The sequence below is a fragment of the Homo sapiens genome, chromosome 9, assembly GCF_000001405.40.
Source record: "Homo sapiens chromosome 9, GRCh38.p14 Primary Assembly".
Lineage (NCBI taxonomy): Eukaryota > Metazoa > Chordata > Mammalia > Primates > Hominidae > Homo > Homo sapiens.
The window spans coordinates 33,100,609-33,202,043 of record NC_000009.12 but is presented as its reverse complement, the minus strand read 5'-3'; the positions used below and the strand labels follow the sequence as shown (position 1 = coordinate 33,202,043).

Below are 101,435 nucleotides of genomic sequence, written 5' to 3'. Positions count from 1 at the left end.
AGGCTGGTATGCAGTGGTGTGATCACGGCTCACTGCAGCCTTGTCCTCTTGGGCTCAAGCGATCCCGCCTCAGCCTCCTGAGTAGCTGGGACTATAGGCATGTGCCAGCATGCCTTTCTAATTTTTTTTTTTTTTCTAGTAGAGATGGGGTTTTGCCGTGTTGCCTAGTCTGGTCTTGAACTCTTGGACTCAAGCAATCCACCCGCCTCCATCTCCCAAAATGTTGGGATTACAGGCGTGAGCCATTGCACCTGGCCTCAGGTTCTTCCTAACTCAAAGCTCTGCCAACTCCTAGGGTGTAGCCCTCAACCTCCTAGTCTAAGACGGTACCATCTCATGCTCCAAACAGCACAATGGAGGGAGGAAAAAAGATGAATGTAAAGGACATGATCCTACTTTCTCTCAAAGATTCCTAGAAGCTGCTATGTGACATTTCCACTTTTTGTTTTTTTTTCTGAGTCGTAGTCTCACTCTGTTGCCAAGGCTGGAGTGCAGTGGTATGATCTCAGCTCACTGCAACCTCTGCCTTTCAGGTTCACGCCATTCTCCTGCCTCAGCCTCCGGAGTAGCTGGGATTACAAACATGTGCCACCATGCCTGGCTAATTTTTTGTATTTTTAGTAGAGACGGGGTTTCACTGTGTTAGCCAGGATGGTCTTGATCTCCTGACCTCATGATCTGCCCGCCTTGGCCTCCCAAAGTGCTGGGACATTTCCACTTTTATATTATTGACCCAAACTCAGTCACATGGTCATATCTATCTGCAGAGAGGCTGGGAAATGTAGTCCTTATTTAGCTAAAAATTGGATTACCATGAATGAGGGGGAGAAAAGATACGGAGGGATATAAAGAAGCTCATGTCAGAGCTTCCATGACACCACCAATGGTGGATTCTACGGACTGGTTCACATAACATCCCTTCCCATCTCCTTCCAGTACATTACAGCTGGGATGTCACACTTCCTACACTCCATTGCAGCTGGCAATCCAAATGAGCTTAGGAATTATCATTCTATAAACTTGCATGTAACTTGAACCTGAAACTAAGTTAACTGGAGAGAGAGGATGCAGGTAGGGCATTCATTTTGCTGATGTGGATTGTGGCAGATTGATTTTGTAGTCCCCAATCAGTACTGGTTTCTGGCCCAGTAGCTTCCTGTGGCAGGAGTGGTGGCAGGTTCTTTCATGATCAGTGATGGCAGAACCGTGATGATTCTTAGGGTTTACAATTATTTCTGGAAGCTCCATTTTAAGTCTACCCCTCCAGCCCTGCTAGTAATGTTGTAAGACAGAACTTTTCAAACTTTAATGTTCATATGAATGGCCTGAAAAATCTAGATAAAACGCAGATTTTGATTCAGTAGATCTGCCATGACATATAAGATTTTACATCTCTAACAAGCTCTAGGGTAATGCCTGATCGGGAAGATGGATTTCTTAGTAACTCAAGCCTGGGGTGTCCTCTGCTCACCTATACCTGGTCATAAATTCCTTTCTACTTTAACTATTGTATTAGTCAGTGTTCTCCAGAGAGACAGAATCAATATATATCAATATCTACTGTATCTGTGTCTGTATCTATAGAGAGAAACTGTCAATGGAAAAAAAAAAACTCTGTAATATATACTATGTTTTAAAGAGGTTTATTTTGAACCAGTATGAGTGACTGCAGCCTGGGGAAAATACAAACCCAGAGCCTCGAGTACGTGCTCCCAAGGCAGTCACAATGCAACTCTGTTTTATACATTTTGGGGAAGCAGAAGTTACAGGCAAAGTCATAAATCAATACATGGAGATTATACTTTGGTTTGGCCCAAAAGGGTGGGACATCTTGAAGTGGGGGCTTGCAGGTCATAAGTAGATTGAGAGATTCTTTAATTTGCAATTGGGTAAAGGAGTAAGGCTTTGTCTAAAATCTTGGAGTCAGCATGAAGGAATGTTTAGGTTTAATTTTAACATACATTAGTTAAGAAATCTGCTAACCATCATGGGATGCTATGCCAGAGTCGGGCTGCAAGAGCAAGACATGATACACTGGGTCAGGGTGACCTGTACGGTCTCTTATTCCTACAAACAGTCCATTCTGTCAGCCTTATGGTCTCAATTTTAATATTAATGCTGATCAGTTGTTCTGTCTACATTGCAAAAGAGAGGGGGTATAACGAGGCTTGTCTGACCTGTCCTGTCATGACTGGGAACTCCATTTTTAAGGTTTTTCTGGGGTCCCGTTGGACAAGAGGGGATCTGTTCAGTGGGCTGGGGGGTTTAGGGTTGTATTTTTAGTTTACATTGACATATGAGAGGAGCATCATTCGGGGGATTGTCTCATGTGATTACGGAGGCTGAGAAGTCCTGCCACAAGCTGTCTGCGAGCTGGAGAACCAGGGAAGCTGTTGGTGTGGCTGAGTCCAAATCCAAAGGCCTCAGAACCAGGCAAGCTGAAGGCATAATTCCCAGTCTAAGGCCAAAGGCCTGAGAACCCAGGGGCCTCTGGTGTTAAGTCCTGGAATCAAAAGGCTGGGGAGCCCAGAGTTGTTGTCCAAGGAGAGGAGAGGAAGAGTGTACCCCAGTTCCAGCAGATAGATGAACACATTCACCTTTTCTCTGTTTTTGTTCTCTCTGGATTCTCAGCAGATTGGATGCTGTCCCCCCACCTTAAGGGTGGATCTTCTCCACAGAATTCACTCAGAATCACACACTTACACATCCCAAAATAATGCTTTACCAGATTTCTAGGAATTTTTTTTTTTTTTTTTTTTTTTGAGACAGAGTCTCAGTCTGTCGCCCAGGCTGGAGTGCGGTGGCGCGATCTCGGCTCACTGCAAGCTCCGCCTCCCGGGTTCACACCATTCTCCTGCCTCAGCCTCCTGAGCAGCTGGGACTACAGGCTCCCGCCACCGTGCCTGGCTAATTTTTTTTGTATTTTTAGTAGAGACGGGGTTTCACCACATTAGCCAGGATGATCTCAGTCTCCTGACCTCGTGATCCACTCGCCTCAGCCTCCCAAAGTGCTGGGATTACAGGCGTGAGCCACGGCGCCCAGCCTCTAGGAATTTTTTAATCCAGTCAAGTTGACACCTAAAATTAACTGTCATTACTACCTAGTGATGGTTCCTGATTCTCCTAATTCTACAATGGTTTCTTCCCTTTCTCTCTTCAGGGATCTTCTTCCTATGTTTGTCCCTTAAATATTGATGTATGCCAGGACTCAAGCTTAGGATCATTGTAGAAACTCTTCCAGGATGATCTCCTTTATTCTCCTGGCTTTAATCACTATTAATCTCAAATTCATATCTATAATCTATCCTCTTTCCTAAGCCCCAAATTCCAGTATTCATAGCTGACCAGAACTGAGTTCTACAGATGAGCAGTGCGTGAAAGAAAGGTTCTGTGGTCAAATAAGCTTGGGAAATGCTGGATCAAATAAAATGAAACTGGTTTCCTTGCTGAGGTACTTCTAGAACTGTTAAATGTGCTAATATGCATTGCGGATTTCTAAGAGGCGGCATGTAGTACCTAGTGTTTCTTAATTTTGTTTGACATTTATGTTGGACACATTCTACGTGTTTTCATAGGTTCTCTTAGCCTGCCTAAGTCCTGGATCCTAGCCTTTTGCATTTCCTTAACTGTTGCCACTGCAGCCAACTCTGGAGTTCTGTGGCCAGCCAGCTGCTGCCAGGAGCCGCTGGCTCCTCCAAGCATCTTGCATCATTTCCCAGCCCTCCCTTTTATATCACTCTTGAGGCTCTGGATTTGTGCCTTCATTAAAAACATCAGCATATAACCATTGCCCCAGGCTTTGTTTTCTAGGGAAACTGAACGACCCTCAACGGTCCCCCACCTTTTTTCCTGGGATATTAATATTTCCTGGAACTAAGGTTCCTAGAACGTAGTTTAGAACTATATTTCCCTGTATGCACCTTAGATTCAGCATGCCCAACAATGAATTGCAGTAGTCCGTTCTCACACTGCTATAAACAAATACCTGAGACTGAGTAATTTATAAAGGAAAGAGGTATAATTGACTCACAGTTCCACATGGCTGAGGAGGCCTCAGGAAACTTACAATCGTGGCGGAAGGTGAAGGGGAAGCAAGGGCCTTCTTTACATGGTGGCAGGAGAGAGAAGTGCAAGCAGGGGAAATGCCAGATGCTTAGAAAACCATTAGATCTCATGAGAACTCACTATCATGAGAATAGCATGGGGGAAACTGCTCCCATTATCCAATCACCTCCCTCCCACCACATATAGGAACTATGGGGATTAAAATTCCAGACGAGATTTGGGTGGGGAAACAGCCAAACCATATCATAAATCAATCCTGGGTTCCCACCATTTTCTAATGTGGCCAATTCACAAAGTTGCATTACCTATCTGGCTCTGGAAGGCACTTGCCTAAGTGACCCTTGGTTTAGAACTTGAGGTCTCAGAGAGTGTCTTCATTGTTTTACCATCTTAGCCCCAGAACTATTCTGAGAGACAGAACAAGTATGTTCCTATTTCACTGACAAGGAAACAGTAAAAAGGGATTGGCCTGGATGACACAGTTGGAAGTAGTGGAGCCAGGGCTCTAACCCAAGTTTCCAGCCTCCCAGTCCTGGCCTTGTACACTGATCAGGCCTGTGTCTTCACGTCCCCAACACTAAAAGGACACAGTGGGCTTTCATGGCCCTCCCTTTGCCCCCATTTTCCTGGCTAGATCTTCAGAGTAGCAAATGCTAGCACTCTTGAGTTTTAGAGACTTTTAAAAACAGGCACATTTCCGAGGGAAAATCTTTGCACATGTTTTTCCCAGAAAGAAGAAAGTGTAATAATTTGTTGTCTGAACTAAGGACATTATGGTTTTGAGCTTGGCCAAACTTTCCTTCTTCAGGTGTGAAAAAAAAAAAGAGTAAATGGAACTAGATGTGTGGAGCAAACTTCGCAACCTTTGGGGGAAGGTCTACACTTAGGGGTTAAGCTTCTTTCCAGATTCCCTGCTTGGAGAAGCTGCCTTCATAGAGGGCAGTGGTTCTTAAACTTTCCTTTTGGTTACTTACTTGAGAATTGACTAATTGTTGTGAATCCTCTTCCTAGAAAAATTCACTTACAAATGTGAGGGAATAAAACAAAGTTGCTTGGTATTTCCTTTATGTTTGGTATTCTGAAATTTGATCATAGTTAATCTGGGTGTAAGTCTTTTTTGTTTTGTTTTGTTTATTCTTCTTGGTCTACAGTGGGTCATTTCAATGTGAAAGCTTTTGTGTTTTTTCACCTCCAGAAAATATTCCATTATTTATTTCTTTATTTTTCCTCCTCCATTTCCTCTGTTTCCTTATGCTGGAATTCCTGTTAAATAGTATGATAGAACTTCTGGATTCATCCTCCATACTTCCTAATTTTTCTTTTATACTTCTCACCTCTGTTCTTTCTAACTGCATTTTATGAGAATTTTTTTTTTTTTTTTTGAGACAGGCTAGAGTGTAGTGGTGCAATCTTGGCTCACTGCAACCTCCACCTCCTGGGTTCAAGTAATTCTCATGCCTCAGCCTCCCAAGTAGCTGGGGTTACAGGCATGCACCACCATGCCTGGCTAATTTTAATTTTTAGTAGAGACGGTTTTGCCATGTTGGCCAGGCCGGTCTCGAACTTCCGGCCTCAGGTGATCTGCCCGCCTCAAACTCCCAAAGTGCAGGGATTACAGGCGTGAGCCAACACCTGGCCGTTTTTTATTCTCCTGAATTTCTTAGCTGCTTGATCTTTCAACTCTATTATTCACTCTTCAGCTGTATCTATTTTGTTATTAAGCCCATTAAATTTTTATTTGGGAAACTGAATTCTAAATCGATCTTTAGTTCATTCCATTTTTTAATTTATTTTGAGATAGGATCTCGCTCTGTGGCCTAGGCTGAAGTGCAGTGGCAAGATCAGAGCTCACTGCAACCTCGAACTCCTGGGCTCAAGTGATCCTTCCACCTCAGCCTCCTGACTAGCTGGAACTACAGGCACACACCACCACACCCAGATAATTTTTAAATTTTTTGTAGAGATGGAATCTTGCTATGTTGCCCAGGCCGGTCTCAAACTCCCAGACTCAAGCAATCCTCCTACCTTGGCCTCCCAAAGTGCTAGGATTACAGGCATGAGCTACCATGCCTGGCCTAATTCCTTTTAGCAAATGAAATATCTTTTCACGTATCTTGTTGAGATATTAATTATGCTTAATCTAAAGACTTGCTCTGCTAGTACTCATTAATTCTCATTCTTAGGTGTTTGTTTTTCAGATGGCAGTGTAAGGAACTAAAATTAATTTTTTCCTCAACTCTCATAAATTCTTAGTTGGAATGAACCCCTATAAGAAAAGACAGATTAATGAGAGAAAAACAAACAAGTGTATTAGCATGTATATTTTGTATATACATCTGAAATACCCAGGGAATGAACAGGCCTCAAAGAGGTGGCTTGGAATTCCAGTTCATATAGCATCTTCAACAAAGAACAGTAAATTTTTAGAGAAGTGGCAAGACAAGGGAAAAGGGCATTGAACTTCTAAGGGCTGCAAATTGTGGGACGGCAAATAAGTGTCAGTTACAGGCTATTTAGTAGAGCTTGCTACGTAGATTCCTTTGGTGCCATCTCCAGGCTGTTAAGCTCTAAAGTTGTCTCTGGTGGTTAACTTTTGTCTTTCCTGACAGAGAGGGTAGGAAGACACCTTTGTCTTTGTAAATCTTCTTCTCTAGTGCCTTCAACTCAAAATAATCCTTACATCAGAGTGGCATGTTTTGGGGATGGCATATTCTGGTTTCCCACAGTGGATTTTTAATTTTTTATTTTTGAGACAGGGTCTCACTCTGTCGCCCAGACTGGAGTGCAGTGGTGAGACTGTGGCTCACTGCAGTCTCAAACTCCTGAGCTCAAGTGACCCTTCTACTTCAGCCTCCTGAATAGCTGAGACTACAGGTGTGTGCCACCACACCTAGCTAATAAAAACAAAATTTTGTAAAAATGGGGTCTCCCTATGTTGCCTAGGCTGGTTGCAAACTCCTGGGCTCAAGCGATCCTCCCACCTTGGCCTCCCAAAGTACTGGGATTATAAATGTGAGCTACTGCACCTGGCCTACAGATGGATTTTGATGGCTCTGTTTCATAGTGTTAATTTTACCCAACTGTTTAGTAACTCTAGATATTTGTGTTTTTTGTTTTTGTTTTTCTTTTTGAGACGGAGTAACGCTTCATTGCCAGGCTGGAGTGCAGTTGTGCGATCTTGGCTCACCGCAACCTCCGCCTCCCGGGTTCAAGCATTTCTCCTGCCTCAGTCTCCCGAGTAGCTGGGACTACTGGCGCATGCCACCAAGCCCGGCTATTTTTTTTTTTTTTTTTTTTTTTTTTTGATACGGAGTCTAGCTCTGTCGCCCAGGCTGGAGTGCAGTGGCATGATTTTGGCTCACTGCAAGCTCCGCCTCCCGGGTTCAAGTGATTCTCCTGCCTCAGCCTCCCGAGTAGCTGGGACTACAGGCACCCGCCACCACGCCCAGCTAATTTTTTGTAGTTTTAATAGAGACGGGGTTTCTCCGTGTTAGCCAGGACGGTCTCGATATCCTGTCCTCGTGATCCGCCTGCCTCGGCCTCCCAGAGTGCTGGGATTACAGGGAGGAGCCACCACGCCCGGCCCCAGCTAATTTTTTGTATTTTTTTTTTTTTTTTTTTTTAGTAGAGACGGGTTTCACTGTGTTAGCCAGGATGGTCTGAATCTCCTGACCTCGTGATCCGCCCACCTCGGCCTCCCAAAGTACTGGGATTACAGGCGTGAGCCACCGTGCCCAATCTGTTTGATCATTTTTAAATTGTGCATTTTTTTTTTTTTTTGAGACAGGGTCTCACTCTGTCACCCAGGCTGGAGTGCAGTGACATAATCATGGCTCACTGCAGCCTTGACGTCCCAGGCTCAAGTAAGTGACCCTCCCATCTTAGCCTCCCAAAGTGCTGGAATTACAGGTAGGAGGTATTACAATAATGCTGGGATTACAGGTATGAGTCACTGTATGAATCTAGTGCATTCTTGTTCTTGTCTGTTCTGTTTCCGGAGCCTGAATGTCATAATTTTGTGGGAGCTGCTGGGCCAGTGGCGTGCCCATAATCCCAGCTACTAAGGAAGCTGAGACAGGAGGATCACTTGAGCTCAGGAGTTTGAGATCAACCTGGACAACATAGTGAGATACTGTCTCTAAACAGAAAAAGGAAAAGGAAAAAAAAAAGAAAGTAATTTTGTGGGAAGAAGAATGTGTTGATTGGACGTATACATGGGGCACGTATGTCAGGAAGAAGAGAATCCATCATGTCTTTCAGCACACCCAGTTTCTTACTCCAGTGGGGATAGTTGCTACCTGGGGCATTCACTGGTTTGGTGCGGAGAAAATCTCCACTGCAGCTGGCTGATTAGTACAAGTGTCAGAAGTAAGGGGACAGTTGGCACAAATACTCTAGATACAGTTGCTCAATTAAGCACCCCAAGGAGTAGCCCAAGGCCCTCTTTTCTTTGTATCAAACAACTCTGACATTAGGGTAGAGTTCTTTCTTAACTCTATTTCTATTTTTGCACTTTTGAAATAGTCTTCTGGTGCAGGACTTTTTTTGCACTACTATCAATCTTTTCCTTCTTACCTGCCTTGGTGTTAAACTTAAAATGATCTGTATTCTCCCTCCTTTCCAAAATTATAAATTTCCTATTTTCTTATTTTACTATTTTTATGATTTCATGTTTTACATTCAAATCTTTAAGCCATCTGGAATTTATTCTAGTGTCAGCCATGACTTGGGGCCCTAACTTAATTTTTTCTAATGGTGAGTCACTTGTACCCACCATGTATTCCATGTGTGGGCTTTCAAAATGCAGCTCAACCCTAAGAGCTCCATAAAAGCCTAGGAGTTAAGAATAGAAACGCTAGGACTATAATTCATTCGGCTCCTAATTTCTGCTCCATTACTGCTCACTTTAGGACTCTGGCAAATCTCAGTGCTCCTTAGGGAAAAAGCTCTGACCAATGATTTAAGGCTGGGAAGGCTGAGGCAGAGAGAAGGATTTGCAGAGAACCCTCTAGAGGAGCTTCATAGTTGCTGTGTTCCAGCCACTGGGCATGGCCTTGTGGGAAACAGTGGTTCAGCCTTACAAGAAGCTGCAGGGGACTCAAGCTCTACTCTATAACTGCGTTTTCTTTCTTCAGCCCCAAGTCTTTTTCCTACTCACTCAAAGTCCTGCTCCAAGCCAGTGAGGCTTAGATACTCCTCTTCCTGGGTCCCCACTGCATTTTTGCATGTTTCTCTAAAGCTATTTTTGTAATTGTTGACATGTCTGTCATGGATTAATGAATTAGTTGATAAAGTTATCAGGCATGAAGGGTGCCATCTGCCAGGTGCAGGAGGAAAAACACACCAAAGGATATGGAGTTGCTGCTGCCTCTGTAGACCCCCTGGGGGGGTCATGGCACAGTGGTGCCACCATGCCCAGCTAATTTTTGTACACTTTTGTAGAGCAGGGTTTCACCATGTTTCCCAGGCTGGTATCAAACTCCTGGGCTCAACCATTCCACCCACCTCAGCCTCCCAAAGTGCTGGGGTTACAGGCCAGAGCCACCAAGCCCGACTTTGAAGTTTAATATATTTTAATTCAATCTACCTTATAAATTAACAAATCAAGTCATCTATATCCTTATTTACTGTATGGTTTACTGATGAGTCGTGGGCTAAGAGAAATGAATTAAAATTTCCTTCTATTATTATATTTCTGTTTCTCCATGTAGTTCCCATTTTTTGCTTTATAAATTCTGTTGCTATATTTTATGCATAAAAATGCATGACATCTTCATCGTAGCTTTCAGCCTTTATCATTACAAGGTGTTCTTCTGTGTCTTGTTTTCTGATTTTTCTTTTTTTTTGGTGAATTCAACCATGTCTGATATTAACATTGTAACCTCTGTTTTCTTTTTCTTTTCTTTTTTTTCTTTTTTTTTTTTTTGAGACAGTTTTGCTCTTGTTGCCCAGGCTGGAGTGTAATGGTGCGATCTTGGCTCACTGCAACCTCCACCCTCCACCTCCCGGGTTCAAGTAATTCTCCTGCCTCAGTCTCCCGAGTAGCTGGGATTATAGGCGTGCGCCACCACGCCCAGCTAATTTTGTATTTTTAGTAGAGACGGGGTTTCTCCATGTTGGTCAGGCTGGTCTTGAATTCCCAACCTCAGGTGATCTGCCCGCCTCGGCCTCCCAAAGTGCTGGGATTACAGGTGTGAGCCACCATGCCCGGCAGTAACGTCTGTTTTCTTGTTGCATGTATTTGCATGTACGGCGTTTATTTTTGCTTTCTATTTTTTCCTATCCTTTTACTTTTGATCTTTCTGAGAAACACTGTTTTAGATGTATCTCTTGCACATGACACTAATTGCATTTTATTTTGTGACTCCAGGAGTTGTTTCTAAAAAGTAAGATTACTGGGTCAAAAATAAAGAAAGCTTTTGTAGCTCTTAACCCTCATGACCAAATAAATTGTTTTTCACAGGTTGGACCACTTTAGCTTGTCACCAGCCATTTAGAAGCAAGCCATTTCCCCACCCCTGCCAGCACGACTATTATAGTCCTGCTTAAATTTTTAATAGGTTAAAATGGGACCTCACTGTTCTTTTATTTGCTTTCCTTGGCTTCATCAAATTTTACTTTAAGTAAGTTAAGATGGAAGAAGGATGGAGAAGTCAGCACGAAATGTCCCTTTTCAGATCTCTGCCATGAGATTGATGGGTGGTGGGGTTTCTTATTCCTGATTCCCCTGGTGACACTGAATCAATCACTTCCCACAGGCTCCTCAGCCCAGCCCTTGGCTGTTCCCAGGAGAATTATCTTTGTCCCTTCCTCGAATCTCTGCACCTTGCTTTTTTCCCTCCCGTGGTGAATAGGCACTATAACACAACAGGAAGATACAGGGGAAGATCAATTGAATGAATTTAGATCCGAACTCCATCTCTGCTAACCATTTATTAGCTAGCTATTTATCAACTCTAGCCATTTGGCCAGGCGCGATGGCTCACGCCTGTAATCCCAGCACTTTGGGAGGCCAAGGTGGGTGGATCACCTGAGGTCAGGAGTTCAAGACCAGCCTAGCCAACATGGGGAAACCCCATCACTACTAAAAATACAACAGTTAGCTGGGTGTGGTGGCGCATGCCTGTAATCCCAGCTACTTGGGAGGCTGAGGCAGGAGAATGGCTTGAACCCGGGAGGCAGAGGTTGCAGTGAGCTGAGATCGCACCATTGCACTCCAGCCTGGGTGACAGAGCAAGACTCCATCTCAAAAAAAAAAGTTCTAGCCATTTATTAATTGGGTGATCTATGGCAGTTGCTTAACCCTCTCTGTGCCTTGGTTTTCTAAGGTAATAATTCCCAAGGATAATAAAGATTACAACAGTAATACCTATTGGAGTTTTGCAAGGTAATTAACATACGTAAAAGACAGGAGCCTCTGGAAATTGCTCCTTTTCCCACTCCAATAATGAGGTTTTGTTGGAAGGTATTTCCTTCTTACATGACCCTGCTTCTTTATCTACTGTTCTTGGTCCTAGGCCAGGGACAGGTCCCTGACACAAGGAGACTCAATCAGAGTCTTTTCCTGGGACCTTTGTCATTGGGACTTGAGAAAGAAAGCCTTTGGTGCCTCTTGGGTGGAAGCTCTCAAATGTGAGACCCAGGCTACTGGCAGCCGTGTTTCCAGCCTTGAGGAAGCCAGGCTGCCAGAATGAGGCTAATGGGTGGAGAGAGAAGCAGATGCTAGAGTCTGGTATTGTTGGAATCCCTGGTTCCGGCTACCCCCAAATGCATCCTATGAGCCAGCCAATAAATATCTGATTTTCCCTAAGCTTGCTTGTGTTGAGTTTCTATTCACTTGCAACCAAAAAAGAGCTTTAGCTGGGTGCAATGGCATGTGCCTGAACTCCAGCTACTTGGGAGGCTGAAGTGGGAGGATTGCTTTAGCCCAGAAGTTCGAATCCAGCCTGGACAACATAGTGAGACCGCCTGTCTCATGTAAAAAAAAAAAAAGAAGAGTTTTAATATACCTCTCAAGACATCTTAGGATAGTAAATCATGAAGTCTCCTGTCTGTCTGTCCAGGTCTCTCTGAAAAGCCAAACACTCTGTGCAAGTCCGTCTCTGAGACACACATACACATGCATGCACACACAAATAGAATGACAGCAGCTCCCACTCCAACTGGAGGGAGCTGTGGCTCCTTCTCTGCCTGGGCTGCCTGCACATGCCTATACTTCTCCACACACACCAAAAGACAGCTGTGTCAATGCCCAGGCCACGGGAACTCCACTTGCTAAACAGAATGTTATCCCGGAAATCTGTGCCCTTCTCTGTATGCCTCTTGTCCTTTTTTCACTGCCCTATTCAGTAACTTCACAAATATATAATGAGCACCTGCCAAGAACCATGTCAGGCCTGGGGCAACAAACAGCCCCTGCTGTCAAGGAACCCGCAGGCTTGTGGGGCCGTCATGCTATCAAAAGGCAGCTCCAAGAGAGACAGTGGGATGAGTGTCAAACAGATGTTTCAGCCAAGTATGGCAGGAGCTCAGAGGAGGCCTCATCACTTGTTGCCTGGGACAGACGTCTGGCTGGTCTGCCCACCTCCCACCCCAGCCCTCCCTGTGCGCTGCTGCCAGAATGTCTTCCTGAACACAGCTATGTAAGTCCCTCTCCCTCTGCAAGCCTGAGCCCGCATTCCTTAGCTTGACAAAATCCTAATCCAGATATTGCTTCAACCTATTTTTTCAGCCACACCATCCGCTGTTCTCCATTCACAAACCTCACCCACAAGTCTAAAGAGTAAAAAGTAAAAGGATCAGTTTGCAAAAATCCACTATAGATGTACAGATTGGGTGTGTGTGTAGGGGAAACAGCACACTTGGGATGCATTTGCAGACCTTGTTCCAGATTCAGGTCTAACGTCACCCCCATCCCCAGGAAACCTTCCTTGCTTCTCCAAGTGAAATTAACCTCTTCCTTTTCTGAATCTATATAACCCTCTCTGTACACCTCTGTTAGAGCACAGATTGCTCCTATCTTTTTAGGAGTGCACATATTTTTTAACTGCTTGTGGAGACAGATGGTGTCCTATGGAGTATGGTACAAAGTAGGGATTCAAAAGCTGTTTGCTGACTATTTGGAACCATGTGAAACACCATTTGCCATTCATCAGATGGACTCTGGCTGCTGAAGTGCCCAAGTTCCTGTCATGAGCTGGCTTTACCTACTCCTTTGCACTCCAAGGATGATGTTTTCACTCCTGAGCTGATCTCCTGTATTGTTACCTCTGTCTGATCTGTCATTTGTCATCTTCTTGTGAACCTGTGGCCACTGAAGTTTGAATTCCCAGCCTCTCTCATTTATTCCTTTATTCAGGAAACCATTATTGATGCCTCATTGGTGGCCAGTTCAATGCTCACTATCAGGAACACAAGGATGGTGTCCTGCCCTGGGATCCCTGACTTGGGAAGGGTAGGGAAGAGGTAGAGGGAAGACAAAGACATGAGTGATGGGATACAAGGAGAAGTGATGTGGCCCGAAGAGAATAGCAGGGAGAGTGCTGAGGGGGTCACAGCAGAAGGCTTGGGTTGGGGAATATGGGCTAGGGAAAGTCGTTGACACACCCACATCCATACCAACTAAATTCTCTCTTCCCCTACACTCCTTAGCGTATTTTAACTGGGCCCTTGATTGCCACAGCTGCAAGCTCTGGCCTCCCAATTCCAGGACCTGTGCTGATGGAGTCAGGAAACATTTGAATAGCCTCGGTACAGCTTATTCTACCGCCCTCCCCAACCCTCCTGCCCATTCTCTCCCATTTCATCCCACACAAACACACAAATCTCAAGAGCTCAACACTAATCCCTCCCAGACCTGGGATCTGGGATGCTACCCACTGGACTCTCTTGAATCACCTCTGCTGCAGTTCATACCCAGGACACTGGGCTCAGGAAACCACTCAGGCTCCTGAGCTGTATGGGGGACCTGCTTTTCCTGTCCCTAGGGCTTGGGGCTCACCACACACATCTGTGATGTCCCTAAATTATTAGAGGGGCTCTAGATCTACTGGCCAATTTGCTAAGGTGCTTTGCCTCTGTCTCTCTGGGTTCCCGGTCCCACCCTAGGCACCTCCTCCACCTTCCTGCGTGCAACCACTCCCCTCAGCAAACGTGTGAGGCTGCCAGACCCTGCTGAAGAGCTGTAGGCCCTGCTGGCAGGAGACAGGCTAGCTCCAGAGAGTTGGCTGGAGGGGAATGCAGCAGATCACATTTCTTCAGCTCATGCCAAATAGTATTCAGATGTAGCTTTTCAGACAGACACAAATTGCTCATCCAATAAACACAGAAGGGCTAATCCCAGAACATTTATCAACGTGGGGAAAGATGAGAGAAAGGACAGTCACAAGAGGCCTTTGAGAGCCGACTCAGTGTGGCTGGCGCAGAGGAGGTGGTGAGACTTCCATGCACTTCTGGGGTTTTCTCCTTAAAGGGCCTGAAACCCAGCACCGGGGCTTTGGGATTTGCTGTCGTTGGGACATACAATGCCCGTATTAGTGTATACACTTCTCTGTGGTGAACAGCAATTAAGAAATCTATGTGGGCCAGGTTGCCTTTGTGAGCAGACAGCCCTCACCCCCATGTGACAATTGTCAGGTGGGAGAGCTGGCTGCAAGGACTTCATCAGCTGCCCCCACTGTGCATGCATAAAATGTGCTCATGCCTCTTCCGTATTTCCAGGGTTCACAGGGGACAGTCCCTCCTGAGCTGGAACTTCTTGCTGACAGGTGTAAGAACATGGGGACCAGAGACGCAGGGTCCTCTGCTCGTATCAGAGTGCTGGCCAAGCAACTGAAGTCCTTTGACAGCCCCTTTCCTGCTAGGCCCTTCTAACTAGCTCCATGAGCTTTCCCCCTCCAGGGATTCAGCCTGGAGATTACAGAAATCGGGCCCTGGTCTAACACCAGAGAGAGGAAGGACTAGGTGAAGCCTCTGCAGGCAGCCTGGGTCCTCCCACTGCCTGTGCAGAAACTGTGCCATACCACTGGCACTCTGATGTGTACCCAACAGAGTGGGAGGTGGGCCATGGGAAGGAGGAGGCAATGACTAGATTAGGGTAAGGTCATGAAAGTAACTGCTGACTTTTATATAGTCAGAATATTTTGAAAATTAAAGCTGAGAGAATAAAACTTTCTATGGGGCCAAACTACAGCCTCAGCTGGCAGGGACTCTGTGGCCCCAGAGCTTGATGGGAACAAGGTGCTTTCTGGCATATGGCTGGTCCTGACACAATCAGGAAGTCGAGGGGAATTCCCAGGCAATACTCCCATGATCCCATGAGGCACATGTGCTATTTTGGATATTACTTTCCAGATAAGACACAGTGAAGTTAGGTAACATGTCCGGGTCACCCAGTTCAAGACTGGGAGGCTTCAGAATCTAATCTGACTCATACTGCACACAGGTCTATGGAGAGATATGGGGGTTTCAGGAATATCCAGTTGTGTGGGACTCCTTAAGAGGGTAGAGTTTGGAGGTCTGGGGTCCTCAGGGTTGGGATGCTGTCTTCAGGGCACAATGCTCAGGCAGTTTCCACTGAGGACCTGGGGTCTCTATAATTAGGGTGACTAACCCTACCAGTTTCCCCAGAACTGAGAGGGTTCTTGAGATTTGGGACTTTTCATTTTATAACTGGGATGGTCCTGGGAAAGGCAGGACAAGTTGGTCGTCTACCTGGAACAAAAGGACTGGGCACAGATCATCGCCATGGACTTCGGGACCCACCTGCAGCTCAGCCAAGCCACACATCCCCAGGCTGGGGACCTGGGGAGTGGCATGCTGATTAGGAAAATGGGCAGAGTGGCAGCCAGCTGGGAACAGCTCCCCCAGACCGCAGGCAGCAGTAAAGCAGGGCTACCGTGGCCCCAGAGCTTGACTGGAACAAGGTGCATTCTGGCATGGCTGATCCTACACAAACAAGAAGGTTGAGGGGAGTTCCCAGGTGAGGAATTCCCGGCAGCCAGGGAGCATGAACCAGGTGGCTTCCACTCTGCCTGCAGGAAGGAAATTTCTTTTCTGGTTCCTGAAACTTCACTCCTATCAGGAATGGCCTCTCTCCTACCTACCCACCTGGGGGACTCACACTGACCTGCATTTCTAGGCTCTTAACCTTCTCTCCCTCTCTGACTTTGTCCTGCTTGTTGTAGAACTGTGTTTATTCATCAGTCTCTTTCTTTTGTTTTTTTGTTTGAGACAGAGTCTCACTCTGTCGCCAGGCTGGACAGTGCAGTGGCCCGATCTCGGCTCACTGCAACCTCCACCTCCCAGGTTCAAGTGATCTTCGTGCCTCAGCTTCCTGAATAGCTGGGACTACAGGCGCCCGCCACTGCTCCAGGCCAATTTCTGTATTTTTAATAGAGACCGGGTTTCACCATGTTAGCCAGTCTGGTCTCGAACTCCTGACCTCGAGTGACCTGCCCATCTCAGTTTCCCAAAGTGCTGGGATTACAGGTGTGAGTCAATGCGCCCAGCCAGTCTCTTTGCTTTTGCAGATCTGAAACTCACTGGTACAACACTTGGACGATTTTTAATATAAGGGGATTGAGTTCTAAGGCACAGAAACCATGGGCAGAAATGCTAATAGGCTTCAGGAAAGACCAGAATGGGGGCAAAGAAGCCTCAGGAATATGGGTATTTCTCTTTCATTTCTATGTCCACTTCTCTGTCTGTGGTCTGTTTCATTCTCTCAGCTTTCTTTGCTTCTCTGTGCATTGGCAGAAGGTGGAATGTTTACATCATCTCAATTCCAGCCACACCCAGGGGCCGACTAGCTTTCCGGAATAGCAAATCTAAATTCTCAGGAGAAATCATCTGATTAGCCCAACTTGGGTCACATGCTCACCCCTGGCCCAGACAGCTGTGGCTGGAGGCTGGGGTCAAGCAGTATCAACATGGCTACCCAGGACCCTTCCTAAAGAGGGGCAAGTTTGTGGAGAAAGGAGTCACCCTGAGCTGGCTAGACATGTTTGCTCTCTATCATATATGTTTCCTGAACTGGTAGGTAACTGTGCCTTCTCTTCCCAGAGTTTATAATATTTCTTTTGTGGCTCCCTGGTGGTTGGCTTGATGTTAGTCTCATTCTGGAATATTTAAAAAATTAATTTGGATAATTGTGGGAAGCTATTTAACAAGCCAGGTCTTAAACAGTGTGGCCCATTATCTCTACCTTATACAGCACCCTATCATTATCTCCTTTGCATGATGGTTTAGAGCGTTGCAGCTCAAAGTGTGATCTGTGGATCAGCAGCATTGGTATTGCCCGAGAGCTTGTTGGAACTCCAGAATGCAGTTCCTAACTACTTGAACAGAGTCTGCATTTTAACAGCTCCCCAGGTGATCCACATTAAAGTTTGGTGAGCACCTGGAGGAGGTTCTTGTCTTTTCTCTCCTATTAGACTGAAAATTCTGAGGGCAGGGACTGTATTTACAAACCTCAATTGTCCACTTCCTATGTGTAAAGTAACTTGCTTTGTCTTGCAGGCGACAGAGCTTATCAAATGCAGTTATGAGCGAATTTTAAGCTCAGGATAGTGGTTGAAGAGGGTAAATTAATTACAGTAGTCCACCCTTATCCTTGGGTATATGTTCTCAGACCCCCAGTGGATGCTGGAAACTGCTGATTGTATTGAACCCTACATACATCCTATGTTTTTGTGTGTGTGTGTGTGTGTGTGTGTGTGTGTGTGTACAAGAGTGACTTTATTTTATTTTGTTTTATTTTTCAAGATTGATGACAATTCTTTTTCTTTTTTATATTTCCTTTTTTATTATTATTATACTTTAAGTTCTGGGATACATGTGCAGGATGTGCAGGTTTGTTACATAGGTATACATGTGCCGTGGTGGTTTGCTGCACTCACCAACCCATCACCTACATTAGGTATTTCTCTAAATGCTATCCCTCCCTTAGCACCCCCAACCCCCAGCAGGCCCCAGCGTGTGATGTTCCCCTCCCTGTGTCCATGTGTTCTCATTGTTCAACTCCCACTTAACAAGTGAGAACATGCGGTGTTTGGTTTTCTGTTCCTGTGTTAGTTTGCTGAGAATGATGGTGTCCAGCTTCATCCATGTCCCTGCAAAGGACATGAACTCATCCTTTTTTATGGCTGCATAGTATTCCATGGTGTATATGTGCCACATTTTCTTTTTTCTTTTATTATTATACTTTAAGTTTTAGGGTACATGTGCACATTGTGCAGGTTAGTTACATATGTATACATGTGCCACGCTGGTGCGCTGCACCCACTAACTTGTCATCTAGCATTGGGTATATCTCCCAATGCTATCCCTCCCCCCTCCCCCCACCCCACAACAGTCCAGAGTGTGATGTTCCCCTTCCTGTATCCATGTGATCTCATTGTTCAATTCCCACCTATGAGTGAGAATATGCGGTGTTTCGTTTTTTGTTCTTGCGATAGTTTACTGAGAATGATGATTTCCAATTTCATCCATGTCCCTACAAAGGACATGAACTCATCATTTTTTATGGCTGCATAGTATTCCATGGTGTATATGTGCCACATTTTCTTAATCCAGTCTATCATTGTTGGACATTTGGGTTGGTTCCAAGTCTTTGCTATTGTGAATAGTGCCGCAATAAACATACGTGTGCATGTGTCTTTATAGCAGCATGATTTATAGTCCTTTGGGTATCATCCTATGTTTTTTTTATTTGATAACCAAAACAGCTACTAATGGGTAGCTATCTAATGAGCAGGCAATATACACAGTATGGATAAGCTGGAAAAAAGGATGATTCATGTCCTGGGTGGGATGGCAAGGGACAGGGCAAGATTTCGTCACACTACTCAGAGCAGTGTGCAATTTAAAACTTATGAATTTTTTATTTCTGAAATTTTCCATTTAATATTTTTAGGCCACGGTTAACCTCCAGTAACTGAGACATCGGAAAGCGATGGATAAGCGGGTACTACTGTACATGTTATCTGAATTTTCCTTTAATCCTGCAGGAGGTGGAGGGAAGTTGGGGGTATAGATGAAATAAACATGGCTAAATGTTGATTTTTTTTTTAAGTGGGGTGATGGGAACTTGGAGACTTACACTATTTTCTCTATTTTTGTATATTTTTAAAATTTTCCACAATAAAAATTATAAGGAATGGCTGAAGACATTGTAAGAGATCATCTCGCTTGTCAAAATAAGTTAGTTTCCTAGCCAAATGAAGTAAATCCAAGGCACTAAGAGAATTTCCAAATGAAATTGCTCAATCCTTGTCAGAGACTTTTGGAGGATGAATATAGCGGGGAGAAGTTTGGAACATTAGTCCTGTGTAAATGATTTTTTAATTTTGCAAAAGGAGGAGTGGTAATCAGTTTCCTTCTGTTACTTCAAATCAGCTTATGGGGGGAAAAAAGGGAGGAGTAATTCACCAGGTTACATAACTGGTCAGTCCAGGGGGAGTCTGATACAGCATACCAGGGCGTAACCCTCTAGCTTCCTTTTTGGCTTATTTCTCAGATAGGCTCTTTCCATATAATGGCTGTAATGAGATGGACAGCGTACCTCCAAAATTCATTTCTATCCGAAACCTCAGAATTGAGCTTATTTGGAAATAGTCTTTGCAGATGCAATTAGTTAAGCCAAGATGGGGTCATACTGGATTAGGGTGAGCCCAAGTCCAATGACTGGTTTCCTTATAAGAGGAGAGGACACATCAACAGGAGAAAATCATAGGCAGAGAGAAGGCCATGTGAAGATGAGGGCAGAGAATAGAATGATGCTGCTACAAGCCAAGGAATGCCAAGGATGGCTGCGAGCCACCAGAAGCTAGAAGAGGCAAGAAAGAATTCTTTCTTAGAGTTTTCAGAAGGAGCGTATCCAGCCTGGGCAACAGAGTGAGACCTTGTCTCCACAAAAAAAAATTTTTTTAAATTAGCTGGGCATGGTGGCATATGCCTGTGGTCCCAGCTACTAGGAAGGGTGACAGAGTGAAACCCTATCTAAAAAAAAAAAAAAAGAAAGAAAAGAAAAAGAAGAAGAAGCCTGTCCCTGCTGACACCTTGATATTTTGGACTTTTAGCCTCCAGAACTGTAAGAGAATCAATTTCTGTTGTTTGAAGCCACCAAGTCTGGATAATTTGTTAGAGGAGTCCTTGGAAACTAATACAGCACCCTTGCTACTCCAGACTGGCCATTCCAGAGGAAAGGAAAAGCCTTTTACTCAACATTTGCAGCAGAAGTCCTGGGAGAAGAAGGGACATTGCTCATTAGTCCTTCTTGGGCCACATGTTGATCCTTGAACAAATCAACTGTGGCCAGAGGGGTATAGTGCTCTGATTGGCCAGATATAAGTCACCCAGGCCATAGCGACCCCGTAGTTAGCCTGTCCCAACCACATAGGGAAGAGTGGGAGTCTCTAACAGAAGGAGTAATGTTGAAGAGGAGGCACAAAAAATCAATACCTGTCCATTACAGGAAGACGTTGATTCTGCAAACTACACTCTTATCTAAGAATAGTTTGTGTGTGTGTGTGTGTGTGTGTGTGTGTGTGTGTGTAAGACAGGGTCTTGCTCTGTTGCCCAGGCTGGAATGCAGTGGTGCAATCACATCTCACTGCCACCTCAACCTCCTGGGCTTAGGCAATCCTCTCACCTCAGCCTCATGAGTAGTTGTGACTACAGACACATACCACCACCACGCCTGGCTAATTTTTTTTATTTTTAATAGAGACAAGGTCTCACTATGTTGCCCAGGCTAATCTTGAACTCCTGGGCTCAAGCAATGCTCCTGCCTCAGCCTCTTGAAGTGCTGAGATTACAGGCGTGAGCCATTGTGCCTGGCCAAGGATAGACTTTTAAAGATGTAAAGGAAGTGGAGATTTCTCAGAACAAGCCAGAGCAAAGACTATCACATTTCTTTTTTTAACAGGTCCCTAAACTGCCAGATCACAGTGCTGCATTTGATAGTCTGTTGGCAAACTGGGTCGGCCTTTAACAATCTATGGCATGTTATTCCTGTGACTAAAAAGGAAAATATGGGTTGGATGATAGTACAATTAAAGGGAAATTGAACTTTTTTAAATGACTGGAATGAACCTTTGCCATTATACTTGTCACTCAACAGGCAATCCCCCATCTTATTTTGGAAAATTTTCCAGTGTATATAGTACTGGAGGGCTCAATGCCCTAGCTCCCACCATGGAGGCAGAAAGGGGAAGATTCGTTCCTCCCCTACCTAGCAGCTAGGGCTCAAGCATGTGAATTGGCTCGGTCATTCCCACTGCAGACTCTGAATTCTTAGGAGTGACGCTAAGAGGCAGGAATGGTGTCGAAATTATTCATGGAGGCAGCAGCAGCATGAACGGTCCTGTAGCAGTGGTGTTAAATAATCATGGGCAATGGTGGCCACGGCAGAGCAGTGTTATAATTGACTGTTTTAATAGTCAAAAACTCTGGTTGGTACATGGACTTTATTTAAAGGATTCAAGTCAACTTATAGGAATGTTTCCACTGTTCCAGGATGCTGCCTTCAGCCCTGTCTTTTAGTTTAACATGAACATAAAAAAGTGAATGTTGTTTCGGAAGACATTGATGAAAGTATGATATTGGAAATTGCGGAGATGATGGTCCTGCTCTATTCTGTTGCTTAGACCCCGGCTGGAATGCTGCATTCAGTTATGGACCCTACTAAATGCCCAGGTAGTCAAAGCCCAATCAAAGACGAATAATCGGGACAGGGAAGGAACTCAATAAGGAAGCATGAAGAACAATGGAAATGGAGCTGGGCATGGTGGTGTGTGCCTGTAATCCTGGCTACTCGGAAGGCTGAGGTGGGAGGATCACTTGAGCCCAGAGTTCAAGACCAGGCTGGGCAACATAGTGAGACCCCATCTCTTAAAAAAAGAGGTAGAATTGATAGGTAGCCTGGTGAGGAGTTGTCTTCAGGTTGGGAGAAGGTACATGGCTGATCTCTTTAAACAACAGAAAGACCATCACGTGGAAAAGGATTCAGTTTATTCTCTGGCTCCAAGGAACAAACTTGATATTACTGAGGAAGTTATAGACATGGATTTTAGCTTAATGCAGATGCTCCTTTACTTACAACGGGCTTCATCCCAATAAACTCATCGTAAGTTGAAAATATTGTAAGTTGAAAATGCACTTAACATATCTAAGCTCCCAAAGATCACAGTTTAGCCTAGCCTTCCTCAAATATTCTCAGAACATTTACATTAACCTATAGTTGGGCAAAAGCATCTAACACAAAGCCTATTTTAAAAATAGAAGGTTGGTCTTCATATGTTGCTAGCCTGGAAAAGATCAAAATTCAAAATTTGAAATACAGTTTCTATGGAATGCATATTGCTTTTGCACCACTGTAAAATCAAAAAGTTGTAAGTCTAACAGTAAGTCAGGGACTGTTTGTATAAGAAGGCTTAATAGTTGGTTCAGTGATAGCCACAAGGGAGCAGGCTGCCTCATGACATAGCGAGCTCCCTGTCACTGGAGGTGTGCACACAAAGCCAAGAGAACTCTCAGAGAGTGTATGGTGTGTGGAAATCCTCACTGGATGAAGTTAGGGTCGATGTCCTTCCATATTCTCTCTGATGCTGAAATCTGATGAAGTCCATAGCGCAGGTTGGGAAGAACAGGAAACTGGAGGAAAAGAGACCAGATTTATTACAAATTGTGAGCTGTTCTGGAGTACAATTCCCAGCCACCATTCTAGCTCCAGAAAAAGAAAAATTCATGGAGGGTTGCATTATTCCCAATTCTTCACCACTCCCTATATCCAGTCCCTTTGTCATGTGACTTTGAAGTTTCTCCCACTAGAGGCAGAATATGATAATGTTGGGTTGGCCAATCAACTTGTTTTGGCTCATAGAATGTGGGTGGAAGTGACCATTCCAACCACAGGCTTTATGAGATATTGGGGCTTTTTGTTCACCCATCTTGTGCCATGTGAAAAACATGCCCTTGGTGGGCATCACAGAAGAAATAGAGACACATGCCATAGACTAACCTAGCCAACCTGCAGAGCTACTACATCCTTAAGCAGAGCTGTCCCCGCCAATCCATGGACACCTGAGAGAGAAATACATGCTTTATTATTGTATGGCACTTCAATTTGGTCGTTATTTGCTAAGCAGCATTATTATGGCAATAACTAATTAGCAATTAGTTATGGGATATTCCAACAATTTTAAGATACAGCAATTGAAGGCAGTTGCCAGGCTTCTGTTGGCCTTTCTAGGATCTGAGAAAGCAGCACTTGAGGCAAATAACCTATCCCAACAGACTGTAGACATATCCTGTCTTGGGTATAGATGTTGCTGGAAATGGATGACCAAAGTCACTGAGCAGGGCCTGGACCCAGTGCCATGGCACCTGTGTACAGGTTGGGATAAAGGGGTGAGAGGAGGAAGCAGACCCACTTCGGGTCATGAGAACAAGTATAGTTGAGCACTCAGAACAAAATATAGATGGTAATAGCATCCTGACACGCAGTTTATTTGTGTTGTGACAGATTGAAGATGGCCACAAATTCTTTCCTACATCTCTTATCAATTTGTGAAGTCTATTTCCTCTCCCCTTGAATCTAGGTTAGTCCTGTGACTTATGTGGACCAATAGAATGTAGCTATGTATCACTGTATAACTTCTGAGCCTTGGCCTGAAGAGATCTTCTGGGCCAGGCACAATGGCTCACGCCTGTAATCCCAGCACTTTGGGAGGCTGAGGTGGGTAGAAAGCTTGACCCCAGGAGTTTGAGACCAGCCTGGGCAACATGGCAAAACCCCATATCTACTAAAAATACAAAAATTAGCTGGGAATGGTGGCGCACACCTGTAGTTCCAACTACTCGGGAGGCTGAGTTGGGAGGATCACCTGAGCCCAAGAGGTGGAGGTTGCAGTGAGCCAAGATCACACACCAGTACACTCCAGCCTGGGTAACAGAGCAAGACCCTGTCTCAAAAAAAAAAAAAAAAAAAAAGTCTTCTGTTTCCTCCTATGCATTCAGAATGCTCCTTCTGAGAACCCAGCTGCAATGCTATGAAGAGGCCCAAGCAACTCTGTGGGGGCCCACCTGGAGGAGGAGAAGTGAGACACCTGGCTAACAGTTCCAGCTGAGCTCCCAGTTGGCAACTAGCACCAACTTCCAGCCATGTGAGTAAGGTCATTTGTACCTCCAGACATTCTACCACCCCACTCAACACTCTGTGAAGCAGAAAACCACTGGGTTAATGGTTAATGCACATAACTGTAAGAAATAATAAATTGTTGTTTTAAGAGATTCATTTTGGGTAGTTTTTTTTGTTTGTTTGTTTTGCATAGCAATAAATCAGGCATTGGCAAACTTTCTGTAAAAGATCAGATAGTCAATATTTTAGGTCTTGCAGGCCAGATGATCTCTGTTGCTACTACTTAACTTTGCCATCATAGTATGAAAACAACCATAGAAAATACACAAACAAAAGAACATGGCCGAGTTCTAATACATTTTCACTTACCAAAACAGACGGTGGGCTAGGTTTGGCCATGGAAACTAGTTTCCCAACCCCTGCAATAGATAATTAAAACAAATTAACACCCAGAAGTGGGGAGCTTCCATAACAAAAATCTAAAACATATAACATTGACTTTGGAATAAGGAAGCTTGCGGAGTCCTGAAGGGTAGGAAGGAGGATGACAACACAGCGAGGAAGTTGTTGGGAAATTATTCAGGACCTAAGTGACATAGTAGTAACATGTAGTAACATGGATAAGAGAAAATAATTGAACTTGCCGCCTTGGTATGGAGATTTCTAGGCAAAATGTTCAAAATGCCAACTTACTCCCTTTGGCTGCCTGTGAAAAAGTACAGGAAGAAGAAACTATTTTGTTTCAAGCAAAATTTTGAGAAACTATAGAGGGCCCAGGGCATTATATACAGCCAGAAAAAAGAAATGCTCAAAGTAAATTAAAACCTAGAGGGAATATTAATTCTAAGACCTTCCCCGTAAAATGGGGCCTTAAGGTCACGGATGTGGCTGTAAGACTTTTTTGTTGCCGTTTCTCAAATGTTATATTAGTTATTTTTTGTACTCTATTAGTATATTATTGGCATATAGTAATATATGGGTAGCAATTTAAAAAAAAATGTTAGATTTGGGGGTACGTGTACAGGTTTGTTATATGAGTATATTGCATGATGCTGAGGTTTGGGCTTCTAATGATCCTATCACCCAGCAGGTAGTACCTGATGGGCAGTTTTTCAACTCTTGTCCCTCCACCTCTGCTGGAGTCCCCAGTGTCTACTGTTCCCACCTTTGTGCCGAGTGTACTCAATGTCTAGCTCCCACTTATCGGTGAGAACATGTGGTACTTGGTTTTCTGTTCCTGCATTAATTTGCTTAGGATAATGGCCTCCAGCTGCATCTATGTTGCTGCAAAGGACATAATTTTGTTCTTTTCTATGGTTGTAAGACTGTTGAGATCTCAGAAAGCCTTAAAACAGCGCCTCCTAAACCTCTCATGTAGACTAAAGTGCTTCTAAGAGTCTTAAAGTTTTGGTTCACAGCACTGTAATTCACAGCCTAAAGGAGGGAAGGGCTTATCTTGAGATTTGGGGGTATGGTTTGAGTAAAAATAAAATTAACGGAAAGTCCACAGTTTTTTCCCCTACAAGAATTGTACCAGTGTAAGCAGTAGTGGCTTGAGCTAAAACAGACAAAGATAGTTCAACATGAAAAGAGCACACCGGGTACCCAGTGAAGCATCTTGAACAAGTTACCGGACTGTGAACAAAGCCTATTTCTTTTGGAAAAGGAGGAATGACTCAAAGGATGGAGCCAAGAGCTCCATCCAAGGGTAGAGATAAGAGCCACAGAGAATCACATTCCCTGCCCCTGGAGCAGGGGGAGCTGGTGACAAGTGCATGGTTAGTTCTCACATTTGCTAATGGCTGTTATGTGCCTCTTATTAATCTCCTATTCTAAATGGGAGTGTCTATTGTGGTTTTCTTGTCCTTGTATTTCCATTATATGTTAGACGTGTGGGGGAAAAGTCACTTAAGTAAAAGTTGCGAGTTTAGTACAAATAATTTGTTTAGACTACAGTCATACGTTGCTTAATCATGGGGATTCTTTCTGAGAAATGTGTCGATAGTCAATTTTGTTATTGTGCAAACATCAAAGAGTGAGTCTAAATCCAGATGGTACAGCCCACTACACATCTAGGTTATATGGTATGGCCTATTGCTCCTAGGCTACAAACCTGCACAACATGTTACTGTACTGAATACTGTAGGCAATTATAACACAATGATAAGTGTATAACTAAATATATCTAAACATAGAAAAGGTACAGTAATAATACACTGTAAAATATAAAAAATAGTATACATGTACAGGGCAGCTTTATTATAATCTTATGGACCCATCATCCTATATGCTGTCCATTGTTGACTGAAATGTTGTTACGTGGCACATCATGGTATTTGAGAGTAAATTTCCGATATGATGCCCTATTACTCCAAAACCCTTTTGTGTATATTTCCAGTGTAACCACAATATAATCATCAAAACAGGAAGTTAACATGGCTACATTATTATCATTTTATGCTTAGTCCCCATCCAAGTTTCACTGGTCATCCCAATAATATTCTTTTTTTTAATTTTTAATTTTTTTAGTGACAGGGTCTTACTGTCATTCAGGCTGGAGTACAGTGGCTTGATCATAGCTTACTATAACTTCAAACTCCTGGGCTCAAATGATCCCCTGCCTCAGCCTTCCAAGTAGCTAGGACTACAGGTATGCACCACCATGTCCAGATAATTTTTAAAATTTTTCATAGAGACAGGGGTCTTGCTATGTTACCCAGGCTAGTATCAAACTTCTGGCCTCAAGCAGCCTTCCTGCCTTGGCCTCCCAAAGTGCTGGGATTATAGGCATGAGCCACCACACTAGGCCTCCAATTTTATATATATATATATATATATATATATATATTTTTTTTTTTTTTTTTTTTTTTTTTTTTTTTTAAGACAGAGTCTTGCTCTGTCGCCCAGGCTATAGAGTGCAGTGGCGTGATCTTGGCTCACTGCAACCTCTACCTCCCAGGTTCAAGCGATTCTCCTGCCTCAGCTTCCCAAGTAGCTGGGATTACAGGTGCACACCACCATGCCCAGCTAATTTTTGTATTTTTACTAGAGACGGGGTTTCACCATATTGTCCAGGCTGGTCTTGAACTCCTGGCCTCAAGTGATCTGCCTGTCTTGGCCTCCCAAAGTGTTGGGATTTACAGGCATGAGCCACTGCTTCTGGCCCCCAATAAGATATACATGTAATTTTGAGACGGAGTCTCACTCTGTCACCCAGGCTGGAGGGCAGTGGCACGATCTCCGCTCACCGCAACCTCCACCTCCCAGGTTTAAGCGATTCTCCTGCCTCAGCCTCCTGAGTAGCTGGGATTACAGGCATGTGCCACCATGCCCAGCTAATTTTTGTATTTTCAGTAGAGATGGGGTTTCGCCGTGTTGGCCAGGCTGGTCTTGAACCCCTAACCTCAGGTGATCTGCCTGCCTCAGCCTCCCAAAGTGCTAGGATTACAGATGTGAGCCACCATGCCCAGAGAATATTCTTTATAATAGGAGGATCCACTTTAGAATCACATGTTGCATTGTTTTTTTCCTTCAGTTTTTCATTTTTCCAAAAATTACACCAAGCTAAAGCAAAGCTCTAGTTGAGGTGGGTGTGTTGTGTAGACGTTAGCAGTACTGCCCTCACTACATGCTCTTTGGACAGTAGTGCAACCCCAAGAAAAGGATGGTTAGTTATTTCTCTTTATTTTCCTTCAATTGTGATGAGAACATTTTCTTGACATTCTGGAAGATTTCAGGATGGTTATTTTCTAGAATGTCTCACAATTTGGATTTCTCTAATGTTTCCCATTAAAATTGTTAGCATTTCTTAAGGCAGTATTTGAAATTAGGTAAATATATTGCTACTCATCAAATTCCATTTATTTATATCATTATGGACTCATAGTTTATTTTGTTCAACTGGTAATAGTTTCTATCAATATTTATTTTCATTCTCAAATTTTTCCATATTTGGCCAATGGGAGCCCCTTCAAACTGATTTCTGTGTCTTTTTGACATAATCTTATCATTCTTTGAGTTCTTCCTCACTTTCTGACACAAGAGTTTCCAGGTTCATCTTGTAATATTCCTAGCCAGTCCCTGGAATCAGCAATCAGCCTTTTCTCCAAGAATACCTAGGTCCTTTTATTGGAGAATGGTGTTTAGAAACCAAGACTTGGCTGCTAGATGTGCTCATGGCCTTGGGAAATTTCTGCTCCCAGACAATACACACACACACACACACACACACACACACACACACACACCATTCTTATTTCATCTATCACTATATTGAAAATAATGAATTCACACCAATTTCTCAAATTTAAATAATGTATCAAAGGATTCATTTTAGTTTTCTCCCTGTCTATATTTGTAACTCCTCTGACTGTCAGAAACTTGGGTAACTCTCATCTATATATAGTTGCTTTTTTTTTTTTTGCTTTTTTTTTTGAGACGGAGTCTCGTTCTGTAGACCAGGCTGGAGTGCAATGGCCCGATCACGGCTCACTGCAACCTCTGCCTCCCAGGTTCAAGTGATTCTCCTGCCTCAGCCTCCCGAGTAGCTGTGGATTACAGGCATGTGCCACTAAGCCCAGCTACTTTTTGTATTTTTGGTAGAGATGGGGTTTCAACACGTTGGCCAGGCTGGTCTCTAACTGCTGACCTCAGGTGATCTGCCCGCCTTGGACTCCCAAAGTGCTGGGTTTACAGGCGTGAGCCACCATGCCCGACCATATGGTTACTTTTTAATCAGTGTTGCTGTGTTCAACACTCTCTTCATCACATCTTGGCTTCAACACCCTGTACTCGGTTGCCCTACTTCACAGGAGACTTCCTACCATGCTCAGGTCCTGAGGCCCTTTTTGCTCTCCTGGGCTTTGACCCTCTTTGCTGGGCTGCTATCCTCCCCACCCCCACCCTTACCCCTCCCTATCCTGGTTGGGCTTTGACACCCTGTCTATGCTGTTTGGACTCTTATGTTGCTCAACCCTACCTAGTGACTTTTTAACTGAATTTCTCAGGAAAAGGGAGAAAAAAAAAAGGAATGAGGTAATTTGTCTTTATAATCCACAGGTCCCTCTTTTATCTTTATTTTTTAGAGATGTTACCCAGGCTGGTCTCAGACTCTTGGGCTCAAGTGGTCCTCCCACCTCAACCTTCCAAAGCACTGGGATTAAAGGCGTGAGCCACTGCACCCAGCTATCCGTATCTCCCATCCCTGAACCTGAGGAATATACCTGTGAAACTGTGTCCCAAAGAGTTAAAGAAAACAATGACTAACAGAAATTCCTGAGTTTGCAGGATGGCAGATAAGAAAAGAAACAATGTGCTGAAATGCCAAAACTCCCTCTGCTTGAGATAAAAGAACTGGCTGAAATCAGTTGGAACAAACAGGGCAACTGGGCTGTTCACAGAAAGAGCTTTCTGGTGTCACAACCCAAATTTCCACCACGTTTCATTCTAAATCCCCCTGAATTGCACATGTGACCAGTGAAGAGGCATGAAGAAATAATTGTGCATGACTGAGGACTTTCCAGACCTCCCCTTTCCTTCCACCAGTTACTTACTAATCTCAGAATCCACCCCCCAAAATTTTTCTGATAAAAACACTACCTTAAAGCCAGCCCAGGGAGACTTGAGCCAGCCCAGGGAGACCTAAAGTCACCACAGGGAGATTTCAGCTGGACTCTTCTATCTCCTTGTTGGCCTACCTGCAGTACAAAGCTTTTCTTTTCTCAAAAACCAGGTGTCACAGTATTGGTTTCTAGAACATTGGGCAGTGAGTGCTTTTGCGCTTTGGTCGGTAACACCTGGATCTGATTTAGACAATACTTTGGACCTGAAGTCTTAATTAGTTGAACTTTTGGGGGATTTTAAGAAGACACTAATGTATTTTACCTGTGAGAAGAATCTAAATAATCTGTGGCCATTGGGCAAACTACTGTGGAATAAAGGTGCCTGACAATTCTTTGTCCCTCCTCCCATCAAGAGGTGGAGTCAGCCAGGTGAAATGGCTCATGCTGGTAATCTCAGCACTTTGGGAGGCCAAAGCAGGAAGACTGCGTGAGCTCAGGAGTTCGAGACTAGCCTGAGCAATATCGCAACATCTCATCTCTACTAAAAATTTTAAAATTAGCTGGACGTGGAGGCGCATCCCGGTAGTCCCAGCTACTCGGGAGGCTGAGGCAGGAGAATCACTTGAGCCCAGGAGTTTGACGTTATAGTGACCTATGATCACACCACTGCACTACAGGCTGGTTGATAAAGGAAGATCCTGTCTAAAAAAAAAAGTAAAAACAAGAGGCCGAGCCAGTTTTATTCCCCTTGAATCTGGCCTGCCCTATAAACTTGTTTTAAGCAAAAGAATGCTTTAGAAGTGATGCTAAGGCTGGGCTTTCAGGGATCTCCATCTTCTGTATTTTTGAAATGCTCCTTTTTGGAATGCTTCCTCTAGTTTGTGAGGAAACCCAAGCAGCCACATGGAGAGTCCTTTGTGGAGAGATCCAAGTGGAGAATGAAGGCCCCATGACCCAACCCATTCTGAGTTTCCAGCCCCCAGACAGCCCCAACTGCCATTCACATGAGTGAAGCCATTTTGGAACTTCCAACTGTGCCAGTGCCTCAGCTGACACCATGTGAGGCAAAGCTGCCCAGCCAACTGCAAAACTGCGAGAAATTGTTGCTTCAAAACAGTAAGTTTTGGGGTAGGTGTTACGCTGCAATAGATGACTGAAATAACTGTCTACCATGTGCCGGGCACTATTTGATGCCCTTCTGATCCATGAGGGTAAAAACAGAAATGTAACCTGGCAGGTGCAGAAGAGGGCGCCATAGGAGGGCAGAGGAAGGCCAGCTGCAGGGAGAAGCAGGGAGCTGGTGATTCTGGGCAGATGAGCACATGGATGGGCCAACGGCCAAGCCCCCATGCCAGCTTTTGGCCAATCAGCACTGCAACTTCCTCCTGCATTTGTCTCGCCGGATGGGATTAATTTTTCACCTGACGAAGTAGAGAGTGGAAAAGAGCTGGAGACAGTGGGGAGAAAGGTTGCCTGGGTCTGTCTCACTAGCACCAGTTAATGTCTGGACTGCTGGACAATGTTGTCCCAAAGGTTTCTGGGCCATCTGTATTATTTGTAATTGACTGCTTCTAGGTGCCTGTGGATCAGGGGCAGCTGAGACTAGTGCTCAGGCCTCAGTGGACTCTGCAAGTTCCTGAGGGATAGGCAATCAGCAAGTGTTGTTCCTTTTCCTCGATTTCTGGCCACGTGTGTCCTGGGACAGGTCTGTGATTCTTAATAACCCCCGCAGTCCTGTCTCCTGGCTATCATCTATACCAATGGAAGACACATCCCCATTTCCCCCTCCACTTAATTTTCAGTTGCAGGACTAATCTGACCCACCCTCACTCATTGGCCAGGCCGACTTTACCCCTAGACACAGGATGCTGGGGTCAGCTTCACCTTTACCAACTCCTTGGAGAACTCCACTTTACGTTCTAAACTAAGTTAGCAATAATTTTTCCCTTCTCTCCTTCCCACATCATTAAGATGATCACAGTATTTAAAAAGTATTTTAACAAATATCGGCCGGGCACGGTGGCTCACAACTGTAATCCCAGCACTTTGGGAGGCCGAGGCAGGCAGATCACGAGGTCAAAAGATTGAGACCATTCTGGATAACACGGTGAAACCCCATCTCTACTAAAAATACAAACAAATTAGCCGGGCATGGTGGCAGGCACCTGTAGTCCCAGCTACTTGGGAGGCTGAGGCAGGAGAATGGCGTGAACCCAGGAGGCAGAGCTTGCAGTGAGCCAAGATCACGCCACTGCACTCCAGCCTGGGTGACAGAGTGAGACTCCGTCTCAAAAAAAAAAAAAAAAAAATCTAGGGGCTGAAGATACAGTAGTGAACAAGAGAGAAATTTCCTGTTCTCATGAAGCTGATTTTCTAATGAGGGAGGCAAGACAACAGAAAATAAATGCATAATGTTGGGTAGTTGATATCCACTCTGAAAAAAATCAAGCAGGTTAAGGCCGGGCGCGGTGGCTCACGCCTGTAATCCCAGCACTTTGGGAGGCCGAGGCGGGCGGATCACCTGAGGTCAGGAGTTTGAAACCAGCCTGGCCAACATGGTGAAATCCGTCTCTACTAAAAACACAAAAAATTAGCCCGGCGTGATGGCAGGCACCTGTAATCCCAGCTACTCAAGAGGCTGAGGCAGGAGAATCGCTTGAACCCGGGAGGCAGAGGTTGCAGTGAGGTGAGATTGCACCATTGCACTCCAACCTGGGGGACAAAAGCAAGACTTTGTCTCAAAAAAAAAAAAAAAAAAATTCAAGCAGTTTAAGCAGATTTGGGCAGGAGGCCATTCTGCATAAGGTAGTCTGAAAAGGTCTCTGTCATAAGGTGACATTTAAGAGACCTGAATTGAATGAAATATTGGGGACAAGTGTTTCAGGCTAAATGAACAGCAAGTACAAAGGCCCTGAGGCAGGAAGAAATATGGCAAGTTCAAGGAATAGCTATCAGGCTAGTGTGGCTAAGGCAGGTCCAGCATGGTAGAGTGACAGATGTGGGTGGGGAGGGAAATAGGAACCAGATTGAACAGGGTTTCTGTGGATTTGGTTCTGAACAAAATGGCATGATCTGATTTATGCTTACAAAGATTTCCTGGATGCTCTGTGGAAAACAGACTAGGGAGGAGGAATGGAGGAGGTGGAAGCAGGGTGACCAATTAGTAGCTGCCATATAACCCAGGGCAAGATGATGGTGGCTTGATCGAGGATGGTTACATCAGAGTTGGCTGGTGGTGAATTTTGATGTTTTGAAGGTAGCACTGACAAAGCTGGCTGAGGGCTTGCAAATGGCATTGAGAGCAAGAGAAGCACATCAAGGACACCTTTTAGATTCTGGGGAACTGAATAAACAATAGTATCACTCTCTGAGGGAGGTAAGAACGGGAGTGGTGTGTAAGGAGTAGGTTGCTGAGGGCAAGATGTATTGTGTTTGAGATGCCAGTAAAATAAGCAGTTGAATCTGGAGGTCAGGGAAGAGATCTGGGCTGGAGACAAATCAGTGATCAGCATTTGGATATTATAAATCATTCCGAGGCAGTAAGTGTAGACACAAAAGAACATCATGGACTATGGCTGGGGCCTTCAGCAACTGGGGAAGAAGTCCAGAGAGGAGACAGAAATGGCCAGTGAAGTGAGGAAGATCAGAAGGACCTGGTGTCCAGGAAGTCAAGTGAGGAAAGTTGATTCTGTATGATCACAACCAAAGTGTCAACTCATAAGCCTTATTTTCTCATCTGTGAAATGGACACCGTAACACCACCTACTTCATGGCAGATAGTACTGGCACACAGCAAACTCTCAAAATAAGGTAGCTACTGTTATTCCCTGATGGTTGGCTGCCAGAGCCCTCAACTTCCCTATCCACATTACTGACAGCACCTCCATGAGTCTTTCTCTGGGGTGAGGTGTCTCTGCTCACTCAGGGCCTGAGGCCTCTGGGTCAAATCGAGGTCAAGTGGCTTCAGTGCCTAAGTCTCTCACCCACACAGCCTTCAGCCCTTACTTGCAAATCAACAAAGGGTAAACCTGTAGAAAACATGGGTTTCGGAGCCAGAATTCTGCCTCTTGCCAGCTGTGGGCTCTTAGGAAAGTTTCTTAATCTGCCGGGGCCCCACTCTACGACATGGGGAGAACTGCTACTTCATGGGACAGTGGGTAGCCCAGTGTAGACTGTAACGCCGGCTGATCTCCTGCACGCTGGCCTGGGAGTTAGAGGCTTCTTGCTGCTCTCCTCTTCAAAGTATACAGGACTCCCGCCACACACACATCTGGAACCAAGCTGGTCTGAGAGCCCCTTATAGCCCAGGCTACCTGATGGGGAGGCACAGAAGTGGCAACCCGTCCACTTTCTTTGCCGCAGGACCCCCCGTTAAGCAGCGGGGTCCAGCCGGGCTGAGTTAGGGAGGGGGTTTCGAACGTGCCACTCCTCGCCCGGCGTCGAAGCCCGTTTCCTGGGTAACCTTTTTCTGCCTCTCTTCCTAGCCCACCAAGGCCCACTGGCCAGAACGCCGCCGCGGCCCCAAACCACTCCAGATAACCACCCGCCAGCTGTCCTCTCCGTTCTCTCCGCCGCCGCGCTGCAGGCCCAGGCTCGCACCCGAGTCCCTTCGCACCCCAGGAAGTGGCGCGGCCTGTCGAGGGCAGCGTGGAGGAGGAAGAGGAGGCGCGGCTCAACGCGACCGAAGCTCCGCCGCAAAGGCTCGGGAGGAAGAGGGCGGTGCGCGGCCAAGCGTCGGAGCTGCAGTCATACTCCGGGGACCCCACGACGGCGCCCCGCCCGCTGCCCACCCTCCCGAGGCCCCGCCCAGCGCGCCCATCCCGCCACGGGCTGCCCCGCCTTCCCGCCCTCGTCCAGAAAACCCCGCGCCCGGCCCCGCCCCCGCCTTCGCCGGGGCCCCGCCCCTCCCCTCTCCGCCGGCGCCTCGGGCGGCTTCTCGCCGCTCCCAGGTCTGGCTGGCTGGAGGAGTCTCAGCTCTCAGCCGCTCGCCCGCCCCCGCTCCGGGCCCTCCCCTAGTCGCCGCTGTGGGGCAGCGCCTGGCGGGCGGCCCGCGGGCGGGTCGCCTCCCCTCCTGTAGCCCACACCCTTCTTAAAGCGGCGGCGGGAAGATGAGGCTTCGGGAGCCGCTCCTGAGCGGCAGCGCCGCGATGCCAGGCGCGTCCCTACAGCGGGCCTGCCGCCTGCTCGTGGCCGTCTGCGCTCTGCACCTTGGCGTCACCCTCGTTTACTACCTGGCTGGCCGCGACCTGAGCCGCCTGCCCCAACTGGTCGGAGTCTCCACACCGCTGCAGGGCGGCTCGAACAGTGCCGCCGCCATCGGGCAGTCCTCCGGGGAGCTCCGGACCGGAGGGGCCCGGCCGCCGCCTCCTCTAGGCGCCTCCTCCCAGCCGCGCCCGGGTGGCGACTCCAGCCCAGTCGTGGATTCTGGCCCTGGCCCCGCTAGCAACTTGACCTCGGTCCCAGTGCCCCACACCACCGCACTGTCGCTGCCCGCCTGCCCTGAGGAGTCCCCGCTGCTTGGTAAGGACTCGGGTCGGCGCCAGTCGGAGGATTGGGACCCCCCCGGATTTCCCCGACAGGGTCCCCCAGACATTCCCTCAGGCTGGCTCTTCTACGACAGCCAGCCTCCCTCTTCTGGATCAGAGTTTTAAATCCCAGACAGAGGCTTGGGACTGGATGGGAGAGAAGGTTTGCGAGGTGGGTCCCTGGGGAGTCCTGTTGGAGGCGTGGGGCCGGGACCGCACAGGGAAGTCCCGAGGCCCCTCTAGCCCCAGAACCAGAGAAGGCCTTGGAGACTTCCCTGCTGTGGCCCGAGGCTCAGGAAGTTTTGGAGTTTGGGTCTGCTTAGGGCTTCGAGCAGCCTTGCACTGAGAACTCTGGTAGGGACCTCGAGTAATCCACTCCCTTTTGGGGACTGACGTGAGGCTCCCGGTGGGGAAGGAGACTGACCTCTCGGTTCACGTGTCTTGCCATAGAGCCACTCTCCTGAGTGGGTTTTTCTCCTGATCGTTTGGGCCAAGTGACTTCTCTCTGAACCTCATATTTCTCTTCTGGGATAATAAATGGTCACCCTTTCAAGGGGTTGTTTTGGAAGATATTGTGAACAATGGTAAATAAGGGCTTAATTAATGAGGGTAAGCCCTCAGTAAATTGTCACTGTGTGTTCATTTCTTCCTCTGTGTGGATCGTGACCGAGAGCCCTTCCCCCTAGCCTCCTCCTGGTATGGGTACCCAAAACCTAGGTGAGCAGGGATCTCTCCCAGGGGCAGAGAGCTTGTGTACTCTGGGTGTTAGAGGGCTAAAATATAACCAGTCAACACCACGTTGCCCATTTCTGGTACTTCCGGTAGCAGCCTGAGTCTCAATTATCTTGCCCAGATGATCTGAACTCTGACCTCTAGCCTGTTTCAGCATAGGCAGAGAGCTTGAGTAGGTGAGTTTGCATTCCTCATAGCAGCTGGCTGAGCCTAGTCTGGACTTCTCTTTGACCTGTAACCTACAGGCCCACAGGCCCAAGGCAACCACAGGTTGCTTCCAGGGTTACCACACAGGTGGTTTCTCATTTCTAATGCTAGGTTTTAGATAATTGTTGTAAGTGAGGGGCCCTGGCAGGCAGGATGACATCCTGCCAATAGGAGTTTTCTGTCACTTTCCCACAGAGCCCTGGCTACTACATACTCTTGCTCAATTTCGCCAGTAATTGCGTCAATGTGTTCATATCAAGTTTGGGAAGAACATCTTGGAATTGGTCAGACGTGAACTGTGGTAATAATGGGGGCTTGTTTTTTTAAGCAGATAATTAAATTCCTTTGCATTTGATGATTATTCTGGGAAGCAGACTAGTCCCATAAAATGAAATGGACTCTGCCTTGCTGCTAAGTGTCTGACTTGAGACATGCTATCGAGTTTCTCAAAATCTCTTCCTTGTGTAAAATGTGGTTGTCGATGATTACCTTACAGGGGTTTTTTTAAGACTAAATGAGATCGTGTACATTAAATACAGGCACTCAGGCTGGGCATGGTGGCTCACGCCTGTAATCCTAGCACTTTGGGAGGCTGAGGGGAGTGGATCACTTGAGGTTAGGAGTTTGAGACCAGCCTGGCCAATATGGTGAAACACCATCCCATCTCTACAAAAATACAAAAAAGTTAGCCAGGGGTGGTGGCATCGCAGCTACTCAGGAGGCCGAGGCAGGAGAATTGCTTGAACCTGGGAGGCAGAGGTTGCAGTGAGTCAAGATTGTGCCAGTACACTCCAGCCTGGGCGACGAAGCAAGACTGTCTAAAAAAAAAAAAAAAAAAAAAAATACGGGCACTCAATACACCGTATAATAATAATATAGTAATAATATTTGCTTAGGATCTTTAAAAAGTTTCATTTTTTCAGACTCCCACAGAAATGGCTCTGCACAGCAGAGTGAAGGGGGAGAGAGACTGAGTCTCCAGGCCAGAAAAAGGCCAGGTTTTTTGCTTTTGTTTTTAGTTGTTGCCTGGATATTGCACAGAAAGAAAAAATAATTAGCAAGTTAAACAAAAGTACCGCAAAGTTGATTACATTGGTATTTGAGTATCACATCTTCTCTCAGAAGCGTAAGAGACAAGGTCGTGACCATACCTCTGCTTAGTTTTGTTTTGTAATGGTGTTGCTAGTGATCGGCTTGTCACCAGTTACTGGTGTTTCTAAATGGACTATAATTGGCTACTTGAAAGGACTTCCTGAGAAAGAACATTTTGGAGGACGAGGAGAGAGTGCCTTCTCTATTTTGGCTGCTTTCATGTGACATGCAAGAGACCATGACGTTTAGGCTGCTGCTGAGGCAGCCCCAGAAATGGGGGCCGAGAGGTCTTTTCTTCATTTTAATAGGGTCTGTAGGTTTGGGTGGTTAGGTACAGTTCTCAGAATGGAGGTTCCTGGCTATGAGGCCTTGAGAAAGCTGAAAGTCTCCTTGGGAGTGTGTGGGTGGGGGGAGTCGAGCCCATCTGTTCATGGGCAGGTGTCAGCCAAAGCCCTTGCGGGTGGTTTTGAGGTTGGTGGGAGAAAGCATCCGTGGGGTTTAGAGTTGTGGCCTTTTCACTACTTGCAGTTCCTTTCCCCGACTTGGCTTTACTTTCTGGTGTCCAGGGGTCTGGGCCAGATGCTGAGATTCCTCTCAGCTGACAGGTGTGGGTTATGGGCAAACCCTTCCCTGGAGGACATAAGGCACCGGATTGGACTGCTGATGGGTTGCTGTTGGAGTTGTCAGGGCCTTGGAATAGTCTTCAGATAGACTTGGGTTAGTGTGACCTGGGGCAGGCTGCAGGTTTGGAGCCATAGTACCCCCCGCCCCCACACCGGGCACCCTGCTCTGGGCTAATGTGAGGCTTGCAGGAGTGAGTGATGCAGTGGGAAGGGGGGCCTTTCCTGAGGATTCTACAGCTTTCTCCAGGGAATCCTCCCAGGTAGTTTAGGCCTGCAGGTGCTATGCTATCCTTCTTTCCTAACCCTGTCTCAGGTCCTCAGCGGGGCCATGCGGCATCCACTTATAACCCTGCAGCGAGGCCCTCTTTTCTGGCCACCTGGGTGTTTGCCTGCTGAGATGGGAGGAACAGTGGCCTTGGGCTTCTTCCCCCGTCATGTTTATCTCTGCTCAGATTGGGCAGCAGCTCAATGGGACTTGACCAGCTGTGGCACTGCCAGTCTGAAGATGAGTAGGGTGATGGGGGGAGGTGGGCAGTACCTGAAGCTGAACTGGTGAGAGAGGCAGGCTGGCCTGGGGGCTCAGCTGGGGCCTGGGATGGTTGGTACAGTCCCCTCAGGGGGGTAGGGGAGTGAGTGTTAGACTGCTTAAGCCTCAGAGGCCGCTCTTGCCCACCTATGCTTTGAGGAGATCCTCTTCATTTGTTCAAAGGGAAGACTCTGATCTAGAGATGGGCACTTGGACCAGCAAACAGCAGCTACAGGTAGCCAGGGCACCCGAGGAGCACTTGCTCATGAGCCGGTTTCCCTGGTTTTTATGGGGGCTGTTGCTGAGCGTCTGCCAGGGTTTGTGTCCTAGCACTTGCTGGTCTTTGCTGGGCTCTCAGCTCTCAGGTGTTTCTCTACCAGCACGTTTCCCCCTCCCTCATATGCACACATGTGGACACAAGCAGGCTGCCCAGGACAGAGTGTACTTTGAGGCTTGGGAAAGGACTCTCTCTCGCCCTTTTGGGGATGAGCCTTGGAACCTCATCACCTTCCGGCTTGGGGTGGAGCTTCATCCTGGGGGTTGAAGCTTTAGGCTCAGATAACTAGTCTTGTAAGCCAGTTTTGTCCTGTTGTTTTTTTCGTGGAAAATAATGTATTGACGTATACACAGACATTCTTTGTCTAACAGTCTGAGATTGAGAAATACCCTCCATGACTATTTGGTTTGCTTTCATGGTGAAACTTGGTCGCTTTCTTAGACACAGCCTATGGCAATAAGAGTGATCCCTGGCTGCTGTAATTCATTCCAGACTTTGAGCAAACACAAGGCACCGCCTCCACCTGCAGTGGAGCCTCTGATGAACCAAATGGAAACTCCTTGGGGAATGGGGAGTAAGAGCCAAATGTGGGATTGGACTTAAACTGCAGCTTCTTAGAACTGTAGCATTCCACGATGGGATTGTCTAGTGCTCTTCCTGGAGGTTACTATTCAATAGTTGGCTAGTGCACAGGTTCAGGGGTGACCTGATATGCCCTAGCGTTTCAGAAGATCCCTGCAAGGTGTGTCTTTTGGTCCATCTGAAGGGTCTTGTATGGTGATCTTGTATGGATATCCGTGACGGCTAAGGCATCTGATAACTTCATTCCTTCAGTTCCAGCAGTGTTCCTGTATTATGCTGGGCACTAGAGCTACAAAGAAGAAAACAAAGTGCCTCCTCTTCAGGAACTCTTAATTTAGGCAGGGGAGGCATAATTGAACAGTGCTGAGGTCATCTAGGGGAACCAAAGTGTGTATTTATCCCCTTCCCTATCACTCCCCTCCCTCCTTCATTTCTTCCTTTCTTCTTTCAGAAACTCCAAGTTCATATCAAAATTCTCCAGCCCTGGTTTTATTTGGTTGTGTGAAAATTTTCCTCTAATTTCTGAAGCTATGCATTAGTTCTGCTGAGTAATCTTTAACTTGCTGCTTTATAATGATTATAATGAGATATCACTGGGTATTATGGTCTTTGGGTAGCAGCAGGGTAGGGATTTCCAGGCTGGGACTAAGCTAATTTATGGGTTGGGAATTATGGGGCAGTTAATAGCAAGGCAGTCCAAGCTTTCCACAGATTCCACCCTAGGGACCATCCAGACTTAAGGAACAGGGCCGGCAGGCTCATCCCCTTTGCACTCAGCTGGGCTATGGGTGTGTGTTTGTGAAAGAGGTTTATTCAGTAGTCATACCTGCTGATTTCCCTGCTATCTGTTTACCCAGTGCCTCCTGTACCTTGTTTCTTACTCTTTGTTCTCTGCTCTTACTATGAAGAAGCAGAGACTGGAATTCTGCTTGAACCCACATCTACCTGGAAATTCCAGTTTTTCTTGTCCAGTGGAGCAGCAATCCAGTTGTTTTAGGACAAATGGTCTGCCCTTGAAGCTTAAATCCTTTGAGGGCCTGGCATGGTGACAGTTTTACATTTGGCTTTGGTATAGACTGGTGTGGTCCCTGGGCAGTGAGGTCACTGTAAGGCCAGCCAGCCAGACCCTGGCTCCTAGGGGAATTAACAAGGCATGGGATTAGACTCACAGGGTCCCTCCTGTCCCTAAACTTGGTAGGGGTTCCTGGGAGCCAGACTGCGATTAAGATTGTAGAGACCTGAGACCTGAGTTGTAGGGGCCTCTGTGTTGATCTGGGCCATTGCCGGGTGAGCTGAGGCGGTCACTAGCTCAAGGAGTGATCTCAGGATATTGTTCTGTAAGTCAGAGACCTCCAGGTTGGAGAGTGGGGCTTGGGGGTGGGGGACAGGGTTTAGTGGGGAGCTGGTTCTGGGTGAATGTGGCCTAAAGGGATTTGTCCTTAGAAGACAGAGGGGTGAGTCACACACTCAGTGCTTCAGGTTCCACTTTGCGGCTTGGCCTCAGCCCGCCCCTTCCCTGCACAAATGAAGGCCAGGGGCTATATAATTGGCTGTTGCTGAATTCTTTGGCAGTGATTTTAAAGTCTGGTCTGGGTGTGTTATGTAGCTGCTTCTCTATCCACTCCCCACACCCGCTGCTTCTCCAGAGCCCCTCACAAAGCCCAGGCAGAGAGAGAGAGAGAGAGAGAGAGAATGACTTGCCTCACAGAGATGTTGGGGATAGGGATAGGGGTATGGGTCTTTGCTTTTGCCTTTTGAGGGGGGATAATCTCTTCCTTCATTTTAAAAGTAAAAAGTAATGCAGGCTCATTGAAAATAATTTGAAAAGTTGAAAGAGATATAAAAGCACACCCAAATTCCTATCACCCAAAAGAAACATACCGGCATATTTCCTACTAGTCTTTTTCATGTTTAAGAATATAGCTGATATATTTTTTTTTCTTTTTCTTTTTGAGACAGGGTTTTTGCTCTGTCACCCAGGCTGGAGTGCAGTGATCACGGCTCACTGCAGCCTCGACCTCTCGGGCTAAGCGATTCTCCCACTTCAGTCTCCCGAGTTGCTGGGACCACAGGTGCACACCGCCATGCCTGACTAATTTTTGTATTTTTTGTAGAGATGGGGTTTTGCCATGTTGCCTAGGCTGGTCTCGAACTCCAGAGCTCAAGTGATTCACCTGCCTTGGCCTCCCAAAGCGCTGGGATTATAGGTGTCAGTCACCACACCCAGTGTTATAGCTGTTGTCTTTATAGATGAACAGATAGATTGACATAGATTCATGTAGATAGCCTGGTGTTCAGCATTTTTCATTTAAGATTCTGTCACAGACTTGACCCTATACCTTTAAAAATCACAAAGGCAGTATCATAGTCTGTCAGCTGAATATGCCATAACTTAAAAAAATCATTCAACTGTTGCTGAACACACACATATACATATATAGTTTTTGTTTTTTCTTAGTGATGTAGTGATGCTTGTGCAGAAAGCTTTATGTACTTTTTGGATGGTTTCTGTAGGAGAGCTTTCTAAAAAAGGAAAAAAAGTGTTGAATGTTTTTTGAGAAGGGCTAGATTTTCAAGCCAGTCTTACAAAAGGATAGACTCATTGGAAATTCCAGATTTGCTTAGTGCTGGCAGATGAGTATCACTTATTGCTGAACAATGTGTCTAGAATTCTGATTAAAAAAGAAACTAGGTCCAGGAAGTGCCTGGGGGCAGGGGCAAAGGGCCAGGCTGCAGGATAGGCTCTTAGGATCTGGCTGAGCAGAAATCTGCTGTGAACAGAATCGGTGGGGGTGATGCTTTCTCAGTAACTTCTCCATTTGTTTCTTTAGCAGCTAAGTCCCTGTGCTGGACTTCTGTGGACTACTGTGGCTCTGGGGCTGTGGTTGTGGGTGAACAACAGCTAGCTAAACCAGTGCTGTTGACATCATTGAGATGTGACGCACAGGAAGGTGGGAGCAAGCTTGCAAATCAGATTCTGAAACATATAGCACAGCTCTCCCACCTCCAGGTGGTCCTGAGATCTAGGGAGGAGCCATAGTGAGAAACTTTAGGTTTCTAGGAATTCTCTTAGGGAGAAGCTCTCTTAGGGAGAGGCAGAACCTGGTTCTCAGTTGGGGCTGATTCAGGTGGGTTAGATCAATAAAGCCTCAGGCCAGTGTGCCAGGCTATTCCCAAGGAGTATACTTTGAAGTTACTCCCTTTAGAATGTCCTCAGTGGAGATAAATTCTCTCTGAGGAGCAGTTTTGTCTGCCGGGGTCATTTGGCACAAAGCCTGGAGTGCTAGGGCGAGGTTGCACTGAGGGAAGGGGCAGGATTATGTCAGCAGTGTGACGGATACAGTGTGAGGTCAGGCTCCTTCCTGCCCCACCACGGGGGCCTAGAGGTCATGGGGAGGGTCCCTGGCAGGGGATTCAATCATTGCTTGGCCCCATGACAGAGTATATTCTAAAAATGCCTTAAGTTTTTTTCTTTCAAAGTTTCTTCCTGTTTTGCATAATGGCCTTTTGCCTTTGACATCCTGAAACCGCAGAGCTGTCATTGGTGTTGCAGGACACTGCCAGCTTGAAAAAAATCAACAACAAAAAAAGAAACAGGAAAGGATGTGGAGTTCAGGGTGCGGCCTAGGGAAGCTGGTATTTGCGTTATGGGATTGTGGGGATGTGGTATTAAGGTGTTGGGTAGCGCCTGACATTTAGAGGAGTACTCTGGGCAGAGTCCCTGCCTGCCCAAGAATAGGTAGAATTGAGTCTTCACACCAAAGTCAGGAGAGACCCCCTCCCCCCAGGAAGAGAATGAACAGGGACTCATTTCCTCATTCAGCAAACTTTTATTGGTAACTACACTATATGAAGTGTGAGAGATAGACATGAACAAGAGAGGCCCCCACTCTTGGGCAGTCCCTTAGTAGTAGTAGATAGACTCTGGCAATATGGTGTGGTCAGAGAGAGGAAGCCTGGGTGCTTTGAGGGTACTGAGGAGGTGCAGGGAGCCAAATGGGTGGTCTGGGCCAGGGCCAGAGTCAGAATGAAGGACCTCTCTTCCAGACGTTGATTTTAGCATCTCTGTCTCTCAGTATGTTTGAACAGTCTCCCTTATTGGAAGGGCAGGAGTCTACTGCTAAAAGTAACCTGCGATTTCCTCTACTTGCTGTCATGTGGAAAGAATACTAAAGCTGAAATTCCAAAAGTTGCACACCTTTACCAGCAGGGCAGGAGAGGAAAGGAAATGGAGGCAGAGTGAGCTGAAGATGATAAAAGAAAGAGAAGGTGGTGCAGTTTGGACTGTTATGGACAGAGGAAGTCTGAGGGTAGCTGGACTGAGGGATCAAAGGGAGGCAGTTGAAAGGGAAGAGAGCTGCAGAGAGGGATTTCTTGGTCTGCAGAGGGTAGGAGCAAGCCTTGAAGGCTGCTGGAGTGAGGATTCCGAGCCCTGGTCTTTATTCTTTTTCTAATTCATTACATCATTTTAGGCAAGTCCTAACTCCTTTGGTCTCTGTTGTCTTTCTGAAATTTGAGTGGGCTGGGCCTGCTGGTCTTTAGCCTCTGTCTTTCTCTACCTCCTAGATTCCAGTTTGGCGAGTGGGGGGGAAAACCTGGTTGTATATGCAACGTGAAAGGCCTCTGGAATTCCTTTTGAAGCTCACTACCCATGAGGCTTCTGCTAAGGATTTCATCATGTCTGTCTAAGCAGACATAAAAATTTTAGCAGGTGGATGACCCGTAGAAATGGCACAAGGAATGTTTCTTTCTGTCACACTGTGGTATTTGATTTAAGAAAGTTGTTATCCTCTCTGTGCCTCAGTGTTCTCACTTGTAAAATGGCAATAACAGTATCCACCTCATAGATGTTATGAAATACAGGTAGTAGCCACGAAAGGGCTTAAAACAGTGCCTAACACAGAATAAGTTGTGAATATATGTTATTTATTATTGGTAGTATAATGCTTATTTGTGAAGATTTTGGCTTTTGCTTTATAGGACCTTTTTTTTTTTTAGTTGAAAATACAATGTTACCATGTTAAATGTTAAAAAAAATTCTACTTACCATTGTAACAGAACATGCTCCCACTTCTGTAACAGAGCTTGCTATTACTTTTCAAATGCATACATATTCCAATGCATATATTCCAATGCAGTTGTAGAGTGAAACTGTTTGCATGCAGCCATTTTTATCCAACATTATCTTATAAAATGTTATGTTGTTTATGATTATCCTAATTATCTTTTGTTGCTGTCTAGTATCCTTATAGATATTCCATTAGCATACACTATTCCAGGTTTCACTATCGTCGATAATCTAGATATGAACATTTTTGTAGTGTGTAGCTCTTTGCTTCAGTTGAATTACTTTCCTGGGATAAATTCCTGGGGAAGAATTTCTAGGCCAGAGGATATGGTCATCTTGACAATACTGATTCACATTGCTGCATTGCTTTCCAAGAGGTTTGGAATCATTCACAGGTTCTAAATTGGAAAATCCTGGCTTTTGAAGTATGTGGATTCTAAGGGCGATTTGGATCTAGCTGGAGCCTCACACTGACACTTCCAGCCAGTGTGTGTGTGTGTGTGTGTGTGTGTGTGTGTGTGTGTAGTTCCCTATGCTGGACACCGTGTGTGTGTGTGTGTGTGTGTGTGTGTGTGTGTGTGTAGTTCCCTATGCTGGACACCATGTGGCCTTTCTGGACATTAGGGTTTTCCTGTGATTGCCTCAGAGCAGTTCCTGTTGAATTCACTCTGTGTCCACAAAAGGAGCCTTACTGTGGCTCTTTCAACACCCACCTACCTTTGCCAAGTTGGTTTACAGAAAGTAAGAACATTCTTTCCTTCTTCCTTGATATGTGGCGCTAAACCTATAGCATGGGGCAGGCTCTGGCTTTAAAAACCTGACTTAAAAATAATGGTGTTGATCAAAAAGTTTGTGGATCAGTTTTTGGAAACACTGCATGTAGCCATCCATAGAAACTTATATTCTGTTGGGCTAGCCTGGGCGCCTGATCATTTAACTCATGTGGATGAACTTCTATGTAATAGCCCTGGTGTATGGGATCCAGAAACAGGGCCCTAATGAAGAAAGGCTTTTAAATTATGTTGGATAAAAATAAGTTGTTACAATAGCCCAAAGTCTGCAAATATGAATTGCCAGTTCTGTCCTTGTAGTCATCCACCATGTGCCTGCATCTTTTGTAGACTCTTGTAGATTCAGAAGCCCACTGAATTGCATAAATGATGGAATGATTTTAGACTTAGTGATTTCAGTGACTAAAAGTTTACAGATCCTGGCCGGGCACAGTGGCTCACACCCGTATTCCCAGCACTTTGGGAGGCCGAGGTGGGTGGATCACCTGAGGTCAGGAGTTTGAGACCAGCCTGGCCAACATGGTGAAACCTTGTCTCTACTAAAAATACAAAAATTAGCCGGGTGTGGTGGCATGCACCTGTTGTCCCAGCTACTTGGGAGGCTGAGGTGGGAGAATGGCTTGAACCTGGGAGGCGGAGGTTGCAGTGAGCCCACATCAGGCCACTGCACTCCAGCCTGGGTGACAGAGTGAGACTCTGTCTCCACCTCCCCCGCCCCCCGAAAAAAAAAAAAGTTTACAGATCCAGCAGATGGGGCATATTCAATTTGTGACAGCCACTCCCTTCACCTTATAGCTATGTCATATGTCTTCTTCTCCTTTGACTGCATTCTGCAGCAGTCAGTTGTGACTTAATATGGCACTCTGGGCCCACTGAATTAGGTCAGAGCTGCTAGTAGTATATTGTTCCTAGAGACCTAGGGCAAGATTTTCTTACTACATAAAATGAGGGAGATAATTTCTTACCTCAAGATGTTGGTAAGAGGAGTGAATGAGGTTAGTTATATGGTAATATCAGTACTCTGAATGTCTTTTGATCAATGCCTAACTCATCTTCTTGGGCACAAAAGGCATACAGTCAGCACCCTTAGGCCACATATAAAATTCCTCCAAATGCAGGTTTTCATCTGCCTTGGGGCAGAGTCAAGAGAAAGAAGAGGAAGAGGCGTGAGGCTCTGACCACAACTTAGGGACAGAATATAGCCCAAAGCGAGTACCCCAGGCCACAAGGAGAAGGCCGCTATCTTGTTGAATCCACAGCACTGGAAACTTGGAGTGTGTGTTCCCCTGTGTCAGTTACACTGGAATTTTATGGCTGCTCACATTCTTCCCTTCAGGTGGACGTTGTTCATCAGTATCCTGGGCAAGAGGCCATCATAAACCACAGACAGCTGAGTGATTAGGAAGAGGAGCTGAAGAGGGAGCATTAGATGTTTGATTGAGTCTTAGGTGAGAAAGTATATCATTAAAACAAAAAGATAGATGTAGGCGGGCTCAGTCTTGTGTGCCTGGTGTGTTGGTAGAAAAACTAAAGCACAAGCCTGTAGATAACCTGCTTTATTCTACCTCGGGGCTGGTGTTGGAATCCAGGATGCCAGACCCTAAAGTCCAGCTCTCTTTCCAACCTACTGAATAATCCGAGAGAAATCATGTTCTCTCTCTGGGCCTCAGTTTGCCCATGTATAAAATGAGATGAAGGATTGGCTGGGATGCTCTCCAGAGTCTCTTCCTGCCTGGAGTTCTGACGTAGCCATGTACTCCTGCTCAGCATCGCTAAATGGCTTTGTGGTAGGACCATTGAGTGCTGCCTCCATTAGGGCCAGCTATGTAATGCTGGGGTGGCTGTCACTGGGCCCTAAGAGCCAGGATTGGTCTTACTGGAGAAATCCACATCCACCTAAACTTAAGACCCAGGGGTGTCCAATCTTTTGGCTTCCCCAGGCCACACTGGAAGAAGAATTGTCTTGGACCGCATATAAAATACACTAATTATAGCCGATGAGGTTAAAAAAAAAAAACTCAATATTTTAAGAGAGTTCATGAATTTGTGTTGAGCTGCATTCAAAGCCATCCTGGCCGCATGTGGCCCATGGGCCATCGGTTGGACATGCTTGCTTTAGACCTCCCAGCAATTCTAGTCTCTAAACAGGAAATCAAAAGTCAAGATGAATAGATAAGTTGGTCAGTGTGAAAAAGTAATTGGTGGGAGCCACTGTAGATGCAGGGTTCTAGGCTCCATCAACAACCACCTACATCACTGAACGAAAGATAATGCTTGTTCAGCACTTATTACATGCCAACCATGGTAAAAATACTTCAGATGCATTGTTTTCATGAACTCTCACAGCAGCTCTTTTTCTTGCCTAAATGCCCCGTTAGAACCTCCAGTACAATGTTAAATAGATATGCTAAGAGACAACATATGTGTCTTGTTAGGGGGAAAATATCCAGTCTTTGACTATTAAGAATGGTGTTAGCAGTGGGTTTTTCCTAGGTGCCCTTTATCAGGTTGAGGAAGTTCCTTTCTATTCCTGGTTTGTTGAGTATTTTTATCATGAAAAGGTGATGGGTTTTGTCAAATGCTTTTCTGTGTCTGTTGAGATGATCATGTTTTTTTGTCATTTATTCTATTGATATGGTATATTATACATTGATTTTTCAGATATTAATCTTGCATACCTGGGATAAATCCCACTTGGTCATGGTGTATAATTCTTTTTATTTGTTGCTGGATTGAGTTTGCTAGTATTTTGTTGATTTGTATTCATAACAGATAGTGGTCTGTAGTCTTTCCCTCCCTCCCTCCCTCCCTCCCTCCCTCCCTTCCTTCCTTCCTCTCTCTCTCTCTCTCTCCCCTCCCCTCCCTTCTTTTCCCCTCCTCTCCCCTCCCCTTCCCTTTCTTCTCTTTCATAGTTGTTTACCACTGTCAGAAAAGGTCTGTTCGTTTTCTTTCGTCGTGAGATCTTTGTTTGGTTTTGGTATCAGGGTAATACTGCCTCAAAAAATGAGTAGGGAAGTGTTCCTTCCTCTTCTGTATTTTGAGAGAGTTTGTGGTCGGTTTTTATTAATTCTTCTTTAAATATCTGGTAGCGTTCACCAGTAAAGCCATCTGGGCCTGATGTTTTCTTTGTGGAAAACTTTTTGATTCCTAATTCAGTTTCTGGTTATAGGTCTATTCAGACCTTCTATTTTTTCTTAAGTCAGTTTTGATAGTTTGTGTCTTCCAAGGAGTTTGCTTCATCTAAGTCATCTAATTTGTTGGCATACATTTCATAGTGATTCCTTATGATCCTTTTTATTTCCGTTAAAGTTGGTGTAGGGATAGTCCCTCTTTCATTACTGATTATAATAATTTGAATTTTCTTTTTTTCTTAGTCTTGCCAAAAGCTTGTCATTTTTATTGATCTTTTCAGAGGACCAACTTTGAGTTCATTATTTGTTCTCTTTGTTCTTATTTTTCTGCTTCATTAACTTCTCTAATCTTTATTCTTTCATTCTGCTTGCTTTTGGTTAAGTTTGCTTTTTCTGGTGTCTTAAGGTAGAAGGTTAGGTTACTGATTTGAGATTTAAAGATCATGCTCTTTAAACGTTTTGATAGATACTGTCAGTTTGCCCTCTGGCTTTTTCTCATTAACAGTGTATAGGAGTGCTTATTCCTCACACTCATACCAGCCCTGGGTGTTACTAACCTTTATATATTTGCCAGTATCATATTCAGACATAGTATCTTGTTTTAATATGTTTCTCTGATTACTGATGAAGTTAAGCAAATTTTCACGTGTTTATTGGCCATCTGTCTTTCTTTTTTCATCCTTTCTTTCAAGATGGGAGTCTTTGCCATGTTGCCCAGGCTGGACTCGAACTCCTGGGCTCAAATGATCTTCCTGCCTCAGCCTCCTGAGTAGCTGGGACTATAGGCGTGAGCCACCATGGCTGGCTTGCCCATTTGTATTTCTTATGTGAGTATTTTTTCTTTTTTTTTGAAGTGGAGTCTCACTCCATCCCCCAGAGTGGAGTGCAGTTGTCCGATCTTGGCTCACTGCAACCACCGCCTCCCAGGTTCAAGTGATTCTCACACCTTAGCCTCCCAAGTATCTGGGACTATAGGTGTGTGCCACCACACCTGGCTAATATTTGTATTTTTAGCAGAGATGGGGTTTCACCATGTTGGCCAGGCTGGTTTCAAACTGGCCTCAAGTGATTCACCTGCCTCGGCCTCCCAAAGTGCTGGGATTACAGGTGTGAGCCACTGTGCCCAGCTGACTTTTTTTTTCTTTTTTTTAACCCTTTTTTTTTTTTACCCTTTTTTTGGCCCATTTTTTTTTACCCTTTTTCTTTTAACCCATTTTTCTATTAGTTTTAAAAATATGTTTGCAGGAGCTTTTTATATTGTGGATTTTTCTTGTTTATTACATATCATTTGTAAATATGGTCTCTCCATCTGTCACTCTTCTTTATCTCTGGTTTCTTTAGCTATGTAGAAGTTGTTATGTTATGTTATGTTATGTTATGTTATGTTATGTTATGTTATGTTATGTTATGTTATTTTTTGGAGAGGGAGTCTTGCTCTGTCGCCCAGGCTGGAGTGCAGTGGTGAAATCTCGGCTCACTGCAACCTCTGCCTCCTGGGTTCAAGCGATTCTCCTGCCTCAGCTTCCCGAGAAGCTGTGATTACAGGCACCCGCCACCACACCCAGCTAATTTTTGTGTTTTAGTAGAGACGGGGTTTCACTATGTAGGTCAAGCTGATCTCAAACTCCTGATCTCAAATGATCCTCCCAAAGTGCTGGGGTTACAGGCGTGAGCCACTGCACTCGGCCAGAAGTTTTGAATTTTTATGTGTTTAAATCTATGTTTTCCTTTATGACTTCAGGTTGCTTTCATACTTAAGCAGGTCTTCACCATCCCAAAATGATAAAATTTTTCTCCTGAGTTTTCTTCTAAGTTGGTTCTTTAGAAGCCACCAACTTGGCTTCGACAGCAAAAGATGAACAGAATTTCTGTTCAACTCTCATGCTGCAAGAAGCTTTATGTAATACTCCAGGGACCCTTTAAGGTCCCAGAGTTTTCCTCCAAATCTATCAGTGATTCTAGTGGCTAAGAGTAGAAATGTGAAAATTTAGCCATGTGTGCTGATAGAGCTGTAGTAATTTGTAAGCTCTGAAGTTCTAAGGAGTCAGGGGAGAAGGGAAAGTAACATTTATTGAACATCTATTAGCTCAATAAGAACATGCGATAAGTATGTATATGTATTATTTCACTTACATCTGAAAGGAAGGCATAATTATCCCCACTCCTTAGAGAAGGAAATTGGAGCTGGCTACATTTAAAGTAGTCCTGACACCAGAGAGATATTGCCAGGAGTACTTGGCTGGCTGAGTGCCCAGATGGCCCATAGGAGTAGTGGGCCCTCCACAGTCCAAGGTCTGGTTCTAGGTGGAGAGAGAAGGATGTGCTCGTAGTCAGCACCGCAGCTCCAGAAAATCTGCTGGGGCTCCAAAACTGATTAGAGGGGCAGCTGACTCAGTAATAAAACTCCCAGGAGACTTACTTACATACTGGAATGCAAAGTTGCAGCTTTACTGGGAAGATTAGAACTGTTATTGAGTAGCTTAGAAATCTCTGGCTGAATTCACTGCAAGGGAAGCCGCAGGATAAGCTAACTGCTGGTGAGTCAGCAGTCAGAGCAGGGAAGTGAATTTAACATTAGATGGGTCAGTCTCTCGTGGCTGATGAATTCATCCCCACAATACTGTACACCTGCCTTAGGGACCTTTGTCTGGACTAGGGGTTGGGGTCCCCCTCCTTTGTACAGCCCTGGAAGGACACATCCAGCTCCATCCGCCATCTCTCCCTTACTTATTTCCTTCCTTCCTTCCTTCTTTCCATCCAGCCATCAAGCTTCCTTTCATGGCCAATAATCATCATTGGGGTCTACTCATGGACTCTCTTGCCTCATGTATTTGTTTTATTTTGTCCTCATTCCCACTTCTATTTCCCAGGTATATCACAGGCAACTATTCTAACGTATTTATAGTTTGTGTATCTGTTTTTGCTCTTGCCAAAATGGAAGCCACTGCTTTATACATAGATGTATTCTTAACTTTAAAAAAAATTTTTTTAGATTAACCTACAATAAAATTGGCTTTTTGGCATATAGTCTATAAATTTTAACACATACATATTTTTGTGTATCTACCACCACAATCAGGATACAGAACAGTTCCATCACCCCAAAAAAATCCCTCTTGTAGTCACATTCTCCTCCCACCCTTAATCCCAGGCAACCACTGATCTATTCTTCATTACTATTGTTTTGTCTTTTTGAGGATGTCACATAAATGGAGTCACACAGTATATATACATTTTTTTAAACATATGTAAATGGCATTTTATAGCTCATTTTGATTATATGTTTTTCATCCAGTTCTGTTTTTTTTTTTTATTTTTAAAAAGTTTGACATAACTTCAGACTTACAGAAAAGTTGTTAGACTAATACAAAGAATTCCTGGATATCCTTTGGAGTCCCTAAATGTTAACATTTTACTATATTTACTTTTTCCTTCTCTCTCTCTCTCTCTCTCGCTCTGTGTGTGTGTGTGTGTGTGTGTGTGTGTGTGTATCTACCTGTAGATAGATAGATATTAATATAATTTTAGATAGATGTATCTAGATCTCTCTCTCTCATATATATGTGTGTGTGTATATATCTATATCTATATCTATATATATCTCCTTTTACCCTTAAATATTCAGTGTATATTTCCTAACAACAAGGTGATTTAAAAATATATATATAAACATAGTATAATTAACAATCAGGACATCAACATTGAAACATTTCTGCTATGTCATCTACAGGCCTTAGGAAGACTTTGTCAGGTGCCCCAATAATAGCCTTGATGGTAGAAGAAAACCATGTGTTGTATTCAGTTGTCATGTCTCTTAGTGTCTTGTAATCTGAAATAATTCCCAAGCCCTTTGGATTTCATGACAGTGACATTGTTGAAGAGTACAGGCCAGTTATTTTGTAGAAGGTCTCTCAGTTTAGGTCTGTCTGATGTTTCCTCCTGATCAGATTCAGGTTATTCACTTTTGACAGGAATACCACTGAAATGATGCTGAGTTCTTCTCAGTGTAACGAGATCTAGAGACACACACTGTCAGTTTGTTCCTTATTGGCAGTGTGAACCTTGAGGATTTCATTGTAGTGGCATTTGGCATTACTCCATTATAGTTACTATTTTACCATTTTAAATTAAAACTATCTGGCCGGGCGTAGTAGCTCATGTCTGTAATCCCAGCACTTTAGGAGGCTGAGGCGGGCAAATTGCTTGAGGTCAGAAGTTTGAAACCATCCTAGCCAACATAACATGGTGAAACGCCATCTCTATAAAAAATACAAAAAATTAGCCTGGCGTGGTGGCGCATTTGTAGTTCCAGCTACTCAGGAGGCTGAGGCACAAGGCTTGCTTGAGCCTGGGAGGCGGAGGTTGCAGTGAGCTGAAATCACGCCACTGCACTCTAGCCAGGGTGACAGAGTGAGACTCTGTCTCAAAAAAAAAAAGTAAATAAATAAAAAAATTTTTTAAGTATCTTATGGGCATATACTTGTCCTGTTACTCCTCAAACTTTCATCCACTTTTTTTTTTTTAAATTTTTTTTCTTACCTTTCATCGTTTTCTTGATATCCACTGGGTTTTAGCATCTACAAATGATTCTTGCCTGAATCAGTTATTATGGTAGTTGATGGTTTTCTAATTCCATTATTCCTTCTATGTTTGTTAATTTTGGCATTCTTCTATAAGGAAGAGCTTACCCTTTTTCCCTATTAATTAATTCATATATTAATGCAGACCTATGCATTCTTACTTCATTAAATCATAATCCTTTACTATCATTATGTATTCTGATGTTCAGACTATCCCAGATTTAGCCAATAAGATCCCCTTCAGGGGAATGGTCTTTGGGATTCCTCTTTAGAGGTTCCTGGTTCCTGTTTTCTTTTGACATATCCTATTACTCTTTGAGCATTTTTTTTTTTTTTTTTACTTTTAGGCACAGCAAGAAGTTCCATGGTCCTCTTGTTCTTTCCCCAACTCAGCCCTAGAGTCAGTCACTTCTCCAATGAGCTCTAGTTCCTTTTAGTAGAGAATCATAATTAGAAAACAAGAATCAGTGCCAAGTGTGCACCTTTGTTTTTAAGGTCCATCCACGTTGCCGTGTATATGTCCAGCATGTTGATTCTAACTGCTGAATAATACCTCATGATTGTCATCCATCCCAGTGTTTCTTTTTCCCTTCTGTAATGAGGGACTCCTGGACTGCCTCCAGCATTACCTTCACAAATATTGCTGTGAGGAAAATCCTTAAACGTTTCCTTTATGGGCAACGTGTGAGCATGTTTATGTTGATTCAGGGGTGCCAGACACAGCTCCAGAATGGCTGCCTCAGTTTACATTTCCACCAGCAGAGCATGACAGGCTCTGTGTCTCCGTGAATAATCAGCATTAACCAGCTTCCTATTTTTTGCCAAACTAATAGATGTGCTAGGATAACTCTTTGTTTTAACTTGTTTTTCTCTGATTACCAATGAGCTGGAGCATTTCTTCATATGCCTGATGGTCTTTGGGATTCCTCTTAGGTAAATTGCTTATTCATTATAATCCTTTGCCTGTTTTTCACTGGAGTTCTTATATTTTTCTTGAAGATATGCAGGAATTCCTTATACATCCTAGATATTAATCCCTTCCTGGTCTCAGACATTGCAGATATCTTCTGAATCTGTTATTTACTTATTTATTTACAATTTTTTTTTTAAGAGTTGGGGTTTTGCTCTGTCACCCAGACTGGAGTGCAGTGGTATGATCATGACTCATTGTGGCCTCGCAATCCTGGGCTTAAGCGATCCTCCCACCTCAGCCTCCTGAGTAGTTGGGACTACAGGTATGCACCACCAGACTTGGCTAATTTTATTTTATTTTTTAGAGATGGAAGTCTTAATATGTTGCTCAGGCCAATCTTGAACTCCTGGCCTCAAGCAATCTTTCCACCTCAGCCTCCTGCATCTATTATATATATGTTCACTTTGCTCATGCTGTATTTTGTTGCAACATAAAACTATTTTTCCCATTGTTTTGTGCAGTCTCTCACCAGCACTCTTCTTTTTCTGTAACTGTGTTAATGCCCTTTGTTCTTCCATATGTTAGGTATGCTGGTATAGTTGAACTCTGCTGACTCTCCTCAGTAAACAGTCTCTTTTTATGACACCTTATCCTCTACTGAATTCTCTCTATCAAGAATGACTTGGCCGGGCATGGGGGCTCATGCCTGTAATCCCAGCATTCTGGGAGGCCGAGGTGGGCAGATCACCCGAGGTCAGAAGTTCAAGACCAGCCCGGCCAACACGGTGAAACCCTGTCTCTATGAAAATACAAAAATCAGCTGGGCGTGGTGGCAGGTGCCTGTAATCCCAGCTACTTGGGAGGCTGAGGCGGGAGAATCACTTGAACCTGAGGGGGAGGTTGCAGTAAGCCGGGATGGCACATTGCACTCCAGACTGGGTGATGGAGAAACTCCATCTCAGGGGGAAAAAAAAAAAAAAAAAAAGAATGACTTGTCTTCCTCTTAGAGTGTGAGGTCTACATACAAATATTATTCTTGTATTCAGCAAATGTATGTCATAGGCCTAGTGTGTGTTAGGAACTGTGCTGTCACCAACAAAGTTTAGAGAGGTTATAAAACTTGACTGTAGCTTTTTAGAGGTGGAGGAGTGATTTGAAACCTAGGCTGTAATTCCTTCCTCCTGTGATTCCTTCCTACTGTGTTGCCTTCCCTTGAAAATTGCATTTGGGGGCCAGGTGTGGTGGCTCTCGCCTGTAATCCCAGCACTTTGGGAGGCTGAGGCGGGTGGATCACCTGAGGTCAGGAGTTCAAGACCAGCCTGGCCAACATGGCGAAACCCCGTCTTTACTAAAAATACAAAAATTAGCTGGATGTGGTGTGTGGTGACATGCACCTATATTCCCAGGTACTCAGTAGGCTGAGGCAAGAGAATCACTTGAACCCAGGAGGCAGAGGCTGCAGTGAGCTGAAATTGCACCACTGCACTCCAGCCTGAGTGACAGAGTGAGACTCTGTCTCAAAAAAAAAAAAAAGAAAAGAAAGAAAATTGCATTTAGTTCCTGTAGACTGTGTGTCAAATGTCTAAATCTCTTCTAACAAATGGCCTAAGGAGGTGCAAAGCGAAGCATCCTCACCAGCATCCTGACTTGGCAGTGAGGCATGGGACCCTGGAGGGAGTAGTGGTAAGTGTGACTCTGGAATTCTTCCTGGGCTACTTGTCAGTGACTGGCTCCAGATTGAGAGGAGAGCCCAGAGGACACAGGTGGCTGCCCCAGCCTGGAGGTGAAAGTCTTAAAATAAAATGCCAGATGCCTAGACCATTCTAAACCTTTCTGAGAAGCTGAAATCATCCCTTCTGGAAGCGCTCTAGTTCTAAAAGGACAGATATACAGCAAGATCTTCCTGGGGCTAATATGGAGTTTATAGGCAAGTAGGCCTCAGAACCTTTCCCTGGTAGTGATATCTGTGGGCAGGCACAGTTTCCACACTTTCCAGAAATTCCAGCGGAAGGAGTGAGAAGGAGGAATCTGCCCTTGAGTGAGGACCAAAGAAAGCAGAAATTCCTCTTGGGAATTTTTCCTCCAGAGACCAAACACTACTTGGGAGCTTGTTTACTGGGCTTTAAAAGCTTGTGACCCCCAGTCACTCTTTCTTGACCCCAAGGCTTTGCATTTCTGTGGCTTCCCCACTGGACAGAAGTGGAACTGTCATGCTGCCTGTTCTGGGGTCTCCCAGAGGTTTCCCCATGTCCTCTCCTTGCTTCTACTGCCCCACAGAATTGGGGATCTGTGACCACATATGGTATAGAATTAATGCTTGAGAATGGTTTAGTTCAGTGATGTCAAATAAGATTCACTTTTATGCCACCTCCATCAGTTGAAGGCCCCCCTGGCCCCTAAATTGGAAAAGATTCTGAGACAGAATCCCCGTGGGTACAGCGCAGGGACAGTAAAGGCACGTGTGCTGTGATTTGCTATCCACTGTGTGGATGCATCCAGGAATATCAGAACCCTGGAAGATTATTTAAGGGGAAGTTAGGACAGCTTTTTTGCCAATCCAAGGGTGTTCTTGAGGAAGTCTGTCTTCCTGTATGGCCTTCAGTTTCTTTCCTGTGTAACCATGGGGCCAACACATAATTCCCACAGCTCTATTGGCCCTTGTCTGCCAGGATTCTCTAGGGTCTGATTCGAGGTGGATCCTGGCCCTTTGAGGTGGCAGAATCTGATCATGGTGCTGTTTCCTTAGATTTAGGCCTTGATACCCTTGGCGAGAGCATCCTGGGCTGAGTGACCACCTGAGGTTTTTCTGGTGATTTTGTGACCCATGTAAAACTTTGAGCTTTGGGATTATTCTCTCAAGGAAATAGTGACATTTGGTGAAGAGCCTGTTTGGTGTGGCTATGTGAGGCTTAGCCAAGAAAATGCACCATTTTTATTAGGAGGTTAGGCCATCCGTTGCCACAAAGTGTCAGATGCTAGGCCTAGAGCCTGGAGAAAACTTATTTTAAAATTGATGGGGTGCTGGAGGGGTTGGGGGGTGGTGGCTGTAGCTCATGAATCAGGTGCTAAACCTAGAAACAAAAGGCCTCATGTGGCAGACTGTTTCTGAGCACAGATGAATGGATGAGCAACTGGCGCAACTTTGCCCAGTTGGTCCAGCTTCCCACTTGGCCACCTAGGCTTGCTGTGAAGACCTCGTCTGGCAGAAATGAGAGTGTTTTTGCCCCATCTTGATCTTAACTGTAATTTAAGACTAAAATCTTAGATTCTAAAACATCAAAGGCAAGATGGCTCCCAGCTCTGTGAGCTCAGCTTCTCACCTCTTAGTTGAACAAGTGCAGTGTGGGTCAATACATGATTGCTGCTCTTGCTGCCAGGAACTGTCCCAGCATAGAAAGGAATGGGACACAATCCCTGCCGTCAAGATTCTAAGGGAGGAAGCAGGCAGGTCGACTGGTGCCTCATCTCTGCAGGGCTCCAGCCAAGGTTTGTGAAGGATTTTGCAGGCATATGGAGTGGGGACTGATTGATCCCGAGAGGGGACTGGGGAAAGCTCTGAAGAGGGGATGACATTTGGTTTGAACTCCAAAAAATGGTTGCTTTACCTGTTTCCTGAAGTTTTTGAGGTGGCTTATAAGAACATATACCATAAAAAGGACCAATATAAATTTAAAATCAGAAAAAGAGAAAATGGGCTGGGCATGGTGGCTCATGCCTGTAATCCCAGCACTTTGGGAGGCCAAGGTGGGTGGATCGTGAGGTCAGGAGATCGAGACCATCCTGCCTGGCCAACATGGTGAAACCCCGGCTCTACTAAAAATACAAAAAATTAGCTGGGTGTGGTGGCACATGCCTGTAGTCCCACCTACTTGGGAGGCTGAGGCAGGAGAATCGCTTGAAACCTGGGAGGCGGAGGTTGCAGTGAGCTGAGATCGCACCACTGCACTCCAGCCTGGGCGACAGAGTGAGACTCCTCCTCAAAAATAAATAAATAAAGAGAAAATGGAACTTAGAAAATTAAGAGGAAGAGTGAAAAGGTAGATATTTAGTCAGGCACAGTGGCTCATGCCTGTAATCCCAACACTTTGGGAGGCCAAGACAGGAAAATCTCTTGAGACCAGGAGCTTGAGACTTGCCTGGCAACATCTCAGGTGAGACCTTATCTCTACAAAAAATTTAAAAATTAGCTGAGCTGTGTGGCTCGTGACTGTGATCCCAGCTACTCAGGAGGCCGAGACCACAGCCCAGGAGGATCGCTTGGGCCCAGCAGTTTGAGGCTGCAGTGAGCTGGCACCACTGCAATTCAGCCTGGGCTACAGAGCAAGACCCAGTTTAAAAAAAAAAAAAAAGATATTCAAACCATGGGTCCCAACGTAGTTATTATATTTGACCATTTGCAAAAGCTGAAAGCAAAACATGTTACACATTTTCAGAGAGGAAAATACACAGTAGTTCCTGAGTGTAAGTTGTTTTTCTTGACCTCATTCTTAAATTGCTTCATGAGGGTGGGAGGGAAGTGGTAGTTAATAAGTGAACCTGTAAACCAGCGTTTCTCAAAATGTAGTCCAGGGAATTGCATCAAAATTGCAGTTACCTACAGTGCTTGTTAAAATGCAGATTCCTGGGCCCCTGCCCCAGGCTTATCAAATCAATCTGGTGAGTAGGACTCAAGAACCTGTAAATTCACATACTTCTGCAGATGATTCTTCTTGCACTGCACAGCATGAAAGCCTCTGCAATAGACAGAAAGCTACCAGCATTGCGAAAGCAACTTGAGTGCTTGGCCTTTGAAGGTTGAGTGGGACTTTAATGAGGGAGAGAGTAAGGCATGAGAAATGGCAGTTCCACTGAGGTCAGTCAGTGGTTCATTGCTGACGAAGTCACTTTTAAGTCATGTTTTAGAAGAACTACCAAGTGTGGCAGGTCAGGCATGTGGCAGGACTGTTTCTGAGCACAGATGAATGGATGAGCACCTGGCCCCACTGTGCCCAGTTGGTCTAGCTTCCCACTTGGCCACCTACGGTCTGCTGTGTGGACCTTGTCTGGCAGTCTCCTTTAATTTATTTTTTATTATTTTTTTCTTTTTGAGATGGAGTCTTGCTTTGTTGCCCAGGCTAGAGTGCAGTGGCATGATCTCGGCTCACTGCAGCCTCCACTTCCCAGGTTCCAGCGATTCTCCTGCCTCAGCCTCCCAGGTAGCTGGGATCACAGGCAAGTGCCACCACGCCCAGCTAATTTTTGTATTTTTAATAGAGACATGGTTTTACCATGTTGGCCAGGCTGGTCTCGAACTCCTGACCTCAGGTGATCCACCCATCTCAGCCTCCCAAAATGCTGGAATTACAGGTGTGAGCCACCGCACCTGGCCTATTTTTTTTCAGCAAATTCTTTGTTTTTCTCTCTGTTCCCAAATGCAGGGTACTGAGACCACAGATGTATTCTGTTTCCTGTTGAAAAAATGTTTCTCACTTAGCTGGGTGTGGTAGCATGCACTGCAGTCCCACGGGAGGCTGAGGCGAGAGGATTGCTTGAGCCCAGGAGTTCGATAATCATGCCATTGCACTCTGGTCTGGGTAACAGAGCGAGAAACTGTCTCTTAAAAAAAAGAAAAAGAAAAAGAGGTCCTAGGGAAAGAAACAAATAGTGGCTTGGATGGTGAGTTGGTGGAAAGAACAGTGGGTGTTGGGGGTGTTGAACTTGTGTTTGTGTGTGGTGTACCCAAGACATATCATGTCAGCATTAAGAATAGACTATTCCTGTTTTCTGGTCACTGAGTTGTATGTTTTGACATCCTTATTTTGGAAGATACTTCCTTACTAGGAATGGGATAGGGAGGGGGTCACCTTTCCCATCTGTGGGTCATATTTTAAAATATTTATTGTTCAAGTTTAAAGATATAACCAAAGGTATAAAGAAAAATACCACAAACATCTGATTTAAGAAACAAACCAGCCGAGCGCGGTGGCTCGTGCCTGTAATCCCAGCACTGTGGGAGGCCGAGGCAGGCAGATCATGAGGTCAAGAGATCGAGACCATCCTGGCCAACATGGTGAAACCCCGTCTCTACTGAAAATACAAAAATTAACTGGTCATGGTGGTGTGTGCCTGTAGTCCCAGCTACTCGGGAGGCTGTGGCAGGAGAATCGCTTGAACCCAGGAGGCGGAGGTTGTAGTGAGCCAAGATTGTGCCACTGCATTCTAGCCTGGCGACAGAGTGAGACTCCGTCTCAAAAAGAAAAAAAAAAGAAAGAAATCATTTCCTACACCTTCGAAGCCTTCATGAGTTAGATTTTGAAACAGTGCAAAATGCTTCACGTGAGAATCGAGAGTCCCTTCTGGTGGCTCTCCATCCCCTGCTCTTCTGTCAGGTTTTCTTGTAGGTTTATGGAAACCTTTGTTACTTGTGCAGGTGGCAGAGAAGCAGAGAGGATAGCTGCGCGCCACCCACACAGCTAGGATTTATTGGCGTACTCCCACGTGCATGGCAGCCAAGTGGACACAACTCTGTGATGAATCCTCCCAAGAGAACTGAGGGGCCCTGATGGAGGAGCTGCTTCTTTGCAAAGCTTTCCTTGACTCTCTTCCTGTCCCCTAGTTGATTCCCCTTCTGTGCTAGTTTTAGCTTATTGTTTGTTACCTGTCACACTTAGCAGTACTGTTGGCTTTGCTGGTCTCCTTGACTACTGGGGGTAAAGACCTTTTGTTGTTGTTGTTGAGACAGAGTCTTGCTCTGTCGCCCAGGCTGGAGTGCAATGGCGTGATTTCGGCTCACTGCAACCTTCACCTCCCAGGTTCAAGAGATTCTCCTGCCTCAGCCTCCTAAGTAGCTGGGATTACAGCTACACCACACCCGGTTAATTTTTGTATTTTTAATAGAGATGGGGTTTAGTAGAGATGGGGTTTCACCATGTTGGCCAGGCTGGTCTCAAGCCCCTGACCTCAAGGTGACCTGCCTGTCTCAGCCTCCCAAAGTGCTGGGATTACAGACATGAGCCACCATGCCCAGCCTCAAAGACCTCTTCTTTACTTGCTCACCCTGCCGCCCACTCCCCTACCAACCCCTGCATGCCCTATACCACCTGGCACATGATACATACTAACTGGGTACATGTTTGAATATGAATGGATGTGGTGCTGTGAATGCTTAGGGGAAGTGGGTGAAATGCTTAAGAACCAACCTTGAGTGGTCTGGGAAGGCTTCCTGGGAGGGTGGTGTTTGAGCTAAGGCCAGGCAGCTGTTAGATTTGTTAGACTGAAGCCCTTGCAGACTTAGAGAGCTTGTGCTCTTCCCAGAATGACGGGTGAGCCACGTACAGTAAATGGTGCTTCTCATTTCTAGCCCAAGGGGCCTCAAGGGGCACCGTGATTTCACGAGAATGCTGCAAGCAAATCTTTTCTCAAGCTGGGGAATTTGGTGGTAATGCCTGGCTCAGCTTGCGGTGCGCACCTGGCCTTTGGAAGATTGGTACAGAGAGAAGCGGCCCATCCACATGAGCCTGTGGAACAGCACTGGTGGGGGAGCTGATTTGTGAAGAGGGGCTGTGCAGTGTACTGTCAGGTCTGAGACCCAGGAAGAAATTCCAGTATCCCAGCTCTCAGAATCACAGAGTTCTAGGCACTGCCTAGTTCCACGTGTTCCCAAATGTTTCCTGAATACTTGGATTTCCTGTCCAGAGAATTTTCAAAACAAACTTAGAGGCCTGACCCATGGCTGCCAAGGAAGGATTTTTTTTTTAAATTAAATTTTAAAAATCAGTCCAGCATGAAAATCTATGATGATTTCATAAGAGAAAGGACATTTTAATATTCAAAGAGTAAGAAGCACTTAATCTTGGAAGAAAGGGCATTCCTATACTTTGATTACCTTTAGTTTAATTAAAAAACACCTACATGGTCTTTACTTCTGTGATTTCATTCCTGGGCTAGTGAAACATTGTCACAATAAAGCATCAGGCCAACGCTTCTTTCGACCCACTGGCCAATCAGTTGACAAACAGTGACTAGATGTTTCAGCCTATTTTGCTGAGGCTAAAGGATTGAACTAGTGCTTCAGCCAGCATGAAAACCAGTCAGGAGTCCGTGCTGGTGTTGGCTTAGATTAGCAGGGCCTTTGATGGAGGGGCATGTATGTGTTTGGGTTTGCTGTGCCAGGCAGGGGAGCAGTGGAATTTGTCTGAATTGAGCTCACACATTGAAGTTATTGAGCGACTTACATGCAAGGCCATGACCTGGACTCCCAGCCGAGAGGCCCACGTGGCGGGGCTTGAGCTGGGGGAGCCGAGGACAGCTTACATCTGCTCATCTGCTTACGTAACCCTGCCTCCCAGCTTCCAGAGCCAAGAAAACACACAAGCCAGCCCAGCGGGGCCGAGAGCCTGTGGTAGCACACGCCATGCGCCGCACAGCAAGGGCGCCTTGGCTCGGCTTGAGGCCTGTCATGAAGCCCTCAGCCCTCTGCCTCCTCCCAGAGCTTCTCCCCACCACCCCAGGCAGTGGCTCTGAAACCTGGTCGCAGGTCTGCATGATTCTGAACAGAGGTAGTCGTTGCCTTCCTGGAGTCTGAGCTCTCTGGAGTTTCTCACTGGGACAGAGCCAGGTGTGTAGCAGAGCATGGTCCCTGCAGTATGGCAGGAGGTGTGCAGGGCATTCAGGAGGCCTCCTGGCTGGCACTCGACCCAATTAGTCATTCAACGCCAGGTCTGGGGCTGCTGTCTGTTGTCTCAAAGGTGTGAGCTGCAAGATCCTTAGAGTTGTGGAGAAAAAATTGCCAGATTGGCAAGAAGGGCAGGATTGGGGGTCAAGGTGTCTCAGTGTGTTGGAAGCATGATGGGGGTTGTGCAAGGGGCACAGCGAGTTCAGAAGGGAGCAGGAGAGTGAGAAGAGGCTGTTCAGTGATAAAGCTCTGCACAGAGCCATTGGAGGAGCAAGCTCCTTGACCATCCTTAAACCAGGGTAATTTTCATTTAGGTTCTGCCACACGCTCAGCAGGGAACTCCTGGAAGGCAGGATTTGTCTTGTCCATCCTCCCTCCCTACCTCAACCCACTCCTCCTTGGGCTGGCACACAGTAGGTACCCAGAAAGTATCAATTGAAACAAATTGAAAGTGGTCTTGATACATATCACAGGGCAAGTTTGCAGTTAACAGACATTTCAGAGTAAAGACTCTCTGGCTTGGTGCTCGATCGGCTTCTGTGGGTTGTCAGCATGCTGTGGACAGCCCCGGCATGGGAGCGAGTGGGCGTGTGTGTGTGTGTATGTGAGGGTGAGAGAGCGTTAGTGTGTGTGTTGGGGTTGGGGAGAGAGGAGGGGGAATAGAAGATGGACCACCCGGGTATCAGCTTCTGCCCTGGGGAGATGGTGGTGTCAGTTGCTGAGGGAATCCTGAGAAGCAGGTCTGGCTGTAGGTGGTGATGGTGGTGGGGTTGCATGAGAATCCATTTGGGGCAGGTTGAATTTGAGGTGCCCATGACATATGGCTAGCCATGTTCTGTTGGCTGTGAGGTCAGGAGAGAGACATGAGATGGAAACAGAGGTTTGGGAACTGTCATGTGCTTAAACCAAAGACCTGGGTATAGGGAGAGTGAGAAGAGAAGGGGGCAAAGATGGACATCCAAGAAAGAAGCTGAGAAAGCCTAGGAATTTGAGGTAAGAGGAGACGTAGGTAAATGTGACGCTTGGTGATCAAGGCTTCTTTCCACCTCTCCTATGCTGGACACTCACGTCTCCTGTCTGCTTGGAAATTCATGCTGAGGGCAGGGAAGGTGGGAGCAAGGATTTGTCTAAAGATCTTGCTTTGGATCCCTGCACTCCTCCTGGTTTACCAAGTGTCACTGGACACGTCAGGGCGTTCTGAGACCTTAGAGAGCATCCAGTCCTGTCCCTGCAGTTTACAAATGAGGAAACCAGTACCCTGAGAGTGGCTGTACTATCCACTCTCAGGATACCAAAGATCATCTGGAAAGTCACTGGTGGAGCTGGACCGGGGCCCAGGCATCTCTTCTCCTGTCCGGGGCTCTTGACTTCAGGACCACCTTTCTGAAACCCATGATGGGGCAACACCAGGACACTTTCCAGCCTGCAGGTGTCTGTCCCGCGGAAGCGAGCCAGGCCACATGTGAATTCCTGTTTTCTGGGTGGGTTTCAGAAGGTACGAGCAAGTCGGCAGGGTGACAGCCCAGGTGCTTCTTGGGTTCCCCAAAACGCGGTTATGTTTAGCAGCATCCTCAGAACCAAAGGTGGGGTGGGGGCTGCAGATGTTGTGGGGGCCCTCTGAAGTGAAAAGAGCCCTGTGACAGATCTTTTCTTCATGTTTTTCACAAGTTCACTGTGCAGCAGGGCCCCCCCAGTAGCCTTTGCCCAGGGTTGGGTGTTGGGCAGCCCAGGCCTGGCTGACCTTGTGGGGAAGGGTGTGAATGGTGGGAATCCCCGAGGGCCCTCTTTGCCCGAAAGCCCTAAGCCTTGACATCAGATGCCCATCAGATGGTCCATCGGAGCCCTACTACCCAGCTTGCCCAGTGAGAATCATCTGGGCTCCTTGTTAGGTAGCCATTTAGGTCCTTCCCAAAATCCACAGACTCTCTAAGGGAAGGGCCCGAGATGCTGTACTTGTACTAACTTCCTCAAGCAATTCTTGTGATAGGTTTGGGAAAAACTTGTCCAGGGTGACCACTGACTGAGTCCTGGTCTTCTCTGAAGAGCACAGTGCCTGCTCACTTTAGGGCACCCTGGGAGGTGGGAGCTGGCTCAGCAGGCAGTCTTATAAGGGACTGAGCTTCAAGGCCTCTGTCCCTCCAGGAGGGAGGTGCATGACCAGAGAGGGAGGCCTGAGGATCTTCTTCCCTGCCCCAGAGGGTCTGCTGCCTGAGCTCTGTGATAGCGCAGAGAGTAAAAGGATCAAGCTTGATTGAGGCCTATCTCTCAATGCGAAAGTTTGCTAGTTAAGAGGAGAGTGGGAAGGGCATTTCTGGCAAAGAGAAAAGTGTGGACAGGCATGGCTTAAGGGATGGGGAGGGAGACAGACAGAGCTGAGGGTGAAGGGCCTTTTGCTCAGCTGTGGGCCTTGGCCTTCCCTTGTGCAGGGACACACAGCCTTAGAGCCACTGGAGGTTTTAGTGGGAAAGTAATATGGTCGGGGCTGTATCTCAGAAGAAAACAAACTAATGGGAACAGGTCCTGTGATGGTGGACCTGGGTCAGCTACGGAGGGAGGGAAGATGTGAGATGTGTACTGGGGAAGGGGGTGGAAGTGGCAGCTATCTGGTGAGAGGAAGCAGGCCCACAGCTTTTTTTCTCAAGCTGTTGAATTCAGAAGGGCGAGTGATTCCGGGAGTAGGGGGTGCTTGGAGAGCCACGCGTTATTGATAAACAGGGCAGGCTGAAGCCTGCTCACTGGCCCTGGGCGGGTTCTCACCAGCATGTTTCAGGTTTTGATCTGTGCTTGTGGTTGGTGTTCCTACCTGTTCTCTAGGTTCCTTCCTTTGTTCTTGTGGCTCATTTGCTTCACAGGTGAAGCTGGTTACACTAGAGTAACAGTTCCCAAAGTGTGTTCCCTGGAAAAATGGTTCTGTAGCCAAATAAGCTTGGGAAATGGTGGGTTAAATATAACGAAGGGGGTTTTTCGACTGCACAACTTCTCAGAGCCTTTGGTGTGTGTCGTGACTTTGCAGAAGCAGGATTTAATACGCAGCATTCCCGTTCTTATTTGACCACGAGACATGTTTTTCCATTAAGCATCTTGCTGGGTCTGATGTTTTCTGGAACCCATTTTGAGGCGGTCTGGTCTGCAGAGAGTATGGGGAGCCTGGGTTCAAGCCTTGGCTCTTGACTCTCAGCAGAGCCTTGATTCCCTGTGTTGCCTGGACTGCACCACGTGTACCACATACCCGGTATGTGACGTTTTCCTCATCCCTCTTCCCACCTGCCGTTACCTCACAATCCACAATCTGCACCTCATCCATTTTTCTTCTGAGGCAAGCACTCTCTTACTAACTTACTTATCTCATCTGCATCCATGTTCTTCTAGGCCAGAAACTTGGGAGTCATCCCTCCCTCTTTGTTACTTCTTCTTCCTCTTTGTTACTTTATCCCCTCTGTTACTAAACATTCTTCTGTGTTTCCAGCTATTTCTTTTATTTTCCCTCGGTCTCCTTTGGGGTTTCTTTGCCTCCATCTCTCCCAGACCTTGGTTCACCTTCCATCGAGTCCCTTCCTGGGACATGGGCACTCATGCCACTCCTGCTACCTTCCACTTCGAAGCTAACTCCCTCCACACTGACGTCCCCAACATGCATGCATACACACACACACACACACACACACATACACACACACACACACACACTTCCCCAGTTAGGCTAGAATCAGAGAGATGATGTCAGCCATTTGTCCAAGGCCACGCAGCTGGGAGGTCACAGAGCTAAGTCTCAACCTCAGGGGTTTTGAGAAATTGCCTTCTCATCCGTGATCACTGATTTCTACAACAGCCTGTCAGGAAGTCTGGGTAGAAATTACTTCCATTTTACAGTGGAGTCAGAGCGGGGAGGGTCCTGGGCAGGCGAGTGCTTCACAGAGTGACCAACCATCTAGGTTTGCCCCACACTGAAGGGGGTTTCTGGGGATGGTTGGTCACCCTAATGCTGGATGTGGTGCCTGATGCTGGGCAGGAGGGCCCTCTCCGTGGCCACGTTGCCTCCCAGGAGGAGACATTTCCTCTGCAGCTGCAGCTGCAGCCTGGCCATCTGATGCAGCCTGTGGAGCGGTGGCGAGTCCTGTGGCCTGCTAACTTCTCCCTCCCTCCACCTCTCTAGTGGGCCCCATGCTGATTGAGTTTAACATGCCTGTGGACCTGGAGCTCGTGGCAAAGCAGAACCCAAATGTGAAGATGGGCGGCCGCTATGCCCCCAGGGACTGCGTCTCTCCTCACAAGGTGGCCATCATCATTCCATTCCGCAACCGGCAGGAGCACCTCAAGTACTGGCTATATTATTTGCACCCAGTCCTGCAGCGCCAGCAGCTGGACTATGGCATCTATGTTATCAACCAGGTGAGGCCTGGGAAGGTGGAATGAGAGAGGGTGTGTGTGCATGCAGATGTGTATCAGATGTGTGTGTAATGAGGGCAGGGGAAGGGGAGTGATTTCACAGACACCTGGCACTTACAGCGAGGAACCAGCCCCCCAGCCACCACCAGTGCAGATGAGGTAAACGCCAAACAGTGTGCTTGCCTATTGCTGTCAACTCTATAGCCAAGGGAAATGCTGGAGTGTTTTCGTTGTTCTGTTTTTGTTTTCTGGAAGTAGCCTTCCAGCAAGATTGGGAAAAAAGACAACCCTAATTATTCCAAAGTACACACTGATTATTCCCTGGCTTTGTGTAGCTGTGTATTTTCCTTTTAAAAATAAAACCACCATTTAGATGTCAGACTTTTAGGTAACTTCAAAGTTTATCCAGTCAGTCAGAGCGTGTCTCCTGGGGCACCTGGAGACAGTGCCCTTAGTTCAGGTCACATGCCTACATGCCAGCCCCTGGTGAAATATCTGGAGAAGTCTGATTCGTGGGCCATCTGAGAGTTATGTGGACTGGGCCGAGTCTGAGAAAAAGTTTCTCACTGCTCGTCTGATCCATATGTGTTGGGCTTTAGCCCTGCTTAGGAAAGTAATGCTAAGGATAGGTCAACTTTCATCACCATGGCATGGAGAATCAGATTGATCTAAGAGGCATCTTTATTGAAATAAATTTTTCAGTTTATTTGAGGAGCATTATTTTCCCAAGAGTATAACTTTGATATTTCAAGATTACCCCTAACACTTAAATTCATGTTTTTAGACTATAACCTCCTAGGTGCAATGACACATCTAACTTATCTAAGCACCCAGTTTCATTGAAATTCATTTGAAGAGTCTGAGTACGCCCATTTCTACAAGGCCCAATGTCCATTTCATTTCGAGATAAACTCTGCTTTAGGTAGGAGGATTGTTGGCAGTTTACGGCTTCCATCAAGGTCAAGGAACTCTGTGCACCTTCCCTATGACCCCAGGGGAAGCACTCGAGGACTGCTGTGGCATTGTGCTGCATCACTTGCTGCAGGGAGATTCTGAAGAAGTGTAAGGTCTCAGTCCTGCCCTGTCCCGAAGCCTCCAACCCACTTCTGGCAAGTGGGACCTTCCCAGGGAACAATTTGTTAACAGACCCAAATATCCTGTGATTGGATGGTGGCTGCCAAATGCTTTGGAAGCTCAGAGGAAGGAGAGAGAGCAATGGCTTGGAAGAACCAGGATATAAACTAGGTTCTAAAGTCTGCAGGGAGATGGGCTTCTCAGCTGGGGCCAGTGAGCAGGGACCTTAAGGCAGAAAGGAGCCTTGCATGTTCCTGGAAATTGAGATGCCCACTGGGGTAGGAAAGCACCAGAAGCTCTGGGACCAGGTGTCAGAGTTAAGCCTGTGAGGCAGGAGAGAGCAGAACAAGCCCTGTTACAAGGAAACTGAAGCAGGAGAGCAGGTGGTGGGCAAACCCCTTGAGGCTGTTTGAATTCTTCGGCCAAGTGAGGTACAGACCAGGGCCCTATGAACACCTGCAAGCAAGACAGCCACGCAGTTGTGGGTCACCTTGGAAGAATATTGGAGAATGCAAGAGAGAACAGGTAAATGTCCTGCAAAATGCGGGTCACTTTAACCCAACACATATTCATTTAAGAAAAGCTCTGTGATTGAGAAACATTTGTCTGATGCCAGTTAGCACATACCAATGACGGCAAGATTCAGGAGCCTGTTATTAAAGCAGTGGCAGCGAGCACCTGGAAGAGGCGGCCACCATCACCAGGAGCCAGCAGGGATGACTAATAAGCCGTGCCAGCTGCATCTCGTTTCTCTCTTGACAGTTGCTATGCCAGTAGATGAGGGATGTACTGTGGATACAATGCTGTCATATCTTATTCAGCAGGGCATCTGATAGCATCCCACAAATCTGCCTGAGTAGAAGACAGACAGCTGTGGTCTGGGTGCCATATAGGTAGGTTAAAATATATATTTGGGCCTAGGCGCAGTGGCTCATGCCTGTAATCCCAGCACTTTGGGAGGCCAAGGCAGGCGGATCACTTGAAGTCAGGAGTTCAAGACCAGCCTGGCCAACATGGCGAAACCCCGTCTCTACTAAAAATACAAAAATTAGCTGGACATAGTGGTGGGCGGCTGTAATCCCAGCTACTCGGGAGGCTGAGGCAGGAGAATCTCTTGAACCCAGGAGGCAGAGGTTGCAGTGAGCCGAGATCATGCCACTGCACTCCAGCCTGGGCAACAGAGTGAGACTCTGTCTCAAAAAAATAAAATAAATAAATAAATAAATAAAATATATACTTGGGTAAAGAGGATAAAAGAGTTAGCGATGATGCTGAATTTTTGAACTGAGGTGGCTGTTTTCAAGGAAGACTGGAGGGTGGGATGCTACGTCTAGATATGTTGCAGTTTAGGTGAATGTGAGACTTCCCTGTTTTGAAGTCAAATATTGGACCAGTAAAATCTAGCCATCAGCTTAAATTCCTATGATACAATTTACATACTCCCCAGGCTCAACACAGTAGATTTCTGAATGTCCTCTGCCAGCTACATGCTCCTGCCCACCTCAATCCGAGTAGATGGAACAACTAACCAAGCCAGCTCAGACCGGTGGCACAGCTGTGCTGGCTAACACTGGGCACCACCTAAGAGAGTGCTTCTCCAAAAGTGTGCTTCCCCAAATGGAGCGAAATACGCTTGAGGAATGTTGGGTTGAACCATGTAAAGCAGGTCTCATTCCCGCAGAGCCTTTGGTACCCCGGTGTACACTGTAACCCCAGAAGTGTTTCCTGAGCTTGCCTGACGAGACAACTTTTCCAAGAACCGTCTCAAGTGATGAGTGTTTTGTGAGTCACACTTTGGGGAAAGCGGGCCTAAGTTAGCATCTCCTCCCAGCTGCCTCCCTGCTTTCCCTGGAACACTAGGAACTGCCCGTCCTCCCTCCCTCCCTCCTCTTCCCACTTCACAACTTAGCATCAGGAATATTTTAGTTTTGGTTTTTCAAACATATATACCTCCTTTTTTCTTATCTTGTCAATATCATCTTTTTTTTTTCTTTGCTTTTCCTCATACTTTTTTTTCTCTTCATCCTTTCCTTCTCCAAGGGTTAACTTTCCACCTTAGGAGAATCTTTTCTGCTTTTTCTCCCACTTCCCCAGCTACTCTCTTATCATCTGCTCCAATCTCACCCTAATTGATCATTTTGGGAAAATATGGTCAGAGTCCAGATAACTAAGTTGAGAAATGCTTAAACTCTGCCATACCTTTCCAGTAAAGAATATTACCTAATAAATAATAAAATGGTAATGGGAAACCTGAACCCTGAAAAAAAAGAGGTGGAAGGAGAAACATTTGGAGCACATCCTGTCTACAAATTAGGAACTGCCTGTGTTATCTGTTTTATGGTTATATTCTAGAAGAAGAAAGGGATTTTGTAGCACCTGGTTTTGACCTTTCTGCACTGTTTGTTGAGCAAATAAACCTTATGGGCTGTTAGCCCTCTTTATAGCCTCTCAGCTTATCCCTGGCCCAGACACCCTGCTGTCATTTTGACTTTTCATTCCCACACACACATACACATGCACACACATGTACACACACACACATACCATTTAAGATTAGACAGAAGTAATGCTCAAAATGGAGTGGCTTCTGAGACATTTAGTCCAAGGGTTCCCAAACAGGCTTTTCAGTATCAGATTTCTTTCTGCCCCATTGAAATGCTACACAACCTTCCGCTTACAGCAGGTCACAAGGGTTTCATTCTACTTGAAGTAGGGGCCATGTCCCATTTCCACTTCCTTGGCTTCCCATTCAGTCACTGCTAGGATTTGCCTAGACCCCTGAGGCCAGACAATGTAGAAACTTCTGCTCCATGTCACAGGTGAGGAAACAGGCTCAGAGAGGGACAGGCTCCGAAAGTCACATAGACAACAGTAGGGCTGCGGCTCAAACCCCAGCGTCTGACTCCAGGTTTAGTGCCTTCTCAGGGCATCAGTGACACTCCTCATGGCCAGGGTGCCCCCAGTGTTGCTCACAGTCTGGTATCCAGGGCTGAGAGTGTGCTGTGTGCTCAGACTGCCTGGGTTCAGTCCTGGCACTGCCACTTTACAGTCAGTGACCTCAGGCAGGTTACTTAAGCTCTGCAGGCCTCAGTTTCCTCCTTGGTGGGGAGGGTTATGAGGCATCCTTCTCATGGTAAACCTTCAGTAAATACCAGCCGTTACTAGGAGGGTCCACTCCTGCCTCTCCACTCTCCATTCATCCTGCCTGTTTCCTCTGCCTGCTTCCTCTGCCTGCTTCTGTGGTGGTGAATTCTTCATGGCTCCCACCGCCTCCTGCTGCACCCCCACTCAGGGCCCGCATCAGGACCCTTCCTCCTATTGGTTTGAACTCCTTGGAGTCAGAGGGTAATGGATAGTGGAGTGAGCCAGGTGGCAGAATCTCAGAGGCCATCCCGGGCCTATAAGCCTCTTCAAAATAGGGCCACGTATCAAGCTTTACACACAGGAGTGAACTTTCACAAGTTGTTATGACTCATACTCTGTCTATAGTAAGCTGTTAACCACTCCCATTTGGCTTATGCCTCTGTAATTATTGTACTAACTTATATCTTAAAATAAGGATATTGAAGGAATGAGCCGGGAGAGGCTTTCCTGGTTGAGATATAGAAGAACAAGAGTTGCTCTTTTTCCTTAAGGTCTCTCCTCCCACCCCTGACCTTAGCTCACCAGCATGGGAGAATACTATTTGACTCCTTGTACTCTGAGACGTGGATTTCAAGATATAGCATTCCAACTTCAACGGCAGCAAGAAAAGAAGCAACAGAAGGAGAAGACATCATAGCAAACAGGGATGCATGCTGCATTTCCTAATACTCAAACCCGGAAACGAGACTTCACTCAAGGTGAAGGGAGGGCAGGTCACCACCTGGTAGCACTAGCCCTAAATTAAGGAATGCAGAATGTTTGTGGGATTGCCCATCATAAAAATTACAAAATGAGTAAGGAATGCAGGCACAGCTGGCCAGGTGGGTTTGTCACAACCATGGCAGCCCTTTGCCCCACAGCCAGTACACAGAACTGGTCTCTCCAATTCCGATTGCATATCTTCTGGCACCTCTGTTCCTCTCCCTCAGCTGCCCAGGATTTTTCTGGTTCTGACCATGTTACTTCCTCTTTTAAACCTGTTAGCATTTCACGACTGCCTACAGGCAACGGTCTAAATGGTCGGAAGGCCCAAGCTTAGCATCCGAGACCCTGACCTACCTCCAGCCACTTCCTCCTCCTCTCCACTTCACTGGACTCCCCATCTCCACCCAGACACCTCTGTTCTCCCCTCTGTGTGCCTTTGCTTATGCTGTCCCCTGTGTTCCTAGTGTGTCTCTGGCTATCTTTTAAGCTTCCCTCCCCAACCTCATTAGTTCTGTGGAGCCCCTGGAATAGAGCTGACTTCTCCTTCCCTGCTGCTCCCAGGCTGCTCAGAACTTTCTGGAAAGGGATGATTATCTGAGTTCCAGCCTCACCCCAGCCCCCGGACTCTGAGTCCCTCATGTCTGCCTCCCTTCTTTCTCTCTGACCACACAGCTGGTACATAGTCAGTACAGACGCAGTCAGTGAGTGGAGCACGGGGCTTCTCTCCAGGATTCCTGCCCCTTTGTTTATCCCTAGTCTCAGGACTCCCTACTCCTGGTCTTCTGCCTAAATCTGTGCCTCTTGGAAGTGAAGCCTCCGTTCCCAGTGGGGCCAGGTCCTGACCCTTGGGAACTTGCAGGATCCCTCCCTTGGGCCTCTCCCCGAAGCTTCCAGCTCAATGCTGACCAGAGCACAGGCTGCCTGTGACAGTCCTTGGGGTGACCTCCCTTATCAGGAAAAATGCAGAAAACCTATTAATACCTTAGCCTTGTGATTGTTAATGGTCACAAAACTCCTTTAGGGTCCTTTGGACTCAGCACCTTTATGGTCTCACTTTGAATTTTGAACCTCCCACCTCCCCCCATCCCCCAGAGTAAGGCAAATGGTCTTCTGATTGTTCCTGCAGAGGGAAGGCTCCACAGGTAAGCACACGATGGCCAGGAAGCAGAGCTGGAGCCTGCCTGAAAGGCTGTGGAGAAATGGAGGGAGGGCTGCCCTGAGGACTCTGTCTGGCTTTGAAGTTTTCTACTGTTTCCTTTTCTTCTGTGCACTGTTTTAGGATGATGGGGTGATAGTTCCAGGCTGGTTGAGGATGGATTTGGAGACAGTCCTTTGTACCCTCAGTGAGCAAGAGTATCTGTCACCCTACCTCAGCAGTTGTCTCTGTCACTGGTCCAAGCAGCTGGTTCCTACACAAGGTCAAGATCAACTGGGGAGAAGCAGACTCCTGGGTCTATCCCATTAGTGAGGACAGCTGCCTGGGCTTATGGCCTCATTGGTTTGGTTTCTATCTTGATCATCTCTACCATCCCCCCATCCCGGCCTTCCATTTTCTACCTCAGCTGTCAGTGCACAGATTGATGTGTGTGGGAACGGAGCTTGGGAGGAGTGGGGTAGGGCTGGTCCTGTCCTGTAGCCTCCCCTTCCTTCGGGCACTTGGACCCTTTGGAGCTTGCCGGGGTGGGGAATGGGAGTGGGAAGGCCAGGGAGTGTCTCTGCACCATCACTGTTTGAGTGTTGCCCCTTTGCTGTGTGCCCCACCTAGTCTATGTGTGTCTCTGTTCTCTGGGGACTCAATTTGCTGGTGAATTGCTTCCATGGACATTGTTCTGGGAAATGCCATTTTTTCTGCTCACCCATGACTCTGTGACAAGGAATGACAGCTTATTAGGAATTTGTTTTTGCATTGGAACAGTGGTCATCAGAATGGGCCCCTTTTCCCTTGCAGCTTTGACATTTGCCTCTCTTTTCCTCACCTCTCTCCCTTGCATCCACCCTTTTCTCTTTTTCTTCTTTTTTGTTTTCCTTCTAGCAGGGGCCTTTTACCTTTACTTGTTAATCCTGTTTGTAGCAAAGCAAGTGGAAGGAGGAGTTCCTCTCTGATCTGCTTCTTATTCTCCACCTACCTTCTCTTCTGTACTTTCCGCCTCCTAGAGAGAGAGAGAGAGAGAGGAATGCCGACCTAACTACCGCTGCCACTGCTGCTGCCACCACCGCTGCCACCACCACCCTGGTAATGTTCACATGTCCTCAAATCAACCCAGAGCCAGGGCCCTGCTGGTCAGGGGGAGGCTATGTAAATAATCCCATGAGTGTGCCATCCTCAGGCCCTGGGGTCTCCTAGGCAAGACCAGGGCCTCTGTGGGCTCTCTCGGAAATGCTGAGGTTGCTGGAAGCCAGCCCGTCATACAGGGTCTGAGAGTTTAACTTCTTTTAAATTAAACCACAGTTGAGCTCATGCTGTGTGTGTATAAACTTTTGTATCCTGCTTTTTCCTTAAATTCTTTATCATCAGCATCTTCCCATGTTATTTCATAGTCTTCATCATCATCACTTTCCATACCTTCATAGTAGTTGATCGTAGAATTCCATCATAATTAACTTGTCTTTTCTCTCTTAGAAGTCCCTTAGGTAATGTCCAATTTTCCGTGAGTGTAAGTAATACCATAATGAACATCTTGGAGTCTGAAGTTTATTCTGTGTTGGTTTGTTCCACATTTAGGATCATTTTCCCAGGCTAGATTTTCAGATGTGGGATTATGGGTTCAGATATGGTTTACACATTTTTATAGTTCTTAATACAGATGGCCAAATTGCTTTCTGAAAGAGAAGCTTTTCTTAAGTATTTTTCTCCAACTTGTATCTTAAACATCCTGAACATGCTTAGCACCACTGTCTTGATATATCTGCGGAAAGCCACGTCTCCACTTTTCAGTGTGTCGGGCCCTGGGAGAGGCAGGCATCCTGCGCTGGCTCCTTGGAGCTGGGTTTAAAATTGTCTCCTCTGGCTGGGCGTGGTGGCTCACACCTGTAATCCCAGTACTTTGGGAGGCCGAGGTGGGCGGATCACTAGGTCAGGAGATCGAGACCATCCTGGCTAACATGGTGAAACCCCGTCTCTACTAAAAATACAAAAAATTAGCCGGGCGTGGTGGCGGGCACTTGAAAAGTCCCAGCTACTCGGGAGGCTGAGGCAGGAGAATGATATGAACCCGGGAGGCGGAGCTTGCAGTGAGCCGAGATCGCGCCACTGCACTCCAGCCTGGGCGACAGAGTGAGACTCCATTTTAAAAAAACAAACAAACAAAACAAAAAAACAAACAAACAAAAACTGTCTCTTCTGTGCTCACTTCACCCAGAATCCCTGTTGGGCTCTTCAAGGAGCTCAGTTCTCTCTGAAAGCAACTTTATAGCCTCAGTCCAGTCTGTGTTCCTGTGTGGCAGGGGTCAAGGGTATGCTCACTCTTGAGAGTGGTGTCTTTGGTTGACCAAGAACCACTCCCATAGCCTGGTCCCTAACCCTTGAAGGCCCATCTCTCTCACTCACTGGGGTGAAGAGTTTAAATCTCAGATCCAAGTTTTGTTGAGAGCTCTGAGCTACCATATTGCTATGGTTAACAATAGTTAACAATGTTAACAATGGTTAACTATGGTTAACAATAGTTAACAATGTTTAACAACTAGAGCCCAGCTGGGTGTGGTGGCATGTGCTAACAGTCCCAGCTTCTCAAGAGGCTGAGGTGAGAAGATTGCTGGAGTCCAGGAGCTCAAGGCCAGCCTGGGCAACATGGCGAGACCCTGTCTCCCCTGCAAAAAAACAACAACAACAAAAGCAAAACTAGAGCCCAACTGCTGTGAACTCATGGCTGAGTAGATATTATTAGCCCTCCACAAACTCAGCATTTGTATAATCCCAGGCTGTTTCCAGTAATTCTCTGGGGATCATCTCCCAGCCTGTCCACTGTTCCAGGATCCACACTTAGGCCTATAGGAATGCCCCGTCAGAGCTTCTGCTGCCGCTGATCTGTTACTGTTTCATGCAACCCACTCGGCCTAGTTCCTTCCTCTTACTGTCTCAGTGGGCACAGAAAAGCATACAGAGGGTGTTTCAGCAAACATTGCCACTGGCTGCAGACCTGCCCCCGGATCTGTCCTGTTGAGAGCTTAGTGCTGCGTTCTTGCATGGTGGGGAGGGGTGTGGCTCTGTGATGAGCCAGGGCATGTGTATAGGAGCAACAGTGTCTCTCTTATCACGTAGAAGTTCTGACTCATTGCGAGTCTTGGCTTTGGGTTAATGGTTCCAGCCATGTTGCTGCTGTGTCTTTTGGTGCAGGAGAGGCTGGGCACAGTTGGTCCCTAAGCCATTATGGATAAGGGATGTGTCTGCTGATATACACACATGGACCTGACATCCAGGGAAGGCAGGGTGATTGGACAGAACAGTTCTTCCAGAAGCTGTTGGAACTTGGACAAGAGTGGCCCTTGGCTTTCTGTAGTTGGTCATCTGTCCCCTGTTGCAATCAGGGGAAGGCCACACTTGCCTTCCTTAACCACAGTTAGGATTTTCTTGGGGATTAGACCAGATTCTAGCACCTGTCCTGAACCTCTCGCCCCGCCCCTACAAAGGCTGCTTGCAAGTGTAGTGCACATACACAGGGAGCAGGTGGGGCATGGAAGTGGAAGTGGAGCCCCTGCCTTTGGCCCTTGGGGGAGGCACTGTCTGCTTACCCACGGTTGTTGCCTCATAGGAATCATACAACAGCTTCCTAACTGGTCTCCTTGCCTTCAGTTGGATTGGGGCACAAATCCCTCCTTGACATATAAACCATGGTTTAAGGCTCCCTGTGGCCTAAATAAAGATAAAGCTTAAGTATCTTAACAAGCACCTAACCCTTCTCCCCAGCCTCGGTGATTTGGCTCATCGCTGCCTTCATGTTTCATTCTGGCTTCACTCATTCGGAATTTCTTGTAGTTCCTTGGCTGTTCTCTTTTCCTTACCGCCTTTACAAATGCTCTCACCATGCATGCTTTTCTCTGCTCCTACAGATGCCTTCTCTCCCAGCACCGCCTCCAGAGTCTATGTCTGGTCGATTCTGTCTGCTGTCTCCAGTCCCCATCTTGTGGCAGTCTCTGCTCAATCATTTGGGGATTTTATATGTTTTCTGGCCTTTCTTTTGGGGGCCTGTCTTCTCCTTCTAAAAGCAGCCAGTTGACCTAGAAGGAAGGGATAACTGTAACTCTTGTCTACCAACATAAGATTAGGCCCACCCTTTAAAAGCTGCGTCTTTGAAAGGGACACCTGCACCCAGCATGCTGGCTTCTCTTCACCAAGCGTGACTTCCTACGCATTTCACAGGCCTCCAGAGGTCCCCCTGACTCTCTTCTGCTGTGAGAAACTCTAATCATGTAAGCCACAGGCTAATTCCCTTGAGCCTTAAATGTTTTTAGTAATTTCCCATTCATCAGAGAAGCAGGATTTGGGAGGAATTTTGAAGCAAACACTACAGAAGGCAGAGTCTCCAGGTAGGATATCTAAGAGACATTTGGAATGGTCTGACTGTTCAAGATGGATGGGAAAGCCTCTTCCTGTAATGATAGTAGCCAACATTTGTTGTCAGGCAGTGGGGCCCCATTTTTGAGATGGGGTCTCTGTCACCCAGGTTGGAGTGCGGTGGTGCTGTCATGGCTCACTGCAACCTCAGCCTCCCCGGGCTGGGTCTTCTTAATTCTGAAAAACCCAGCTTTTAAAGGGTGGACCTAATCTTATGTTGGTAGACAATGTTGTCTCATTTAATACAATGCACATGCTCTCCCCATAACACAAAAGAGGGAACTGAGGCCTGGAGGTGTGATGTACCCCAAGTCACATAGCTAATAAATAAAGAAGCCAGCATTCCTGGGATTAAAAATGCATGTGTCTGTCACTGTGGTGTATTTGGTGCTTGATCAATGTTTACTTGAGCAAATGGAGGGGCAGAGGTACCGATGAGTGTGCTCAGTGAGGAGGGCAGGAGTGAAGCTGGGCGTCTTCCCGCCTCTTGTGAGTGGTGGGGCTTGGTGAGCTTGCCAGGGCCTGTCTTTCTTATCAAAGAAGGTGTGTGCCCCAGTGTTACAGCATTTCACCCAAAGCAGCCTAGAAAATGCTTGACTTTTCTGTCATTCCGGGGAGGACACTTTCCTCCTCCACTGTTCTGCTGGCCTGGTGTACCCACGGCCCCTGATAGATGATAGCACCTGCTAAAGTGCACCATGCCCTTCCGTCTCACTGCATCCCACAGATGAGGCCAGGCTGGGATGAGGGAGAAAGGGAGGGATATATAGTTCAGGTTATTTTGGAAAACTGCCTGACCAATTTTAAGTCTGGGCCGGACACTGGGGCATCTCACCACGTTGAAAGGGCCGTGGCACCCCGGGCGGTGAAAGGGGCTGGAACCAGGTCTGCTTCTTGGGCTTCTCCTCCAGGGTGCCATTGCTCATGGGCCTTGGCTGCAGAGGTGCTCATTCGTGGTTCCAAAATTCCAATTCCTGGGAGAGGAAAAATGCTTAGTTCAGTCTCAGTTAGGCCTCTGCTTAGATCAAACAGCCAAGGCCAGTAGGCCCAGTCCTATGGTAGAGACATGGCCTCAAAGAGCCCTCTGCTGCAGTTGTTGGGGAGTGTACCAAGAGAAGGGAGCATTGTCCTGGGCTGGGCAGCCCTGGGGGTCTAGTGCATAGATGTAGAAAGGCTCTGTTGGTATACCTCCCTTTGCTTGTTGGAAAGTGCTCAACGGGGCTGAATTGTGTTTGACAGTGTAAGTCTGGGCTGGGGTGAGGGTTGTTACAAGATTGTCAAGATGATTAAATGAAATGCCATTTGAAACACTTATCCATGCCTTGTGTATGGTATCCCCACCAGTGAATATTCACAGTATATTATAATAATTCCAACAACTTCATAATTTTCATATGCAATTTCTAAACTTTGAACTTTTTTTTTTTTTTTTTTTTTTTTGAGACAGTGTCTCGCTCTGTTGCCCAGGCTGGAGTGCAGTGGCGCAATCTTGGCTCACTGCAACCTCCACCTCCCGGCTTCAAGTGATTCTCCTGCCTCAGCCTCCTGAGTAGCTAGGAATCCAGGCGCCCGCCACCACACCCAGCTAATTTTTGTATTTTTAGTAGAGACGGGCTTTCGCCATGTTGGCCAGGCTGGTCTCAAACTCCTGACCTGAGGTGATCCACCGCCTTGGCCTTCCAAAGTGCTAGGATTACATACGTGAGCCACTGTGCCCGGCAATTTTTTGTGTTTTTAGTAGAGATGGGGTTTCACCATGTTGGCCAGGCTGGTCTCGAACTCCTGACCTCAAGTGATCTGCCCGCCTCAGCCTCCCTAATGCTGGGATTACAGGTGTGAGCCACCACGCCCAGCCTAAACTTTGAATTTCTTTGAACCCATGACTTACACAGAATTAGCTGAACGCAGAATTCCAAATCAACTCAGCCTGTGGGACAGCCAAAAAACACAGTGTGCCTTTGGGCTCCTTCACTCACCACGCGGGGTTAGAAAACTTTGTCAGAGGCTTTAAAAAAGGAGCTCTTGTGTGTAAAATGTTTCCTTGATTCTCTTTCTGGTGCCTCTCTTTCTCTAAGTGGTTTGCTTCCCCAAGTTCCCCACCTGAGTCTGGGTGGCTGTGGCACATCTGTGCATTCTGTACGCACACAGGCAGCCTTTTGGAGTGCCAGTTTCCAGGTCTTGGTTTTATTTATTTATTTATTTATTTTTTTGAGATGGGGGTCTCACTCTGCCGCCCAGGCTGGAGTGCAGTGGTGCCGTCATGGCTCACTGCAACCTCAACCTCCCTGGGATCAGTTGAGCCTCCTACCTCAGCCTCCAGAGTACTAGGGACCACCATGCCTGGCAAATTTTTGTAATTTTTTGTAGAGGCAGAGTCTCACCATGTTGCTCAGGCTGGTCTCGAGCTCCTAGACTCAAGTGATCTGCCCACCTTGGCCTCCCAAGTGTTAGGATTACAAGTGTGAGCCACCATGCCCAGCCCAGGTCATCTTTTGAGGGCATGGAGAGAAGACTTTGAGCATCCCACTTTTGAGATTGTGTACCAGTCGCAAGCCCCTATGACACACTTTTTCCCCAAAGTAGAGGGCTCTGACTATGTTGATCCCAAGAGAGATGGGAAAGAGCATTGAATGAGGATTCCAAAGTATTGGGCCTTAGTTCGTTTCCTCATGTTGGTGTTGTGAAGATTCTGGTTAGGATAACAGCATGTGTGCAGGAGGCTTTGTGAACTGCTGAGAGTGAGGCGTGGCAATGTCAGTGCTAGGTTTGTCCTTACTAACCTGGGGCCATGGGAATTGATAAGACCAGATTCCCAACTCTACCCCACAATGTGATCCCTGTGGTGACCCCTCACAGGGCTCTTTGGTCGAGCTTCCCAGAAGGGATCACCATCTGCCATTGTATGTTGAACCCCATTCATTCATTCATTCATTCAGCCAACCAGCAACTATTTGTTGAGCTCTTATTGTGTGAGAAGCAGTCTTCAAGGAACTGGGTGAATAAAAAAAACAAAACATCCTAACCTTCATTGAGCTTACATTCTTACTGAAAGAAAACAAATAAAACATACATGTAATCCTAGCACTTTGGGAGGCCAAGGCAGGCGGATCACTTGAGGTCAGGAATTTGAAACCAGCCTGGCCAACGTGAAACCCATCTCTACTGAAAATTAAAAAAAAAAAAAAAAAAAAGCCGGGCATGGTGGCACATGCCTGTAATCCCAGCTACTCGCGAGGCTAAGGCAGGAGAATCGCTTGAATCCTGGAGGCAGAGGTTGCAGTGAGCCAAGATCATACCATTATACTCCAGCCTCAGTGATGAAGCAAGACTCCATCTCAAAAATAAAAAATAAAAATAAAAATATGCATTCCCTTTGCACCAGCACACTTGGTGCCTGGGGACCTCGTGGTTGGCACCCTGAAGCAGGTGTCCCTCTTCTGTCTTGCACACCTTGCTTCTGTCCTGGTGTGTATGGCATGGCCTTCTGCCCTCCATGGTGAGCACTGTGAGGGCAGAGGTTGAGTTGGGTTTGCTGTATTTCTCAGGTGCCTAGGTTTGTGCTTGACAGGTAGATGGAAGGCACACAATGTGGTCATCAAACCTCAGTCAACCATATAAGGAAGGTAGAAGTGAAAAGTCCCATAGGTACCCAACTAATGTCACCAGTTTCCTGGATACCTTTCCTGGAGTTTATTTATAGTGTGTATAAATAAATGATGTATGTGTTTAAATGCCTTTTTCACCTTTCCTTTTAGAGCTGCCTCTTTTTAACAGTTCCATTCCATTGTATGGATGTACTATGATTTATTGAACCAGTTCCCTACTGATTATTCTGTTTTTTGCAGTCTTTTGTTATGATGAACATTCCACAGTGACAATGTTGTTCATAGTCATTCACACACATGCAAGTCCTTCTGCAGGATATATTTCTAGAGGGGAATTGCTGACTCAGAGGTTTTGGTACTCTGTGTTGATTGTAGAGTGACGGCAGAAAAGTGAGGCCCAAGAGTTTCCTAGTGACCATGTGTAGTGGACAAGTCACCAGTCCCTGTGAGTGTTTGGCCCAAAGGCTTTAAGGCATTTGATATCACTGTTTTTGTTTCTGCACCAGGCGGGAGACACTATATTCAATCGTGCTAAGCTCCTCAATGTTGGCTTTCAAGAAGCCTTGAAGGACTATGACTACACCTGCTTTGTGTTTAGTGACGTGGACCTCATTCCAATGAATGACCATAATGCGTACAGGTGTTTTTCACAGCCACGGCACATTTCCGTTGCAATGGATAAGTTTGGATTCAGGTAAGAGATACTCAGTCAGAATCTGTGGTAAACATGTCTCTCTCATGTGTTGACTAGGAAATGCAGTCCTGGCAGCTCAAGAGTGCCTCTTTAAGCTCTGGAGCAGAATGCCTCCTCTGAGAAATGGGTGCTTTGTATTAGTTGAGATGGAAAGAAGAGACCAGAAATGCCTGTAGTCTCTGCACATCCAGACAAAAACAAATTTTCCCCCCTTTTTTTTTTTTGTTTGTTTTTTGAGACAGGGTCTGGCTCTGTCACCCAGGCTGGAGTGCAGTGCCGTGATCTTGGCTCACCGCAACCTCTGCCTCCCGGGTTCATGCCATCCTGTCACCTCAGCCTCCTGAGTAGCTGGGACTACAAACACTTGCCACCATGCGCAGCTAATTTTTGTATATTTTGTAGAGATGGGGTTTTGCTGTATTGCCCAGTCTGGTCTCGAACTCCTGAGCTCAAGCAATCCATCTGCCTTGGCCTCTCGAAGTGCTGGATTATAGGCATGTGGCACCATGCCTGGCCTAAGAACAGTTTTTAGCATTTGGGAGGGGCTCTCATCTTTAAGCTCCAAATGATACTGTATTTTCTTGCTTTTTTCTTTCTCTTGCCCCACAAGTTTTGGAAAGTAAATTGGAATAGTTTTCCCCCACTGAATTATTTAGCTTGTATACCTCAGCAGATGTTCCTTGGCCTGTTTTGTTTTGTTTTTGAGACAGGGTCTTGCTCTGTCACCCAGGCTGGAGTGCAGTGACACAATCATGGCTCACTGCAGCCTTGACTGCCTGGGCTCAATCCATCCTGCAGCCTCAGCCTCCTGAGTAGTTGGGACTACAGGCATGAGCCAGCATGTCCAGCTAATTTTTTATTTTTAGTGGAGATGAGGTCTGGCTATGTTGCCCAAGCTGGGCTTGAACTCTTGGGCTCAAGTGATCCTCTCACCTCAGCCTTCCAAAGCATTGGGATTACAGGTGTGAACCACTGCTCCCGCCCTTGGCCCTATAAGAAGGAATGTGATTCTGTTTTCCAGCAGGGCACAAACTTCTGCTTAAATACAAAGCCCAAATTTTTCCACCAAAATGCCCCTAGTGAAGTGGCCAGCCCAGATGCCCGACTAGCGTATTATCCAAAGCATATTGTCATTGGTGGAAAATGGCCTTATAGTCCATTGTTTTGTCTTAAAAGTAAATATATAAATAAACTTGTATATTGTTTCCTAATTCCGTGTTTATATTAACATAAAAGTGTTTTAAATTACCTGTCAGTGGCCAGGTGCAGTGGCTCGTGCCTGTAATCGCAGCACTTTGGGAGGCCGAGGCGGGCAGATCACCTGAGGTCAGGAGTTCGAGACCAGCCTGACCAGCATGGTGAAACCCTGTCTCTACTAAAAATACAAAAATTAGCCAGGTGTGGTGGCAGGTGCCTGTAATCCCAGCTACTCGGGAAGCTGAGGCAGGAGAATTGCTTGAACCCGGGAGGCAGAGGTTGCAGTGAGTTGAGATCGCGCCATTGAACTTCAACTTGGGCAACAGAGCAAGACTCTGTCTCAGAGAAAGAAAAAAAAAAACCTATCAGTTGAATAACAAAACCCTTTCCTTCCTTGCTTTAAGTGAATCTGAAGATCCAGGAGCTGTGCTGCAGGTACCCTCTATGTTGGGTACCCCTGGTTTAGGCTGACTAGTACAGTGTGGTTGGCTCATGTAGACAGCAGACCCTTTATTTTAGATACAACTTTTTTTCTTTTTCTTTTATTTTTTTTGAGACAGAGTCTTGCTTGTCACCCAGCCTGGAGTGCAGTGGCGTGATCATGGCTCACTATAGCCTTAAACTCCCTGGCTCAAGTGATCCTCTCACCTCGGCTTTCCTAGTAGCTGGGACCACAGGTGTGGGCCAGCACCCCTGGCTGATTTAAAAAAAAAAAAATTTTTTTTTTTAGAGATGTCTCACTATGTTACCCAGGCTGGTCTTGAACTCCTGGGGGCTCAAGCAATCCTCCTGCTTTGACCTCCCAAAGTGCTGGGATGACAGGCATGAACTACTGCACCTGCTGAGATGCAACAGCTTTCTGTCAGACTCATTTTATTCTCATCATTTCTTCCTGTCCTCCCTTGCTGGGAGCATGAGAGCTGTGATGGGAATATAGGAATGTATGAAGTCCTTCTCCCAGATCAAAAATCCTAACTTCTTGTCTTAAAGGGAGGAAAATTTGAATGTAACCTTACTTTTAGACTCTTCAGAAATCCTTCTATACCCTTCCGTCCCCGCTTTCACCCTTCCTCCCTCTCCGTGTGTGTATCTTCTTCTCTTGAAACACACAGGTTTATACCCTGACCCCTCTTGATTCATCCCTTGAAGCACAGTGGTGAACAAGGAAGGGGCCCGTGATGCCCTAATTCTTTGCCACAGCACCATGTTTGTTTCACAAGGAGCCTGGCAGGTTTGGGCTTGGGGCAGATAGGGGAGAGAAAGCAGCAGAGACAGCAAAACCAAATCATGTCAGCTTGGCATGTACTTCCCTCTGAAATAGCTAAGAATCCATTTCTGTAAAAGCACTGATTATCAGAAAACCTTATTGGCCTGGCCACCTTTGGTTCAAACCCTCACATTAATAATGTGGACAGTAGTATGAGGTGTGCCAAAGGTGGATGACTCAGCACCTAAGTGATGACACCTAATTACGAATAGGTTCATTAAAGCAGACCCCCTGGGGACCTTTGCTTGAGGATCCTTACAGTCAGAATTCCTGAATATATTTGAAAATAATAATTGCATCTTTATTTTCATATGTTCTGTATGGTTTGGCTGACTTCCCCCTCAAAGTCTGAGTTAGAGTTTTCCTTAATTTATGTGATGGGTTTGGTCTTTTTGGATTCCAGAAAGAGCTGGGTGTGGTTTGGAGCTGCACTCAGAGTCACACAAAACCACAGCCTTTAGAGAACCCACAGGAAGGCTTTGGGGCACGTCCTGATTCTTGACATTTCTCATCAGTGCTGACTTTGTATCCCTTAGGAGTTCACAATTCATAACCACTGAAATATTAAAATACAAAAAGTTTTGGAAGGATGAGAGCCCAGATGCTCTACTACTTGAAAATATGTTAAAACATAAGTTCATCATTATACATTTTGCTAAATCAGGATAAAGTCTGAAGTTTCAAAGAAGTTTTATTTTAGCAAATTTTCAGAAACACTGCCTCAACTGTTAGGGCCAGTGTTCTAGTCAGTATGCCTTTGGAAGCATGAAAGCTGGATTGGTCGATAGGATGGGTGTGGAAGGGGGGCTGTGACTGGGTGGGTACAGAGAGGCTCTGAAACAATCTCAGATTCCAGGAGTTCCTGGATAAGGACTTCATGTGCGGGAACAGAGCACAGGAGAAGCAGATTCCTGAGCCACTCAGGAAGAACTGGGCCTAGGCCTGCTCTTGTCACTGACTGGCTTTCTACATAACCACAGAAACAGCACTGTGTTGTAGAAAGAGGAAGATCATACTTTTTGATATCTGTGTCTAATTTAAGGTCATCTGAGCCCTGATAGAAAAGCAAAACAGACAAAACCCTTGTAACTGCTCCCTCCCACCCCACCCACCATCAAAAAAGCTTTAGAGAGGCTGGACATGGTGGCTCTTGCCTGTGATCCCAGCACTTTGGGAGGCTAAGGTGGGTGGATCACCTGAGGTCAGGAGTTCGAGACCAGCCTGACCAATATGGTGAAACCCCATCTGTACTAAAAATACAAAAATTAGCCAGGTGTGGTGGCACACGCCTGTAGTCCCAGCTACTTGGGAGGCTGAGACAGGAGAATTACTTGAAAACCTGGGAGGCGGAGGTTGCAGTGAGCCGAGATCACGCCATTGTACTCCAGCCTGGGCTACAGAGCGAGACTCCTTCAAAAAAAAAAAAAAAAAAAGATCCGGTTTGGTGTCTTACAACTGTAATCCCAGCACTTTGGGAGGCCGAGGCCGGTGGATCACGAGGTTAAGAGATCAAGACCATCCTGACCAACATGGTGAAACCCTGTCTCTACTAAAAATTAGCTGGGCGTGGTGGCAGGCGCCTGTAGTCCCAGCTCCTCAGGAGGCTGAGGCAGAAGAATCGCTTGAACCCGGGAGGCGGAAGTTGCAGTGAGCCTAGATCGCGCCCCTGCACTCCAGCCTGGCAACAGAGCAAGACTACGTCTCAAAAAAAAAATAAATAAAAACTCTAGAGAAGCAAAAAGAATAACTTTAAAAGTGTTTATGTTCTCAGCAAGCTTTATTTTGGGGATGTCAGAACTTAACTAACCACTGCTCCTTCTGTGTGTATGTTTTTCCTCCAGCCTACCTTATGTTCAGTATTTTGGAGGTGTCTCTGCTCTAAGTAAACAACAGTTTCTAACCATCAATGGATTTCCTAATAATTATTGGGGCTGGGGAGGAGAAGATGATGACATTTTTAACAGGTAATGGTCATAACTTAGATATCTTTCTCCTCTGTCAACCTTCACTTCCAGTTTTTTAACCAATGCTTGGTTGTTCCCCAAGGACTGACCCTCAGATGGGATGCACCCCTAGTCAGCCCACATTCTTAGGTGTGGCTTCCTACAGGTCCTGCAGGTGCTAAAAGGGATCTGTAGGAAAATGAGTTTCTGAGATTTTTGTATTGGCCTGGAAAAATGTCAAATGGGAACCAAGTGACGGGGCAAGTTTACTTTGACTTGCTGCATGCCGTTTTGTACTCAAGGAGTAAACCAATGTCCTTTGTAAAAATCCCTCCTTTCATTATGGTCCCCTTTCACTGTGAAACAAGTTTCCTTGAGCAGAATCCTAACTGTCTTCACAGAAGCTTTGTGTTATATTTTTATTTTGGAGTATTTTCACATATACAAAAGAGATACTGTAGTATAATAAACCTTTGAGGACCTATCCAGCCCCAGCAACCATTATGGCCTGGTCAGTTCTGTCCCATCCACATCCTGGGGCTCTTTTTAAGCTGGTAAATCATTATGATGTGGGTTGTCATTTACAGTGGTAAAAAACATCTATCAGTAGCATTTGAAAGAACATTCTGCTCAGTCCTCTGGCTGTAGAGGCTTCAACCCCACCAGCCACCGATGAGCACCTTCTCCCTCCAGGAGCCAGTCTGAGCTCATTACTGAGTTTAATATCAGAATACACCCTGGTGCAGCCTTTCTAAATTGCAGTACCAGTTAACAGAAGGTGTCTGTCAGAGCAACACCCAAGTCATTCAAGTTACCATTGTGTGCAAACTTAACAGAGACCCACGTCTTCAATATAAGCCTTGAAGGAAACTCCAGTTTTAGTATGTAGATGGGGTATCAAGTGTGTGCACATTGAACATCTGCTGCATACAGAGCACTGTGCCAGGCAGGCCCAGGACACTGAAAACCTGGACATAGGGTCCAGACAGAAGCAAGCCTGCTTCCACAGAGGCACTCCTGGGCAGACACTCTGGACTGATATGACAGTGTGCAGGGCCGACAGGATACCACAGGTCTGAATGGTCAGAACAGCTGGGGAGGGAGGGAGCATCCGCAGGCATCTAGTCCCATGCTAACGCAGTGGCACTAGAAGGATGGGTGGTGTGTGGAGCAACTTTCTTGAAAGATAAAGGACCTAACACTTTCTATGCACCACTTACTGTGTGCCAGGCAAGGCCAGGAATGTTTAAGTGGTCTGGGATCAGCCAGTTCTGCCTCTTAACTAACTTTGCTGTCCTGCTCTCCAGGCTTTCATTTTGGTCCTCATTCCTTTTCCTTGGACCAACACAGAATCCTCCACCCTGTTCTGGCTGCCTCTAGTCTTGTTCTCAGCCCTCCATTTGTTTTTTTCTGCCTTTTCCCACATGTTCTGAAGCCCTCCATTCGTATACTACTTTCCAGAGACTTCCCCATGGCTAAAAGCATTTTGGAAATACTGTATATTAGGCCCCTTTCAGATACTGGCAACCGTTTGTGGGATGCTCTGAGAAGGCCTCTGTGACTTAGCCTGGCCCTTTTCAGCCCATCACCTGCCACGTCCTACCCCAGACCCTTGTCACCAGTCCCCAGGAGCTTACGTTGCTCCCTGAGGGCACTAGGCTTGCTCTCACTTCCATGCCTTTGCCTGTGCCATCCTGGCTGCCCAAAATGCTATGGCAGATACCTGTTCATCCTCAACTGGGCTCTGCCTAGGCTTGCTCCAGCAGAGGTTACAAACTCTATGCTTCTTCCTCTGTGTCTCCAACCTCATCTTCCTCTTCTCACCTCCATCCTGGCCCTAAAGGCCCTATGTTTGAAGCATTCACACTGTATATTCTGTGGGGCACACGGCCCCAGTGTCTGGCACATGGTAGTCAACACCACAAACCGCAGAACCAGTTGTAAAAGGACATGGAGTCGGAATGTGAGTTTTAACCAGGGTCATGCTGGGCTGGGTTCTGGCATGATGCTGGGTTGTGGGCTGAGTGAGAACAGCAAGGGTGATGGTGGATGGAGCAACAGTCTTGCAGCCGGGGCTCTCAGGCCAAGTGTATGGCAGCTCTGTGATAATGACTTTCCCTTTACTCTTTGCAGATTAGTTTTTAGAGGCATGTCTATATCTCGCCCAAATGCTGTGGTCGGGAGGTGTCGCATGATCCGCCACTCAAGAGACAAGAAAAATGAACCCAATCCTCAGAGGTGCATTCTTTGTTTATTCATACTCCTTCCCCCTTTAGGATGAGGTAGGCTGCAGGTCCGAGGCTCTGGGCCTAGAGGGAAATTGAGGTGGTCAGGTTACAGTGGAGAGGGAGGAGGAAGTACGTGTGATGATTTCTTCTTAAGATTTTTGTTTTAAGACAATCTCCTTGTGCTCTTTTCCTTGTAGGTTTGACCGAATTGCACACACAAAGGAGACAATGCTCTCTGATGGTTTGAACTCACTCACCTACCAGGTGCTGGATGTACAGAGATACCCATTGTATACCCAAATCACAGTGGACATCGGGACACCGAGCTAGCGTTTTGGTACACGGATAAGAGACCTGAAATTAGCCAGGGACCTCTGCTGTGTGTCTCTGCCAATCTGCTGGGCTGGTCCCTCTCATTTTTACCAGTCTGAGTGACAGGTCCCCTTCGCTCATCATTCAGATGGCTTTCCAGATGACCAGGACGAGTGGGATATTTTGCCCCCAACTTGGCTCGGCATGTGAATTCTTAGCTCTGCAAGGTGTTTATGCCTTTGCGGGTTTCTTGATGTGTTCGCAGTGTCACCCCAGAGTCAGAACTGTACACATCCCAAAATTTGGTGGCCGTGGAACACATTCCCGGTGATAGAATTGCTAAATTGTCGTGAAATAGGTTAGAATTTTTCTTTAAATTATGGTTTTCTTATTCGTGAAAATTCGGAGAGTGCTGCTAAAATTGGATTGGTGTGATCTTTTTGGTAGTTGTAATTTAACAGAAAAACACAAAATTTCAACCATTCTTAATGTTACGTCCTCCCCCCACCCCCTTCTTTCAGTGGTATGCAACCACTGCAATCACTGTGCATATGTCTTTTCTTAGCAAAAGGATTTTAAAACTTGAGCCCTGGACCTTTTGTCCTATGTGTGTGGATTCCAGGGCAACTCTAGCATCAGAGCAAAAGCCTTGGGTTTCTCGCATTCAGTGGCCTATCTCCAGATTGTCTGATTTCTGAATGTAAAGTTGTTGTGTTTTTTTTTAAATAGTAGTTTGTAGTATTTTAAAGAAAGAACAGATCGAGTTCTAATTATGATCTAGCTTGATTTTGTGTTGATCCAAATTTGCATAGCTGTTTAATGTTAAGTCATGACAATTTATTTTTCTTGGCATGCTATGTAAACTTGAATTTCCTATGTATTTTTATTGTGGTGTTTTAAATATGGGGAGGGGTATTGAGCATTTTTTAGGGAGAAAAATAAATATATGCTGTAGTGGCCACAAATAGGCCTATGATTTAGCTGGCAGGCCAGGTTTTCTCAAGAGCAAAATCACCCTCTGGCCCCTTGGCAGGTAAGGCCTCCCGGTCAGCATTATCCTGCCAGACCTCGGGGAGGATACCTGGGAGACAGAAGCCTCTGCACCTACTGTGCAGAACTCTCCACTTCCCCAACCCTCCCCAGGTGGGCAGGGCGGAGGGAGCCTCAGCCTCCTTAGACTGACCCCTCAGGCCCCTAGGCTGGGGGGTTGTAAATAACAGCAGTCAGGTTGTTTACCAGCCCTTTGCACCTCCCCAGGCAGAGGGAGCCTCTGTTCTGGTGGGGGCCACCTCCCTCAGAGGCTCTGCTAGCCACACTCCGTGGCCCACCCTTTGTTACCAGTTCTTCCTCCTTCCTCTTTTCCCCTGCCTTTCTCATTCCTTCCTTCGTCTCCCTTTTTGTTCCTTTGCCTCTTGCCTGTCCCCTAAAACTTGACTGTGGCACTCAGGGTCAAACAGACTATCCATTCCCCAGCATGAATGTGCCTTTTAATTAGTGATCTAGAAAGAAGTTCAGCCGAACCCACACCCCAACTCCCTCCCAAGAACTTCGGTGCCTAAAGCCTCCTGTTCCACCTCAGGTTTTCACAGGTGCTCCCACCCCAGTTGAGGCTCCCACCCACAGGGCTGTCTGTCACAAACCCACCTCTGTTGGGAGCTATTGAGCCACCTGGGATGAGATGACACAAGGCACTCCTACCACTGAGCGCCTTTGCCAGGTCCAGCCTGGGCTCAGGTTCCAAGACTCAGCTGCCTAATCCCAGGGTTGAGCCTTGTGCTCGTGGCGGACCCCAAACCACTGCCCTCCTGGGTACCAGCCCTCAGTGTGGAGGCTGAGCTGGTGCCTGGCCCCAGTCTTATCTGTGCCTTTACTGCTTTGCGCATCTCAGATGCTAACTTGGTTCTTTTTCCAGAAGCCTTTGTATTGGTTAAAAATTATTTTCCATTGCAGAAGCAGCTGGACTATGCAAAAAGTATTTCTCTGTCAGTTCCCCACTCTATACCAAGGATATTATTAAAACTAGAAATGACTGCATTGAGAGGGAGTTGTGGGAAATAAGAAGAATGAAAGCCTCTCTTTCTGTCCGCAGATCCTGACTTTTCCAAAGTGCCTTAAAAGAAATCAGACAAATGCCCTGAGTGGTAACTTCTGTGTTATTTTACTCTTAAAACCAAACTCTACCTTTTCTTGTTGTTTTTTTTTTTTTTTTTTTTTTTTTTTTGGTTACCTTCTCATTCATGTCAAGTATGTGGTTCATTCTTAGAACCAAGGGAAATACTGCTCCCCCCATTTGCTGACGTAGTGCTCTCATGGGCTCACCTGGGCCCAAGGCACAGCCAGGGCACAGTTAGGCCTGGATGTTTGCCTGGTCCGTGAGATGCCGCGGGTCCTGTTTCCTTACTGGGGATTTCAGGGCTGGGGGTTCAGGGAGCATTTCCTTTTCCTGGGAGTTATGACCGCGAAGTTGTCATGTGCCGTGCCCTTTTCTGTTTCTGTGTATCCTATTGCTGGTGACTCTGTGTGAACTGGCCTTTGGGAAAGATCAGAGAGGGCAGAGGTGGCACAGGACAGTAAAGGAGATGCTGTGCTGGCCTTCAGCCTGGACAGGGTCTCTGCTGACTGCCAGGGGCGGGGGCTCTGCATAGCCAGGATGACGGCTTTCATGTCCCAGAGACCTGTTGTGCTGTGTATTTTGATTTCCTGTGTATGCAAATGTGTGTATTTACCATTGTGTAGGGGGCTGTGTCTGATCTTGGTGTTCAAAACAGAACTGTATTTTTGCCTTTAAAATTAAATAATATAACGTGAATAAATGACCCTATCTTTGTAACTGCAGGTGGTTTCTGTTTGCCAGGTGTAAGGGTTGTCATGGCTGTGGGATGGGGTGGGGACAGGGTCATTCCCTGGTCTGTGACCCATACAAATACACATGCCTCCCTGGAATCAGACATTTCCCCATCTGAACTTCATTCTCTTATCTGTAAAATGGGAATAATAACACATAGGGACTTTTTTGAGGCTTAAAAGTGACGATATATGTAAAACAATGACTAATGCCTCACAAGTACTCACTACATAGTAGCTAGTGCCATTTCAAAGTAGAATTTTTTTCCCCTAGCAGTTCTTGGGCCACATTCTGCTATTTTCAACAGATACCAGGATCATTCAGATGTAGATCTCAGGGCCATTTGCACCAGGTGCTCACAGTGTAACTTGAAGGGAATTATCCAAAATGAGGTTTCTTGTCAGTCTCAGGAAATGTAACCATAAGCTCTAAAAGGTCTTAGTTTTTACCCAGGTGCCTCCTCCTTGGTGGCCCTGGGTCAGGCTGGTTGGATTGAATTGGCACTCCTGAAGAAGGGCTGCAGGAAACCAGTGAGCAGGAGAGCCACCCTTGGCAGGGAGCTGCAGGCCCTGCCTGCATGTCACTGCTGGAGGGATCCCTGGTGACCTCAGGCCTGTGCAAAGGTGGCCTGGGGTTCAGATCTGGCCTTCAAACAGGACAACTCTGGTCCTTTGGACAAAATGCTGCCTTAGAGGGTCTGACAAAATTAAAAACAAACAAAAAAAAACCTGTTTCTTTCCTTCTCACACACCACCACTCACAACACTTCAGTTCTGCCCCTAGATATGTAGGGATTTCTCCCCACCAACAAGCAGTTTTCTAGTGGACACTAGCTGGGTGTCCTACAGTTTAACTCAATTCTGACACTGTCTGCCTGGAGATAGCAACGGATCCCACAGGTTGAGGGCTCAGTCTCACAAGACTGCCTCCACTGCAGATGCCAGTCACAAGTAGTTGGTTGTGACCTATGCTTTACAAAAATGTTTTTTGGATACAGGGCCTTGCTGTGTCACCCAGGCTGGCCTGAAACTCCTGGGCTCACACAATCCTCCCGCCACAACTTAGAAGTAGCTGAGCTGCAGGTTTATACCACTCACCCAGCTATAGTTGTGACCTATACTTCTGACCAACCAGCTATAAATTGGGGTTTCTATGAGCCTCTTCTTGGGTTTAATTTGCTAGGTCAGCTTACAGAACTCAGTGTAACACTTAACATTTACTGGTCTTATTATAAGTGATATTAGAAAGGATACTGATGAAGAACCGGATGGAGAGATGCATAGGGCAAGGCATGGGGGAGGGGGAGAGAAGCTTCCATGCCCTCTCCAGGGGCTCCACCCTCCAGACACCTCCACGTGTTCAGCTATCTGGAAGCTCATCTGACCCTGTCCTTCTGGTTTTTATGGAAGCTTCATCACATAGGCCTGATAGACTACATCATCGGCCATTGCCAGTCAGCTCAACCTTCAGCCCTTTTCCCCTTCCTGAAGGATGGGAGTGGGACTGAAAGTGCCAACCTTCTCATCATGGCTTGGTCTTTCTGGTGACCAGTCCCCATCCAGGAGTTCACTGAGAATCATTTCATTAAAACAAAAGACGTTCCTATCACCCGGGAAATTCCAAGGGATTAGAAGCTCTGTCAGGAACCAGGGTCAAGCACCAAATATTAGAACAAAAGATTCTCCTAGCATAAATATTAGAACAAAAGATTCTCCTAGCATAAATATTAGAACAAAAAATTCTCCTATTGCTCAGGAAATTATAAGAGTTTTAGGGGCTCTGTACCAGGAACCCAGCGCAGAGGCCAAATATATATATTTTATTATCTCACAGTGCCACACAGGACTTTGCAAGCTGTCAGGTCTGAGTGAGATGGAGCACACCAGTGAAAGGTTAAGTTCACCCTTTCACTGATGTGCTCCACTTCACTGAGACACATATCCACACAGACACACAGAGACACACACATCCACCCAGACGCACGCATCCACCCACACACCTCCACACATGCCTACACACTAACATGCATAACACAGCTGACATATGCCTATGAGAGGTCAGAATACCTGGATTCAAATCCTGCCACTGCCTCTTATTCTGTGACCATGAGCAAATGACTTGGCCTCTCTGTGCCTCAGTTTCTCACAAAATGCCTTTCAGAATTTTTTTTTTTTTTTTTAGAGACAGAGTTTCAATATGTTGACCAGGCTGGTCTCAAACTCCCGGCTTCAAGCAATCCTCTTGCCTCAGTCTCCCAAAGTGCTGGGATTGCAGGTGTGAGCCACTGCACCTGGCCCCTAATTTTTCTATTATTTGTTTGTTTTTTAGAGACAGGGATCTCACTATGTTGCCCAGGCTGGATTCAAACTCCTGGGCTTAAGTAATCCTGCCTCAGTTTCTGGTTCTGTGTAATGGGAGTTATAACAGAACCTATTTCATAGGGCTGTTATGAAGATTAAGTGAGTTAATACCATACTTATGAAGCACTTAGAACATGCCTGGCTCATAATAAGCACGACAAGTGTTACGCTTGTTTAATTGTTTGAAATTCACGTGGGCATATGTGTTGACATATACAGACTGCCATGTACATATTGCACAGATATACATATGCACACACTCAGGTGCTGGGGATCTTCCCTTTTCCTCTTCTGGGGCACACGTCTTGAACTTTGCTATGTGGCAGCTGGGTGAGTAAACCTCAGGGCGAGTGACTGCTGCTATTCTGGAGACACCCAGGACCTCACCAACAGTGTTTCCCCCACCCTTCCACTCCCCACCTGAGTGAAGGTGTTTAGGATGGCAGCCTTGGGGAGGGAAAGAGGTTTAACCCCCTCCCCATGGGCTCCAAGGGACCAGGGAGGGAGGAAGGAGGAAGAGGGCCAAGGACAGGCTCCTAGGCTCAGCCATTTCCTCAAGAAATGCTCTGTTTCTAGTCTCATACAGGACCCAGAACAACCAAGTCTGAGCCAAGCAGAGCCCCTTAATCATGAGAGTAATCACCAGATCCCCCACATACCACCTCTTTTCCATGGGAGAACGTGGCCCAGGTGCCAAATCACTGGCCTACAGCTGTTCTTTGGAGGCAGGGCCAAGGGGCCCAAGGAGGCGGCTGCCCCTGGGGGTGAATGAGTGGCGCCTCCCTGGGCGAGACATGTTTGCTGCTCTCGACTGAGGCCAGCTGTGTGGGGGTGGGGGGAGAGGGGAGGGAATGAGGATGATCACATTGACCACATTCTGAAGGTTACCAAGTTTCTGCCACATATCCAGGCTCCTTCCCTCTTGTTTCTTCCAGGAGGTGGGATTTCAGACATTCCTAAGGGCTGGTTTCTTCTTAGAACTGGAACTTCTTACCATGCCAGAAAGGAAATGAGGTTTGTCTGGCTGAGCCGGTCATGGCAGGCAAGCCTCATTTCCGTCTTTGGCAGTGTCCCCAGGCAGGGAATGTGGCTACTGCCTTTTTCTGGGCTTCAGGACCTGTACCCAGGCTGTGAGGCAGAGGAACCCCAGGTGCAGAGGAGGTTGTTATGAGTGACAGGGTCAATAGACTGGAAACCAGAGGAACATGACACCCCAAGGACATTTGCCCTGCAGCGAGATGTGTTCCAGGGTCACCAAGAGTAGAGAGAGGGCACAATGATATCACGGTGTATTTGGGGAGAGTGAGTGCCAGGTCACCAGGCAGGGAGCCTGGAAAGACAAGCCAGGAGGAAGCCATACAATGACCATTACGTGTGGCTGTCTCTGACTCCCCACTTGCTGTGTGATGCTGGGCAAGTTGGTTCCCCTCTCTGTGTCTCTGTGTCTTCTGTAGGAAGTGCCCTGCTGTTGACTTTTCCTCTTGCCCTGCGACTAACCTTCTCTGTCTTCTTGAGGGAAGTCCATTTATTTCTGGGTCATCATTTGTAAAAGCAGCAGGATCACCCCTTCCTGCTCTCCTCCCTCCCTGCCTCCCTCCCAGGGCTTCCTGGAGCATCACGGGGTAAGCTATTAAAGTTCTACCTGGTGAGGGAGGGCTGGCATGGCGTTGGAGACATCTCCCTCTTGTGCCCAATGCCATCCACGCTCCATTGCTGTCCCTCAGAAGTGCTTCTTTGTCTCCATCCTTCCTCTCACCTGCTCTTCCTTAACTTCCAAAACTCAGGCTTCCTGATCATCCCCTACCAAGCTCAGCAGGGTCAAGAGTACCCAGGGGCCTGAGGGAGAAGCACAGGGATGCGGACAGGGTGGCTGTACCTCTGCTCAGCTCCCAGGAGTAAGAAATAGGGTTAAGAGGAGCGTGGGAGCAAACTCCCTACCCAGGCTTCTTTCAGCTGGGCCATCTGTCCTTTGACAAAGGGATCTAGGATTTCCTGACCTTAAGAAGGCTCCCTTAAGTGGAAATGCAGATAAAAATCACAAAGAGATACACCAATTTGGATGGTTATTATTTTAAAAACCAGAAACACAAAATAAGTGTTGGCAAAGATATGCAGAAATTGGATCTGATGTTAGTCATTGTTGATTCAGGGTAAAAGAAAAGAAGAAATTGGAATACTTGTGCATTGCTGGTAGGAATGTAAAATGGTGGAACCCCTATGGAAAATGGTATGGAAATTCCTCCAAAAATTAAACATGGAATTACCATAGAATGCAACAAGTCCATTTTTAGCTATATACCCAAAAGAAATAAAAACAGGAGCCTGAGCAGATACTAGTTCCTAGCACTATTATTCACAGTAGCCAAAAAAAAAAAAAAAAAAAAAACCCACGAGTCCATTGATGGATAAACAAAAGGCGGTATATACATACAATGGAATATCGGTCAGCCTTAAAAGGGGAGGAAATTCTGACATATACTACAACTCAGATGAACCTTGAAGATATTATGCTAACCGAAATAAGTCAGTCACAAAAGGACAAATATCATATGATTGCACTTAGACGAGTCAGCTAAAATAGTCAAACTCACAGAGACAGAAGGCAGAATGGTGGTTGTCAGGGGCATGGGGAAGGGAAGGGGAATGGGGAGTTATTGTTTAATGAGTACAGAGTTTTAGTTGGGGAAGATGAAAAAGTTCTGGAAATGGATGGTGGTGGTGCAACAATATGAATGTACTTTATGCCACAGAACTTTACATTGGCACTCTGCCCCCGATGACTGACTTTTCAGTTGCTACCTGTTCCCATTTAAAAATGGTTAAAATGGGCCGGCTTGGTGGCTCATGTCTGTAATCCTAGCACTTTGGGAGGCTGAGGCGGGAGGATCACCTGAGGTTGGGAGTTCTCGAGACCAGCCTGACCAACATGGAGAAACCCTGTCTCTACTAAAAATACAAAATTAGCCAGGCGTGGTGGTGCATGCCTGTAATCCCAGCTACTAGGGAGGCTGAGGCAGGAGAATCTCTTGAACCTGGAAGGCGGAGGTTGTGGTGAGCCGAGATTGGGCCATTGCATTCCAGCCTGGGCAACAAGAGTGAAACTCCATCTCAAAATAAATAAATAAATAAGGTTAAAATGTGGAGGCCGGGCGCAGTGAGTGGCTCACGCCAGTAATCCCAGCACTTTGGGAGGCCAAGGTGGGCGGATCACTTGAGGTCAGGAGTTTGAGACCAGCCTGGCCAACACAGTGAAACCCCGTCTCTACTAAAAATACAAAAATTAGCTGGGCGTGGTGGCACATGCCTGTAATCCCAGGCACTCAGGAGGCTGAGGCAGGAGAATTGTTTGAACCCAAGAGGTGGAAGTTGCAGTTCATTTACTTAGCACGTCACTGCACTCCAGCCTGGGCAACAGAGTGAGACTGTCTCAAAAAAAAAAAAAAAGGTAAAATGATGCATTTTCTGTTATGTGTATTTTACCACAGTATGAAAAAATAAGAAGACTCCTGTGGTGAAGGCTTCGCCTGGTCTGTTCTGCTCTGGAGGTGGCAGCGCATGGTGGTTAGTCCCAGCATCTTCCTGGAGATTTGAGCGTGAGACGTGCTGGCTGTGTGGGCTGTGCCACCTGAGGAGGATTGGCCAGTCATAAGGACTCAGCCTGGTTGCTGAATCCAGCTGGGGACCTTGACCCCAGTGACTGGCTTTTCAGCGGCTACCTGTTCTCGAGACAAATGCTGTCCTCCCCTAAGGAGTCTGGGCTGTGGCAAAGCTATGACATAGGTACAACCGTCCTTTTGCCAGGTGGGGCTTAGGTGGAGAAGTTGAAGCCTGGACTCAGTCAAGATCTCAGGACTGGGAGCAAGGAGCCTCTTACTCCCAGGGTGCCCACTTGGTTCCCACTGACTGTTGGTGGAAACTAGGGGCTGAGCTGGAGGCTTTTTAGAGGAAGAAATGACAAGCTGGGGGCTGGATTATCCCTGGGGGTGAAAATGGAGTCAGCTAGATAGGTTATGTCTTGAAGGAGAGGAGGGTCCCCTGGTGTCAGGAAGCAGAGCCTGAACTCCATGTTAGACCCTGGATTGGAGAGTGGGCAGGACACTTGGGAGAGACAGGACTTGGTACTGGCGAGGGTACTACCACACCCATTCTGGGAGTGGACTATAGAGAAATAAATCCTAAAAGTGGACCTATCTTTTGACCTCACAAGTCAACTTCTAGGAATTCATCCTAAGAAAACAAAGTCACACCCCAAGATGTATGTGCGTCAGTGTTCGCCCTAGTGCTGTTTGTAGCCCTGGAAAATGAGAAGCCACCGTCAACGGGGGACTGTGCTAAGTAAAATGAAGTACATCCAAACAATCAAGTACTATGCAACCATTGAGAATGATGAAGTGGATCTATATTTATCGATTGGAAAGAGGCCTAAGGAAACAAAGGAAACTACAGAATGGTCTTTCCATATGAGGCAGGGAAATGTATGAATAATTTAGTGCAGAAATTACTCTGTAATTGTTTCTGGGAGCAGATGCATGAGCAAAAAATTGAAGATGATTTTCCTTCTCTACATAGCCTGGGGCCAGGCCCCTGTTCTAAGCGTCCCCGCCCCACCCTGGGCTGAGGCCTTTGTTCAGAATGTTGGCCCTGTTGAGAGGACATGCTGGGTTGTCTTCTGGGAGGAGTTGCATTCCCCATAAGTCCCCCAGTCTTGGAAGGGTGATGCAGGGTTCCTCCCCTGGGGGAATGGTGGAGGCCTGAACTCTGTTCACAGGTGGTGGGAAATGGCATGGCTGTAGGAAGGTCTGAGAAGGCAGAATGGGAGCTCAACACAGGCTGGGGGGGCTTCTGGCAATTCTCTCAGGTTTAGAAAAATAGTTACAACATTTCTTGCCACTCTTTTGTGAGGGCAATTGAACTGTCAAGCCTCAAGACACTAAAGAATGGAAAGAATGCGGTAGGAGAGGAACACTGTCTTGGCTCTGGAGGGGCGAGATTCGCCTCTTGTGCCTGATCAGAGCTCGACAAGGGGGACCCCTTTTCTAGTAGATCTTTGACTCCAGAATCTAGGAGCCCTGTTGCAGAGGGAGGCCCTGACATCTGGATTTTGACACAGACCTGAGCCTGGAGCTGTTGGAAACTCATTTCTGGGACAGATGTGGAATGCTGGACAATCAAACGTCGCCGGGGCCTTTGGAGTGCTCCCTGTGTCCTGTTGCGGTGGCCACAGTGACTTTGGTCTCCCCTGATGACAGAAGCACAGGAGAAAGGCCAGCTCCATGGCCCAGCTCTTAGTTCCCACCTTCCTCCAAGGCGGGCCTGTGGGGCAGGGAGGGTGCAGGTGGACTCGTGAACCCCTCACCCGTGTTCACCCTCCATGAGCACACTCGGCGCTTTCCCACGTACCGTGTGTTGCTCCTTACAATAATTCCAGCATGGGAAACTTAGGCTCAGGGAGCTCACATGACTTGCACAAGGTCACACAGAGTTTGGGTCTGACACAGACCTCCTGAGTCCCAGGCTAGGGCTCTGGCCACTGGACCATGACCCAGCTCCTCATCCACACAGTGTGGGAGCAGGGCGATGGAGGCTGTGAGGTTCCTTGCCCCAGCCAGGGAAGCTGTGGCCTCAGCAGCACTGCCGAGAGAAGTACAGCCTGGATCCAGGGCTGGAGCCAAGAGCACCTTTGGGATGAGATTGTTTGTGTTTTGTTTTGTTTTCCCTTTACTGTTTTAGAGGACTTAGGAACCTAGTAAACTTGACAGCGACAGTTCCGTATACCAGGGGCATTGCATTGGTGTCACCACGGTCTGGGAGATGTACAGGAATGGTTAACACTGAAACAATCCATGAGGATGCAAGGAGGCCTGAGGCGTGGGGAAGAGGGAAGAAGGGAGACTCCTGAGGGCTGGGGATGCAAGTGGACCTGAAGACATGGGGTTTTCTGCCTCTGAGGCATCACTCTGGGCAGCAACAACCAGTTCCTGCTTCATGGACAACACAGCTTCTTAATCCTCCTGGACCTGCCCTGCCTGGGCCAACACCTGGTGCTCAGGAGGGCTCAGCACAGTGTCTGTCTGAAGACTGCGGGGACCCAGAAGTCCAGGTGGAGACCTAGGATTCCCCAATAAGGCCTAGATGCCTGCTTAGTTCTCCCTTTCTCTTCTGGGCACCTTTCCTCCCCGACTGTACACCCTCTTCCCAAGGGAGAGCAATTGCCACACTATTCCAAGACCCCCCTGTAAGTTCTCAGCCAAAGGCATTTTCCTAAGCAAAGCCAGGGGCTGTGGTTTGTTTTGATGACAAGCTGAATCAAGACTGCTAAAAAGCAGGCTGTTGGGTTTAACTTCATCAACTCCAAGCCTCAATGATTTGTGTTCCATGTGGTTTGCTCTGGATAGACACTGACCTAGTGACAATGAGACTATGGAATGGGGAGAGAAGAATTGCATGCTGAGGACAGGAGAAATCTTCCCCATGAACAATTTGTCTGTTGGGCATGACATCTCATATGTCAGCTTGGGCCATTCCTACCAGCTTGGAATGCTCTGTGTCTGACTCAGATGCTGTGTGTGTCTCAAGGGCGCTGGGCTTGGTGGCCTCTGTGAATTTGGCTGGCAGATCTTGGCCCTGCTGGCTCCCAGGATCCATGGGCACTCTTCCTGTCTTGGGTCTACCCTGTCGTGCAGGTTCACTGCCCACAACCTCCGGGAGACTGTTCCAAGGGTTTTCTTTGTGGGAGACAAGGCCTGCCAGGCCTTTCCCTGGCCCCTCTCCAACCCTGATGTCAGTACACATCCTAGCATACTGCTGGGAATGCCTCAATTTGAGGGAGTGCAATTAGTTGAGGGAACTGAGGAAGTGCTGTAATGGGAGTCTAGGGTTGACCCCTGGGTGACCAAGGCCAGAATGTCAAAGGCGTTTGAACCAGAGCAACTCCATCTTGAACTGGGGCTGGGTGAAATAAGGCTGAAACCTACTGGGCTGCATTCCCAGAAGGTTAGGCATTCTTAGTCACAGGATGAGACTGAAGGTTGGCATAGGATACAGGTCACAGACCGGGCGTGGTGGCTCACACTTGTAATCCCAGCACTCTGGGAGGCCGAGGCGGGTGGATCACTGGAGGTTAGGAGTTTGAGACCGGTCTGGCCAACATGGCGAAATGCCATCTCTACTAAAAATACAAAAATTAGGCATGGTGGTAGGCGCCTGTAATACCAGCTACTCGGGAGGCTGAGACAGGAGAATCGCTTGAACCTGGGAGGTGGAGGTTGCAGTGAGCCGAGATCACACCATTGCACTCCAGCCTGGGCAACAAGAGTGAAACTCCGTCTCAAAAAAAAAAAAAAAAAGATACAGGTCACAAAGACCCTGCTGATAAAACAGGATGCTGTAAAGAAGCCAACCAAAACCCACCAAAACCAAGATGGTGATGAAAGTGACCTCTGGTGTCCTTACCACTCACTATATGCTAATTATAATGCATTCGCATGCTAAAAGACACTCCCATTCCCATCAGTGCCACGACAGTTTAAAAATGCCATGGCAATGTCTGGAAGTTACCCTATACGGTCTAAAAAGGGGAGGAACCATCAGTTCTGGGGGAAATCCCCACCCCTTTCCCAGAAAACTCACGAATAATTCACCTCTTGTTTAGCATATAA

The 101,435-nt window shown here is 46.5% G+C and overlaps 1 protein-coding gene, 2 long non-coding RNA genes, 1 other non-coding gene and 1 pseudogene across 11 annotated transcripts, besides 23 other annotated features; 2 read left to right on the top strand and 3 right to left on the bottom strand.

Moving 5' to 3' along the window:
• B4GALT1 (beta-1,4-galactosyltransferase 1) lies at positions 16,955–97,967 on the top strand. 6 transcript variants are annotated; one of them, XM_047423231.1, is made up of 9 exons: positions 16,955–17,100; positions 24,085–24,230; positions 30,645–30,882; positions 34,251–35,286; positions 66,620–66,855; positions 81,438–81,625; positions 85,931–86,053; positions 88,166–88,270; positions 88,458–91,402. In XM_047423231.1, the coding sequence occupies exons 4-9, from the start codon at positions 34,875–34,877 to the stop codon at positions 88,588–88,590; spliced, it is 1,197 nt and encodes a 398-aa protein (XP_047279187.1). In that variant the 5' UTR covers positions 16,955–17,100; positions 24,085–24,230; positions 30,645–30,882; positions 34,251–34,874; the 3' UTR covers positions 88,591–91,402. The 6 variants fall into 6 exon arrangements, with proteins under 6 accessions (XP_047279187.1, NP_001488.2, NP_001365425.1 ...); NM_001497.4 differs by lacking the exons at positions 16,955–17,100; positions 24,085–24,230; positions 30,645–30,882 and having other exon boundaries at positions 34,708–35,286; NM_001378495.1 differs by lacking the exons at positions 16,955–17,100; positions 24,085–24,230; positions 30,645–30,882 and having other exon boundaries at positions 34,885–35,286.
• Positions 22,061–35,096, bottom strand: B4GALT1-AS1 (B4GALT1 antisense RNA 1). Of its 3 annotated transcripts, NR_108109.1 has the most exons (5): positions 34,998–35,096; positions 24,850–24,911; positions 24,575–24,624; positions 23,087–23,148; positions 22,061–22,719 (listed from the first exon to the last, which is right to left on the bottom strand). It is a non-coding gene; the product is annotated as a B4GALT1 antisense RNA 1 (long non-coding RNA). The 3 variants fall into 3 exon arrangements; NR_108108.1 differs by lacking the exons at positions 24,850–24,911; positions 34,998–35,096 and adding an exon at positions 33,772–34,185; NR_108110.1 differs by lacking the exons at positions 23,087–23,148; positions 24,850–24,911.
• On the bottom strand, positions 27,749–27,874 carry RNU4ATAC15P (RNA, U4atac small nuclear 15, pseudogene; annotated as a pseudogene).
• Positions 28,766–29,266: an enhancer, noted in NCBI's record as "H3K4me1 hESC enhancer chr9:33172776-33173276 (GRCh37/hg19 assembly coordinates)". NCBI's record gives its function as "activates a minimal SCP1, AML or CMV promoter by ChIP-STARR-seq in naive H9 embryonic stem cells {active_cell/tissue: H9 hESC(naive)}" and the evidence as "EXISTENCE:reporter gene assay evidence [ECO:0000049][PMID:30033119]".
• Positions 33,727–34,291: an enhancer, noted in NCBI's record as "H3K27ac-H3K4me1 hESC enhancer chr9:33167751-33168315 (GRCh37/hg19 assembly coordinates)". NCBI's record gives its function as "activates a minimal SCP1, AML or CMV promoter by ChIP-STARR-seq in naive and primed H9 embryonic stem cells {active_cell/tissue: H9 hESC(naive and primed)}" and the evidence as "EXISTENCE:reporter gene assay evidence [ECO:0000049][PMID:30033119]".
• Positions 34,125–34,204: an enhancer, noted in NCBI's record as "active region_28285". NCBI's record gives its function as "activates an Ori minimal core promoter by ATAC-STARR-seq in GM12878 lymphoblastoid cells {active_cell/tissue: GM12878}" and the evidence as "EXISTENCE:reporter gene assay evidence [ECO:0000049][PMID:35858748]".
• Positions 34,275–34,374: an enhancer, noted in NCBI's record as "active region_28284". NCBI's record gives its function as "activates an Ori minimal core promoter by ATAC-STARR-seq in GM12878 lymphoblastoid cells {active_cell/tissue: GM12878}" and the evidence as "EXISTENCE:reporter gene assay evidence [ECO:0000049][PMID:35858748]".
• Positions 34,275–34,956: a biological region, named in NCBI's record as "H3K27ac-H3K4me1 hESC enhancer GRCh37_chr9:33167185-33167750".
• Positions 34,292–34,857: an enhancer, noted in NCBI's record as "H3K27ac-H3K4me1 hESC enhancer chr9:33167185-33167750 (GRCh37/hg19 assembly coordinates)". NCBI's record gives its function as "activates a minimal SCP1, AML or CMV promoter by ChIP-STARR-seq in naive and primed H9 embryonic stem cells {active_cell/tissue: H9 hESC(naive and primed)}" and the evidence as "EXISTENCE:reporter gene assay evidence [ECO:0000049][PMID:30033119]".
• Positions 34,525–34,924: a silencer, noted in NCBI's record as "silent region_19832". NCBI's record gives its function as "represses an Ori minimal core promoter by ATAC-STARR-seq in GM12878 lymphoblastoid cells {active_cell/tissue: GM12878}" and the evidence as "EXISTENCE:reporter gene assay evidence [ECO:0000049][PMID:35858748]".
• Positions 34,683–34,956: a silencer, noted in NCBI's record as "fragment chr9:33167086-33167359 (GRCh37/hg19 assembly coordinates)". NCBI's record gives its function as "represses an EF-1alpha promoter that drives an FKBP-Casp9 reporter gene in an ReSE screen in K562 erythroleukemia cells {active_cell/tissue: K562}" and the evidence as "EXISTENCE:reporter gene assay evidence [ECO:0000049][PMID:32094911]".
• Positions 37,658–37,707: an enhancer, noted in NCBI's record as "active region_28283". NCBI's record gives its function as "activates an Ori minimal core promoter by ATAC-STARR-seq in GM12878 lymphoblastoid cells {active_cell/tissue: GM12878}" and the evidence as "EXISTENCE:reporter gene assay evidence [ECO:0000049][PMID:35858748]".
• Positions 37,908–37,967: an enhancer, noted in NCBI's record as "active region_28282". NCBI's record gives its function as "activates an Ori minimal core promoter by ATAC-STARR-seq in GM12878 lymphoblastoid cells {active_cell/tissue: GM12878}" and the evidence as "EXISTENCE:reporter gene assay evidence [ECO:0000049][PMID:35858748]".
• Positions 38,046–38,545: an enhancer, noted in NCBI's record as "H3K4me1 hESC enhancer chr9:33163497-33163996 (GRCh37/hg19 assembly coordinates)". NCBI's record gives its function as "activates a minimal SCP1, AML or CMV promoter by ChIP-STARR-seq in primed H9 embryonic stem cells {active_cell/tissue: H9 hESC(primed)}" and the evidence as "EXISTENCE:reporter gene assay evidence [ECO:0000049][PMID:30033119]".
• Positions 38,398–38,517: an enhancer, noted in NCBI's record as "active region_28281". NCBI's record gives its function as "activates an Ori minimal core promoter by ATAC-STARR-seq in GM12878 lymphoblastoid cells {active_cell/tissue: GM12878}" and the evidence as "EXISTENCE:reporter gene assay evidence [ECO:0000049][PMID:35858748]".
• Positions 39,940–40,934: an enhancer, noted in NCBI's record as "H3K27ac-H3K4me1 hESC enhancer chr9:33161108-33162102 (GRCh37/hg19 assembly coordinates)". NCBI's record gives its function as "activates a minimal SCP1, AML or CMV promoter by ChIP-STARR-seq in naive H9 embryonic stem cells {active_cell/tissue: H9 hESC(naive)}" and the evidence as "EXISTENCE:reporter gene assay evidence [ECO:0000049][PMID:30033119]".
• Positions 40,954–41,083: an enhancer, noted in NCBI's record as "active region_28280". NCBI's record gives its function as "activates an Ori minimal core promoter by ATAC-STARR-seq in GM12878 lymphoblastoid cells {active_cell/tissue: GM12878}" and the evidence as "EXISTENCE:reporter gene assay evidence [ECO:0000049][PMID:35858748]".
• Positions 42,502–42,641: an enhancer, noted in NCBI's record as "active region_28279". NCBI's record gives its function as "activates an Ori minimal core promoter by ATAC-STARR-seq in GM12878 lymphoblastoid cells {active_cell/tissue: GM12878}" and the evidence as "EXISTENCE:reporter gene assay evidence [ECO:0000049][PMID:35858748]".
• Positions 42,672–42,851: an enhancer, noted in NCBI's record as "active region_28278". NCBI's record gives its function as "activates an Ori minimal core promoter by ATAC-STARR-seq in GM12878 lymphoblastoid cells {active_cell/tissue: GM12878}" and the evidence as "EXISTENCE:reporter gene assay evidence [ECO:0000049][PMID:35858748]".
• Positions 42,962–43,021: an enhancer, noted in NCBI's record as "active region_28277". NCBI's record gives its function as "activates an Ori minimal core promoter by ATAC-STARR-seq in GM12878 lymphoblastoid cells {active_cell/tissue: GM12878}" and the evidence as "EXISTENCE:reporter gene assay evidence [ECO:0000049][PMID:35858748]".
• Positions 48,224–48,343: an enhancer, noted in NCBI's record as "active region_28276". NCBI's record gives its function as "activates an Ori minimal core promoter by ATAC-STARR-seq in GM12878 lymphoblastoid cells {active_cell/tissue: GM12878}" and the evidence as "EXISTENCE:reporter gene assay evidence [ECO:0000049][PMID:35858748]".
• Positions 61,079–61,388: an enhancer, noted in NCBI's record as "active region_28275". NCBI's record gives its function as "activates an Ori minimal core promoter by ATAC-STARR-seq in GM12878 lymphoblastoid cells {active_cell/tissue: GM12878}" and the evidence as "EXISTENCE:reporter gene assay evidence [ECO:0000049][PMID:35858748]".
• Positions 61,912–62,291: an enhancer, noted in NCBI's record as "active region_28274". NCBI's record gives its function as "activates an Ori minimal core promoter by ATAC-STARR-seq in GM12878 lymphoblastoid cells {active_cell/tissue: GM12878}" and the evidence as "EXISTENCE:reporter gene assay evidence [ECO:0000049][PMID:35858748]".
• On the top strand, positions 69,795–74,233 carry LOC124902141 (uncharacterized). Its single transcript, XR_007061455.1, has 2 exons — positions 69,795–71,768; positions 73,055–74,233. It is a non-coding gene; the product is annotated as an uncharacterized LOC124902141 (long non-coding RNA).
• Positions 77,174–77,223: an enhancer, noted in NCBI's record as "active region_28273". NCBI's record gives its function as "activates an Ori minimal core promoter by ATAC-STARR-seq in GM12878 lymphoblastoid cells {active_cell/tissue: GM12878}" and the evidence as "EXISTENCE:reporter gene assay evidence [ECO:0000049][PMID:35858748]".
• Positions 89,854–90,453: an enhancer, noted in NCBI's record as "H3K27ac-H3K4me1 hESC enhancer chr9:33111589-33112188 (GRCh37/hg19 assembly coordinates)". NCBI's record gives its function as "activates a minimal SCP1, AML or CMV promoter by ChIP-STARR-seq in primed H9 embryonic stem cells {active_cell/tissue: H9 hESC(primed)}" and the evidence as "EXISTENCE:reporter gene assay evidence [ECO:0000049][PMID:30033119]".
• On the bottom strand, positions 93,279–93,352 carry MIR12117 (microRNA 12117). Its single transcript, NR_162131.1, has one exon. It is a non-coding gene; the product is annotated as a microRNA 12117 (primary transcript).
• Positions 94,175–94,354: an enhancer, noted in NCBI's record as "active region_28272". NCBI's record gives its function as "activates an Ori minimal core promoter by ATAC-STARR-seq in GM12878 lymphoblastoid cells {active_cell/tissue: GM12878}" and the evidence as "EXISTENCE:reporter gene assay evidence [ECO:0000049][PMID:35858748]".

Bases quoted from the DNA above. Each gene is read 5' to 3' on its own strand.
- B4GALT1 (XM_047423231.1), top strand. From the start codon at position 34,875: ATGAGGCTTCGGGAGCCGCTCCTGAGCGGCAGCGCCGCGATGCCAGGC. The intron at 35,287-66,619 runs GTAAGGACTCGG...CCACCTCTCTAG, and splicing joins TGAGGAGTCCCCGCTGCTTG to TGGGCCCCATGCTGATTGAG. The intron at 66,856-81,437 runs GTGAGGCCTGGG...TTTCTGCACCAG, and splicing joins GCATCTATGTTATCAACCAG to GCGGGAGACACTATATTCAA.